Below are 144179 nucleotides of genomic sequence, written 5' to 3' on the forward strand. Positions count from 1 at the left end.
CATCCCCTTCCCTTCATTCTCCTTTGTCTATTCCAATGAACTTCTATTCTCCCCCCAGAATTGTGTGTTAGCATCCACATATCAGAGAGAACATTTGACCTTTGGATTTTTGGGTTTGGCTTATTTCACTTAGCATGATAGTTTCCAGATCCATCCATTTACTAGCAAAAATCATAAAGTCATTCTTCTATACGGCTAAGTAATAACTTATTTTATATATATGCCACATTTTCTTTATCCCTTCATCTGTTGAAGGGCATCTTGGTTGTTTCCATAGCTTAGCTATTATGAATTGACCTGCTGTAAAAATTGTTGTGGTGGTGTCACTGCAGTATGCTGGTTTTAACTCTTTTGGATATGTACTGAGGAGTGGGGTAACTGGGTCAAATGGCAGTTCCATTCCAAGTTTTCTGAGGAATCTCCTTACTGCTTTCCAGAGGGTTGCACCAATTTGTGTTTTCACCAGCAATGTATGAGTGTGCCTTTTTCTCCACATCCTCGCCAATGTTTATTGTTACTTGTATTCTTCATAATTGCCATTCTGATTGAAGTGAGATGAAATCTCAGTGTAGTTTTAATATGGATTTCTCTAATTGTAGAGAAGTTGAACATTTTTTCATATATTTGTTGACCCATCGTATTTCATCTTTTGTGAAATGCTTTTTCAATTCTTTTGCCCATTTTTTGACTGGGTTTTTTAGTTTTTTGGTGTTAAGTTTTTAAAAATTATTTTGTTTGATTCCATTTATCTCTTATGTTATTAACTAGAACTCTTAGTGTTGTTATTTTCATGGTTTTTTTTTTGGTATGCATACTTAACTTACCATTACATACTTTTGAATGGTATTACACCACTTCACATACAGTATTCTTTCATTTCTCTACTTGGCCTTCATGATATCGCTGTCAGACATTTTGCTTAATCGTTATATAATGAAACCGCAGTATCTTGTTACATTTTGTTTAAATCACAAATAATGTTCCAAAGATATTTAAATACTGTAAGGAACATATTTAACCATTTGGTTACCTTTTATGATGCTCTTCATTCTTTTGTATAGTTATATTTCCTTCTGCCTCCAGAACTTTCTTAGCATTTCTATAGTGTGGGTTTGCTGGTCATAAAGTCATTTATCTTTATTTGTCTGAAAATGTCCTTATTGTACCATAATTTTTGAAAGATATTTTTCAATGAGCATAGAATTCTAGCTTGTTTTATTTTATTTTAAAGATGCTGATCTATAGAATACTGTGATGCGACCACATCAATGTTTATAGCACCTCAATTCACAATAGCTAAGCTGTGGAACCAACCTAGGTACCCTTCAACAGATGAATAGATAAAGAAAATGTGGTATATATACATAATGGAATATTATTCATCCATATAGAAGAATGGAATTATGGCATTTGCCAGTAAATGGATGGAACTAGAGACTATCATGTTAAGTGAAATAAACCAATCCCCCCAAACCAGAGGTCAAATGTTCTCTCTACTATGTGGATGCTGACTCACAATAGGCAGGAGTGGGGTGATATTGGGGTGAGGAGGGAGGAGTGGAGGTTCACCAGATTGGAGGGGCCAGAGAGGGGGGAAGAGAGGGAAGATGGGAATAGGAAAGACAGTAAATACAGTAGAATGAATCAAACATAACTTTCCTATGTTCATATATGATACACACCAGTGTAACCCCATATCATGTACAACCACAAAAATGGGAAGTTATACAACATGTATCTATGATAAGTCAAAATACATTCCACTGTCATGTATAACTAAAAACAAAAACAACAACAGAAAAAATAGTTACTCTTGGAAAGGAATCCTTCCCTCCATATTGGAGGATTGGGAAAAAAATTGGGACAGACACAGGAAATGCTGTGTTAGACTAGAGAGTTATTGTAAAGCCTCCTACAGAATGAATAACCTTGATTTTAACAAGGCAAGGTAGGGGATTAAAAATAAAGATGCTGATCTATTGTCTTCTCGTTTGCATTGTTTTTAATAAGAAATTTTATTTTATTTATTTTTTGTTCATTTGTATATAATATGTTTTTTTTCCCTATGGCTGCTCTATCTATCTATCTATCTATTTATATCTATTATTGATTTTGAGTGGTTTGATTATGTCGGGTTTTGGTCTTCCTTGTTTCTTGTCCTTGGGAATTTGTTGACCCTTTTGAATATGTGAATTTATGGGTTTATGATTTTCAATGAACTTGGAAAATATTTGGCATTTTTTTTTTGGCATGGCAATATTTTGGGTACTATTTTTCTCATTCCTTTGGGGACTCCAGTTGTCTACATATTAAAGGTAATTACCCACTTAAAGTTGTCCCATAACTAGTTTACTCACCACTATGCACTGATTTGTACTCTGTAAAATAGAGTTCTAATCAAGGAGACCCTCTACATATATCTAGTTCTTTTTCCTTACATCATTTTTTTCTCCCTCTCTTCTCCGTCTTTTCAGATCTTCATTTCCATTTCTTTGTCATAGGGAATCTGTTGGGCTGCATTTGAGTCCCCCTTCCTGTGCCATGCCTGCAAACTGTTTAATGGCAGCAAGGGGGCTATTATGGGGCTCTTCTCATTCTTTTCTGTCTTGTGTCTTGTGGGTTCTGTTCTGATAAATTGTTTACTCTATGTTTATTTCTTTTGTGTCATCAAACATGTTTTTTAATATTTTATTCAGTTTTTCTAGCTTTCTTTCATAGAAGACTTGGTAGTAATTACTTAGGTTGTAATTTTAGTTATGTTTGTTTTTCCAGAAGAGTGAGCATTTATTTCAGGTGTAATGGGGTCTTCAGATAGAGTTTGAGTGGGATTTAGAACTGGACATTTGGAAAGTCCTGCTGATGAGGACTGAGAAGATACATGTGTGCAAAGGTGCTTATCCTAGGGGAGAAGAAACATTACATGATAAGCAGGAACAACACAACACAAAACAAAACAAAACAAAACAAAAAAAACGGAACTATAATTATCAGAGCTGAGGAACAGCAGTGAGAAAGATGCCTGTCACTTTTATTTATTTCGTATTCCGCTTCCATTAGACTTGTGAAGTGCTGCACTGGGAGGGAGTTCACTGTTAAAGCTGAAAGTACACTTTTATTAAAAATTCTGCAAAACAGGGAGCCAGAGGCCTTCCATCAGCAGGTAGGAATAAGAGGCAATGAAATTTGAGTTATTACTGTTAATGCGACCATGTAAGCACACCCATTCTGGTGGGGCCCAGGGATAATCAGGTTACACAAGTTAGCCTGGATTTAACTCAACCTTTACAGGCCTTCATTAATAGAAGAGGTCCTTGGCACAAACTCATTGCCAATCAGAAACTGGCCTGAGGCCAAAACTCATTTTACCTTGATCTCAGAATGTCCACGGCCTAACGATGTCCTTGCCTGAGAGTGATATTTTTCTGGGCTGCAACACAGAAGAATTGACTTAAAGTCCCTTAAAAATTTTAATGAGTCATCCATAGAGCCAGGTTTGCTGACACTGGAGGTATTTGAATTACTTGGGGATAATTTGTCAGTAACCTGTAGGCATTTGAAAAGATATGAAAGGGTTTAAAATAATGCATAAAACAAAGGACAAGTAGTGAAAGTAAGGGGTGGGGGAAAACTATTTCTAGTGAACATAGCTCTAGTTCAGAAGATGAAATCTATATTTCACTCAGCAGAAGGTACCAATCTGTATCACACAACTCAGCATTTCTAACCCAAACAAAGACAGGATGGCAAATATTTAAACAGTGATTAAAACGTTGCCCAGGCAATAGGAAATGTCTGTTCTTGCAACTGTTTGCTTGGATGAAACGAAATAAATGAAAGGCACACAAACCATGTCTTCTTGATTATTCTCAGGGACCCTTCTCTGGCATAAGGGCAGCTCCTTCAATCATGAACTTGAATTCTGTGGGTCCCATTGGAAATACCTTAATGAGAAAGAACTCTGAGGACTATTAACAGCTACAAGAATACAGAATATGTATTTTTATTTTAACATCTTTTTTACATTATATAAATGGCAGGGTGCAATCGTAGCTGATTTCCCTACCAGCAGGTTGAGTGCTTAATTCAAAACAAACTCCTGTTTGGTTTGGTAGCAGACCTCTCCCTGCCACCCCCCTCATTTGGCTCTTTGCCAGCTGGCAATTACAAGGGTGACAACCTGCAATGCTGCAGCCCTCTAGGGTGACCTGAAGGAAATATTGTCATTACTAATTACAAAGAGGCTATGATTAAAACCATCATTGTCCTTTGAAAGCCCTAGGATGATTTGATGGCACAGAAGTATCTGAATAGGCCTCATTAACCTTAATTCTATTTGCTATCATGCTAAAATTTGATGGTGCCATTATATCTCAAGAGGCACTGAAAAATTCTGGTTCCAGTTTTCAGTCAGAATGGCCACAAGTTTGACAGAATCCCAAGTCATCTTGAAAGCAAAACTGTTCCATGTGTAGCACAAGGGCAGTAACGGTGCTATTGTGCTCTTTTATAGACAGACATCTGGCTAGATGACTTCATTCACGTGAATAAACAGCATTTCCTGTCACAATCATAGCACTGACCTAAATATGCAGATGAGCATCTCAGAGAAGACACGTTGAAGTACTAACCCCCAGTTTCTCAGAATGTAACTTCCTTTGGAAATAGGGGCATTGCAGATATAATTGTTTTGGGTGAAATCATACTGGAGTAGGGAAGACCCCAAGCCAATATGACTGTGTCTTTATGAAAAGGGGGAAATTGGGATACAAATACATAGAGAAAGTGAGAACATCATGTGAATACAACATTGGAGTGATGCATATATCATCTGAGAAACAACAAAAGACTGCCAGCAAACTACCACAAAGCCAAGAGAGAGGCCTGGAACAGATTCTTTCTCAAAGCAAGGTAGTACATATCTCAGTCTGCTCAAGCAAAACACCCTACATTGGGTGGCTTGTTAAGAGCAGAAATTTATTTCTCACGCTTTTGGAGACTGGTAAGTCCAAGATCAAGGCACCAGCAAATCCAGTGTCTGGTGAGGGCTCATTTCCTGGTTCCCCTGTGGTACCTTCCCACTGTGTCTTGATGTGGTGGAAGGGTTCTTTGGGGTCTCTTTTACAAGGATTCTAATCTCTTGAAACCTTTTCCCTTATGACCTAATAACTACCCCCAAACCCCACTTCCTAATGCCATCAACACTCAAATTGTGGGGTGATGCAAACATTGAGATCAGAACAACCTCTAATCCATCATGACTGTTTTGTTTTAAGAAGGTGGCCATGTGAAGGCAGAGACACAGAGGGAGAATGCCATATGGCAATGAAGGCAGAGATTGGCATTCATTCAGTTATAAGCCAAAGACTGCCAGCAAACCCCTGGTAGTTGAGAGACACAGGAAGACTTCCCATCTACAGGGTTAGAGGGAGCTCAGCCTTGCTGACACCTTGATTTTGCATTTCTGGCTTCTAGAACTGGAAAATAATAAATTTCTATTTTAAAACCACTGAATCGTGGTACCTTGTATGGCAGCCTTAGGAAACTTAAGATGGTCAGAAATGCGTCTTGTTCTTAAGAAACATGTACCTAGCAATGATGATGTCAGGTATGTTATGTCATCCTCACCATATGTGGTGAGGATGAAAATGTGGGGTTAAGGGGACAACCAGAGGAGACAAAGTTATTGGAGAAGGTAGACTTTAAGCTGATTTTAGTGTCGTGATGAGAGTCGTGAAAGACATTTGAACTACCTCCCCCAACCCCTGACCCCTAGTGGAGTCTGGACCCAAGGAGGGCAATCTGTAATCTGGCTTGGATGGCCAAATCTTTCTCCTCCACACAGAGTACACTCATTCAAATAACACAAACTAGCCCCAGCTTAATAGACACCCTTTTTTATTACTGGTGGGTCCACAAAAGTATAGGCTAGGCTAGTTACATAAATGAAAAGGAATTTGAAATGTGGAATGTTGAAGCCAAATGTCCAATGGCTATTTATTTCCCCATCCAATATAACTATCCTAACCCAAGTAGCTATTCTAAAACCCAAATGACTAGAACCATGACAAAACTTTCATTTAAAGTGTTAGGGCAGAGATTCAGACTCTCTGCACTTGCTTATTATGTGCAAATTTGAATCCAGGGCCTAGTTGCTAGCCCAGCAGAATGCTTGGTTTCATCCCCAGGAAGCTCTGTGAAGCTCTTCTACCCAAGAAGCTTCCAGCCATCCTAGGGCCATCACAAGTCTCTAGGGCTGGGCATGTAGCTTAGTGGTAGTGTGTTTACCTAGCATGTGTGAAGCTGTGGGTTCTATCCCAAGAATTAAAAAAAAAAATCCTTAATAGGTGTCTAAAATGAGTATCACATCATGCCACTGCTCTGTATAACTTTTTGGTGGCTTTGTCTGCATAATCAAGTTTAAGCAGAACAAGTCTCCATGGTCCATTCCCTCTCTGGGTTTCTCTCCTGTTTCCCATGGCCTTCCATTATATATTTAGCTACACAAAATTATTTGTTTCCACAATTACATTATTATATGCCCCGTCCCTGTGACTTTATTATCACTCAACTTTCCTTCTTTTCCACCTGCAAAATTTAATCACCAAAGATTTCTAAGGGACTCTTTCTGATGAAAGCCTCCAGCAAGACTTAGTCATTGTTTTTGTATTTTTTACATACATCCTTTCTGTGCATCTCACACTATATTTAATAGTTTGTATATCAGTCATCTGCTAATGAAACTGAGCTCCTTGGAGGCAAGAACTATGTTTTATTTTATCAGATGCCAAGTAGTATCCACAGTGCCTATACCAGGTAATTACTCCTCAAATTAATTTTTTCAACAAATATTTCTTGAGGCTTTTTATGTGGTAGGCATTGCAATTGGCTTTGTAAATATGGCAGTAAAGCAGACAGTAAACCAAGGGCCTTGACTACAAGGACCTCATATTTTGGTGGGGAAGATGGAAAAACAAACAAAAATAGACATATATCTTTCAGGTAATGACATGCTATGAAGAATGTTAGATATGAGGTCTCCCCCAAAAGCTCATGAGACAATGCAAGAAAGTTTAGTGGTGAAATGATTGGGTTATGAGAACCTTAACCTAAACAGTGCATTAATCACCTGATAGGGATTAACTGGGTGGTAACTGTAGGCAGGTAGGGCGTCGCTGGAGAAGCTGGGTCATTGCAGTGTGCCTTTGGGATATATATTTGTACTTGGTGAGAGGATAAGATTCTTTCTGCTTCCTGGTACCATGCCCTGAGCTGCTTTCCTCCACCATACTCTTCTGCTATGTTGTCCTGCTTTACCTTGGGCCCTGAGGAAAGGAATTGGCTCTTTGTGGACTGAGGCCTCTGAAACCATCAGAGCCACATCAACTTTTCCTTCTCTAAAATTGTCCTTGTCTGATCATTTGGTCATAGTGATGAAAAAACTGACCAAAAGAACAAAGAAACAACATAAGGTTGTTGGTTGATGGCGATTCTCTTAGATTCACAAGGTGTTCAAATGAAACCTCACCAAAAAAATGCAGAGACTTCTCTGTAAAAAAAAAAAAAAAAATCCATCAAACCCTGGACTACTGGTAGTCTTTCTATTTGAGTCAAATTAATGTGTTGTTCAAATTAGGAGAGAAGGGAGCATGAAAGAGACTTCTAAGTGTCTCTGACACACTGGGCTGAGAGTTTTTCACATATCACTTCTGTTATGGTTTAGATATTAGGTGTTCCCCCAAAAGTTCCTGTTAAGCAATGCAGAAATTCAGAGGTGAAATTATTAGATTATGAGATCTATAACCTAAACAAGGAATTAATCATCTGAGTGGATTACTGGATGGTAACTGAAAGCAGGTGGGGCTGGTGGGAGGAAGTGTGTCACTAGGGGCATGTGCTTGGGGAATATATTTTGTCCCTGGCTTCCTCTCTCTCCCCCCCCCCCCCCCGCCGCCTGTCCTGGTTGCCATGAGTTGAGCAGTTTTCCTCCACCACACACTTTGACCATGATATTCTGCCTCACCTTTGGCCCAGAGCAATAGAGCCAGTCAGTCATGGACTAAACCTGTGAAACCATGAGCCCAAATACATTTTTGCTCATCTAACTTGTTCTTGTTAGGTATTTGGTCACAGCAATGAAAAGCTGACTAACACAATCTTATTGGATTCTTATAATATCCTTTGAAGGAGATGCTATTACAGATGCATAATAACCCGAATTTCAGGAAAACAAATAATGTTCATAGTGTAATGTTTGGATGTGGGAGCTAAGATTCAAACCTAGGCATTGCTGGGCCACTTGGACAACACCAGTTCTGTAGCAGAGTTCAATAAATGTTCCTTTCCCTTTCAGCAAATAAGAAATTTTGATAAAGATGTGGAGAAAGTGAAATGATTGTGTTCTGTTGGTGGAACTGGAAAATGGTGCAGCCATTGTGGAATGGAGTACAGCAGCTACTCAAAAAATTAAAAATACAATTACCATATGATTGAACAATTCCACTCGGGTTTAAAAACCCTAGATAATTGAAAGTGGAATCTTGGAGAGATTTTTGTACACCCATATTTATAGCTACATTAGCCAAAAGATAGAAACAATGCAAGTATCCATTGACAGACAGATGAGTGGATAAATAGAATGTGGCCTATTGTAGTCCTTCTTATCCATGGTTTTACTTCCTTCAGTTTCAGTTATCCATGGTCAACCATGGTCCAAAAATATTAAATGGAAAATTCCAGAAAAATATCTTATAAGTATAAATCATGTACTATTCTGAGTATCATGATGAAATGTCATGCCATCTGGCTCTGTCCTGACTAGGATCAGAATTGTTTCTCTGTCTAGCACATCTGCATTGAGGATACTATATACCCACTGGGCCTACGTAGCTGTCTCAGTTATCAGGTCAGCTGTTATGGAATTGCAGGGCTTGTGTTCAGGTAACCCTTGTTTCCCTTAACAATGGCTCCAAAGTGCTAGAGTAGTTATGCTTGCTAACAATTCAGATACCAAAGAGATGCCATAGAATTCTTCCTTTAAATGAAAAGGTGAAAGTTCTCAACTTAAGGGGAAAATAAGTATGCCAAAATTTCTAAGATTTGAATAAGAAATATCTTTTTTCTGGGAATTGTTGAAGAAGGAAAAATAAATTCATGTTAGACTTGCTGTTGCACTTCAGACTGCAAATGTTCCAGCCAGAATGTGTGATAAGAGCTTTGGTAAGATGGAAAAGGTATTGAATTTGTGGGCAAAAGACAGAACAGAAAATGCATTCTGATTGATGATGTGTTATACAAAAAGGGCTAAACCTATATGAAGACTTCAGCAAAGGACCTTCTGAAACAAGTGACACTAAGTCATTTACTGCAAGTAAGAGATGGTTACCCAGATTTTAATTCATAAATTAACTTAATCATAGAAAGATATGTATAGAAAAAATATCACATAGGATTTGGTACCATCCATGATTTCAGGCATTCATTACAGTCTTGAAACGTATCCTTGAAAGATAAGGGTGTCCACTGTATATTCATTTACCAATGTGGAATTTATTCAGTCTTGAAAAAGAAGGAAATTGTGATACTTGCTAAGACATGGATGGATCTTGAAGATATTATGTGAAGTGAAGTAAACTAGTTCCAAAGAAACAAGACTATAGGATTCCACTTATATGGGGTATTTAGAGTAGCAAAATTCATAGAGACGGAAAGTAAAATGGTGATTGCCAGATGCTGGAAAAGTATAGAGGAATGGGGAGCTGTTGTTTAATGGGTGTAGAGGTTCAGTTTTGCAAGATAAAAAGAGTTCTGGAAATCCATGGTGAATGTTCTTTAATGCCACGGAACTGGACATTTTAAAATGGTTACAATTTTAAGTTTTATGTTATATGTGTTTTACCACTGTCAAAAAACCAAAGTCCAACAAGTTGAGTTTGATGATCTAATTATTTTTTAAAAATATTTTGTTTTAGTTGTAGATGGACAGCATGCCTTTATTTAATTAATTTATTTATATATGCTGCTGAGGATTGAACCCAGTGCTTCACCTGTGATGGACAAGCACTCCACCACTGAGCTACAACCCCAGTTGGATCTAATTAGTTTTTATCAGCAATTTGTGAACTGGGCAGCATGCCATTCATGTAATAGAACAGTGGTCTAATGAACAGGGCAGAGGAAGTTGGCTTTATAGGAAGAGAAAGTCCAAAGAAGTAGAAGCAAAGAATAAAAACTTGATTGGCTATTTCAAGGTTACTTTTTTGTTCTGGTTAAAGCAGAAGGGACTACCTTATCATGCCACTTCAGGTTGACTTGGCCCTTTTGGATTGGTTGTTATAAATCTCCTATTGTTAGGGAAAACTGGTTTTTAAATTTAATTTATTTTATTTATTCTAATTTGTTATATATGGCAGCAGAATGCATTACAATTCATATTGCACAAATTGAGCAAAATTTTTCATGTCTCTGGTTGTATAAAAGGTAGAGTCATACCATCTGTGTTTTCATACATGTACTTAGAGCAATGATGTGCATCTCATTCCACGGTCTTTCCTACCCCCATTCCCCCTCCCTTCACCTCCCTCCCCTTTGCTCTATCTAAAGTTTGTCTGTTCCTCCCATGCTTGCCTCTCCATCCCTATTAGGAATCAGCCTCCTTATATCAAAGAAGACATTCGGCGTTTGGGTTTTTGGGATTAACTTACTTCACGCAGCATTATATTCTCTAACTCTATCCATTTACCTTCAAATGCCATGATTTTATTCTCTTTTAATGCTGAATAATATTCATATATATATATATATATATATATATATATATATATATATCACATTTTCTTTATCCATTCATCTACTGAAAGGCATCTAGTTGGATCCATAGTTTAGCTATTGTGAATTGTGCTGTTATAAACATTGATGTGGCTGTGTCACTGTAGTATGCTGATTTAAGTCCTTTGGGTATAGACCGAGGAGAGGGATAGCTGGGTCAAATGGTGGTTCCATTCCCCGTTTTCCAAGAAGTTCTGCTTGATTATGTGGCACCTAGCACCAGTGACTCCATTCTAATTTGGTCTGGTCTGGTCTGGTCTGTTGGAACCTAGTGCTGGAGCTCAGTCTGAACCAATGGCTTTCCATAAACTTTATTTAACTTCACAATTAAAAAATATTCCTGCCCACTGGGCATAGTGGCACATGCCTGTAATCCCAGCAGCTGGGAAGACCCTGAGGCAGGAGGATTACGAGTTCAAAGCCAGCCTCAGCAACTTAGTGAGGCTCTAAGCAACTCAGTGAGACCCTGTCTCTAAATAAAATATAAAAAAGGGCTAGTAATGTGGCTTTGTGGTTAAGTGCCCCTGGGTTTGATCCCCAGTAACACATACACACACACACACACACACACACAAACATTATTGCCCAGAGAGCTAATAGTTCTAGTTCGTGGAGGAAGACAATGAGCAATAAACAGATTAAATATATAAATTATGAACTGTTAGAAGAAGATGAATGATATAGGGGGAAAAAACCAGTGCAGGTTAAAGAAGATTGTGAATGCAAGGAACAGGAGGAAGAGGTTATTTCTATGGTCTCCTTCAGTTAACGTTAAAATAAATCATCAGTTAAGCAGTTGGCCGTGAAACTGTGATACCTTACGTGGCATACATGTTTTGCCCAGAACTCCCTGGATTTTTGGAGCCTTGAGTGGGAATTTAAAGTCTTTCAGAAATTACTTCCATTTATCCAGAGCTCTAGAGGCGGGGAGAAGGAGTGCTACCTGGCAGCATCTAGAGGGGCTTATTTTCCAGGTGCGAGGGAGAGCGCCAGAAGGAGCCTGCCCATTAGGGAATATGAGCGGAAGACAGAGAGATTGAAACAGGAGAAACAGCTGGGGCTGAGTGGGGAGCTCGGAGGTAAGGCAGAAGGCTCTAACACCTAGGCTAGATGGTGAAAAATGCTGTAGTGGGATCTTGAGTGTCCCCTAAAAGCCTGTGGGTTAAAGGCTTCATCCCCAGGGTAGTGCTATGGGGAGGAAGTGGGAACTCTAAGACTGGTGAGGGGTCTTTAGGTCATTGGGACTTGAAGGGGATGGTTGGACCACAGCTCCCTCTTCTTTTTCCTCTCTTTCGCTCCATGGCTGTGAGGTTGAGTGGTTTCGTTCTGCCATGTTCTCCCATCATGATTTTACTTCCTCACCAGAGGCCCCCAGACAATAGGGCCAATTGATCATGGATTAGAGACATCCAAACGGTGAGCCAAATAAGCCTTTCCTCTTTATAAGTGGATTATCTCAGGTATTTTGTCATTGTGACAGGAAGCTAACGCACCACGTAAGCACAGGGTTTTAATTTTTATTGTTAATTATTTATTTAACTTTGTATTGACTCCTTTAGTCGGTGTTGGGAGGCCAGCTTTGCAGATGCCTGTGGATTAGTTCTGTGGGTTGGGGTAGAGGAGTGGTTTCCCTTAGGGAATAAACGTTATCTAGATGAAAAGTCAAAATATACGCACTGTGTGACTATTTAAATAACAAGGTGTTGTAGTTTATTTATATCCAGATGAGTGATTGCTACAGTTTAGATCTTGTTGAAGGCTTAGTCCCCAGGCTGTGGTGCTGTTTGGAGGTGTGGCATGTGGAATATCAAGTTTACTTATTGTGACTGTCATTCTTGTCTGTAGCATCTATTGTCTCCATCACTGAGTTAGCTTTCTGTCACTGTGACAAAATACCTGAGATAAACAAATTAAAAAGAAGAATTTTTACATTAAATAATTAACAATAAAAATCAAAACCCTATGCTTAGTAGCGCGTTAGCTTCCTGTCACTATGACAAAATACCTGAGATAATCAACTTGTAAAGAGGAAAGGCTTATTTTGACTCATAGTTTTGGTGTCTCTAATACATAGAGGGAAGGTAGGTCACTGGGGGCATGCCCTTAAAGGGCATATTGGGTCCTTAGCTCCTTCCTGTTTCTCTTTCTTTCCTTCCTGGCCACCGTTATGTGAATAGTGCTTCTCCACCACCCACTCTCACTACGATGTACTGCCTCATCATGGACCCTGAGCAATAGAGCCAATTGACTATGGACTGAAACCTCTGAAGCTGTGAGCCAAAATAAACATTTCTTCTTTTAAATTTGTTTATCTCAGGTATTCTGTCACAGCGACAGAATGCTAACTCAATGATGGAGACAATAGATGCTACAGACAAGGATGAGTCACAGTAAGTAACACTTGATATTGCACAGGCATCAGACTAGATTACCATCAATCCTGGTGCCATCAGAACACACTTACGGAGTGAACAGGAATATCAGTCTAAGTTTTTTTTTTTTTGTATTTATTTTTTAGTTTTAGGTGGACACAATATCTTTATTCTTTATTTTTATGGGGTGTTGAGGATCGAACCCAGCACCCCGCGCATGCCAGGGGAGTGCGCTACCACTAGAGCCACATCCCCAGCCTCTCAGTCTAAGTTTTGAGAAGCAAAATTCCCTGAGGACTGGGGCCATTCTGAGATAGTTCAGGGAGGAGACAGGACTCAAACTGAGAATGAAAAGATGTGGGGAGGGAGAGAGGAACAGGAGTAATTAAATCTGTTTCGTGATGTAAGTGAGATTCCTGGAAGATTACTCTGACAGCTGTGTGTGGGATGGAGTAGAGTGGGAGAAAGGAAGGAAGAAAATTAGTGAGGAAACTACCTGTTCTAGGAACTGAGGTGTGAGGTGAGGAGAGCGGTGGACTACGCACTGGACAGAAAGACTGACCCACGAGAGAGGGAGCTGAGGGTTGAGGAGTAACCACAGCCTACCACCAAGTTCCAAGGCATTTCTTACAGTGGATTGTTCAGATGTGACTGTGAAGGGTAATAAAAGCATAATAAGGTGTGAACTTAAGCTTCTGACACCCCTCCCTCTCCCTACCCTGAAATTCCTCTTTTATGATCCAACGAGAGAGTTGGAAAATAATGTTGTGAAGATGACTTGCAGAATAGGGCTGGATCCCCAACAGGAGCAGCCTTGGGAGTGGGACTTGCTCCAGGGTCTACCGTATTCCAGATCACAGAGGTGGGCAGATCAACCTCAGCTTCTGCCTTGGGTTTGGGAGAATGTTATAAATTTTTTGAAGCCCTCAAACTCTAGAAATTCTATTCCTGGCAAGTTCCACCTGAGGGGGTTAGGTCATAGGAAGTTTCCTAACTGCTATTTCAGCAAAGCCCAAGCTTCCCTTTTTGCTAAAACTGAACTTGAACACTTGTTCTTTGGCTCGCCACCCAGTTGAGCTCCATGTAACACTCAGGAGGCTCTCAGAGTTGTAGGGCTTCCCTTCTGCAGTTTTGAGGGCTAAGGCTCTCTGGGCAGATGACAATGTTTATATAGATCTCTTCCAAAAGAGGAAGATATGTGACTGAATGCATTTCAACTTCCACAAGAAGTACGTGAAGAGAATGAGAATGAAGGGTAAAGGGGATAATCGGTGGTGGAGTGGCAGCCAGTTGGTGTAGTTTATTCCACAAATAACAGTGAGATAATTGAGTATCCCTTTTTCTTTTTTTTTTTTTTTTTCCAATGTTGGGAATCAAACCCAGGGCCCTGTACATGCTAGGCAAGTGCTCTACCACTGAGGTATACCCTGGCCCTTGAGTATTCATTTGTAAACACATACAAATACCACACCTTTACAACCTAACTTGCTGCATCAAATGCATCAGAGATTTAAACATGATACAGTTGAAACTATGTCAGTACTAATTTACCATAGGAAGGTATTTATAAATCTGGCACAAAGCTCTGAATCTGTTAAAGAGAAGATTAGTGAAATGAACAAAATAAAAACATGGTTTTGACATTAACAATGTCATAACCAAAGTCAAAAGACAAACAAACTGAAAGAAAAATTCGCAACATATGACTCAAACCACTGCTGTTTTGATGTTTTCTTGCATCATATTTTGAGACATCTGTGTGTTTGAAGATTGAGCTTTTAATTTTGAGACAATTAGAGTTTCACATGCAGTTGTAGAAAACAATATAGAGGTCTCCTGTAAGCCTTACCCAGTTCCCCATGAGAGTAACATCTTGTAAGACTATAGTATGATGTCATAACCATGACATTGACATTGACAAAAATCACTGATCTTGTTTAGATTTTCCAGTTTTATTTGTGCATGTATTTACTTCTGTATAATATGACTACATGTGCGGGTTCATGTATGCACCTCCTAGTGAAGATACACAGCAGTTTGTTTACCGCAAGGGTCTTCCATAAACATATCCAACTGCCTCCATTCCATCTCCCCACCTGTAATTCCTGACAATCAATCACTAAAACTGCTCTACATTTCTATAATTTTGTCATTTCCAGAATGTTAAATGTGTGGAATCATATAGGATGAGACCTTTTGAGATTGCCTTTTCTGAAGATTCATTTCACCTGTGTATATCAATTTTTTTTATGTTCCAGTGATTTATTTATGAGGTTATATATGAAGCACGATTTTAATAGCAAAAAATTGGGAATGAACTAAATGTTCTTTGGTAGGGGACTTGTAAGTAATTATGGCACATCACTCAAGAAAATACTTGAAAATTATGTGGCCATTACACATATTTAGGTGGATCTTTCTGAAATGAATGGAATAGTTTCCAAGATATTTGATTATGTAAAATATGTAAGGCAAGAGTAATGTAGATAGCATGATGTAGTTTTAAATAAATGCTCCATTTATTTAAATACTGGTACATACATATGTATATATTTGTTAAAGAAGGTTATAAATGTTAGAAAGTCACCTCCCATGGTGACTTAATCATTTGTGTGTCACTGATAAGGGGAGGAAGAACATTACGGGCATAATTGTCCTCCCTAGGCAACATGGGGGATGTTTGGTTGCTTTTTTTGTTGTTGTAACTGGTAAGGAGGGTACTACTGGCATCTAGTGTGTACGTCCAGGGATGCTTCTATTTAACATCCTACAGGTCACAGGATAGACCCCACAACAAAGAATTTCCAGCCCTAAAAGTCAATAGGGCTGAAGTTGAGAAATTCTGGATTAGAAGGTCTTGATTAAAAGGTTTCAACTGGGCTTCTCAGAAGAAGTGAAATGTTGGAGTGTATTTTGCTTCATTGTGTCAACTTTATTCTCTTTGGTAGCTTGTGAGCTACAATCTTCACAGATGCCAGTTGTCGGGAAAAGACTGATCAAACAGGAAATTATCATCTGTTTCCTTTGACCAAATCTGTCATTTTGCTGGTTAGAAAATATTGGCTGTCTTTTAGAAAAAGCCTCATCTGTATTGGAATATATGTTTTGATTATAACAAATTATGTTCTTCAACAAATGGAAAACGTATCCTAAATGACAACAGATGTGGTTCTGAGCTTGCTTTAGATGGTGGCATGGACTCCTATAGGACCAGCAGCCCTGCATACTTTCCATTCAGAGCCATCAGACAAAATGCTTGCAAATGAGAAAGTAATGACCATTGCTGTACTTGTTAGGATAAACCAGAAAAACAGGCTTTGGCTTATTGGATCTATTATTGAACCCTAATTAGCAGTGGTGTTTGGGCATTCTAAGGCCTATGGTAAGATAAATAATATTTATGGTTTCTTCAATGTATCAAATCATTGTTTATGAAATGCAGTGTCGTCTGAAATGCTCTCCTCTCTCACAGTGTAGACCACAGAGTGACCGGGCGCTTATTCTGGGGTTGTGATCGAAGCACTGGAGCCCGGCAGGGGTAATCTTCACGTAGTTGCGCTCACCACAGATGTCAGAGCGCTTAGCAACGTCTGGACCCAAGCAGACTCCTTGCCGGGTTCTAACCAATGCCCTTAATATATGGCCATGTGAGCTTGGTGTGGAATTGAGGAAGGATAGCATTAAATACACTGAGTAATCTGAAAATGAAGGGTGGGGGAATGAAAAGCAGGTTCACTTGAGTTCAAGGAAAATTTCTGAGGATGTCAGCATTTTCCATTTTTTGGGGGGAAAAACGAAATCTTAAAACTTTTCCCTAAGAGAACTTGCTAAAATTTTGTCAGTAAGGAAGCGAACTGAAATGGTGCAGAGGGAAACAATTTAAACCATCACCAAAATAGTAAAGTCCCAAAGATAAAAACTAAATTATCAGAGATATGCCAACAAAGACAAATTGAAACGGACTCCGTTTCTTTATCTGTACAATAGGGAGAAATCACCCCTTATGCTAAACTCTTGGGAGCCAGTTGAGTTTTGGAATTCAGAAGGCTTAATATTTTAGAATGATGAGAAAATGAATATTTAATTGATTATGTAGAACTCTAAGAAGGGTTTGAAGGCAATATTCCCCAGTGAGACACATTAATAATTCTATACTGAGACGTGCACCAAATGGATAAAAGATAATAAGTAGCCTCCTGTTAGATTGTTAGGTTTTTCTGTCAATGAATTTTTTTCCAGACTTAAGAAGAAAACTTTCATTTTTAAGAGCTTTGGATTTCTAAATTGCAAATGAGGAGTTATTTATTCATATCTATCTCAAAAATGCACACTTAGAATAAAATGCTGTATCAGAGACATTGTGCACAGTATTGGCATGTAGTTCCTATGCAATAAAATAGGTACTAAATTAGATTTCTTTTAAGGTAAAAATAACCAGATATCTAATATTATCATCAGTATGGGAATTCCTTGGGCTGGTGTATTTTTTAGCCCCTTTCCCTTTTTCCTTCTTTTTCTCTTTCTGTCACTCAGGGCTTTGACTTAAAATCTGTGCACATAAAAAGTGATGGGAGTGGTCATCTTTAACCTGGTTTGGTGGCTGAGTGAGCTCTTTAAGCTTTATTTACTTGGGTATGGACAGAAGGCCTTTTCTCAAAAAAAGATTAAAACCCCAAACAGAAACAAAAATAGTAAAATGAACAGCCAGCATCTTACTTGTCTTAGATTTCTATGCCTTTCTTTCCCAGGAAGTCCTGAGGGTTCTAACCACGATGATTCTGATGACCAGGAATTCCAAGCTGCAGTCTGGGTTGAGTCAGAGGGATTTCAGTTGGATCAGCACAGAGTATAGGCCAAAGTCATGGTGAATTGGCATGAAAACAAACAAAACAAAACATAGACACACAGAATACCAAGAGGCCAGCGACCAACCTCCTCAGAATTGTACCCCAGGGGACTTGCTGCTCATCTCCACTTCTTGGGCCCCTTTGCTCTGATTCTTTTCTGACTGTAGATGGCTGGGCCTCTCCCTTTGAGTGTTCTAGCTCTGTACTTTCTCCATTTCCTGGTCTTGGTCTCTCTCTCTCTCTCTCTAAGCTTCAAGTGCCCTCCGTCCCCTAATCATGTTTTGAACCATTCACAGGGTAGAAGTTAATAAGCTCTTGAACAACATTTGATTTTTACAAGTTTATTTTCAAGTCTTATTATTTGATTAAGAAGCTCTTTATCCACAAGAGGACCTTGATAATTGGAAGCTGCTTTTATTTTATTAATAGAGTTAATTACTCCTGATTCTGATAAAAAGAATGAATCTGGGTTTGTCAGATATTTTCATGGTGATGTCTCTGATGAAGTTGAAAGGTCTTAATTAACCAAATGATTTATACTAAGAATCCAGATATAGAAAAATGAAAGAAATGTCATTGTTAATTTTTCTTTCCTTCTGTGTTGACAGTTTGCTCTGTAGCAGCAATCCTTAAACTGGGTCCTGTGGTTCACTGGTAGTAATAGGTGTTTTGGAAAAAGGATCCTGTGCTCAAAGAACTTTGTGAAAATTTGCTTTGAAGAAAATCAAGTAGGTTTCATTAATGTAGAGCCCTCGGAGCTTTTTTGGGGGGGGCATTGGGGTTTGAACTTAGGAACACTTAACCACTGAGCCACATCCCCAGCCCTATTCTGTATTTTATTTAGAGACAGGGTCTCACTGATTTGCTTAGCACCTTGCCTTTGCTGGGGCTGGCTTTGAACTTGCGATCCTCCTGCCTCATTCTCCTGAGCCGCTGGGATTACAGGTGTGAGCCATGACACACAGCCCTGCATAGCTTTTAAGGAAAACTATTCAGTTATCATGCTCACAGGCAGCCATAATTTTACTTTCCTCTCCCCATGGCTGTTGAGAGCAGAAAGTGGTCACCTGATCCCAGGATGGCCAAGGTCCTGGATGGGGCAGCCAATTAATAGACATAACCAAGACCCCGTGAGGCCACTGGATCTCTGAGAATCTGAATAAATCAGTCAAGTGTAGGCGAATCTCACTTCACAGAGGAGGGAAGATAAGCAGAGTGGAGAACAAGGTGCGTGATAGGTTGCTTCAAGAGTGTTAGAAACGGAGACAGGGAATAGGAGTCAGCAGAGGGGCAGCGAGGTAACCTCTCCTTAGATTGAACTCTATAGGGGACCCTCCAATTGGCTTTCTGCAGGCCCAGCTGAGCAACTTCCTGGGTGCTCCAAGACATTCCTGTTCTTGTTCCCTTGACTTTTTATTGTGACGCCTTATTATCCGGTGCATACATACAATAAATTCCATCATAATTTGAGGTAACCAGACAGCTCTGCCTATTGCAGTTAAAAAAAGCCTAACGAACACCTCTGGCTTGTTCTCAAGATTTTTTTTTCTTTAAAAAACAACTTTTTTTCTTTCTGCAAAATTAACAACATAACTGGATACAAAGCTGACCATAAAAAATACTTATAATTACTCTCATTCAGATAATCACTTAAATTTTGGCATCTGTATGGGTTGTATGTTCTCTCTCTTTCTAATTATAAATGTGAGCACATTTTACATGCTGTTTTATATTGTTTTCCATTTAATTATGGTAAATATATTTTTCTTTTTATTATAACGTATTTAGTGATTTCACCATAATCTTGTGTGTCAAAAGTAATCGGTTCCCAATAACGGACACTTTGGTTGTTTGTTTATTTATTTTGCTGCTCTCTATAATCAATTCTGTGACAACAACCTTGCAGGTAAGTGTTTGTATACATCTATGATTATTTCTTAGGATAAAGCCCTAGAACTGGAATTATTGGGTCAAAGTGTGATGCACAGTTTTAAGGACTTGGATATTTATAGAAATTTCCCTTTGGAATTTCTGGTTTGTTTTACACGCAATCCAGTAGTCTCTGCTAATTAAACTTGCTTTGTTTGGCTTCTTTCCAGGAGTTCTCTACTCCCAACACCTGGTAGAACCTTCTGGATTTTAACAGTAGGTTATCATACCCTTTTGATTTTGGAGCACTAGCCTTTTCTCCAAGTTTCTTAGGCTTCCACAGTGAAATCAGTAGTCCTGTACTCTTCAGTGCTGGCTCTGTCTCCATTGAACTGAGCAATAGAAGAGAAAAGTGAACCCAGTTTTATTTGCACCTATCCAGCTTTGAGATGCCGCAAGAACAGCAAAGTATGTGGAAGCCTCAGATGATTTGCTTCCACTGGGAAATGAAAGATCTCCATTAGTGGCAAATAAATTAAGAACATAAAACCAAAGAATGTCACAGCATGCAGCTTGGTATTACATGGTTGCTTAGGATTCAGATAATTTGTCATTGCTGAAATGTGTTAAAGATGATGACAACTCAGATTATATTCCTGATATACTAGCTAGAGCCAACCACCTGTGGCCCTCGTCAAAGATGTCACAGATGTTGTGTGAGGCAGTAATAGCTTAGGATGGGATGAAAAATTTCAGTACAACTTTAATTGTGTACCATTCATCTAACATGTTTAGAAGAACAGGGTATGAAAATCCTATTTGTGGACTATCTGACTCTTTATTTTGCCCTTGGATGGTCCAAAGGGCATTTGGGCATCTTATGTTAATTGGTAGTTCCAGTGCAGGCCAAAGAGGTGAAACTTAGGCCAGTTATTTATTTATGTATTTGGAACTACGAATTGAACCCAAGGGTGCTCAACCACTGAGCCACATTTCTGGCCACTTTTATTTTTTGTTTTGAGACAGGGTCTTGCTAAGTTGCTTAGTGCCTTGCTAAGTTGCTGAGTTGGCCTTTAACTTTTGATTCTTCTGCTTCAGCCTCCTGAGTTGCTGGGATTATGGGCGTGCACCACCAGGCCTGTAAGCCAGTTATTTTTACTGCCAGTTTGGCCCTCTAGTTATAACTTCTGGAAGAAATTCGAGGCTAGCTACTAAAATGTATAGACTGGGCTTTTGTGAATTATCTAATTTAGTTATTCATGTCCTTCTTAATAAGTTCTTGTTATTGGGAATAAACTGAAGTTTTCATATATTTAGTCATTTACTTTCCCTTGTTCAAAAACATCAATTTAATATCTATTGTGCACCAAGCTCTGCATAGTTAAAAAATATTTCTGTATTTTATTTAAGAATTTAAGGTTCACTAAAAGCAGAAATTTAGACTTTTATATATTATTATGCCTGGTTTTATTACAACCTAATAATCTATTCCCCTGGAAGTCTCCAAATCCTCTAGTTTTATAGGGGGTGGAGTGGGAAGGTTGAAGGATTGCTCTTTAATTAAATAAAAAGGCATGAGTCGTACTCCCATGTTTGTCCAAAGAGCCAGAGCCTCGCCCAGGACTTCCACCAGGTTTCTTCGTGGGGATGCAGGGCTGGGGACTTGTTCTGGCTCTGCCTTCCGTGCTGGATTTCTCTTCTTTTCCTTTATTTCCCCAAAGTGCTGCTAATGTAGATGGTGGTGTGAAGCTGACTTTTCTGAGGGTTTGGAAAGTAGTGTGAAGTAATTAAAGAGGAGTTCACCAAACTTCAAGGGCTGAGGGAGCAGCCCCACAGGTTGCTCTCATTTCTGACACCACACCACGCTCTGGCTTAATAAGTTGCTAGAAGGAGCCACAGAATTGACTGAAAGCACCACTCATGGTTTATTACAGGGATGGGATCCAGATTGACAACAGCCAAAGGAAGAGATGCTTAGGGCACAGTGCAGGAGGGGTCCAGTCGAGTAGCTCCAGGTTAGCTACGGCTTGGGTTCTCTCCTCCTGACCACATTGTCAGAGAAGGTTGGTGAGACTTTGGTGTCTAGAATTTTACTGGAGCTTGATCATGGCTGACTTATAGTCTCCAGGACCTTCCTGAGGTTGGGGCTAACTCCCTGTATCTGCAGTTTCTCTGCAGGTGGGAACAGAGGTATCGCCTCCATCCATCCTAACTAGTTAGATTCTAACATCCTAACTAGTTAGTCTCTCTGGTGGCCAAATCCCCCATGTAAGCAAAGACACTCCCTTCAGGCAAGACACACCAGGAGCTGAGACATTACCTTCTAATAGCAGAGGGCAAAGGCAGAATCTCTCTTTTGGGTAAGGTTAATTTTTTCTTATACAATTACATCGGTGAGAATTTCCTAGAAACTTATGAGCCATTCTTAATTTCACTGATTAGGGTCCTAATCCATTGTCTATCATGTTTTTTTTTTGAAGTTCTCTCTTTATGTAGAACTTCTTCATGTCATCGTCTTACCTCATTCACACATGCATATTCATTCTTTTTCAGGCTGCCCTTAGAAATACAAATTCCCTTCAGCTCAATGTGAGGGGGATTCGTCTCCCCTGGATTTGTCTTAGTACAACCAAATTGACCCCAGGAGGCCTCCCATTTCTTGTCCTTCAATAGCCAGGAAGGCGTTTTCCTCAGTAAATGAACCATCAATTCCTGATTTAAATTACTCCTTTAGAAGACACTGAACAAAAGGAACTATCAGCCAGAGGTTTCTATACCCAGGGAAACTATCTTCATCAATGAAAGCAAATAAAGACAATTTGAAACACACAAAAGCTGAGAGCCTTTGCTTCCCAAAGTGTTTCAGGAAAGGAACTTCCTGAGAATACACTTTAGGAGAAAGGAGAAGGGTCCCAGAAGGAACATTTGAGAGACAGGAGAAAAACTGAGCAAAGTGAACAACAAAGAGAACGTAAAAATACGGGCAAATATCTTTTGCAAATGTAGTGTAGTTGGTTTTTGTTTAAAACAGGTTTTCCCCCTAAAGCACACGTTATTTGTACATTGTAATTTCAGGGAAATTACAATTTAAATTGTGATTGCTGAAATTTTCTTATTGTTGACTCAGAAAACACATGGAATTTTCCTTTAGAAACATTTTCCAAGAACCCAACCCTTTTACTTTAGTCATAAAATCAGGTATTTTCTTGGGTAAGCAGAATATCAGTTCATTTATTGATTATTAGGTTAATAAACGTTGAAGAGCACTGATTAAAAAATAGTGCCAATGAGAGATTATTTGTGTTGAACAGAAATGATTGACAAGATCTCTATCTAGCTGGTTATCTTGTTAAAAAATTCTAGTCAATGGATTACTCCTGCTCCTACTTAATTAACCTTTAAGTTCAAGAGAGCTGGTATGGAAAGTAAAATAAACTGCATAAGCACAGTTTAGTGAAGGAACAAGAATTCGGATTCTGTGTAATGTTTGGGAGCTGGAGACGTCCCTGGAACTCTTCCATCCCAGGTAGAGAAATGGATGGAAGAAAGGAAAGCACCACAGAGCACTTGGGGTTGAGTGGACTGCTGACCAGACCCTCTGGCTGGAGAGGGCTGAGGAACCTTTTGAATAGTAGAGCTGACTTGGGCTTCTCCAACCTGTGCTTCTCAACTCCTGTGAGGCCCTCCTTTTTATTGTGTACCTCTCTTGCTGCTAGTGATAGTCATATAGCTGTTGATATTCCAGCTAGATCATTTTCTTTCTTCAGATAGCATTGCAATCAGGTCTTCAGAATGTCTGGATGAAAGCATTTGGAGAAACTTGAAGCCAGGGTGCATTTATTCAAAGTTTTTTTTTTTTTTTAAACAAGTGGATTGCAAGGTTGTGGATTGATCCCCAGAATGTTGCTCTGTGATGCTCTATCTTAACAGGTTAGCAATGGGAAAGGAGAGGGATGAAGTTTGGGAGGAAATGGTAGGTATTAGTGGAGAAAGATGTCCAGGTGTAGGAGAGAAGGGAATAACTTCCATGCTTTTATATTTGGAAGCAATTCCAGAATTTCTATGTGGAGATTTTCTTTTGCTATGCAGAAAAGCCTCGAAAAACATTGATTTTCTTAGACCTGCAAATTCCACTTCTTCTAAAAGAATGCCTATTTGGTTACGGTGCAGCCCCTAGGCATGTAGAAGTGCATGTCTTTCTTTTCTTCTAAGGGCTAGCACTTAGAACGATCCAATCTCTGTCTTTCCAAAATTTTCACCTGGCTATGTGTCCTTTGCTGTAAATAGCTGATGTCACTCCTTAGCAGTGGAGTATCTACATGTGTGCAAGTTCTCAGACGCTCACCTGTCTGTCAGCATCTGCCTTGTGGGCTTTTCCAGGGTACTTGCCCCATCTCCCCCTCCTGGGTGACAACATTGTGAATTATGTATAGGTTCAACAGAGAGTTTTACTGGCTCAGGGATTTTAATTTGGTCTTTATTTGAAAAGGGGAAATCATGTAGGTGTTTTTCATTGTTTGGTTTTATAACCATATGTAGAAGAACAGAGGAAAACAGTCCTCAGAATGCAAACAGGGGGGCTGGGGATGTGGCTCAAGCGGTAGCGCGCTCCCCTGGCATGCGTGCGGCCTGGGTTTGATCTCAGCACCACATACAAACAAAAGATGTTTTGTCTGCCGAAAAACTAATAAATAAATAAAATTCTCTAATAAATAAATAAAATTCTCTTAAAAAGAAAAAGATCCGTGCCTCCATCTCTTAAGCCAAGTCTGACCTAGTGAGACATGACCAAAACACTGGGAAATTCAACTGGAGAAATGAGTAAATGAATAAATAAATGGACGAACAATAAAACCTGAACCTAAGAACAGTCAAAGACTTCTGGAATTGAAAAATATTTTCCAAATAGTTTTGTTTCACTCCCTATCTTGCAGATGAGAACAAAATGAAGGTGTCCTGCACAAATGGCTTGCTGCATAGGTGCAGGCCCATGGCCACTTGGTCGGGGAGACTGGACTTGACTCGGGGGCCCCTCATTCTAGGAGAGCTGGGGTTAGCACAGGTTAATGCAAATAGTACACTATTTTATATAAGGGACTGAGTATCTACATACAAGCTTCTGAAGATTTTGCCTGATTGGTTCCTGAAACCAATCCCCCACAGACATTGACTTTCAGTTCTTTTTTTAAAATTTTTGTATTTTACTTGCTTAATAACACATCATAGTTATTTTCTTTTATTATGCCTTAGGTTTAATTTTTTTGTATATTCTTTAATCTTCTAAAGTTCTTCCTTTCATACAGGAGATAAAGAAAAGTTAAACAATAGCACAAGGACACATTCAGACAAATCCAGGAAAGAGCCACCATTTTGGGGGAAAAATAAAAAGATAGGGGTATGAATGTTCTAAATTAAAAGAGACCACAGGTAATTAACCACAAGTAATTTTGAACCACGATTAGAGGCTGGTTCTAAAACAGAACAAATCACAACTAGCAAAGATATTCTTAAGACAGTTGTGAAAATTTACATACTGTTGGAATATGTCTTCTTATGTGTGATAATGACATAAAAGTTTTGTAGGAGAGTATCCTTAGGCCATACAAGAGGGTGATGGATAAAGTAAATATGGCAAAATATCAACCGTTATTGAGTCTATAGAAAAGAGATATAGGCATTGGCTTTAATATTCTTCAATTTTTCTGTAGGTATACACAATTTCATTACAAAGATTTTCCTTTATCTGTTTTTAACCTTTTTCTTCATATTTTTATTGGTGTATTATAGTTTTACATAATGGTGGGATCTGTTGTTACATATTTGTACATGCACATGATATATGATGAGATTTTGCCAATATTATGCCCTAGTCTTTCCTCTTTCCCTCCCTCCTCCCTCCCCCTGGTTGTTTTTAACCTTTTGTTGATTACTTGAGTTCTTTTATTTATATTAGTATCTCTTTTCTATATTTTTAATGTAACATGTTTCATTGTTATGATCTTATTTTACATTTTTCTCAGGGCCTTTTTATGAAGCCAAGTCATGGCTTTGGTCTGGAGGGTGGTGGGTGGGAAGAAACAGTGCATTTATCAACCTTGACTTTCAGGTGCAGGTGCTCTCTCTGGTCATCTGACCAGCGTCCTTCTCACTTAACCCACCCCTTCAATTTTGGCTCTCCAAAAAACTCATATGTAACTAGGAAAACTGCAGGTTAACATCTTTCTCAGAAATTACTAAATCATGGGCTGGGGATGTGGCTCAAGCGATAGCGCGCTCGCCTGGCATGCGTGCGGCCCGGGTTCGATCCTCAGCACCACATACAAACAAAGATGTTGTGTCCGCCAATAACTAAAAAAGAAATAAATGTTAAAAAATTCTCTCTCTCTCCTCTCTCTTAAAAAAAAATAAATAAATACATTAAAAAAGAAATTACTAAATCACCTAAAATGAAAAGATTCACTTTCCTCTCATCTATTCATTGAAATAATTGTGAAAATAAATAACCTGGAAATAATCATGAAAACAACAGTTACAGAAATACAAAGAGCAATGCAAATGTCTGGAAAATTGCAGGAATTTCCGAATCAATACAGGTATGCCATGAGACAGCATGTAAAATGCAAACTCTGGAAGAATAGTAGCCTAATGGCCATCTGTGATGGACTTCATGAATTGTGTCCCCTCAAATTCATATGTTGACACCTGTACCCCAGTACTTCAGAATGGGACTCTATTTGAAGATAAAGACTTTAAAGAGATAATTAAGGTAAATTAGGTCTGGGGTATTTATAGAGGGAGGAGATTAGGACACAGATACACATAGAGGAAGGACCATGCAAGGACACAGGGAAGGGAGGGCCATCAGCAAGGCAAGCAGAGAGGCCCTGCCAACATCTTGATCTTGGAATCCCAGCCTCCATAATTGTGAGAAAATACATTTCTGTTGTTTAAAACACCCAATCTGTGATACCTGGTTATGGTAGCCCCAGCAAACTAACAGACCACTGGAGTGCTACTCAAGATTATGCAATCCCATTAATTTGTTTCACTGATTTGCAGCATGGTTCTCTACATTTTCACTCACCAACATTATTTTGACTTTCGACTTCCTTATCAGAATGTGAAAGGATAGGCTGAGACAGCAGATATTGGAAACTCAAATGTCTTAAGGATCAGGCCTGTGGATGTATGAATCAGTGGTGTATGATCAAGGGCTGAGGCGGTTACTGTGTGTTCTCCTCTTAGAGGCATTCATAGTCAAACACTGTAAAACCCTGTTCCAACCAACCAACGGAACATGTCCTTCCCTGGATTGTCTGGCAGTTGCAATCTTGCTCCAGGACACCACAAATTGGGCTTCATCCTTTATTCCCTTGATTTATTACAAGAGGTCCACAAATCCATGTCCCAAGAAACCTTGTCTGCTGGCTCCATGATCCCACTTGTATTTTCACTTCCTAGTAAATTGCACACTCATCTGGTAAATTCCAAACTCATTTGAGAATTATTTATCATATGGCGTGTCTTCATCATGACGATGTATGAGGTTTATACATATTAAAAAAAAAACATTCACTTTTTACATAATAAAAGTAGGACAGCAATATGTTTATTGTATGTTTATTTATATGTATGTATTTCCCTCCTGTGGATCCTCCACTTGGAATTCCAGTTCTAGTTCTACTCCTCGTGTGACCCCCTTGAACATGCACCCGTGCTTGGTCCCTTTTCTGGGTCCCTCAAAGCAGCTCTATTACCTCCAGCTAAAAGGACCGACAGGAAGGAGGGGACCCCGTCACAGAGTATTTGAAGTGGTTACTCACCAGGCCTGTATATACATATTAAAATTCTCTGAGTTGTTATAGCAGCTGTTGCAACTGAAAATTCAGCAAACAGGATCATTTTCTGTGTAGTTTATGGGCTCGGGAATAGTCCAGAAGCATTGGAATTTGAGTTACCGTTAACCCGCTGCCCAGCCAATCTCCACATGTCACAGGCTGGTAATTTGATCTACAGCTCCCTTGAAGTGAGTTTGCACTGAACACAGAAAGCCCTTCTTTTTTTTTCCCCCTTCTCCTTTTGCCAAACATTAAATGGACTTTTATGTGTGTCTTTTTTCCCCTTACAAAACCACGATTTGATTCAACAAAAATATTACACACCTTCTTGAGGGTTTCGGATCCCTTTCTTGGATTCACGGCCATACATCTTAGGCAGCAAGCTCTCTGGACCCCTGGGCAGCTGCCTGCCCTCAGTTTTCTGGAGAGCCTCAGATAGGGAGAGACGAGCCTTGGATTTGCTGGGCCTAAGAAAACACAGGCGGGCCAGTGAGAAAAATATCTTCCAATGACCTTTCCTTTCCAACCTCAGGAAATCTGCTTCTTCTCAGTGCTCTTATCATTGCTGCAAAGCTTTGATTTTTTCCAATTTCCGGTGGTGGTTTACAAAGCAGAGGAAGCAGCCCTTGAAAGAGCCTCCTGTATGTAGAGAGCATGAGAGCCCCACCTACTCTCTCTGTGACACCTCCCAGTGGTCAGGGCCAGGGAGGTGTGTCTACTGATGGAGACAGTTGGAGGCACTGTGGCAGAGGGAGCTGGAGCCACCCTGTGTAGCCCATCTGCTGATGTTTAGCTTGTGGGGGTGGGGTGGGGTGCTGCTGAGCTCCCTACTGGGCAGCAGGTAGCTTGCTTTTCAGCTGCTCTGCGTATCTGCAGACCTCCTGGCTTCCAAGCTTATGGCTCACAAGCCTGAGCAGCACCACTCAGTCGCTTCCTCTCTATTAATGAGACCCAGCCCCGAGGTGGGGGTACCTGAGATAACAGTAGCCACAGTGATGGGCTATTTTGGTTCCTGAAATCTGAAATTTGGTTTTCGCTGTAAGCAGTTTGTCCAACAGTTTAGTAATCTTGATACTGGTTGTACCAAGACTTCTGTCTCTCCTACAGGCCTGTGGTGCTATGAAGGGAAGATTAAATATCTGTCTTCAGAGTCACTGAAGTTCTTGTAACATTTTACATTAAAATCCAATGGTTTTTCCCCAGAAATACCTTAGATCAACTAAGTCTCGGGGTGCTGAAAGTCATAGTGGTTTAGATTATGTGTTTCAACTGATAAAATTTGTCACAAGTATATAGTTTTGGGGTCTTGCTGTTCATATGGGAGACCATTTGCACAAAATCTTAACCACTGCAACTTACTTCTTCTAACTTTTCAGAACACAGATTGGTTATGAAGGAGGCAACTAACAAACAAAAATAATGAAATATTTGATTATAGCATTGATTTCATGGTTATTTCTATAGCAATGTGTGAGGGACATTAATTGGGTACTGATTCTTGGGAGAGAAAGACTTTGGCCTTGGATCCAGAACTGCAGGATGACCAAGAGCCATGCTTATGCCTTGATGCCAGTACCTGAGAAGCAGGTCGCCCAAAGCTGCCTATAGGCAAGTCTTGAAGGGTGGCTCAGTGACCTTGAGCTTGAGCATGTGAGGATAGAATGGAATTTGGGGATGAAATATTTCAAATGTTAAAAAGACTTTAAACTGGGCATCTCTGGTCTCCCTGTGGAAGATGGCCAAAGACTATTAAAACATTTCCCTTTTTTGATAAATCAATCATTCCATAAATGTTTTTAGAATGCCTTCCATGGTCAAAATATGGATCCAAAACTGCTTACAAGAGCAATTTCATCTGCAGAAAGAGATCACACTGAGTGGTAAGGTCAGAACAAGGTGCAGGGCCACCAACATAGCCCTGTTTATTTATTTATTGGTATTAGGGATTGAACCCAGGGGTATCTAACCACTGAGTCATTTCACTAGCTCATTATATATGTGTGTGTGTGTGTGTGTGTGTGTTTATATAATTTTGAGACAGGGTCTCACTAAGTTGCTTATGTGCCCTCATTAAGTTGCTTGATGCTGGCATTGAACTTGTGATCCCCCTATCTCAGCCTCCCAAGTCATTATAGCCCTAATTTAAAAACATGCCCCTTTGTAGTTCACTGGGAGATTAAGTGTCCTCTAGATTAGGCATTCAGTGACAATAATAATTTTTGCTACAATTTAAGGGATATCTATAGCTTTAAAACAGGAAATGGAAAATAATAGGTAAGAAACTATAAATTAAACTGAGCATTTAGCTTTCTTTTACATTTTATACATGGTGGTACATAGGGCTTATTTTAGGAAATGACAAGGTTTATTTAGATGGCCAGCAACTTTTGAAGTCTCTCTCTCTCTCTCTCTCTCTCTCTCTCTCTCTCTCTCTCTAATTAAAATGGAAATGGGAGCAATGGTGGTTACACTGAGGGCTTAATTTTTCTTTCTAAATTGTGAATTGGGGAGCTTTAATATATACTTAAAAAGGTTTTTGAGAAATTTTAATATTTACATGCAATTTTATAGCAAGGTGAATCTTTGCTGTGAATTTGAATCTGGATATTAATATTGGGTGCATTTTATTTAGTGATTATGGCAAGTCAGGCCCTTTGGTAAATTACCTATTTATTTAACATTGTGATATAGGTACTATTATTCCCATCATATGGATGAGGAAATGGAGGATCAGAGAAGTTATACAGTTTGCCTATGATGTTGCTACTAATAAGTGTGAAACAAAGCCTGTCTTCAGAGCCAGAGGTCTCACCTATTCTGCCATCTTCTTTCTTTTTTTTTTTTTGTAACTATTTTATTTTATTTTTTTTTTAATTGTTGGTTGTTCAAAACATTACATAGTTCTTGATATATCATCTTTCACACTTTGCTTCAAGTGGGTTATGAACTCCCATTTTTAGCCCATATACAGATTGCAGAATCACATCAATTACACATCCATTGATTTACATATTGCCATACTAGTGACTGTCGTTTTCTGCTACCTTTCCTATCCTCTACTATCCCCCCTCCCCTCCCCTCCCCTCCCCTCTTCTCTCTCTACCCCCTCTACTGACCTTCATTTCTCCCCCTTGTATTATTTTTCCCTTTCCCCTCATTTCCTCTTGTATGTTCTTTTGTATAACCCTGAGGGTCTCCTTCCAATTCCATGCAATTTCCCTTTTCTCTCCCTTTCCCTCCCACGTCTCATCTCTGTTTAATGTTAATCTTCTTCTCATGCTCTTCGTCCCTACTCTGTTCTTAGTTACTCTCCTTATATCAAAGAAGACATTTGGCATTTGTTTTTTAGGGATTGGCTAGATTCACTTAGCATAATCTGCTCTAGTGCCATCCATTTCCCTGCAAATTCTATGATTTTGTCATTTTTTAATGCAGAGTAATACTCCTTTGTGTATAAATGCCACATTTTTTTAATCCATTCGTCTATTGAAGGGCATCTGGGTTGGTTCCACAGTCTTGCTATTGTGAATTGAGCTGCTATGAACATCGAAGTAGCAGTGTCCCTGTAGCATGCTCTTTTTAGGTCTTTAGGGAATAGACCAAGAAGGGGAATAGCTGGGTCAAATGGTGGCTCCATTCCCAGCTTTCCAAGAAATCTCCATACTGCTTTCCAAATTGGCTGCACCAATTTGCAGTCCCACCAGCAATGTACAAGTGTACCCTTTTCCCCACATCCTCGCCAGCACTTGTTGTTGTTTTACTTCATAATGGCTGCCAATCTTACTGGAGTGAGATGGTATCTTAGGGTGGTTTTGATTTGCATTTCTCTGACTGCTAGAGATGGTGAGCATTTTTTCATGTACTTGTTGATTGATTGTATGTCCTCCTCTGAGAAGTGTCTGTTCAGGTCCTTGGCCCATTTGTTGATTGGGTTATTTGTTATCTTATTGTCTAATTTTTGGAGTTCTTTGTATACTCTGGATATTAGGGCTCTATCTGAAGTGTGAGGAGTAAAGATTTGTTCCCAGGATGTAGGCTCTCTATTTACCTCTCTTATTGTTTCTTTAGCTGAGAAAAAACTTTTTAGTTTGAGTAAGTCCCATTTGTTGATTCTAGTTATTAACTTTTGTGCTATGGGTGTCCTATTGAGGAATTTGGAGCCCGACCCCACAGTATGTAGATCGTAGCCAACTTTTTCTTCTATCAGACGGCGCGTCTCTGATTTGATATCAAGCTCCTTGATCCATTTTGAATTAACTTTTGTGCATGGCGAGAGAAAGGGATTCAGTTTCATTTTGTTGCATATGGATTTCCAGTTTTCCCAGCACCATTTGTTGAAGATGCTATCCTTCCTCCATTGCATGCTTTTAGCCCCTTTATCAAATATAAGATAGTTGTAGTTTTGTGGATTGGTTTCTGTGTCCTCTATTCTGTACCATTGGTCCACCCGCCTGTTTTGGTACCAGTACCATGCTGTTTTTGTTACTATTGCTCTGTAGTATAGTTTGAAGTCTGGTATCGCTATACCGCCTGATTCACACTTCCTGCTTAGCATTGTTTTTGCTATTCTAGGTCTTTTATTTTTCCATATGAATTTCATGATTGCTTTCTCTATATCTACAAGAAATGCCTTTGGGATTTTGATTGGCATTGCATTAAACCTATAGAGAACTTTTGGTAATATCGCCATTTTGATGATGTTAGTTCTGCCTATCCATGAACAGGGTATATTTTTCCATCTTCTAAGATCTTCTTCTATTTCTCTCTTTAGGGTTCTGTAGTTTTCATTGTATAAGTCTTTCACCTCTTTTGTTAGGTTGATTCCCAAGTATTTTATTTTTTTTGAAGATATTGTGAATGAAGTGGTTGTCCTCATTTCCATTTCAGAGGATTTGTCGCTGATATACAGGAATGCCTTTGATTTATGCGTGTTGATTTTATATCCTGCCACTTTGCTGAATTCATTTATTAGCTCTAATAGTTTCTTTGTAGAGCCTTTTGGGTCTGCTAGGTATAGAATCATATCATCTGCAAATAGTGATAATTTAAGTTCTTATTTTCCTATTTTTATGCCTTTAATTTCTTTCGTCTGTCTAATTGCTGTGGCCAGTGTTTCGAGAACTATGTTGAACAGAAGTGGAGAGAGAGGGCATCCCTGTCTTGTTCCAGATTTTAGAGGGAATGCCTTCAATTTTTCTCCATTCAGAATGATGCTAGCCTGAGGCTTAGCATAGATTGCTTTTACAATATTGAGGTATGTTCCTGTTATCCCTAGTTTTTCTAGAGTTTTGAACATAAAGGGATGCTGTACTTTGTCGAATGCTTTTTCCGCATCTATCGAGATGATCATATGGTTCTTATTTTTAAGTCTATTGATGTGGTGAATAACATTTATTGATTTCCGTATATTGAACCAGCCTTGCATCCCAGGGATGAATCCTACTTGATCATGGTGCACAATTTTTTTGATATGTTTTTGTATCCGATTCGCCAGAATTTTATTGAGGATTTTTGCATCTAGGTGCATTAGAGATATTGGTCTGTAGTTTTCTTTCTTTGAAGTGTCTTTGTCTGGTTTAGGTATCAGGGTGATGTTGGCCTCGTAGAATGAATTTGGAAGTTCTCCCTCTTTTTCTATTTCCTGAAGTAGCTTGAAAAGTATTGGTATTAGTTCCTCTTTAAAGGTTTTGTAAAATTCTGCTGTATACCCATCCGGTCCTGGGCTTTTCTTAGTTGGTAGTCTTTTGATGGTTTCTTCTATTTCCTCGATTGATATTGGTCTGTTTAGGTTGTCTATATCCTCCTGACTCAATCTGGGCAGATCATATGACTTCAGAAATTTATCGATGCCTTCACTATCTTCTAATTTATTGGAGTATAGATTTCAAAATAATTTTTGATTATCTTCTGTATTTCTGAAGTGTCTGTTGTGATATTGCCTTTTTCATCTCGTATGCTAGTAATTTGAGTTCTCTCTCTTCTTCTCTTCGCTAGCATGGCTAAGGGTCTGTCGATTTTGTTTATTTTTTCAAAGAACCAACTTTTAGTTTTGTCAATTTTTTCAATTGTTTCTTTTGTTTCAATTTCATTAATTTCAGCTCTGATTTTAATTATTTCTTGCCTTCTACTTCTTTTGCTGTTGTTTTGCTCTTCTTTTTCTAGGATTTTGAGATGAAGCATGAGATCATTTATTTGTTGGTTTTTTCTTTTTTTAAGGAATGAACTCCAAGCAATGAATTTTCCTCTTAGAACTGCTTTCAATGTGTCCCACAGATTCCGATATGTTGTGTCTGTGTTTTCATTAATCTCTAAGAATTTTTTAATTTCCTCCTTGATGTCTTCTATAACCCATTGATCATTCAGTAACCTATTGTTCATTCTCCAAGTGATGTATGCTTTTTCCTTCCTTCTTTTATCGTTGATTTTCAGTTTCATTCCATTATGATCAGATAGGATGCATGGTATTATCTCTACTCCTTTATATTGTCTAAGAGTTGCCCTGTGACATAATATATGATCTATTTTTGAGAAGGATCCATGTGCTGCTGAGAAAAAAGTGTAACTGCTTGATGTTGGGTGGTATATTCTATATATGTCAATTAAGTCTAGGTTATTAATTGTGTTATTGAGTTCTATAGTTTCCTTATTCAACTTTTGTTTGGAAGATCTGTCCAGTGGCGAGAGAGGTGTGTTGAAGTCTCCCATGATTATTGTATGGTGGTCTATTAGACTCTTGAACTTGAGAAGAGTTTGTTTGATGAACATAGCTGCACCATTGTTTGGGGCATATATATTTATAATTGTTATGTCTTGTTGGTGTATGGTTCCCTTAAGCAGTATGTAGTGTCCCTCTTTATCCCTTTTGATTAACTTTGGCTTGAAATCTATTTTATTTGATATGAGTATGGACACTCCTGCTTGTTTCCGAAGTCCATATGAGTGATATGATTTTTCCCAACCTTTCACCTTCAGCCTATGTATGTCTTTTCCTATCAAATGCGTCTCCTGTAGGCAGCATATTGTTGGGTCTTGTTTTGAGATCCATTCTACTAGCCTGTGTCTCTTAATTGGTGAGTTTAAGCCATTAACATTTAGGGTTATTATTGAGATATGGGTTGTTGTTCCAGCCATATTTGTTTATTTATGTTACTAAACATGGTTTGTTTTCCTCTTTGATTATTCCCCCCCCCTTTACTGTCCTACCTCCCACTGTTGGTTTTCATTGTTATTTTCCATTTCCTCTTCCTGTAATGTTTTGCCGAGGATGTTTTGAAGAGATGGTTTTCTAGCTGCATATTCTTTTAACTTTTGTTTGTCGTGGAAGGTTTTAATTTCATCTTCCATCCTGAAGCTTAATTTCGCTGGATACACAATTCTTGGTTGGAACCCATTATCTTTCAGTGTTTGAAATATGTTATTCCAGGATCTTCTAGCTTTCAGAGTCTGTGTTGAAAGATCAGCTGTTATCCTGATTGCCTTGCCCCTAAATGTAATCTGCTTCCTTTCTCTTGTAGCTTTTAAAATTCTCTCCTTATTCTGTATGTTGGGCATCTTCATTATAATGTGTCTAGGTGTGGATCTCTTATGATTTTGCACATTCGGCGTCCTGTAGGCTTCTAGAATTTGGGATTCTGTCTCATTCTTCAAGTCTGGGAAGTTTTCTCGTATTATTTCATTGAATAAATTGCTCATTCCTTTGGTATGGAGTTCTATACCTTCCTGTATCCCAATGACTCTTAAGTTTGGTCTCTTAATGTTATCCCATATTTCTTGGATGTTCTGCTCATGGTTTCTTAACAGTCTTGCTGAGCTGTCTATGTTCTTTTCAAGTTGAAATACTTTGTCTTCATTGTCTGATGTTCTATCTTCTAAGTGTTCTACTCTGCTGGTAGTACTCTCAATTGAGTTTTTAAGTTGGTTTATTGCTTCCTGCATTTCTAGGATTTCTGTTTGTTTGTTTTTTATAACCTCTATCTCCCTGTATAGTTGATCCTTTGCTTCCTGGATTTGTTTGTGTAATTCCTTGTCGAAGTGATCTTTCATTGTCTGATTTTGCTGTCTAATTTCTTCCTTGATACTCCAGATCATCTGAAGCATATATATCCTGAATTCTTTATCTGACATTCCATCTGCTGCAGCTGTTACCTCTTCTAAAGTTGAGCTGACCTGCATTGCTTGTAGTCCTTTATTTCCTTGTCTTTTCATACTGCTTGCGTTTCTTTCTTCTTGGTGAAACTGTTGTGTTTTTGAAAATTTTTCCCCCCCTATATATTTATATTGCTCTTGCATAGTTGAAAAGTCTCCCTTGCAGGTGCGGGCGGGGACTCTGCTCTGCCCCTCCTCCAATTGGAGTGAGGTGTCTACCACGCCCGCGGACCCCTGGGCCTGATCCGCCGTTCTGTCGCAGGTCTGCCTACCTTGCAGGTGGGGGCGAAGGCTCTGCCCTGCCCCTCCTACCACGCCCGGGGACCGCTAGGCCTGATCTGCAGGTTGGTCGCCTGTCTGCCCACCTTGCGGGCACGGGTGTCAGTTCCGCTCCGCCCCCACTCCAGTTGGGGTCACTTGACCACCACACAGGCGGGCCGCTGGGCCTGATCTGGGCGCGGGTGAAGGCTCTGCTCTGCCCCTACTCCAGTTGGGGTGAAGTGTGTACCACGCTGGCAGGCCGCTGGGCCTGATCCACCGGTCTGTTGCAGGTCTGCTTACCTTGCTGGCGCGGGCGGTGGCTCTGCCCTGCCCCTCCTACCACGCCTGCAGACCGCTGGGCCTGATCTGCAGGTTGGTCGCAGGTCTGCCTACCTTGCGGGCGCGGGCGGCGGCCCCGCTCCTCCCCTCTGGCTCGACGACAAAGCGAGAGAGACTCGGGTATCTGTGACTCACCCTCCCTACCAGGGGACCAAGTGTTTCCGTCGCCGCTGGCACTGATGAAGTTTTCTCCTCGGCCGCTCTCCGATGACATCAGATCTCTGTCATGCTGGCATCCCCTGTTCTATGGCTGAATCCCATTTTCTTCTCTTCCAATAGGCGGAGCTGTGCCCTCTGAGCCGAGCTTCTGCCCTCTATGTGCTGACAGAAATCCCTGTACGGTGGCTCCTGGGAGTCTCTCAATCCTGTTAGTCCAGAGCCCTTTCACTTATCCGGCCCCTCCCCCTGTTCCTCCTCCCAGCCAGCCAGCCAGGTCCTGTTCACCAGAGGCGGTTCCCCAAGGATCTGATTACACTTGCAGCCCCACCGCGTGTCCTATATCCCGAACGATGAACACCCTCTCTGTCATTCAATTAAGCCCCAGAGCTGTGGTGGGGTGATCTGGGAACCAACAGTTTAATTTTTCCGGACCCCTTTGGTGGGCACGCCCCCAGAAACTGGTGGCTAAGATCTTGGGTGTCGCCGCTGGTGTTAAGGGGAGGTGGGGATCTGGAATCCCCTCTGCTTCCCTACAGACACGCCCCCGGTGGTTTCCTGGCTGCTTGTATCTGGAGGGGGTGGGAGTCACACACCTGCTAATGTGGATTCCGCTGGGAAGGAATTCTGTTGGCGGAACTCTGGTGATGTCACCACTCTGCTATGGCGGGCCCCAGGCTCCTTGCCGGCGTGTCCGAAGGGAGGGGTGGGACTGGTCTGTCTCTGGTTGGTTTCAGCTCCCGGTTTGCTATTTCATGAAGGCTTGGCGAGAGACCTCTTCCTAGAGTCCCTGCACCGCTCCTGCTGCGCTGCGCCTCGGAGGCTATCCGCCCTGACGCGGGGGCCGCGTGCAGACAGCCGGCAGTCGCCGAGTCGCGCGGGCAGCGGCTGGCGGGTCTGGACCTCTGCGCTGCGTGGCGGAGATTCACTCGTCTAGCGCAGACTGTCACCTCCAAAAATCCTTCCAATTCCCGGCCGGTCTCTCTTTAGTGGAATTTTGCTAGGAGTTTCTCAGCAGGTCTAATCTAAGCGTATCCATGCGTCTCTCTGATCCCGTTGTTGAGGAGGTACTGAAAGCGCTGCCTCCCCTCTCGCTGCCATGTTGGATCCTCTTGCCATCTTCTTTCTGAATCAGGAGACTAGAAAAGCTTCATACAAAGTGAATCTTGGGAGCTCCTGGAGAGTCATGTGGTGATATTAAAGGAATATTTAAGTGAGCTATACACACTATAACTTGTAGTTTCTTTGAAATAGCTTCTTTTAAGTAAATGTAAGAGGGGTCCCAGAACAATAAACTCAGATCTCTGAACTGGTTTAGTTTGTCAGGTTCAATTTCCCTAGCATTTGGATTTTTACAGAGAGTAAAGTTGGGAAGGGCTCTCACTCCCTCCTTGGGCTTCAAGGACTTTAAAAATGTCCTGGCTGCACCAGAAGCTGGAGAGCTCTGCATTTTTGCATTTATCATTTTGCATTTAGGGCAGGTCAGGGAATAGTGGGAAGGTCATGGTATTTATAACCTAAAGAAGATCATGGGATCCCAGTGACCCCTTTCCATCTTAGACCCTCAGTTTTGACATGTCTATAATGTAAAGAATATCAATACATACTCAATCAGAGTGCTGTTAGCATTAAATTAGACAACACATGGGAAAGAAATTTGCAAGTTATTATTTTTGGAGGTATTTGAGTTCTCCTCCCGTGCTTGACTGTGGCTGGTGCTTTACCATCCGCTGTTTCTAAAGACCTGTTAAAGTTATTTTTCTGAGTGCTCAATTCATCAGGATCCTGGCAGGAAACAGATGGTGCACTCATGCTGGAAAGAGTTTAATAAAGGGACTGTTTACAAAGGTGTGTGCAGGATTTAGGAAAAGCGACTAGGGATGTTGCAGTACCCCAGTAGGGAGCCATTTCCAACTCTAAGCCAGAAGGGGGAAGAGGAAGAGTGTTTGCCAGAACCTAGAGAGTTTTTGCAGAGGCACTGTGACCTTTGATGGAGAGATTTGTTCAACCCACAAAAACCTACCAGGGAAAGATCTTGGGGGAGGAGGAAGGATCCTGATCTCAATTTCTTGCCTCCTTTTCATCTCCTGCAGGTATCCCTACTGGTTGAACCCTAAGGGAAGCCTGAGGCACAAGGAGCTCTTGATGTGGTGCATACAGATCAGCTGCCAGGCCAAGGTGGAGAAAGTGGAGAGCAGACCTGGGGGCAAACAGAAGGTACTGAGCATGGCCACATAGCTCTCCTCTTCGTTAACCATGACCTTCTTTACTTTGGTCAGATTTGGTCCAGAGTCAACCTCATGCAAAATTCAGTTGTCTTCGGTGGCTCAGCTTCCCTTCTGTATCTTCTCCACTTTCAGAACATTAACCCTCTTCTTCTAAGCTCTCTTGTGTTCTCTTGCTCCTCTAAATCTTGTTGTGAAAAACATTAATACAAGAAATTAATTCACGCACCTAAATGTTTTATGCCTAATTGTTATTTCAAAACACACATACCTATTTTTGTTCCTGGGATCGCTAAGTTGCTACCAGTCTGGCCACAGATGAAGAATGCAAAGAGCAGCTACCTGAAGGTCTCAGGAAGCGAATCAAGGCAAGCAAGTTATGGAAGGTAGTTGGCACATGGATGAAAGGACAAGCCACTAAAGGTTGCTAAAAGAAATTAAAGATCTAAAAAAAAAAATGGAGAGACTTGCTGAATTCTTGGACTGGAAGAATTTACATGGTTAAGACATCAATTCTTCCTAAATCAATGTATAGTTTTAAGGCATTCCCAACCAAAATCCCAGTAGGTTTTTGTTTTTAGATATTGAGAAGCTGATGTTAAACTTTATATAGAAGTGAACGAACCATTTAACATAGTCAAAACAACTTAAAAAGAACAAAGTTGGAGGAATCATACCTAATTTTAAGACTTATCATAAAAATAGCAGCAATCAAGATAGTGTGGTAATGGTGTCAAGATAGATAAGTATATACATATAATGGAAAAATAAATCCACACCTGTACCATCAGTTGATATTTGATAAAACTTTGAAAGCAAGTCAGTGGAAAAAAGATGGTCTTTTTAGCAATTAGTGCTGAAACAGCTGGACATCAAGATGCAAAAACAAAACAAAACAAAACTCTTTGAGTAAAATCTGGCAACATATACAAATCCAAAATGGACCATACATCTGCAGGTAAAATTAAAAAATATAAAATTTCTAGAAGGAAACCTAAGAGAAAATGATGACAAAAGTTAAAAATTAGGCAAAAGTTTCATAAAATTCATACAAAAAGCATAATTCATGCAAGAAAAAATATAAATTAAATTTCACCCCAAATTAGTAGCTTTTACTTTTTTACAAAACAGTGTTAACAGAATGAAGTTTGGCTATATTTTGGAAAGAAATATTTTAAAATCACCTATCTAATAAGATTGTGTAAGAAATGAGGAACTACTGTAACTCAGTAATAAGAAAGCAACCAAATTAAAAAATGATCCAAAAAATTGAAACAGACACTTTCAAAAAAGAAATATAGATGGCAAGTAAGTACATTAAAATTTTCAATATAATAATTCTTTAGGGATGATTTTTAAACCACAGTGAGATACCATTGCACATCTGTTAGGATAAAGAATGACCAAGGCAAGTCAAAGATGTGGAGAAACCAGAACATTTACGCTGCTAATGGATGTGAAAAGGGCTCCAATCACTTCAGAAAACAGTGCGGCCATTTCTTAAAGAGCTAAAGTTATAGTCACCACATAACCCAGACATTTTACTCTTAGGCTTTTTTGAAGAGGAATCAAAATATATGTGTATTCAAAGATTTGAATACGATTATCCAGAGAAGCTTTATTGTAATAGTAAAAACAAACACACAAACAAACAAAAACCAAAAAAACTAGAAACAACCCAAATGTCCATCAGTAGATGAATGGTTAAGCAAATTGTGGTCTATCCATACAATGGAAAAACTTGGCAATGAAAAGGAATGAATTATTGATACACGCAACGCGTAAGTTAAATTCAATATTCATGATCCTGGTTGTGGTGACAGTTTCATAGATATGTGTGCATGTCTGTGTATGAGAGAGAACTTATCAGATTGGCAAATTTAAGAAACTCCAGGTTATTATAAGCCAATTATATATCAATATGGCACTAAATAGCAATAACAAAAGGAAATGTTTATTGAGAGTTGAGTGATCACAGTGTAGAGAGATTGAGCTCTGAAGCCAGAACATTTTGGGTACCAAGTTTTCTTGTCTTACATTTGCTATTTGTATGACTTTGCACTGAATAACCCCTCAAGATTTCTTTTTCTTTAGAAAAAAAATTTTAACTGGTGCATTGTGATTATATGTAATAGTGGCATTCATTATGAAATGTCCATACATGCACAAGAAAACAGTTCTTACTGAGTGTTGTTTATTTATTAACATAAAGCCCTGAAGGTACCCCTGGCACATAGGAAGTATTAACAAATGTTAAAAAGTTTTTACATGCTGGACACTGTTGAGAGTTTTATAAGAATTATCTCATTACAGCCCTGTGAAATGAGAAATAGGAGGCAAGTTGCAGAACCCAGATTTGAATGAAGTCAGTCAACTCTAGAACCCACATTTTTAATCCTATGAATACATGCTAATGGGTGGGGCACTGATTCAAGTGCTAATAAGAATGCTGTCTAGACAGTGCCCATGTTTTCTGCGTAGTTTCTTCTCGAAGATGTAGGAAGCCACTGACGAGCAACATGCCCAGGCAGCTGTCTGAGTTCCTCTTGTAATTATTTCTGGCAGTCTCAGAGCTCACCCAACCTATTGCTTCTTCCTGGGCACTTAGTCAAACTATTTCCTAGCCCACTGGTAGCTAGTGAGGTCATGTGACCAGTTCTTGCCAGTAGGGGATGTGAATAAAAGCAGAATGTTATTTCTGGGCCAAAGCAGGTAAGAGCAGGTAGGCTTTCTCCATTCTCTACTCCCTAGACTCGCCCGCTGGTTTCTGTTTAAGATGGAGGAGTCACAACATAGGAGGAGCCTGGTTCCTGAAGGACCTGGAGCAGAGCCCCTATCGCTGACCTACATCAAAACACATTTGATGTGTTGAAGTCACTGAAATTTAGAGCTTGAGATTATTGGAGCAATTTGCATACCATGACTAACACTTCACTCTTGTGGAATATTACTTTTGCTGACTGTGGTGAACTATGCCATTAATATAGATCAAACACATTTGTGTCTTTCTGTGACATATTTGTGTCTTTCCATAGTCAGAATTTATTGAATAACAATAAATTCACAAGTGATACTATTTTTAACAGTTGCAATTCACTGAACACGTTTTGGGCCACCTGGTAGTCATAAGCTGGACCATCACAAGTTCTTTTATTTTAATCTTAACTACGAATATCTGTAGATAACACTCAAGTCAAACATCACACTTTATACAACTAAATATATATATATATATATATATATATATATATATATATATATATACACATATATGTGTATATATACACATATAATATATACACACATACATATATAACATACATATACATATTCAGCTATGTATATGTGTGTATATGTTTGTGTGTGTGTGTGTGTGTGTGTGTGTGTGACACACACACACTAAGAAAGTATTAAGGTGCCAGAGGGTTCAGGAGGCTGAACAGAATGTAAAGGCAGAGAGCAGACAGGAATGTAGAGACACTGTAGGTGGTCAGATAAGATTAAGAACCAGTCTAGGAATTTATTCATGGCTCAGAGCTGTCAAAGCATGGAAATTATTCTAGGCCGAGGTCCAGATGTATTATAGTTTCAAAGTATCAGCTTGGAGTGAGCTTTGTGGGGTTGTCAGGGGCGGGAGCCCAGGGACAGAAATGAATGTTTGTCGCTGTAGTGATTTTCCCGGGCAATGCTCATGACGAATGACCAGGTGATGGGTCAGGGAATTACTGTGTCCAGTCTTGGGATGCTCCTCCTGGAGCACCGTGTTTGCCATCTATATTTCTTCTTTGGTAGGTCTCAGGTGAGGGGGTTGTTTCATTTGGTGGTCTGTTTTTTTCTTATATGGGGTGGATACGCCCATGCATCCATGGGCTTTATGAGTAAGTTGGTAAGTTCACAGGTGGTCATTTTGATTAGCATGCTTTATTTTTCATTTTTTGCCTATGGCTATGCTGGGCAGATGGTGGCTATTCACTGGTACAAACAAGATATAGAGTCATTCTACCTTGGCATTTATACTCAAAATGGAGTAACTCATAGCAAACTACTCCTTCATAGAGTAACTTAGGAAGAAGCACCGTCTGAAAACTGTTCTATACATCATGGAGCAACTCAGAGCAGGGCAGAGCCTGCTGTCTACACTAACGCATCTCTGAAAATTTCTGGAATATAGATCAAATATGTAGATCAAGGTGGCTCACAGAGTTATTGAAATAAAAGTTTAGTTAATAGAAATAATATTTAATTAATAAGAGATAATATGGATGACACATGAATAAGCATTCTGATATTTAAATCACCCCCAAATTCCAATATTTAACTGTCCTTTATAATTCACAGTGGCTGAGTGGTGGCATGTGTTCTTGTTTCAAACTCCCTATTGGCCTTTGCTGCATGTGTTTCCTGTTTCCTGGAGCCTCTGCTATAGGCATCAGTTCCAGGCTTTCCAAGACCCACAAGTAACTGAATCATCTCTGGCCCTCTGAGCCATATAATTGTCTCCCTGGTTGTTTCGAAACCTACCACTCATGTCTTAAAGTGAATTCGATGGGACAGGTTGCTGCCATCTGTTTTTCAACTGCTACTTTTTTTCTTCCTTACTCCTTGGAAGGCTTGCTTTCTAATCATTTTACCAACTTCCGCATCTGGGTTGTGTCTTCTTTCATACTGTGCCCTGTCTCTACTATGACACTTCATGGCCTGCAGACAGCCCTGTGGTTCCTGCTCCACAGCTGGGTTGTGACTCCATCGATCTCCTGGCACAGAGGCTTTTCTCTTGGTTTCCTGGGGGTTCAAATGGAAGAGAGAAAAGGAACACTCACCACCCTGGCTTGCGGACCATCTATGACAGCCTGAACACAGCATTATTTTTATGGTTAGTTTCTCCCTTTCCTAGTTCTGCACTGAAAAAGAAAGAAAGGAAAAAGAAAAAAAGAAGAAGATGAAGATAAAGAAGAAGAAGAAGATGAGGAAGAAGGAGAGAAGAAGGAAAGAGAGAAGAAGAAATAAAAGAAAAAAGAAAAGAAAGGAAAGAAGGAAGGAAGGAAGAAAAAAGCCTAGAGACAGGAGATTTGGGGAAAAAATAGCTACTAGACAGTGGGGATCATGTGTTATTATCAGAAGGGCTTGGTTCTGGGCATTTGGTTCTGAGCACCTGCTGGTTTTGGCAAAAGGTAAGCTCTCATCAAGGCATCCCAGAGGCCATCTCTGAAGGAATAGAGGAGATCTAATCCTCTAATTCCATCTCCTTGAATGTAGTCATCAGATGGATGCCCCTCTGAGAGCCTCTTACTACTGTTTTGTGACATTAGATGCATTGAAAACAACAGTAAATGCCTACAAACTTTTATAACCATTTGACAGAGCAATTGAACAGAATTTAACAGATTGAGGTTAGTAATAAAAAACATCTACATTTATATTTTGTATGCCTTTAAGAATTCTTTTGTGCATACTTTATTTTATTTTTCATAATAAACTTTATTTTTGGGACAGTTTTTAGATTTACAGAAACATGGAGGAGTGGAGTCGAAATAGCTTGGGAGAGCCTTAGACTGAAGGAACGTGGAGGAGGTAGTACAGAGATTTCCCACATGCCTGACACTACACTTCTCCTATAATCAATATATTTCATAGGATGGTACATTTGTTACAATTAGTGAACCAATATCGATACAGTATTAGTAACTAAGTTCATCCTTTATTCACATATCCTTAGTTTTTAACTTAATGTCCTTTTTCTCTAGCAGAATCCTGTTTAGTTGTCTTGTCCCTTTAGTTGTCTTGTCCCTTGGCTCCTCTTGGTTGTGACAATTTCTCAGACTTTTCTTGGTTTTGGCCACTTTGATAGATTCGAGAATTTTTGGTCAGGTGTTTTGTAGGGTATTTTTCAATTGAAATCTATCATTCCCATGATTAAACTGGGCTTCTGGGTTTGGGGGAGGAAGACCAGAAATGTCATTTTTTTATCTCATCATATCAAAGCCACATGCTATTGACGTGACTTATCACTGTTGACATTGCCCTTGGTCATCTGGCTGAGGCAGTGTTCGTCAGTGTGCTCTGCTGTAAATTTATCTTCCCCTTCCAGACTATAATCTTTGAAGGAAGTTACTATGTGCAGCCCCCACTTAGGGAGTGGGAGTTGTAATTTATTTTATTGTACTTTATAAAAACACTGGTTCATAATATATTGAAGATTGAAAGAAGAAAAAAGGTCCCGTAACATTGATCATTTGAAAAGCACTGCTCTAAAAAAAAAAAAAAAAAAACCTGTAGAAGCGGCCCTGGGACCATGCCCAAGGCATCTTGGCTTCAATCCCAGCTCTGCTCATCCCCCAGAGCTTAACTTGAGCATCCATCTCACCGTGGAGCCAATTTTCCTGTCTCTCCACCACCACAGACTACCCCATGGCTTTCCTGGATCTTGAGGAATGCATCCAGTCTTGGTGGACATTTCTGGAATATCAGTCTCTGTGTGTTAGCTTGGAATGTTAGCTTGTCTCAGTTCCTGTTATAGGACAGGTTCAACGGCAAACAGATTCTCAGATGGAGATTTGCAACCAGGAGATTTTTGCAAGGAGTACTGAGAAGGGGATTGAGTAGAAGGAAAAGCTGTACTGTGGTGTGGTCCAAACAAAGGTCTCAACCCATGCTGCCCGGAATTCTGGACCTGAGATGGCCATTCAGAGTTGCTCTGAATTTAGGCAGAGATCAGGCTTTGAACTCCCCACGTCGACTGGGTAGATATTGGCTGTGATTGGCTGTGATACTGTCTGTCTTTGGAAAGGAGGGGAATCTTGTGAAAGGTGGCTCTCTTGGTCCACAGACATAACCTAGAAAAGGACTCAGCTGAGCCATTGGCAGTCAGCACTGCTGGCCGCTGAGGCAATGAGCACATGAGCTCTGGTGGGGGTCGGGATGGCATGCCACCTCATTTGCCCTCATCTATTACTGTTTGTAACTCTTTTGCTCGTGTGTTGTGCCTAGCATCTAGGAATCAGGAGGCTGTCTTCTGTCTTCTCCCTTGCATTGTTGGCTTTCTCTAGTGCCTGAATGCGCTGATTGTGCCTGGGTGTGGATGAGGTCATCAGGGAAAGGGATGCTGGGAAGAGAGGCTATATGAGAAGGTTAGTGTGGGCGTGAGACACAATGCAGAGGATTTGTATTTGTGTCATCTGCCTGCTGCTATGATTCATCTGGGTCTGGGCACCCTCATAATCAACAGGCTCCAGTGAATTAAGTGTTGCTTTCTAAAAAAAAAAATGAGAGCTGGAACTTCTACAGGAGAGAAGGCATGTGCTCAGAGGGGAAGGGTACAAAGGAACACAGCTTCAAGGAAGACAGAATGAAGCTGTGGGGCGATTGTTTTATATATATATATATATATATTTTTTTTTTCTTCCAATGGTAAAGGGTGGAAGTGTCAGCATTATTAGAATTTGTCTCTCCTATCACTTGTCTTTCGTGAGATCTCAAGTTTTCTTTGTCCCACCCAGTTTGATTGGGAATGGGAATGTGGAATTTTAATTAAAGTGAGAAATGTGGGATTTGAGTGCAGAGCAAATTTTGAAAAAAGTATTTTCTTACACAAAAAAACTTGCTTCCTGTACTTGGCACTTCATTTCCCTAATGCTGCCTGATGTTCATCTTTTTGTGTTCATTGCAACTTGAATTCAGACGTATGTCTTTCCTTTCAGCTTCACCTCGTGTAAGAGGACACTTGGCATGAATGAACTCATTCTGGTTAATAGGAAAATCTTATATTTAGGGGAACTCAAAAGAAATGCAGCCTTTCCACCTCCATGAGCCTCTTCTATCTGCTACCCTGAGACCTGGTCCCCCCCCCCCCCCCCCCCCCGTTTGGATTATGTGTAGCTGTAGGGCAGGAAGGGGTTAAGGGATTTAGAACGTGTTGAAACACATTCTCTCTTTTCTATCTGATGGCGATAACAGAAGTTGGAATGTGAACCACCACTTTTGCATAATAACTACAACCATATAATAATTGCTAATGTTACTGAGCTCTTTCTAAGTGCTGCTACTGTGCTATGCACTTTATAGGCATTATCTCATTTTAGTTCACAATGACTCAATGACGTGGATATTATATTACAAACCCCTCAAGACAAATGATGAAGCTAAGACTTGAGGAGGTTAGATAAGTTGCCTAAGGGTGGAGATGGGATTCAAATCTAGGTGCCAACACCTTTGTACCATTCTCTATCTGCTTTAGTATCTGTGGGGTTGATTGGGAAGGGGGAGTGGTTTGAAGAGGAAAACAGGAAATATCCTCAAAGTAGTTTCCAAGAAGGAAAAGCCTTCTGAGGTACATCCTATTGTTGACTTCTTGTAGCTCAGGCCATTTTCTTCTAGTTCTCAAATGAGAGAACAATGGGACTCTTGAAATAAGAAACTTCAGCCTGAATTTGGAAAAAAACTCTGGCTTTGATTTTGGGAGTCTGTGGTGGTGGAGGCCGTAGAGTGAATACAATTTTTTTTTTTTTTTTGAGAAGAAAAAGTACCAAAAAAGGATAAGGGAAACCAACAGTAGGAATGTCCAAGAGGAAAAGCCATGCTAGAGGGTTTTCCTGGCTCTCCATTGTTCTGGAGCCTGCTAGAATCTTCCTGCTTTATTTATGTGACTGTTAGTAGAAGATTCTGTGCTTTGAGAGATATGAGGTCATAGTCAATGCAATACAATTTTAGCACCTTGAACCCCCCATGTCATGGACAAAGAGATTGAGAAATGACTTGTCCAAAGTCACTTCCTGTGGTCCCGGGAAAGGGTGGTATGTGGTCCTTCAGGATGGAAGGATACAGAGATGTTAGTGAGGTGGCATTTCATCCTCTGAGAAAGGAGAGATGAAGGGGAGGGTGTGAGGAAAAGCAGATCCATTAGGAAGAGGAGAGGAGGCAAGGAAAGGAAGACCAGGCCAGGGCCTGGGTTTTCTTAAGGAAGTAGAATGTTGGTTGCTTTTTTTCCTTCTCAAAGTATTGCATTGACAGCCCTCCTCAGGGGTTACTAAATCAGGGGCACATCCTCCCAGGAGTAACCCAGCTGCAGACCCTGCCACAATCTGGTAGCTCAACACAGAGAGGTATGTCTGAGCCTCTGATGCACACCAGTGACAGGGGTCCCAGCAGCACCAGAGCAGCCCTCAGCTCTCATGTGACCCTCTTGACTGGCTTCTCATCCCTTGATGGTGTTCTCCATACTTTGTTGGAACACCAGCTGGGTCGTTTTACATTTTGTGTATTCCCTTGGATACAGCCCATTTCTAACCAAGTTTGGGATCAAATATTTTCTGGAGGCTTCCTGCCTATGGAGCATCCAGGGACACATGGCCTGAGGACACTCTGCTAGGATGTTTTTACTGGGGGGTTTGGGCTGAGGCTAACTCTCCTGAGTGCCAATGTGATTGAGAGTTGGCAAATTCAGGGTAAAGGCTGTCTGATATCAGACTCCTGTGAGACATTCTCTACCCATGTTTCTGGGGGAGTTGGCCATGCTAGAGGGTTTTTCTGGCTCTCCACTGCCCTGGGACCTGCTAGAATCTTCCTGCTTCATTTATGTGACTGTTCGTAGAAGATTCTGTGCTTTGAGAGATATGAGGTCATAGTCAGTGCAATACAATTTTAGCACCTTGAACCCCCCATGTCATGAACAAAGAGATTGAGAAATGACTTGTCCAAAGTCACTTGGTTGGGATTTGAACCTGGGTCTTCTGGTTTCTGGTCCATTGTCTTTTTCTGTACAACATTTTTTACCATGCAATGAATGATAACTTATCACAGAAATGGAAGGGGAAAGAATAGCGGCCACTTTCCTTTCCCTTAATTCTCAACAGGTTTGTATCTCTTGCACCCAATTATTCAGGATATAATCGACTTTGTCTCTCCATGGAAAGATACACATAGCTCACCCTAATGGCTAAAACCAACCTAATCTTTGAATCTTTCCTACTTATAATCTGTTTCCTGTTTAAAATTACTAAACAACCTCTTCTTTCTACAGCTAGAAATATACCCATATGACCATAATCCTGGAGAAATTTGACTTAAATTTGAACCAAATTTTAAAATGTTGATATGTTTTCCTGGGAGCAGGTTTTGACAGAGGTGGAAGAGATTATCCTAGTATCTCAGTGACAGGTGTTTTGCATACTAGATTCTAAGTTTACAACAACACTGGGCATTGTTCCATTTTACTGCACAGGAAACTGGGTCACAAAGAAGCTAAGTAATTAAGCCAGGTCCCTTAGGGTTGATTATGTTAATTAAGTGTCTGTGCTGGAATTCACATCTTGGTTTATCTGGCACCAGTGCCTGCACTCTTTGTACTGCCCAGTGGTTCTAACCTGACACAAAATTTTCCTGAAAATGTTGTTAAAAAGTAGATTCTATTCAGTCCAGGAGTTCTGATTCAGCAGGATAGAGGTAGGGTATGGAATCTGTATTTTTAAAAAGTTCCTTCAGTGGTTCTGGTGTATGACACATTAGGAACTTTTGTAAGGGAAACCCAGACAGAGATGGGGGAAAATGGGTTCAGAGGGCAGATGCCCCTCTCTGGCAGTCTAGGGTAAGGCCAGTCTCCAGCTCACAGCTTCTTTAGACCTTCTTTGGACCCTCATAGTGAGATTCATAGCTTTATAAGAAAAGAAGTGATTCCTTTTACTCTCCTTGGGTGTCCACTGACTCCAAAGCCGGGATTCCCCACAAGCTCTGTGAGGGGAACGTGGACTAAGGGCATGCTCCCCAGCATGGAAATTCAATATTCAGAGGTTTTGAAGTTAGAAATGTGGTTTTCCCTGTTGTTTTCCTCCAAGGGAAGAATCATCTCCAATCATAAGCCCACGGCTGGGCTCTTCCTTACCTCTGTATTCCTGGTGGCTGCTCAGGATGGGTGTTCAGTGTTCACTGGGTGGATGTTGAGGCCTGGTGGATTAAGTTTGAGGATTTACCTTTTGAAATACTTCTTGTTTAGAGGTTGTACTCTGTTTTTTGGAAGCTATCTATCTGGTTTATTGCTCTGAGGAGTGCATAGGTAAGGGTCTAGAAGAAGCTAGTTTTCTAAGATGCACAGTGATAAGTATGTACAGCAGTTTTTTTCCCCCTATAGATTGAATTTTGTTTACTTGTGGGGAAATACTGAAGAGATTAAGTTTCTAAATCAGTCAGCTGAATAAATCTTTAGCCGATCACTGATATTTCAGGCGACTCCCTCCCAGTCCAGTCAGCGGTGAACCTGGTTAACTCGCCTTCTAGTATTTCCCCTGGATCATTAATATGAGATGAACAATCAGGAGATTCCAAGAGCCTGAGGCCCAGTCAAAGAATCTGGCCTTCTGGTTCAGAGATTATGTCATGGGCTTCAGGTGTCTAATTTTCCATGCCTACAAATCTTGAAGACTCAAGGGAAGCCGTCACTATTTTCAACAATATGATTTGTCCTTTTTGCTCTCATTCATCATCCATGTTTTTTAGGCTTCTCTGCCAATCCCCACCTCCAGCCGAACACTGTATTTAAAGGAAACCACATGGAGACATAAGATAACAACCTGATTTCAGGTCTTCCTCTTGGCTCGTGTTGTCCAGAAAACTGAAAATGATCTGGGCACAAATTAGAGACATGGATGCAAGACAGTAGGAAGTTGTGGTGGCTATAGTGACCTGGCAGGAACTTACTTTCCCTAAAGGAGGCAGTTTATATTCAGACATAACCAGTTTGTGCCAGGTGACAACTAGGTGGAAGGATGACAAATAATTACATATTCTCATTCTTCAGAAGATGCTGAGAATCTGAATGAAGACTCCAGATTTGAAAATGGTGTTACAGACCAACAGTTATATGAAGGCCCTAACCCCATGTGATGGTATTTGGAGATGGTCCTTTGGGAGGTCATTGGGGTTGGATTAGGTCATGAGGCTGGGGCCCTCATAGTGGGATTCGTAGCTTTATAAGAAAAGAAGTGATTCCTTTTGCTCTCCTTGCATGCATGCACTGAGGAAAGGCCACTTAGTGAGAAATTGACCACTTGCACCCAAGGGGTAAATCCTCTCCAAGAACTGAACAGCTAGCACAGTACCTTGGTCCTGGACTTCTCAGCCTCCAGAATTGTGGGGAAAGAAATTTCTGTTATCCAGTATGAGGTATTTCATTATAAGAGATAAGAGAGTTGGCAACAATGGAAGAACACAAATCATATCTGTAGATCAGATGATGGCTGACAGCTTGCCTCCTTTGTTATAAAAGGAGCATTGGAAAGATGAAATTAGGGATGATGAATGAGAGCAAAAAGGACAAAGAACTTACTTTTGAGGCATCAGGTGGTAGTTAGGGTTGGTTGACTATTTTCTAGACAGCGTCATTGATAGCAATATCTTAGTAATATGCAGGTTCTAAGGAAGCTCAATTTATTTCTTTGCTTCTGTCATTCCATATTTCCTACATTCCCCAAATATTCAAGCACTTCCAACCCTGCCCCTCCGCCCTAGGTCCCTGAGAATATCAGTCAGTAGAGACTTGGACTTTGCCTTTTAGGAACTTTAGGCTGACCAGAGCTCATATTGTGAAAGTGGTGATGAGAATGGGGTGCAGGATTTTGGGGGCTATCAGTTCTGCATCTGTTCACTCCTGGGAGTTTACACAGTCCTGGTGGTCTGCTTGGATGCAGAATCAAGAGAGGGAGGTGTGTGTCCTTGCCCCCTTCCATTCCTTGTATCCATGCTCTTTCCTAATTCAGATTAGAATAGATTCTTTGATTTATGGAAGCATGGCAGAGAAAAGGGAAGCCAGAGGGGTTTCATTTCTCATTTCAGAGGCAACTTTCTTTGGACAGGTTGTACTCTGATTGCCATGCAGTCAAAAACAGACAACCCTGAATGATCACAGATTTGAGGATGTATAGCCACTGCTTTTATAACTTGGTCAAAGAGAAAAGAGATCCTTGTGATGGAGAAATAAAGTTCTTATAATGAAAGGAAACTTGCAACAGATAGAAATTATCTCTAGACATGTAAAATATTTAGCAAACCATGTGCTAGTTTGGCCCACTCAATGACCATTCATTTTTATTTTTATTTTTTTTTAAACACAGTTACCTGCCATCACTTTGGTGGGCACTGGGTCAGTTACTGAGGATGTTGATGATTTAGGTACAGACTGTGCTCAGTCTGACCATTAGAAAATGGACTATAGATCTGAATGTCTTGGCACCATGAAGACAAGGACTGTGGCTGTATAGGTCTGGTAGGTAGAGTGGAGGGCTTCTGGCATTTAATGTATGGTAAAAATATTTTCCAAAACCAGTTCGCCAGCCTCTCAGAGCTATGTAATATTTAGCAAAGCTAAATAAGAGAGAAAAAAATCAGAGAAGAAACTATTAAAATCTAAAGTATTTTAGCTAAAAAAAACTGGGAACTGAAAAACAAAATTTCATCTTGGGACCACTCTGTCTCATGGGGAAAAAGAAATACACCTTAAAAATGACAAGAGTTCCAAAGATGGTGGCATGTGCCTATAGTCTCAGCTACTGAGGAGACTGAGGCTGAAGGATCACTTGAGCCCAGAAGTTACAGGCCAGCCTGGGTAACATAGTGAGACCATGTCTCAAAAAAAAAAAAGGGGAGCTTCAAGACAAGTGTCTTCATCAGTGGCCAAGTGGGCGGTCCCACATTTATATGCAGGGATCAGGGAAGCTTAAACGTACAATGTTTCAGTGAAATTTCTAAAGTTCATCTAAACTTTAGACATGATTTTGGGATAGAAATTAGTCTATTGCTCCTCAACTCTGGGTACTCCAAAGCAGGGCATAGCTTTTGCTTCCATAGTCCAATGCAAATGTGTTTCCATTGGGCTGAGACCAAGTGTGGACAATTTCAGCCTGAAATGATTACCTTCTGGAAATTTTCAGTGAGTGGAAACAGTCATGTAGAGCTGTGGATCTTGCTACCTGGATCAATAACTTTTGCTAGTTAAGATTCCTGCCAAGGAAAAGTAAGGAAGATCAAATTTCATAGACCTAAAGAACCACTGGAAACTGCTTGCACCCATGTGTGCAAGGATCACTTTTTATGATTTATAGAAACCAAAACACTACTCATTGGAATAAGAATAATAGCTAACATTTACTTATCATTTATTTTGTTGGCCACTGTTCCAGGTAATCTACAGCGATGTGTTTAATCCCTACAACAACCTGTGGACGTGGAAAGGGACTATTATTTTTCCTTCTTTATAGATAAGAACAAAAAGGCTAAATTACAGATTAGGATTGATGTGTTATTCCCTTAGAAAATGAGTCAAGTTTCGTATCTATGAATGAATGGGAAAGTTCCCACTTTCTTATTGTTGTTTGATTTTCCTTCACTAGTTTGGTCTGTGTTCTCAGGTTATTGTTAACTTCTTAATTCTTTGAAGCAAAAAAAAAAAAAGTCAAATTTCGAATTCAGAAGAGAGTTTGAAACCCACGACATAAATTCAAGAAGCTAAGAGGAAATCTAATTTCACAAGCAGGATACGAATAGCTTGGAAAAATGCATTGCTTTTGCAGCATTGCAAAAACAAACAAACAAAGAAACAAAACCATTGTGTTGCTTTTTGTTGTTGAGAGAACCTTGTCTTTCTCTCCAAGCATCTCTGACACTTCCTTCTCAGACAAAGGGCAAGAAGATTTAACCAACTGACTCATTTTCTGAGTGGCGCATTTATCTATATGTCTGAAACTTTAGCAATTCCCTGATGCTTAGGCCACATGAAATGTTATTTTCTCTTCCCCAAATGTTTGAATTCTGTAACATGGATCCCCAAAAGTCATTCCTGACCATGCTATCATAATACCTCTCTCCCGGGTTGAGAATGGTTTCTGGGTTGTTCTTTGAACACGGTGTTGAATTCATCTTTGAGAGGCGCCTTTGACTCCTATCTTAAGGGCCACTTTTCTGCACAACTCCAGAACTGGGCTGTCAATCATTACACACTACTGCTGCATTCACCCCTGGGCACTGGTGCTCCAGTCAGATCATCCTCAGAGCCTGGCCTGCAGAAAGAAAGCCTGTGAAGCTTCTAGCCCTGGCACTGAGCCACAGAGTTTTGGTGAATCATGCAACTTCTTTGAGCCTCAGAAAAAGGAGTTCATAAATTGTAAAGCATTAACCGAATGACGGAAAAGTGTCAAGCATTCTGTTGTGTACTTATGAGAAGCTGTCTTCGGTAGCTGTGATGGCCAACTCCCACATGGCCTTCACCTCCAGAAATGCACCTGAGATACATGCCACTCATGTGCTTGGGCCTCAGAATGTGTCAGAAGCTAGCATTAAACAACATCTGCTGGATAAACACATTTCAGTGGCTAATGCAGCTGGAAACGACCATTATGTTACATTTCGCTTTAAACTCCTCACCTGTATATGAAGCAAAGTTGGAGCAGAGCATCGAATGGATTCGCCCTTGGCCACAGCATCAAGTGGCTCAGTAAACGGAAGGAGAATATGGTGTGTGTTAGAGGCTGTCAGTATTTGCCAGACCACGGTCTTTTAAAATATATATATACATTGCACAAAGAGTTTGGCATTATAAAAAGGATTTCTTAAGTACTCCAGTCTTTTATCCAGAACATTATTAAGGACTTTTTGTTAAAAATTAAGATGCTTAAGAAACCATATAAAGTTTTAAAAGGCTCTACCTTTCCCTTTCGCCTTTTTGGGGCACCTCAGGAGAGATGGTAGAATTCTCAAATAGTTGGAGAGAGCTCTGCGTGGAACGATCTACTTTGCCAATTTGTCCCATATTGGCCAAGGAAAGCCATTCACCACCTTGTTTTTGGTTATTTCAGCTGCTGCTAGGCGTTCTCCTATAAACACACCTGCACTGCTTTATGGACCCTGCCCCAGCAGGCAGAACACAATGTGTTTGTGGCTGCACCACCCCTTCCCCACACGTGCATGTGCACCCCTGTTTCTGTTTTCATGAAACTACCCATATGTTTTCTGTTTTCCATTGGAATTCTCCTCTGTGAACTTCAGCACCAGATCAGATCCACTCATCAGTACAGTTTGTAGCTTGTTCAACAGAAATGAGCACAACAGGGGGTCACTTTGTTTTGTGGGCTTCTATCTACCTCCCTTCCAGTCCCCTTCTTTGCTTTTCTTCTTCTTTTTTTTTGTTTACTAATATAAGAAGAGTCTCAAAATTTCCCCTGAATACACCTCTTTTCATATTCAAGAGGCCTTTTGTAGGATGCTGAAATTTGGCTGATCCATCCTATCCTGCCTGCCCCTGCCTGGTTTCCTCACCTTGCTCCTATCTTCCTCTTGTCTTTCAGAGTTCAAAATGGAGTCTCTTCGTTTTGATTTCTTAAATTCCCTTCTGGGTGCTTTCCTTGGTCTCCTTTCTAGGTCTCTTCTTCTGATAACTGGCCGTTGGGCCCCAGTTGTAAAAGCAAACATCCTTCTCCTTCATTTCCTCACAGTTCAGTTGGACTTCCTTACTATCATCTCCTGTTGGTTGAAAGACACCAAAACTCTGAGTTGGCTGTTTCCTGAGCTTCTCTTTTATATTCATGGAGGACCAGCTGAAGCTCTTTGTCAGTCTAAGCATAGTTAAGAGTTCTCTGGCTTTTTGTGATGGTTCTTCCATTCATTAAACATTCGTTGAGCCCCTTTCTTATGAAACACACTATCCTAGGTGCTGGGGATGTGATAAGAGTATAACTTGGGACTTGCAGGCTGTTGTGGAAAACAGACACAATGACACACATGGTAGTCTATTGGACACTAGCATAATGGGGGGAGGTGGTTGGTGCAGGGATATCTGGGATGCTGGAGAACAGACCACCTCATTCAGGGCATGGACTCATGTTGGGAAAGCACCATCAAAAAGTCTTAGTTGAACTGAGCTTTGGAAGCGTGATGTGGCATTGACCAGGCAAAGTCAGTGCACTTGGAAAGAACAACCCAGGCATTAGGGGTCAGAAATCTTTGGGAGGTTGACCATGTCCACTCTGTTTCTGAATCCTGTCAGGGTCCAGGAATCTTGTTCTCATGTCTTGCCAGCCCTTCAAATAGAACATGGGTTTGAGTAGGTTCTCTGGAAAGGTCTAAGCCTGTATGGATGGGGGTTGGGGCTGGGGCAAGGAAGGAAGGAGGGAAGGGAAGGGTGAGTCACTTGAAAGTTTCATGTACTAAGACATGGCTCTTAAAGGAGTCCTGTGGTTTTTGCAAAGGAGAAAGTGCTTAAAGGCAGGTTACACAGCCAACAGTGAGCCAGTAAATGGTTTCACTGGGGCCAATATTGAGATACTTTGGCAGCCCTCTTTATTGGGCTTGGGACTCGTTGCCTATCAGGTACCCCTTTTTTTACTCTCCTTGCAAACACCCTTGAAGGATTAGGGTGAAAATGTAGAACTTTTAAGCATTTTAATGTGATTTCAATTGCATTTTAATTTTTAATGAAACTTTTAATAAAGTTCTGTTTAAAGAGCCACAGAGATCAAAAGATTTCATTTAATAAGGTCTCCAATATTTTAGTACTCAGAGATAGATGGATTTAACGAGACACGGGCACATCTCTTTCAAGTAAGTTCAATAAATGGCTGTGTTGGAATGGGAAAAAAGGGAAGGTACACACACATGCAAATTTATCTTTTCATTTTTCTCTGTAGCCAGTGATTCCACCCTTTGGAAGTAATCGCTGAGCTTTTGGCATCTTTGACTAATAATACTCTTCTCATATGATAGTTACGCTGCTCCAAAGACCATACAGACATCTGAGCCAAACATATTTCTGTTTCATTTGCAAGAAATTGAACTGACAGATATACCTGTCTATTTTGTTTCCAAGAAAACGTCTTGTTAGAAATGTGTGAAAATATATTATATGACAGTCGTTGAAAATGTTTCAGATGCAGCAATAAATTGATTGTGGTTTTTGGACCAGATGTGCACCATGTTTAGAATTTATTGTGCTTTTCTGTATTCTACCCCAGTGCTTAAGTAAGCAGAGAGCAGTGCTTTGCTTTGCAATGAAGCCCCTTATGTGAATGGATGGCATTTTCTTCCATTTAGTGATAGGAATCCTGTAAATTGGAAATCCTCACCTCACACACTTTGTATAACTGAAAAAGTCCTGTTGTTTTGTTCTGGCCTTTGAGGTGAAGAGGAAGGCTGAGTCAGTGAACCCCACCACTTAAGAGTGCAGCATTTTCTCTACTCACACAGAAACTGAAGAAATACACTTCAGATCTCATTGTTATTTCAAATCCCTGCCTTTTGATCTGATGTATTATAGAACCTAATAAGACCTCTGTTAGTTAAAAAGTCTGAAGGAGCCATCATTTTATTGCATATCCCTGCAAGACTCAAGGCAGCCCTTATGAAAGGTGTTAGACACTTTTTTAAAAATTCTATGTGTGCTCAATAAAATAGGCTTCTAACTATTCTAACTACACAGAAATGATCTGTGTGCAAGGATCTGTCTGCTTTTTTTTATACTATCTCATTTTCCACTTCAACTCTAGCGGCACATTCATTGGTCTTAAGTGGTTAAAGATCTGTCTCATACCCTTGCCGACTGGGATTGTGTTTCCAGCTTTTTGTTAATTCTGGGCATATCAAGAATTGCTGCTGATCACGTCCTGCAGAACTGTGCTAGGCATTCTGTGGATCCAGGAGCTGGTGTTGGATATAGTCCTGCCCTCAGGGAAGCAGTCAGACAGCTAGCTCATGAAGGGCATGAAGGCATGGGCTTCACATGGGGCACCTTGCACAGGACTCACAGCAACCCTAAACTTTGTAAGGGCTGGTTAATTCCTTCATTTTAACAGAAATGAGACTGAGCCTCATGTAGTTCAGAAATTAGGATCCAGAACCAACAGCTGCTTGACTTCAGATTTCATGCCCTCCCTTTCTTCAGCTCCCTGCCTGGCTGGTTGGAGAGTCAAGACATAACAATGAACATAAGGCTAGGAACATTTTGAATGCCCACACAGGTATTAATACATAAAATACCTTGTGCATCAGGAAGGATCACCATGTGCCCTGTAGTCAGCAAGGGCTTCCTGGAGGAGATCCTGAGCTGTGTTTGGAAGTCTGAGATGAGGGCAGAAATCCCAGGGGCAGAGGAGAGCTGGGCTTAGTGGAAAGAAGGCAAAGGAGTAGAGTCTTGGGAGAACCCTCATGAGTTTGCAAGCGTCTGAGGGTTTAGATGTGAAGAGACAGTGTGCTATGATTTGGATGTGAGATGTCCCCCAAAAGCTCATGCATGAGACACTGCAAGAAGCTTTAGAGGAGAAATAATTGGATCATGAGAGTCTTAATACAATCAGTGAATTAGTTCCCTGTTGGGATTAACTGAGTGGTAACTGGAGGCAGTTAGGGTGTGGCTGGAGAAGGTAGGGCATTGGAGTGTGCCTTTGGGGTATATATTTTGTATCTGGAGAGTAGAGTCTGTTTCTCTCTCTCTCTCTCTCCCTCTCCTTCCTGATCATCATGTGAGCCACTTCCCTTCGCCACACTCTCCCACCATGATGTTCAGCCTCACCTCAAGCCCTGAAGAATGGAGCTGGCTATCTGAGAGGAGACAGAGGACTGAGACCTCTGAAATTGTGAGCCCCAGAATTTTCCTTCTCTAAATTTGTTCTTGTCAGGTCTTTTAGTCACAGCAGTGAAAAAGCTGACTAAAACACAGTGCCACTTAACTGAACATTTCAACATTTGGGAACCATGATGCAGGTTTTTCCGTTTGTGGCCAGAATGAGTTGCATTTTAATAATAAGAAGAATGTCATTTTTTTCCCCCAATCATCAAGCAGAATAAGCCAACCTCTTTGCTGAGTTGAAAGTGTCTGAAAATTATTTGGCAAAGTGAACAAATTGATTTGTCTCAGCGAGAAGGCAATGGGGGAGGGAGAATGGCATAAGTGGAGGAGGAGAGAGCCATTTCTCTGATTTTCTGGAGGTGCCTGGAAATGAGGGGACAGAATAAAACACAAAAGAAAGAAAATGTAGAGGAAAAGCCCAGGCAGCAGGTGGGTAGGCTTCTTCCATCTGGGGTTAGAGCTGGGATTTAGACAGGCTATTTTTTTTTTTTTTCTCAAAAGAGTATAACTTTTTAAACACTCCCAGCAAATACTTGTTGGTTCAGGCACTGAAATATATATTTTGTGACGACATAAAGTATGACTTCCTCTCTTTTCCGTTTCATTTACAACTTCATACAACTTAAAACTTTTCAATTTAAAATACTTACTATGGAAATTAATTAATACAATTTAAAATACTCACTTTGTCATTTTATAATTAGCCAGAAGGAAAAAAAAATAAGATGCAGTGTATGACCTAGGAATCACTATGTAATAACTGCAGAAGCCTATTTATTGATAAGACTTCCCCTTTCAAACATGGAATTTAAATTTAGAAGAAAGATACAGATGAAATTGATACCTGAATTTCTTCAAAATGCAGGTGTCAAATAGTGGCTTTTTTTTTAATGTGTGGAACACTGGCATGAAATTTTCAGTGTGTACACTATCGTTTATGTGTCAGACAATGCAGTGGATGCGGGGAGAAAAAAGAGGAAGCCCAGGGAGCTAATAATCTATTGATGGAGGCAAAGACATGTGTCATACAAAGTGATCCATGCTACAATATGCAGAGTAACAGGAATATAGAAAAGGAATGATTCACCCAGACTGGAAAGATTAGGGAAGACAGTGTGGACAAGGTGACATTTTAGTGAGTTTTTCAGTATTGATAAGAATTCACATAGAGAACAGAGAGGTAGAATAAAGGAATAGGGTGAGAGCATTTGGAAGTGGAAAGCTACAAGTAAAAACTCAAGCAAGTGATCCATCTACTAAGGAAGGAACCATAGGCCCCCTTTTTGCATAATACCTTATCGGATTTCCTGAAAGTAGCATTCCCAAACCTAGACTGGGAAATACTACTGAGAACCCGGAGGAACCACTGAGGTTTTCAGCACGAGGTGGATGTATTCTGGAGTGAATTGGAGGAAAGGAACTGGGGCTATTGTGGAGGCTGAAAGGATGATGAGCCTAGCCCTGCAACATAATATGGATATTAAGTTAAACTAAATTTTGTCTGAGGAGGCCTCCATACTGAGTTGGTATGTAAAAAAAAAGTTCAACCTAACTTAAGCAAACTAACAGGAAAACCTTACTTAGGATTATACTCTTATAAAAATAGTTAAGTCTCAGCCAATCACTGTAGCCAAGCTTCAGTCAGTTTCAAGCCACCAAAAGTATTAACGATGTTCAAATAGGGCAAACATCCAGCTACAAGCAGTGGGGCTGTTTCTGTGCCTCATTTCCATTTTTTGTAGCTCATTTCTGTTTTTGTTCATAGATGCTTTCTTACCACAAATTAGACATAGTTTCTCTAAACAACCTGTTCTGAGGGCTGATTTGATTTTTTTTTTTTTTGCTAAATAAATTCTGCTAAACTTAATTTGTCCAAAATTATTTTCGTTGTCAGTGGATGTTTATTTATTTATATGTGGTGCTGAGAATCAAACCCTGTGCTTCACACATGCTAGGAAAGGACTCTACCATTGAGCTATGACCCCAGCCCCCCAGATTTTTCTTTTAATAAAGAAAATGATACCTAATCCTAGATGTTCATCATGATAAAACTTTGCTTCATATTGTAATATCTGTTTTCTCCACTGGCCTAAAAGGCAGGTTCCTCACCTTAGTTGTATTTGCATCTTGGTGCCAATACAGTGGATTCTTTTCTCTCTCTCTCTCTCTTCCTTCCTTCCTTCTTTATTTCTTTCTTTTCCTCCTTCTTCCCTCCCTCCCTCCTTCACCCTCCCCTTCTTTCTTTCTTTTTTTGGTACTGGGATCCAACCCAGGAGTACTCTACCCCTGAGCCACATCCCCAGCCTTTTTTTATTTTTTATTTTGGGACAGGGTCTCACTAAGTTGTTTAGGGCCTTGCTGAGTTGCTGAGGCTGGCCTTAAACTTGCAATCCTCCTGCCTCAGCCTCCTGAGTCACTGGGATTATAAGCATGCACCACCAGGCAGCTATTGATTCTATTGTTAGTGATAATAAACTGTATAGAACACATTGTACAGTATTGAAATGTTAATGATCCATTATATGAAAAGCATTTATTTATCTGCATTTGAGGTACTTGTGTTTGGCTAAGGTTCTTGGTTAAGTTAAATCAGAATCACAATGTTAAATCAGTACTAATACTAGTCATAATTAGCAACAGTGATGATGATGATGGTGAACCTTGATGCAATTTTGTCTCAGGCTTACTGTGGTATGTGTATGCACCTATTTATTATATCTCACTTTTATTTTATTTAAAAAAATCTTTGTTCTAATGACCTTTTCTTCATATCTTGACCCTACTGTGACATCTAGTAAGATGTGATTTTTTTTTTCCAGACTACATGTTTCACAAACAAAATATATGTTTATATCTGACTGTACCCAAGCTGCTAGTTATGGGCATCCCTTTCTATAGCTCACTCTTAATCACTCATGTCTTTTGGATTATATAGAAAACAATTTATGTTACAAAATAAAATCCTCCCTTAAAAATGTTTGCCCTGGAAGTGAGGAAGGAGGAAATCACAAACTGTTATTATTTTCCCTTAGATGGATCTAAATATTAGCATTCCCTTAGCTTTAAAGATTATTTTTATGCTGCTCCCTTATAAACAATTGAAGTATAGTAACTCTTCTGTTGTCTCGGGTTCTGTCTACAGCATACCCAAACAACTTAGCTTGAAAAAGGAGCAAATCAACCCAACAGGTTATTTGGCATCGTATGAAGAAAATAAAAATATTTAAACAACTTAAAACATTTTAGAAAAGCATAGCATATGGTAAATTAATGTGAAAGTCTAAACACAGTGAGGAGAGCAGGCTGTACCCTGCTCTGAAATACTCCACGATGTATAGAACAGTAGTTTTCAGGCCAAAGCCTAACCCTGAGTTATTCCATTTTGTAAAACAGAAATTTGCCAAGAATTATTCCTTTTGATTTTAAGTGCCAAGGCAGAACAACTCTACCTTGTTTGTACAAGTTGACAACCATCATCTTCCTGGCACAACCGTAAGGCAAAAATTGATAAATAACTTATTCATACCAACTTATCAAACTAAATCAGGGAACCTGGACTTGTGGGCATCCCAGATCATATCAGAAATACCGGACACAGGAGCTCATCATCCTCCAAAATGCAATCCCCTCACCTAACACCCATAAAAGGAAGAGCCCCCTAAGACTGGACACAGTAACACCCGGATCCCATCATCTGGCCAATCACCATGAGCCTTGCCCCAGAAAATTGCAGAGATGAGCCTCCTATACTCTGTCCCTGGGGGGCTTCAGCTCAGTGTATTATCTTCTGCCAGTGACAACAGGGCAAGGCCACTGCAACCTGACACCTCAAGCTGACACTGCAACCTGACACTCTGAAACTGCTGTCAGTCTCAGACCTTCCCCTCTCTTGGCAACTGTACAGAACTGATTTGTTAGAGCCCTTATCTGACCACCTGCAATGACTCTTTGCATTCCTATCTTCTCTCTGCCTTTGCTTTTGGCACAGCATCCTATAACCCTGTGGCAGTCTTAACTCTTTCTTAGTTTGTGTGAAGTAAATTATGTGACTTGAACCTTATAGATATTAGAAATTAAGTTTGGGGTGGAATAAAAGAACTTGTGATTTTTCAGCCTATGACTAGCAGGTGATCTACAAGTACTAGGTGAATTGCAACCAAGGGAAATGGTGTAACTGGTGAATTTATTAATTCTCAGTAAATTCTGACTTTGAAGACAAAGACAAATGGATTTGGTCTTTGTGAATGGCATAGCTTCCTCATAACACACAGCCCAAGGGTCCCTCCCATGGAAGAAGAAGTTGCTGTTTCATTTAACTGTATTAATTACCTGTGTTAGTCAGTTTTTCATGGCTGTGACTAAAACATCCAACAAGACAAAGTTAGAAAAAGAAAGTTTATTTTGAGTTCGCAGTTTCACTCTGGGCACATGGTGAGGCAGAATATCATGGCTGAAGGGCCTGGTGGTGAAGACACCTGCCCAGTTTCTGATGGCTGGGAATCATAGAGAGGGGAAGGGGCCTCAGGGAAGAGAACCTTCCCTGAATCCGCCCCCCCCCCCCACACACACATCTCCTCCAGCCATGCCCCACCCACCTACATTTACCACCAGTTAGTCCATGCAAATTATTAATCCATCAAATGGATCAATCTACTGATTAGTTTATAGCTCTCATAATCTGATCATTTCACCTCTGAACATTCCAGGAGTTTAACACAGGAGTTTGGGGGGGATACTTCATAGCCAAACCATAACGCTCTCCAACTTCTGGAATAGTAATGGTAGCAGCAGCAGAGGTAGTAACGGCAGTAGTTATGGGAGGAGGGGGAAGAGAAGGGAGAATAAACTAGTGTGAAATTAACAACAGTCGTGTGTTGTAATAACAGTAGTTAACACTACGTGCAGACATCATTACAGAAACTCATGTAATCTTTACCGCAACCTTAAGAGTTATTGCTAATATTTCCTCATTTTATGAAAGAGGAATCTGAGATTCTGGGAGGTGAAGTAACTAGTGGAGGAACCAAAGTTTTGAGAACAATAGTAATGACTGACACTGATCAAAAGTTCTGTTATAGCTGGGTGCGGTGGTGCTCACCTGTAATCCCAGCAACTCAGAAGGCTGAGGCAGGAGGATCGAAAGTTCAAAGCCAGCCTCAGCAACTTGGCAAGGCCCAAAGCAGCTTAGCGAGACCTGTCTCAAAATGATAAATAAAAAAAGAGCTGGGGGTGTGGCTCAGTTGTTAAGCACTCCTGGGTTCAGTCTCTGGTACAAAAATAAAGTTAAACACTTCTCATTGATTGACCCTATTACCCTATTGAATCCTCACAGCAAATCCAGGAGGTCGGTGTCTTTATTATCTCTAGTTAACACAAAGCTTGGAGGCCGGGCTAACACAAGGCAGACAAGAGGCTGGAACCAGGACTCCAAGGCCAGAACTCCAGTCCTGCCTTTCAGCTTGGGCCGGAGTGGGCTCTGGACTGATGGGTTAAGGGAGGGGAAGTTCTGTGAGCAGAAGATTTTGCCCAGAGGGAAACTGGGAGCTGATTCTCCCTGTCAGTGGCTGCCCTTGAGCAGAATCCTCCAGGGATGAGTCTATGATTCTTTCAAGAATAGTGTTTTTGAAAATGTGTATATAATTTAGATGTTTGTTTATAAATGCAAATACAGACAGATGAAATTTGGTTTTATAATTAAAGGTCTGATATAACAATTATTACCTTGCCTGAAATATCTGAGAAACTGTGATTGTAATAAAGAATTCATCATCAAAAAAAAAAAAAAAAAAAAAAAAAGAATCCTCTGGGGAAGCAGGCTCTCTTCTTCTGAAACACTGTAGAGTACGGGGTGAGGTAAATGAACCATTTGCCACAGGCACAAAGTTTCAGGGGTTGTCCAAAATGCAATAAACAAGACAAATATTTTTAATGCATCACTTATAAATAGACAAATATTAAATATTTGAAATAAAATTTTAAAAAATTAATGCAAAAAAAATCTGTACCTGAACAAAATATTGACATTTGAAATAAAGACAGGATCAATATGGTGCTGGGTCACTTGGTACCAGACGGCTAGAAGGAGACCAGGCAGGAGGGAGAACCCAATGCGTTCCCCACGCCCACAGAGCCTTCTTTGGCCCTTGGTAACATGTTAGCGTCCCTGTCTGGCTCTAGATGCCACTGCATGCTTGGGTGGCTCTCACAGAGTCACCCTACAGGAGGGCAACTTGGGTGGTGCTTCTGTAAACTTCATATCACCAGAACAATATTTCTGCATCCCCTGCTATTTTTACAAAACTCAAAGTGGATCAAAGACCTAGGCATTAGATCATGAACTCTCACATACTAGAAGAAAATATAAGCCCAACACTCAAACATATCAGCTTAGGAACTGACTTTCTTAATAAGACTCCTAAAAGGCAAGAAGTAAAATAAAAAATAAATAAATGGGATGGCATCAAACAAGGAACTCAAAAAACTTAGTGTCAAAACAAAACAAAACAAAACAAAAAACCCCAAATGACCCAATCAATAGATGGGCAAGGAGTGGGCGTGGGGATAAAAAAGATAGTAGAATGAGATGGTATCATTACCCTAAGTACATGTATGAAGACACGAATGGTGTGAATGTACTTTATATACAACCAGAGTATGAAAAATTGTGCTCTATATGTGTAATATACTATCATATATAACAAATCAGAATAAAAATAAATAACAAAACAAAAAAATAGATGAGCAAAGGAACAGAACAGACACTTCTCAAAAGAAGAAATATGAACAGTCCACAAATATAAGAAAAAGTATTCAATATCTCTAGCAATTAGAAAAATCCATATTAAAACTACACTGAGATTTCGTCTCATTCCAGACAGAATGGCAATTATCAAGAATACAAGTAACAATAAACATTGGTGAGGATGTGGGGAAAATGCCCACGTGCATTGTTGGTGGTACTGCAAATTGGTGCAATCACTCTGGAAAGTAGTATGAAGATGCCTCAAAAAAACTAGGAATGAAACCACCGTTTGACCCAGCTATCCCACTCTTCAGTATATAATCAAAGGAGTTAAAATCAGCATACAACAGTGATGCACCATCTCAATGCTTATAGCAGCACAATTCACAACAGCTAAGCCCTGGAACCGGCCAAGGTGCCCTTCAACAGATGAATGGATGAAGAAAATGTGGTATATATATACACAATGGAGTATTACTCAGCTGTTAAGAATGACTTTATGACATTTGCTAGTAAATAGATGGATCTAGAGAGTGTCATGCTAAGTAAAATAAGCCTATCCCCCCAAACTAAAGGTCGAATGTTTTCTCTGATATATGGAAGCTAACCAACAAGTGGTAGGGGCAGGGGGATGGGGAGAGAATAGAAGTCAGTGGATTAGACAAAGGGGAATGAAGAGAAGGGAGGGGGGAATAGAAATAGGAAAGACAGTGGAATGAATCTAACATAATTTTCCTACGTACACATACAAATACATAGTGAATCTCACCATTCTTGTGTACATCCACAAGACTGGGACCCTAATTGGAATAAGATATATTCCATGCTTGTTTAATGATATCAAATGGACTTTACTGTCATGTACAACTAAAAAGAGTCAATTAAATAGAGTGAGGATGGCATTTACCAATGATATACTTTTAAAAAGTTATGCCTCTTTTCCCTCTAAAGCCTAAGGAATTGTTTTAAAAAAAGACTATCAATGCCTTTCTAATTTTAGATCTGAGTACCACTCTGGGGCAACTCCTTGGGTATCAACTTAAGAAAGGCCTGGCTGTCATTTGGTCATGACAGTGGAGACACATGTCCTGCTATCTTTTCCAAAGGCACTGCAGAATTGTACCATCCTGTGGACTTGGGCTTTGAGCACTCAGCAGTCTTATTGCTGAATGTGAACATAGCTGCTTCCCACCCCAAAAGACATATCATTTATTATTTCAAAAATATTTTCTTTGGGCACTTTTAATCCTTGGGGACATTTACTTGATGAATAGCAAATAAGTTCCCTAACCAGACTGTTGTTATAAATATCCATGGCATTAATTCAAACCATTTTTCGGAAATTTTTTTTTTCCTTGACGAAAAGGGGTGGCTGACTTAACCTCAACATTTGGGATATGATTTTCCCTAAAATAACTACAACATCCATCATTTTTTTTCCTGCTGGTGTGTCAATTTTTTAATGAGAGGCTGGGTCCTTTCAGTACCTTTGGTTCCATAGTAACAATTTCATGTGTTTATTCTGGCTTACTGAAATAAAACACTAAAGAAAAGGTCAGTGACTCACTTTTGATTGGGGTTACTCTTGCTTATAGGATGAATATTTAAAATTTGATCACTCACATGAAGATACTGTGTGCTTCAAAATAAGATCCATGGCAAGCCTTTTAAATGTCAAATTATCAAACATTTAAACAGTCCAATGTTTTCAAACTATGGCCCTTTCTTCACAGGTGCAGATGTTTTCAAGATTATTATTGTTTTCATCCATGTATAACTGAGCTCGACTTCCCACCGCTCCTCCCCAGTACCAGGAGCTGAGTAATGCATTGAGTCATGGATTAAAGGCTCTGCGGTGACTAATGCAGGTACCGGAGTCTGTTTAGACCTATAGCACGTGCATCAAAATGAGCTGAATGGATACCATGGAGTCTTTCTCAGGTGCCACTTTGTGGCCCGGAGAGGCAGACACTTTACTAGGACTCCAATCCTTCTATCTTACCTGTTGCTGCTTGTTACATTGGATATGTGGGACAGCAGCAAGGGGCCTGGGTTGCTTTGATTGTTACCTTGGGTTTTTATTGTTTGATTTAATAGGTATTGAGCTTTCATCTTCTGTAAAATGGTAGCAACAGCAGGATCTGCATTGTAGGGTGTTTGAGGGGATGGATTGTGATAACCATGCATACGCCATGCCTAGCAGAGCACAGGCTCTTGGTACATACCACCTAAGTGTTGGATGTTATAATTACTCTTCTAACTTTCATTATCTGATCAGCATTTTGGCCTGCAGAATGAGTTCCTTTGCTCTGAAGGGAATTGTTCAAAAGCAATTGTTCAAAAGACTGAGTGATAAGCGCAATTTCCACTTTAGATGAGCAATCCCTTGTGGGAGGAGTGGGTACACCATTCTGCCCTCCCTCAGGGCTCCACCAAGCTCTGCTTTCTCATGTTTGAAAGACCAAAGCTGCTTTGTCCTCTTGAGCCCAGGCTCATGTGGACTGGCCAGGACTGAGGGCACAGCTCAGGGAAGAGCCTAGTCGAATCTCAGTCAACAAGATTTATTTAAAATGTAAAGACAAGCAGAGTTGTCTGGCAAAATTGGAAGTCAGCTGTAAACCTGTGACCCCCCACATTGTGACCTTTGAATGGTTCCGGGAGACACAGTGAAACAAAGCTGACCTTGGGAATGCAAGTAGGATGGGCTTGTGGGGAAGGGACAGAGAAAAACTGATATGGTCTAGATGTCGTTCTGGGGATTTGCATGACATGTTTTTCCAGTTCTCTTGAAAATCCATCTCTTTGATGACTCTTAGTAAACTTTAGACCTTAAAAGTCAGGCCTTAATCAGGGACTTCACCCATTTACTTAGTTACAAATATTTATGTTTTATGTCAATCTGGCTGCTAGGTCAACTGGAAACGTGAATGACATGGTTCTCTTCTCTTGGAGCGTACATTCTAGGTTGGAGACATAGACAGTAAATGAGTGAAGCAAAGAAAGAAAATCATTGTTAAATGTTGAGTGCTTGAAGGAAGGGATTGTGTGCTGGAGAACTTTTGTCAGAGAGTCTTGACCCCTCTGTCCTGCTCTTGGGGAACATTGTGCCTTTTGCAGCTAAGAAGGACAGAGATCAAGTTCCATACTTCCTCTGTGTGCAAGACTACAGAGCAATTTCTTCGTGTTATGTGTTGACACCCGCTCAGTCTTTCCTCTTGGGTTGTGCAATTGAACTGAGCAAAGGGATCTCTATTGCTGTTCCTATTTTAGTTGTGAATAATAATGTTGCCAGGGTCTGAGTCTCCACTGCTATAATTACTGTTTTTATCCTCATTGTCAGAAAACATGGCTTTGCACATTGATTTGCTCACAGATTGCTTTCTCCCCCCACAAAGCAGCTCATGGATCTGGTGGTTTCCAGAACATATTTTAGACAACAGTGTTTTAGAAAATGCAGCATTCAGCCCTCCTTGGGTGGTGCTGTGTTCTGAATTTTTGAAGAGTAGTAAGTATGTCTTTGAAGAGAAATATTCCAGATAAGATATTTACATGTGTTGGTGACCCTAGGTTTATGAATGCCTGGCTGAAGTCACCTACTTAGAGCTCATTCTGTAGATCTCAGGAACCTGTCTATGATTTCTTGAGTCTACAACCCCACCTCTACCCCCAATAGTAGATAGCTGTGGCACAGAAAATTTAAAATAGTCTCCTTGACACAAAGCAAAACAAAACAGAAACAGTAGTGTTTGATGGCAAAGGTATAAATAAATTCCATAATAAAGGATAGTACAAAGTAAATAGATATAAATTAACCTTGTTTTAAAATTTTACTGAAAAATAATATGATATAGGAATTCCTTGGTGGAAATTTCATACACATCAAAAAAATGTGCTATTTCTTCTTTTCACCCTTATTATAGTCTTAAAATATTTTTTTAAAAAAATTAAAACAAGAATGCAATTCTTTGCTTAAATATTTTAAAATATAGATATAAGGGAATTGACTTGCACATCTGTTTGACCTATGCATCTATCAGCAGAGAATGCAGCAGCCTGAGTCCAGTTCACTGCTCTGGAGATCTGATCTGTGTCCAGCTTCCCCTGACCATCTCTAGCTATGATCCGCAGATACCTTGATTCTTTCAGCTGATGCCAAGTTTGGTCATAGATTCTTAGTAATAGGTCTGAAGAAAAATGATGGGTACTCTAAAAATTGGTTTCAGTGATTTCAGTTTTTTTTTTTTTTGACTTTTTTTTTTGTGGTCTAAAATATTGACAATTATGTCTAAAGACCATGTCTTCACAGATGCTGAAGGATAGCCAAATACTTTTATTACAGGAAATTCCTCCTACCTCCTCCTTCCCTGATGGTCAGAATAACACTGAACCTTGCAACAAACTTAAAAGTAAGAGATGCCCAGCCGCCGTGTGGAGTTCAGAAGCTGGCATGGCTGTGAAGCCAATTAACCTTCACGAAAGAAGCTGCTTCCTGACCACTCATTCCCCAAGCAGTAAGGTAAAGGAGGTTACTATGATGGGGACCAGTCCCTGCCCTCTGGCCCTATAGATCCCCATTGCTTTGCTCATCCCTCATCTAGCTTTTCACATCAAATCCCCTTGCCCACATTTGTTGGCTGTCCTTTGGACCCTTCCTTCAAAAGTGGAAATAGTTCTCAGATATTAGTGTGTATCAGAATTACACTAATCAGTTGCAGAATGTACTAGAAATGCAAATGTTACTGTCTCTAGGGTAATTGATAAAAAATATAGCAAAAAGAATATATAACTTAACAAGCAGTGCTGCTATTTGTCACCTATAATGTTAGTACTCATATTGGGAAAGTACTTGATAATGTCCACGGTGCTTTTATTCAGTTTGGATATTTCCCTGTTCTAGCATCCACAGGCCATTAAATAGGATCCAATCAGCTTAATAAACCTAATATCAAAATTTTCTTCATCATCTTCCCTCTTTTAGTTATGGGAAAGAGCATTTAAGAAACACATTCTAGGGGCTGGGGTGTCACTCAGTGGTAGAGTGCCTGCCTCACATGTGTGAGGCCCTGGGTTCAATCCTCAGTACCACACAAAAATAAATAAAGATATTCTGTCCATCCATAACTAAATATATTAAAAAAACACACACATTCTAGTTATCCCTTCCCTACCGTCTGGTACTGACTGCTGTGATCCAAGGTAAATGGATATCCATCTAGGAGACTTGGAATTGAAGCCACCTCCACCACTTTCTCTGTTGAAAAGGCAAACTACTTGAGTCCTCTGAGCCTCTTCCCTTTCTTTAGAATAAGGTCAGTATTATTCTATTATGTCCTGGGATAATAAGAAGACTAAAATGAGATGATAGTTTATAAAAACACTTTGCAAACTATCAAGGAGGAGACTATGATCTGGTTTGGTCTGTGCACTGAGCTGTTACTGGGGAGAATGCTGTTTTGGTTTGGGCTGGGCAATTGATTCCCCAAATTTGAGAACAGGGGATGAAGGATCTCTGAAGTGAAGTAGGAGAAGGAAAGGGGAAATGGACCTCAGTGAGTGTTAGTATGGGAAGGGAGGTGGACCTATGGCAGGGAGGTGGAGACAGGACAGAGCATATACTCACTGGGTGTAGGTTTTTCAAGTACATATTGAAGTAGGGTGACTTTAGGTGAGCAATGTTAGGCTAAGTGCATGAAGTAGAATTCCATTACCCTGAAAAACATACTGTTTTTTTAAAGTGTGCTTCAGTTTCCAGTAATAGAGGCAAACCAGATAACCTGAAACCCTCCTGCTAAAAGCACTTGGAAATGCTGGATGGACCATAACAAACATTCTTTCAAGTGAATATTTGAGCTCTCAAGAAAGTAAGGGAACAACTCAAGGATGCAAAGCAAAGAGGAATATGGAAATTAGGGTAGTGACAGGTAGTTGTTGGTTTAGCTGCCTTTTATTTTTAAAACTTGTTTCAGTTATCTGGGAATTTGGGTTTTATAGCCTTGCTGGATCTTAGACATGGCCTGAGGCCAGCAGAGGTGAGTGGTTGGAACTGAGCCCCCTCTCTGAACATGTCTACAGCACACTCTCCAGTTCCTCTTCCCAACTGCCTGGGTTTTGGGCTCTCTTGTCGTTTCATCCATTCTGTAATTTAATTCAACAAATATTTATTCAGCTTCTCCTTTGTGGCCAGTACCAATGTCGGTCCTGAGTGCTCTTCCCTCACCCGGTATACTTCCATGTATTCATGGCTAAGGAGGTATTTTGAAGACTATAAAGTTCTATTTAAACATGCTAAGTTCCTGTAAGGGTCTCCTGGATGAAGTGCTGATCTCAGCTCAGCTACTTCCTGGTGAGGTCTTGGGGCACTTCCCTAATTTCTTGTATTCTTCTATTTTTATTATTTATTTATTTGTACCAGGGATTGAACCCAGGGGTGCTTCACCACTGATCCACATCCTCAGCCCTTTTTATTTTTTTAATTTTTGAGTCAGCGTCTTGCTGAGTTGCCTACAGCCTTGCTAAGTTGCTGAAGCTGGTTTTGAACTTACAATCCTCCTGCCTCAGTTTCCCTCAACTTTGGGGTTATCGGTGCGTGCCACGGCACTTGGCTATTCTTTTTATTTTTAATAATGCTTATGAAATGTGTTTGATATTGGCAGACTGTTCTGGGTTGAGATTATCAAAAACAATTCTTGACACCAAAAGAACAATCCATAAAAGGAAAATTTGATGTTAGATTTTATCAAACTTAAAGCTTCTTACTGTAAGAAAGACACCAAAGGAATGAAAACAAGTAATAAATTGGAAGAAAATATTTTAAATCACATACCTGACAGAAGACTTGTGTTCAGAGTATGTGAAGAACTACCAAAACTCAACAATGAGAAAACAAACAAGCCATGAAAATATGCTAACTAACATCATTAGTTATTGGGGAAATGTGAAATAAAACCACAATGATATAACACTACAAACATATTGGAATAATTAAAGTAAAAATTAAAGACAAACTAACAATATCAAGAATGGTAAGGATGAAAGGCAATGGAAACTTTTATTCATGGCTGATGGGAACACAAAATAATACAGACACTTTAAAAAACAATTTGTCAGTTTCTTATAAAATTAAACAATACACTCACTATAGATCCAGCAGCACCATTCCCCAATATTTACCCAAGAGAAAGGAAACATTATGTTCACATAAAATCCACAGGTAGATATTTATAGTGGTTTATACACGATCTCTAAAAATTAGAAATAACCCCAATATCTTTCAACTGATGGTATATCCATTCAATGGAATACTACCAGCAATAAAAAAGGCAGGACTGTTGATATAAGCAATAATGTAAATGGATCTCAAATGCATTATGCTGAATAAAAGAAATGGACTCCAAAGACTACATACTATAGAATTCCATTTATATGACATTCTGGAAAAAGCAAAACTATAGAGACAGAAACCAGAGGAGTAGTTGCCCCAGGTGACCTCTCTGTTCTTTCAGGATGTAAGACAAGCCTCCTCACCCCTAAGAAATAGTTGTTTGACATCCCCCTGGATCTCAGCCTGCACCCACACATCCTGGAGCCCAGCATTTCTACCAGGGGATGAGCAAAGCCTTGGAGGGTGGGCTTTCAGGGTGACCAGCCATCCTATATCTTCATTCTCTCAGGATTTTCCTCTCCACCTGCTCTGGGGTGGATATCATGAAGAATCGTGAGAGATGTGATGCCATTTTTCAGACCCATAAATGGTACCTTGGGTTAAATTGGTGGTAGAGGGAAGCCAAGAGACAACCAAAAGCAGATGGTGGACTTCCCTTGTGAAGTTCAAGGCTGGGTGCAGTGAGAATTGAGCTAGACTGTTTGTGCAGCTCTCTGCATGCAAGTTTAGCAATCCCCAGGTTAAGACTTTTAAGAGAAGGGCTCAATGTGGTGTGTCCCCATCCCCGAAAGCCTAGGGATGTCAGATGCTGTTTAGGCTTACAGTTTTGAGTGCTTCGGGTCTCTTAGCTGGGATCCCAAGCGTCTACTTTGAGACAAAGTGAAACACGAACTTTGGGGAGCTACTCCCTGAACCTCCCACGGGGGATGGAGATTCTCCCACAACAGTCTTGCTGACAGGTTCTGAGACCTGAAAACAGAAATTTAGTTTGTGAGTAATTTAAGTGGTACCTGTTACGCTCCCTGAGAGTTGCACTAAAGGTCAGCTTTTTCTTCCGGTTTAATTATTCAAGAGCAACCATTTATTGGCAACAGAAGAACAAAGGCAGATGTGCCTCTTATTCCAGGCCAAGGGAGGAGTTCTCAGCTGAGGTGTGGCCGAAGTATATCCATCCATCTATAGCCTGTCTTTAAAGCTGGGGAAAACCGAACTGGTTGATAGGCTGTGTTGGAATTTGAGTCACTGGGGAGCTGTTGTTGACAACTGTTTACCATCCAGTCAAGAATATGTTTTTCAGGTCTCCTTTGGGACATGAGCCATTTAAAAAGTTTAGAAAAATCCATTTTCCTTTTAAAAACTGGCATCCTTTATGTTTTAGAAGGTACCTAGATTTGGGGGCCAGACAGATGTGGAGCTAGGCATTTGGGCATTGACACCAGTGACACAAACTCAGGCACATCCTTTTAACACTCAGAGACTCAATTTCCTTACTTCGGTGACAATGTATGGCTTGTTTCAACAGAAATTGGATGTGCTGGGATTTGGGTGATTTCTTTTTTTGTATTGTGTATTTTTCAGGACATTTTAATAAGAAGCACAAGGTCAGGTTGACTCTTAGTTCCTTGCTCAGCTCTTGCATGCAGAGAGGCAAAGTTCAAGGTTACGAGTGTCTAATAGGTAGGCAAAGACCCTCAAGCCTGAACCATGGGGCTGGGGAAGTTCCCATATATAGAAGTTGACTGCCAGAAAGCCATACTCAGGGCTTGTCTTAGAGGCATTTTCCACAGACAATGCCCATGACAACTCGAACCTGGCAAAGTCATCAGAAGGAAAAGACAAATTTAGTTTGATAGTGTAAATGTTGTACTTGTTGTCATGGATTCTACAAATCACTAGCTCAAGTAATGCTCAGTACAAGTGCAGCCTGAATGAATACTGGCCAGGCAGGGCCAGAGAGTCATTCACTTGCCCATTCATTCATTTATTGATTATTGCTTGAGCCTCTGCCCAGTGCCAGGCATGGCTGTCAGTGCTGGGAGCAAGCAAGTGAAGATGACCAAGTGATGCCATCTCAGGGCATAATTCCAACCAGCAAGATATTAAGAAATAAAAATGTGATGGAATGGATAGTGATAAAGCATTAGAAAAAAAATCAAAGCAGGGACTGGTGATAGAACACCATTCTTCAACAGAGATGGAGTCTTTCAGCAGATGTTTGACAGGAGACCTGGATCAAGCAAAGGAATGATCCATCGGAGTGTGGGGTAGGGTGTACCCTCCATAGCCGTAAACCAAGTTTGTAAAAGGAAAACTAAGAATCATCATTACTCTCTAGGCCACCGTTGGTGACTTTGGATATTGTAACTGTGAAGAGAAACCTTTAGCACATGATCTGATTTGTGGTTTAAGAAGATCACTCTGGAAGGTAAACTAATGGAAGGCAAGAGGTAAACAGGGAGGGCAGTGAAGAGGCCATTGCACAAGCCCAGGCTGTAGATGACGGCTGACTTTTAAGAGGGTTGGCTTGGCTGGGCGCGGTGGCACATGCCTGAAATCCCAGCAGCTTGGGAGGCTGAGGCAGGAGGATTGGGAGTTCAAAGCCAGTCTCAGCAACAAGCGAGACACTAAGCAACTCAATGAGACCCTGTCTCCAAATAGAATACAAAATAGGACTGGGAATGTGGCTCAGTGGTCAAGTGCCCTGAGTTCAATCCCCGGTACCTGCCCCCTGCCCCCCAATAAAAAAGTGCGTTGTCTTGCATCATTTTTGTTTAACTCCACACTGAACTATCCTCAATGCTCAGCTTTCTTGTTCATTCTTGAAGCAGTATCACTTGCTTTCATTTGAAAGGAATTCACAGCTCCCAAGAATGGTGCTGGCGCTGGGCTGGTGTGTGATGCAGAAGCTCCTTGTGAAGTCTCACTTTCCTCCCTTCTCTTCCCCCCACAAGGCAAGTGGAGGCATCCATCCCACTTCCTACTCTTCATTGTCACTGTAGTCTTTTGGTCCCAGAACGGAATGTCCTCTCCTTCTTTCCTCTTTCCATCTGTGAATCAAATATTTCCATGCATGCAACAATTGCATCCCTAAACATCCCCATCAGGGACACTTTGTGTTTTGTTGGAGTTGATCCAAAGGTCATGATAGATGAATTGGAAATTCTTCAGTAGTCCTTGGAAAAGTTTTATTAGGTACATGGTGGACCTGGGAAAACTTGCTGAGACTTGTAGGCTATGCAACTCTTTTAGCTTCGTTGCTAGAATGCTTGGGACTCTTACCCATGACTTCATTGCTCCTGAATGTGGATTTCATGCATCTGGTTGCTTGACTGTTTTCAGAAAGTAGGGGTAATAGTTCCATTAATGTATCATCTTTTCCACGATTAGAAAAGAAACTTGAGAATGCTTGCCTAGCAAATATGTAGACACACTTTTCTCCAACACCTGTTCTTTCAAGTCATGAGATGTTTGAAAATAACCATGTAAGTTCCTACGTCTGTTCCAGTCTTTTAAATATGCATTAGAACAACATAAAAATTTTGCTAGCATGAACTAAGGTCAGCATGCACCCTCCTTCTGATTTTGCTGTGAATTCATGTACAGTAAATGTCAATTGTCTAAGAAGGACCAGGAGATGGGTACTTTCGTTTTATGGTATTAATGAACAGATGAGAAAATAAATTTTTAACAGTCAAATATCTAATGTTACATTGCTATTAAGTTTGGAGCAGGAATTCTTATTCCATATCCCAACACTCATCCATACTGTTATGCTTTGGAAAGTTTAAAAGCTATGCAAAAATGCACTCTCATGGAAAAACTGAAAGAATGGAGTTAAAAAAAAAAGAACGTCAAAAAATTTCCACCACTCAGATATGACTACTGTTATTATTTTGTGCACAGTTTTCCAGATTTTTTTCTACAAAAGTGCAGTTGCAATACATTTTTCAAGAATGGATTCAGCTTCACAACTTTCTTTTTCTCTTTAATAAAATTTTGTGTTTTGGGAGTGTCTTTCTAGGTCATGAATATAGATTCCCAGTATCATTTTGAAAATTTGCATTGTTTTCCATTCCAGGATGCTAGTGCCATTTGTTAAATACTTTATCATGTTTTTCTGTCTTAGTGAGCTAGGCTCCCCCTTGATTAATTAATCCTTCAGTCAGGACATTTTCTGAGTGCTAGTTGATATTCTAAGCTTGTGTTATACAATTTACATACATTGTTTCATTCATTAATTTGCTTACAATTTCTTGATATTACTCACATTCTTTTTAAAAAATATATATTTATGTCTGATTGCACGGTGGTTATTTAAAGGCTCTTCATAAACACTGCAAAAGTATCCTCCAGTAAGGTTCTGATAATTTACACTTACAAACACTTGAAAGTATTTAATTCTTTTCATCTACACAACCAGTGGATATTACCAATTTTTAAAATATTCTCTAATCCTCCAAGGAAAAATCTTATCATTATTTTTTTGGATTTCTTTGATGATTGGAGAAGTCATTTTATTATTATTGGTGCTTTCATCTTTTTTTCCTTAAAATATTTAAAATTTTATATATATATATCTTTTTAAATGATATATATTTATATATCTACTATCCTCATGTAATCTCCATATAAAATACAAATATGTATACATTCACACATTATGTATACCCACAAAGCTGTATATGTGATTTATTTTTAATGAAAGTAGGTTCATATGTTACATGTTTTATGGATTTAGGTTTTTTTTTTCATTCAAAAATGTCTCATTTAAACATTCTCCAAGTCATCTAGTAGACTATAATTCACTATTTTTAATGACTGGAATTTTTATAAAGCCATTTTCCTATTGATGGGCATTGCTTTTGTTTTTCTTCTTTTATCCCCATTTACAATGCTGCAATTAATATCTTTTTATTTACATATTTACAAATAAATATTCTTATTTTTATAGAATAGCCATGAATGTTTTTGCTGGGTGGGTCCTAGTGTGAATATATGTTTTTAAAAATTCTAATTTGTATATATGACAGCAGAATGCATTATACTTCATATTACACATATGGAGCACCATTTTTCATATCTCTGGTTGCATACAAAGTATATTCATACCTTTCATGTCTTCATACATGTACTTAGGGTAATGATGTCCATTTCATTCCACTGTCTTTCCTATCCCCATGCCCCCTTCCTTCCCCTCCCATCCCTTTGTCCTATCTAGAGTTAGTCTAATCCTCCCTTGCTCCCCCTCTCAACCCCACTATGAATCAGCCTCCTTATATCAGAGAAAACATTCAGCATTTGTTTTTTTGGGATTGGCTAACTTCACTTAGCATTATCTTCTCTAACTCCATCCACTTACCTGCAAATGCCATGATTTTATTTTCTTTGATTGCTGAGTAAATATTCCAATTTGTATATGTATATATGTATGTGTGTGTATGTGTGTGTGTGTGTGTGTGTGTGTATCTCACAGTTTCTTTTATAGGAGATGATGCTAGATTGCCTCTCCAAAGGTTAAATCACTTCCTGTCTCCACCAGCAGTATCTCAGAGTATTCCTTTTTTTTTTTTTTAAGTATTCTTTTTGTTCTGCCTTAACCTGTATAAGTGATTGTGGTTCTATAATTTTTGTCAACCTGATGGATATAAGGTAATGACCATGTTGTTACTGCAATTTGCATACCTATACTTATTGCTTTGTGAATTTGTACATCTTTTTATTTGTTTGTTGATTTACTCATCTGCAAATTCTTTGCCCATTATTTTACTGGGTTTTTGTCTCTCTTCTATTTAGAAGAGATTTTTGCATATTATAAAATAAGCTTTTATTTATTACCTGTTATAAATGTTTTCCAACTTTTTGTACATTATCTTTGTTTATGAGGTCCATTGCTCTTCAATAACTTTAAATTTTTTTATGTAGTTGAATGCAGCCAGATTTAGCTTTTAGATTTCTAGTCATAGTTAAGAAGTAGTCACAATTTTGAGATACTCTTGGGTAATGAGAGTGATGAGATTTTTTAAAAGATATTCTTAATTTTGTTAAAACTTTAATCCTTTTGAAACTTATTTTTGTATTCATTAAAGGACATAGTTCATTTTTATTTTCTTGTAGATGACTACCTAGGATTTACTAGTGATTATATTAAATAATCCATCATTTTAACTTATTGAATATATATCACCTTTATAATATATTAAACACTTATTTATACCGGGATGTATTTTTGGAGTATCTGTTCTGTTTTATTGCTCCATTTATTTGTTCCTATTTGAGCTTATGGCTTCATAATAAATCCTGAAATTTGGTAAGAAAAATCTTTCCATACCATTTTTTCATACTTTTTGGTTATATTTTCTTTCACATACAATTTTGAATACTCAATTTAAAAAAGTGTTGGGCTACTTATTGAAATTGCATTTAATTTGTACATTAATTTTTTGAGAATTAAAAAATTTACATTTATCCTTCCCTTTCAAGATCATGGAATGCTTTTTCATTTTTTTCAGAATCTGCATTATATATTTTGAGAAGATTCTATACATTCTATACCTTTCTTATTAAATTGCTTTAAAACTGTTTTATAGTTTTTGCCTCTACTTGTGTTTTTCACAGAAAGCCTACTAGGAGCTCCACTAGATTATACTGGTTTTCTAGTTCAATTTGGGAAGAATTGATATTTAACAAAATTAAGTCTTCTAAACTGTGGTCCTGGTATTCATCTAAATAGATAGGTATTCTTTTAAAGTTTTTTTTTCAGCAGTTTTTATAGTTCTATGTTTCTAGATCTTGTAATCTTTTGAAGATTTATACCTATTTCATATTTTTGCCATTATAAATATTTTAAATTTTCAATTTTCAAGTGTTCATTGCTTGAAATACAAGGTGTTTTGGGGGGATATTGATTTTATAGCCTATAACCTTGCTAAATTTACTTATTAGTTTTACTTTAAAAAATTATTTTTGCAGATTCCATTGAATTTTCCACATAAATGAGTATATCATCTGTGAATAACAGAAGATTTACTGGTTTACCTGTTCTTTTCCTATCTGGATGACTTTTCTGAAAGAGTTAGTGTAAATAGATTTTATTCTTCTTGAATGTTGGTAGAACTCACCAGTAAAAGCATTTGGACCAGGAGTTTTCTTTGTGGGAAGTTTTTAATCTATAAATTCAAAATTTGATATAGGTATAGAATTAATTATGTTATCTATTTTTTTTTCACAAAAGAGCGTTGATAATTTGTATGTTTTGAGTGACTGGTCAATTCTACCTATGCCAAATTTATTGGTGTTAAATTGCTTATAATATTCTTTTGTTGTAATTTTAATATGTGTCAAATCTGTAGTGATGTCATTTTTCTTGTTCCTTATAATGTTAATTTGTTAAGGTATGATTTCCTATAAGTAATATGATGTTGGGTTATCTAATTTGAGAATCCTTACCTTTTAATTAGGGAATTAGATCATTTACTTTTAATATGATTATTGAAATGATGTGATATATATATATATATCTTTTATGTTTATGTTTGTTTTCTGTTTTCCCATCTGTTTTTTTCCCCCTTTTCTTCATTTTGATCACTGACCTATTTCTATCCTTTGAAAGTCCTGTCCATGAAAAATGGAACTTCAATTTTATGTTGAATCCAAAGCTTCTCCCTCACCTTGCCCAGGTCTCATCCATGGCTCAAGGATAGTTTCCTTTTCTTCCTAGCTCGTTTCTCTTCTTTCCAATATTTCTGGCTTCTCCAAGGTTGGGGTTGGGAGAAGAGATATTAAGAGTAAAAAAGGCCTTGAGTATTTTTATTCAACACTAGCAACAGCAAACTTTTTTCTTATTTATAGAAGGCTCAAGTTCTGAGCTCACTGAAGGCTTTAGACATTGAAAGGCAGACCCTGCTGTCTGCCTACTTACAGATGCTGCAAGCACGTTGGATTTGAATACTAGAGACAATGAATGTTAGAGTTTGCTGTACAGTTGCTACCTTAACTGGATCAGTCATTAGAAATTTACTTTAAATCTATGAACTATGTTTGTTAAGATAATGAGAGCTGCTGTAACAACAACAACGACTTACCAAAGGTTTATTTTATTATCTATGTCATGTCCCAAGTTGTTTCTCTTTAAATGTACAATTCTAAGTAGTGGTTCATGGCTCCTTCCTGGGGTCCTTTCATCTGTAGCTCTGCTGCGTCTAACCCAGGATTTTTAAGGTTGTTATGCCCATTGGTGTCAAGCTAGCATTGCCTGGAAAGCTTTTCCGTAGGTGAGGCCTGGGGGTGGCATGCTCCATTTCCCCTCACCTTCCATGGGCTGGTGTACCTGACTGCAAGAAAGGCTGGGGGGATGTAGTATAGATGTATGCCCAAGGGGAACAGAAGTGGTTTGGTGAGGAGCTGTCTAGGTCTGTGGAGGAGGATTTCCTTGTTACAGCAGACCTTATATTTAAATTTGAAGTTAAAACTCAGCAAACATGGATTCTCATCTTCATCTCCTGTGGCACATCCTATGGCCAAGTCACTTACAACTCAGTTCTCAAGAAAGACACTTCTTCAGGGGTGAGAGGTGTAGAAGGTAGGAGAAAGTTGGTCATCATACCAACACCAAAGCTCTCAGAAATTGTTAAGCTTGAACTTTTACACTTAAAGGAACTGGACCCTTCTAGGGAACATTTTAAACAGAAAAGAAAAGATTTAATAGAATACTTACTCAAGTCAAGCACTGATATCTTCTTACTTCATGCTTAGAATTTTTTCCTTTTACAATTAACTCTTAAAAGTCTTTGAAAAGATATTTTTCATTTAAAAGTAGGAACTTTGAGTCCTATTTTTTTGAGTTTTGATTTCAGACAAAAGGCATTTGTATAAAGAATCTTCTAGAGTGTTTATACATGTTCCCTGCATCTAGCATTCTTTCTTACAAATCTCAATCCTCTGGAGTCATGGGACACTCTGGACCTAGTGATTCAAGCTTACCATCAGTTTAATGATTTTGACCCCTGCTCTGAAGTGGATTTGTACAGAGAAGTCATGCCTTGCATGTTCTGGAGTCATTAGTTTGGCTTGAAATGATCCGGCTGCTTGTGTTGCTTTAGAATTGTTTCTATAAAATAACCATGTTCATGTGAAGAGTTGGAAAAATTTAAGAGCAAACTACTAATGGGATGGCAGCATTTAAGGACCAGTGACTGTATGTGTCAAGCAGGATCTAATTCTCTCTACTCATTTAGTTATATAGAGCACTGACTCAAGGATTTGAGGGGCATCTCTTTTCAAGAATGGTTAAGTATCTCCCAACATGACCATGGACATCATTCTAGAGACAATGAATGTCAGAGCTTGCTGTACAGTGAACAATGTATTGGGAACTTAGTATACACTTTTTATTATTGAATATTTTTGCTCATTATTTTGGTATGTCTCTTCTTTTTAATGTATAGTCCTTAGTAGCGATATATCTTTTAACTTTATGCTAGAATCTAAGACTACTAGCTTCATTAATTTGATGATTATTTACTAAATGCATATTGCTAGGTATCTGGAATCAAAGCTATCTGGTAAATGCCTTTTTAATGATGAAGTGGCCATATTCTGGCCAAATGGAAGACCTGAATCAAATAAGTAAATTTTGTTATATTTTAGAAGGTGGTAAGCTCCATGGAGAAAAAGAAGTTGAAGGGCAGTGGATTTTGCCATTTCAAGTATGGGGTCAGGGAAGGGATCATTCATTATGTGACACTGATCAAAAACTGAAAGGAGCTGAAGGAAGAGTACCCCAGGTAGAGATAAGAACAATGATAGAGCTTGTTAAGGAGATAAACCCGAGGAACAACAACAAGACCAATTTGTGTAGCTAGTTAGGGAGAAGGAAGCATGATAGGCGATGACGTCAGAGAAGCCAAGACTAGGAGTGGGAGAAGGAATGAGTGGGGTGGAGGAAAGTAGGTGACCAGGAGCAAAACCTGAATTTTTGTGACATCCTGGAAGTCAAGTGAAGAAATTGTTCCAGGAGTGAGTGATGGATTATGTAAAAAATGCTGATGGGTCATGCAAGGTACATTCTGACACATTATATTTAAAAATTTACTTTGAGTAGTCGAGGTGGGATCCAGAGTGAATGAGAGGAGAGGAAGTATCGACATCTTTTTAGAGAGGTTTTGTTGCCATGGGGTGGTTTTATTTTTAGAAAGGGAGAACTATAGCATGTTTGTGTAGTGATGAGACTAATCCAGGAGGCGGGGGAAATTGATGAGCTAGGAGTGAGAAGAGAGAATTGACGGAGGTGAGAGGAAAGGAATGTAGTGAACAAGAAGAGAAATTGGCTTTGAGCAGAAGCATGGCCAGTGTGTCCAGTGGGAGGGCAAAGAAAATGGCACAGATGCTTGTAGGTGGTAAATATGGAGGTGGGAGCAAGGAACTTTCTTCTAATTGATATTGCTTTCTTAGCACATTGGGAGCAAAGCTATCAGCTAGGAGTGAGAATGGGAGGATTTTGAGGAAGGAGAAAAAGGTTTAAAGTACTGTGATTCCTGTGCAGCATTTAGATGGTCAAGTCTACAAAACACTGAAAGAGAGGTAGGAATTCGGTCTGAGAGATGTCTCAGTGTCAGAGCTAGTTGAACTTTGCAGTCTGTTGTAATGACGTTGGATTTTATTCCAAGTGACATGGGTTGTCATTGGAAGGTTTGAGCTGTGGAGATAACCTAACTTTGGTTTTTGAAAGATTACTTTGACCACCCTGGGCAGAATATTCTGTAGAAACAGAAGCAGGATGAAGCCCAATTCAATAGTCTAAGTGAATGATGCTGGTGGTTTGACCTATGGTGGAGGTGGTAAAGGTAGACAGGCTGGATTTGAGATGAATTTTGAAGGTGGATTTGACAGGATTTGCCAATTACAAGTTCAGTATGAGAAAGAGGCATAAGAATCAATTTAATATTTAATTCTGAGTTATGCACGAACACTGATGCTAATTAGATATTAGGTTGCTCAACCCCAGATGCATATAAGATCAATGTCAACTAAGCTGACATCATCAGCCATGTAGCAGAATGACCTCTTATAGACTGAGGCAGTAGTTTTATAAGGTTAATGTCTCTAAAAGCCTAAAGTTAGTCAGCTTTTTGTTTCTGTAACCAAAATACATGAGAAAAACAACTTAGAAGAGGATAAATTTATTTTGGCTCATGGTTTCAGAGGTTCAGTCCCTGGTTGGCCAACTTCATTGCTCTGGGCAGGTTGTGAGGCAGAACATCATGGCAGAAGGGCGTGGTGGAGGAGTTCAGCTCAGCTCCTGACAACCAGGAAGCAGACAGACAGAGAGCCAGAAGCCAGAGATAAAATATAATCACCAAGAGGATGCTTCCAGTGACCTACTTCCTCTAGTCATGCCCCACAGTCACCACCCAGTAATCTATTCAAATGGTTAATCCATCAAAAGAATTAATCCCTTATTTAGGTTACAGCTCTCATAATCTAATAATTTCACCTCTGAATATTTCTCCATTGCCTAACAAGAGTGGTTTTGAGGGACACTTCATATCCAAACCATAACAAGCCTTATCACAGAAAGCAAGACGATTTTGATCTGGACATACCCTAAAGGAAGAGTATAATGTGCCATTTTTTTTTCTATGCATTTAGCATATTTTTAAAATTTTATAATTCTAAGATAAATTAAGTAGCTATCAATCTAACTTGCCTTCTGGAAATGCATTGGACATTTCTTCTTTCAAAAACTGATGGAATGTAGTTAATAGTCTGGAGCTCATTAGGGTTTTCAGAACAATAAAATAAAGTGCCTTCATTTTAATACTCTGTCCATTTAGTATTTAATGGTTTCACATTTTCCTTCCTTAAAACTTAGGAAAACTATAAAAATCTAAAGAATGAACATGCCATCAACTTTAAAAAGAAAGATGGCACTTTGCTCCCAGTTATTTAAAGAGCAGCTTGTCTCCATTTTCCCAGTCTCTGTGTTCTTGACATTTTATTAGCTTTCTGACTGGGCCAATCTGGCCACATATCTCCTCCTCCTCCTCTTCTTCCTCCTCCGCCCCTCCTTGTTCTTCTTTTTTATCATCAAACTTCTAGGACCGCTAAGAAACTATTGGTGTCTTCTGTTGTGTCCTCTTAAACTTTGGGACTTCAACATTTTCTGAAATATCTCACTCACCAGAGAGAACCAAACCAAAGGATGCCAAAATATTTCCTCGAAACTGCAGTTAGTCATTTTCTTTATTGTGTTTGCAAATGATGCCCCTGAGACTGAGGTAGGAAATGAATGTATTGCGGAGGAATCTTTTTTGTGGTTTGGGAGATCAAGAAGAAGAATGCTACCTGGATCTTTTATTAATGTCTTCAATTTTGTTTCTTCTGGTCTTCTTTCCTCTCAGCAGGGTGAGTGGTTCATTTCAGGGGAGAGGAAGCACATTCTATATTGCCTTTCCCCATTACCAGCTTCTCAGTATGAACTTGATGGCTGTACTTGTCGTTGCTCTAAATTGTAATCAGCTATCAGGTTTGTGGATTGAGGTGGGGTCAGGAAAAGCCCCATTGGTTATTCCAGAGGTAAAGGCAATATGGAACAAAAGTCGAGTGCTTGGGTTCTGAAGCCTGACATGGGTACAGACGCCAGTGTCACCACTTTCTAGCTGGCCAGTCTCTTAACCTCTCTGGGGCTCAGCTTACTCATCTGGAAAATAGGGATAATCTCACCTTACAGATTTGTTGTGAAGATTAAAATAAGCAATGTATCATAAGCGGTTACCACAGTGACCTGCTCCCAATAAACACTCATTGGTAGCTATTAATATTTTTCATTTTATGAATTTATAATTTAAGGGATAACATGGTTGTTATATATGTCACTGTACATTTTTGTTATGACATATTATATATATCTACATGTAGGAATAAAATAGGATTCAGATGAAGGGAAACCTTACTTTACTTTCTCCAAGTATCCCTGAAGGGCTAGACCAGCAATTCCCAAAATGTCATCTCCAAACCAGTGTAATCAGCATCAACTAGAAGTTTGCTGGAAATTCAGGTTTTTGAGCCTCACTTTAGACCTCTGGAATTAGGAATTTGGGGGTGGGGCTCGGCAATCTGAGTTTCATTGAGTCTTCCTAGTGATCCTGATGTGCTATAAACTTTAAGATCCACTGGCACCATGTTCCCATTCCAGGATAATGACTTCCAATCTAAAACATCATGGTTTAGTTTTTGTCCTGTTTCATGCGGTAATGCCTAAGCAACTCATAAATGCTGAACTAAAAATCAAATAGTAATATACAAAATGCAAACTCTTTGTTTAATGACTGTCTTGTTGAGTGCTTACAATGTAATCGTGTTAATCTCCTGGCTGCACACCAAGGATCTTTAGTACACTGGGATATGGATAGCACACAACACACCTCTTGCTGTTTGAATGATGGCATGTCAACAGGTTTGGGTGACAGGTTTGGAACCAGCACAGTCTGTTTTTCTAATATTTAAGGAATGGAACAAAAAACCAGTGATAGTATCCATCCTCTTGGGCATTTACTTCTTGGCCAGGAAGGGACTCAATGTAGGAGAAGGGCATCAGTGCCTGTCAGATTTCCAATCTCCTGGTGGCATCTCATGTGACCTCACTAGTTGGCAAAAGTAACCCTCCATATTAGGAGACTCTATTCAGTGAAACATTATAAAACTTAATGACCTCCAGGGAAAACTGAGTTTTCTGTAGCATTGTTCTAAGTGTGACTATAATTCTGATGTTCTCCTCGTAGCATCAGATTATACAATGACTGCAGACATCTAGAGGAATATTTAGAATAAAATAAAAAGCACAGAGAGTAATATAAGAAACTCCTGTAGAGCCGCTATTTAGATCTAACAAATGCCAATGTTTTGCCATTGTATTAGCCTGGGTTGCTATAGCAGAATACCATAGATTGTGTAGCTTAAACAACAGAAATTTATTTTCCTATAGTTCTGGAAGCCGGGATGTTCAAGAGCAGGGTGCTTATGGTCCCTGGTGAGGACTCTCTTCCTGGCTTGCTGTGACCTTGCATGGCCTTTCGTGGTACATGTACACAGAGCAGGAGGAAGGATGCCTCTTCCCATCAGGAGGCTGTCGCCACTCTAACTACCTTGCTTACCTTTGATTACCTCCTTAGAGTCCCATCACTGGATACAGGCACAGTGGAGGTTATAGCCTCAATGTGTGAACCAAGGAGGCCACAATTCAGAACATAGCAGTTGTGTGTCTAATTTTACCTTCCCTGACCCATTCATTCCCTTTCCTTCTTCCCGGGTACATTTTTTTTTGAAGTTAATGTGTGTTTTTTACTTTTCTTATGCTTTTAGTACATATACACATTTACATATTTATTTCTATTGACTTTATTATATCATTTAGTATGCTTGACATTTGATATGAGTGGTGCTTGCTTTTTCTCCTCTTACCTTTTTGATATTTATCCATGTTTGTGGACCTAGTTAATTCGTTTTAGCTGCTGATCCATGCTCTGATAGATACATATACCATGGTTTATTTCTCCATTCCATTAGTCACAGACACTACACAGTTGATTCTATCTTTCTTAACATCATCAGTGATGCTTCAGTGATCATCCTTGTGCATGATTCTGAAGGAATACGTGCTAGAGCTTTCTTATGATCTATACTGAGGCTTGGCATTCCTGAATAGTTGGGTTATTCATCGGTTTTATTAATTGATGCCAATTATCTGTCTTTAAAAGCTTACATAAGGTTTAACTTCCACCTGTAGAATTTTCAGTTTTATACATCCTTCATAATTTTCATTACTTATTAATTTTCACTTATCTCATGAGCATGAAATGCTATTTTATTATTGTTTTAATTTACGTTTCCCTGATGATTGATGAAGTTAGACATCATTTATCTGTATTTTGGTGAGTCAAACGGCTCCTTTATGAATTGATTATTCATATCGTTTGTCCACTTTCTATTGGTTAGACTTTTTGGTATGTAAAAGTTATTTATATATTTTTATTATTAAGATTTTTTCATAGTGACTGTAAATAATTCTCCTAATCTGTAGCTTGATTTTTAACTTCTAAATTATGTGGAGGATTTATTTTAATGTTGTTGAATTTATTTATAGGTTTGTTTTTTTTTTTTTTTGCCTTTAGGTTTGGGCTTAATATATTTTGTTTGTGAAATTGTTTCCTATCCAAGATCATAAAGACAGTTCCTCTGGGACAGTTTCAATTTCTAAGGTCTCTATTTTTTCCCCATTGAGCTGTCATTTTTTATGTTATTTTAATTATTATTTAATTACTACAGCTTTGCCATAGCTTTGCTATCAACTGGAGAAGTATTTTTTTTTCTGTACTCTCCTTTGCCATTTTTGACTCTTTATTTTTCCAATAAAATTCAGAAAAAATATTTCAATCTCCATGACAAGCAGCCATATTTATTGGGACTTCCTTGAATTTGTAGATTAATCTAAAGGAGGTTGACATCTTTATGATATTGAGATGATCTAGTAAATAAATATATAGTGTATCTTTTCATTTACTTTATATCCTTTATTAAAATCATATAATTTAAATCTTTAAGGTAATATGCTACTTTTGATAGATTATCTCCAAGGGTTCTAAATATTAAAAGCATCCATTTATCATGGAATGGTAATTTTATTTATTTATTTAAGAAAGAGAGAGAGAGAGAGAGAGAGAAAAATTTTTTTAATATTTATTTTTTAGTTTTTGGTGGACACAACATCTTTATTTTATTTTTATGTGATGCTGAGGATCGAACCCAGCGCCCCGTGCATGCCAGGCAAGCGCACTACCGCTTGAGCCACATCCCCAGCCCCAATGGTAATTTTAATTTGTCATTTATTTTCTAACTTATAGTTGATTATGTATGGAAATGGCATTAATTATTATTATTATTGTTATTTGATTTTAAAATTTTGCAATCCTGCTGAACCCTCTTGTTAGTTCCAATAGTTTGTGAATTTTTTTGGATTTTCTATGGACAAAAATATGATCTTCAATTAATGGTGATTTTGAACTTTTTTCCCTTTTCCTTTCATTCTATTTCTTGTCTTACTGAATTGGTAAAATCCTCCAGCAACAAGTTAAACAGTTATGTTATATTAATAGCTTTTTAGTAGGTGCTTCTACCATTGATCACTAGATAAGGTTATATATTTTTTGCATATACTGTTTTCTAGGTTAAAAAAGTGTTCTTATTTTTATGCTTTTAATTTCTTTTGTCCGTCTAATTGCTCTGGCTAGTATTTCAAGAACTAAATTGAATAGAAGTGGTGAGAGAGGGCATCCCTGTCTTGTTCCAGAATTTAGAGGGAATGCCTTCAGTTTTTCTCCATTTAGAATGATGCTAGCCTGAGGCTTAGCATATAGCTAGACTGTGGAACAAACCTAGATGCCCCTCAATAGATGAATGGATAAAAAAACCGTGGCATTTATACACAATGGAGTATTACGCAGCACTAAAAATGACAAAATCATGGAATTTGCAGGGAAATGGATGGCATTAGAGCAGATTATGCTAAGTGAAGCTAGCCAATCCCTAAAAAACAAATGCCAAATGTCTTCTTTGATATAAGGAGAGCAACTAAGAACAGAGCAGGGAGGAAGAGCATGAGGAAAAGATTAACATTAAACAGAGACGAGTGGTGGGAGGGAAAGGGAGAGAGAAGGGAAATTGCATGGAAATGGAAGGAGACCCTCATTGTTACACAAAATTACATATAAGAGGTTGTGAGGGGAAAGGGGAAAAAAAAACAAGGGAGAGAATTGAATAACAGCAGATGGGGTAGAGAGAGAAGATGGGAGGGGAGGGGGGATAGTAGGGGATAGGAAAGGTAGCAGAATACAACAGTCACTAATATGGCATTATGTAAAAACATGGATGTGTAACCGATGTGATTCTGCAATTTGTATTTGGGGTAAAAATGGGAGTTAATAACCCACTTGAATCAAATGTATGAAAGATGATATGTCATGAGCTTTGTAATGTTTTGAACAACCAATAAAAAAATAAATAAATAAATTAAACCTCACTTATTATCCAAAAAAAAAGTTTTCTTTCCTTCTTTCTAGTTTCATAAACCTATTATGAAAGTATGTTGACTTTCTTTCTTAATCAGCTATGGTCTGCGTCTTATATTAATAGATTTTACCTTTGTTAAATCATCTTTACATTTCTCATTTTTTGCTAATGTTATGGGTAGGATTTATGCTCATAAAAGTGAGCCTTAAATTTCTCTTCCTCATACTGTTTTTTTGTTCAGTTTTGATATTAAGGTTTTGCTAGTCTCATAAAAAGATTGGAGAGATTTTCTCTCTTTTGGTTTCTGTAGAAGTTTGAATAAGAAAGCAGTTATATAATTCTTAAAGGTCTGGTAAAATATGCCCTAAACTTGTCTGGTCCTGATACTTTGGTGCTTCTTTGTAAAATAACACACCCCCACTCCCCACCTTTAAATTGTTGATTCACTTTCTTTAGTGGATATATGTTTCTTTAGTTTTTTTTTTTTGTGTGTGTGTGTGTTTATGTGTTTGCTGCTTCTTGAATCAATTTTGGGTAGATGCAGTATTTTTCCAGAAAATTTCCATGATATTTAAATTTTTTTTAAAAAAATTTTATGGTATTCTCATTTTATTTCACAAAACTTTACTCCTTAGCCTGAGTGTGCTTCCCCTCAAATTCATATTCTGACACCTAAGACACAATGAAATAGTGTTTAAAGGTGGAAAGTTTAGGAGATGATTATAAAAGAAAACCAAGGAGCTTGTCCAACACTCCTGCCAAAGATACAGCAGATGTAGTTGCCGGTGATGCAGACAGTAGCCCTCACAGACATGGAATCTGCTGGTACCTTGAGCTTGGACTTCTCGACCTTGTAACTGTGAGCCATAAATTTCTGTTGTTTATAAATAACCCAGTTTAAGGTACTGTGTTATAACAGTCAAAACAGACTAAGACATTTTTTATATCTATATTTTGCTCCCTTTTCATTTCTAATATTTCTTATTCTGCACACCCTCTTTCTTGTCTCTTGCCAAAGATTTTGCTATTCAAAGCAAGAATGTTTGGTTTTGTTAATACTGTTTTCTTTACCCTCTTCTGTTTAATTTGTTTCTTCTCTTACCATATTATCTTTCCCCTCTACCCTGGCTTACTTTGTAGTTTAAAAATAATGTTTTGAGTTGAGTGTATTAATTATTAATTTACATTGATTTTTTTCCCAATCTGAATTTAATTCTATACATTTTTCCTATACCACTTAGCTGCATCCTGAAAAACACTTCCATTTTTTAAAAAAATAATTTCCACAACAGTCCTTCTTGGACCATGGAATTATTTAGAAGCATATTTCTGGTTTTAAAACATAAATTAAAATTTTTATTGATTCCTGGTTATGCTGTGTTATGGCTCAAGAACAGAGTTATATGATATTATTTCTTTGGTATTTGTTGAGTCTGCCTTAATTTTGCTTCAAAGATGTTTTTGGAATTGTTTCACGAATTCTCAAAAGCATAGCATCCTCTGTGTGATGCATGTTTATTAGATCAAGGTCGTTTATTTTGTTGTTTATTTTTTTTTCTGATCTGCTTTAGGGATATTAAAATTGTTCCCTGGAGTTGTGATTTGTCAGGGTCTCTTTCTAACTGATCCACTTAGAATTTATCTATTTTGAAGTAATCTTGTGAAGTGAATGTAGCCCAGTGCCTCTAGGGGTGGGTATAGAAGTAGATCAGAAATAATTGGGAGATGCCAACCAGAGACAAAAAGCAGAGAAGTGGAGAAGACAGACTTTTTCTCACAATGAAAGCCAAGGGTTAACACAAAAGAAGTGCCAGGTATGTTTGCCAAGTCCAAGGAGACAGATTCACACCGGGGCTGTGTGCTGGGTGAGGAATGAATGCATAAAATGGGGATTCGAAGGGCAGTCAGCTGGATGTAACTCACTGCCGACAGCTTTTCAATGCTGCCACACCTGCGTATTTCTAAGCGGCTAGACTTGACGTTGCTACCTGACACTGAGTCTTGGCAGGAAGGAATTCTTTCTGTGGACTAAAACATATCAGAGCAACTTCTAGAAATTTAGTTAATACTCACCCACATTTTTTATTTTGGATGAATACTCCTGACTTTTGTACACTTATTTTTGCAGTCTTCATATCATATTTCATATTGCCTTTCATGCTTTGTGATTTAGGAAGCTGAATTATTCCAGTTGTCTTACTTAACTGGCTGTTATTGTCTGGAGAGAACATCAGCGAGTTCAGTTTACTTGGTAGCCTTTTCCTTGGAGATTTTGTTTCTAAGTAGACTTCACCACAGAGCAGAAATACTCCTATTACAGCACTCAGTTATCTGGAGATGAAAACCTTAAATAGAACACTCAGCTAGTGGAGTCGGTTTGGCCCTGCTTCTCAATTGGGGCTCCTCAATCTGTTTGCCAAGTCTGAGGTCCTGGAATCACACATCTTGGAAGAACACTAGGGGCAAAGGTGCTTTTCTCTGAATGTGAAAAATAGCATTTTGCTAAAGACTATTTTGCTCATTTACTCCACAGTAATTTCCCTTAGGGAAGAGTGACCAAGTCTGAGACATTCAAGACTAAAATGAAACTAGTTTTTTTTCTTAAACATGTATTTATAAGCAATCAACAATTTTTTTTTTTTTTTTTAGGAAAGTTATCCTTCAACCCTAACAGTGACACACCCTGGGGTAAAAGACTCAGCTCTCTCACAAACATAAGAATCACATAACCCCTCCTCTGATACTTTTATTACTTCTAACTCTTGATTGTGGATGAAGAAAGCAAGCAGTCTGTGGTAAGGTTTATTTTAGTAAATTACACAATTACCCAGATGGTTCAAGATTTTGCCCTTCCCCAACTCCATGCAAATATTGATCTTTTTTTATTTAGTTTATGCAAACGAAGTGCCTCCTGGGGTGTGTGCCAAATACTCTATATAGTTGCACAGCTTTTCATTTCAGTTTCTGAATAGGGATATGGTACCTATGGTATAATATTATCAGTTTCCAAAAACTTTACAACAAGTTTTAAAAATTGGGCATAACTCTGAGTGTTTTTCCCTATGGTCACTTCACATCATTAAATTATACCCCACATTTTCAATGGTAGATCTGACACCAGATCCCTTCTGTGAGTATCCTGCTCATTTTTCAAATTCAAAATTATGAAAGTAAAATAACTAAATTAAGTAAAAGGTAATTTGAGAGTTTATTTTCCGAGAGAGGAAATGTCAAGAGTTCAGTTAGATAGTATTATTTTAAAAACATGTCATTGAGATCTGATTGGCATATAAAAAGCTGTATATAGTTAATGTACACAACTTCATGAGTTTGTTAGTTCCAATAGTTGTGTCCAAGAGTTTGGGGCTAATATTCAGCAGTGAAACAGTCACCACCATCAAGGCCATAGACCTATCCATCATCTCTCAAAGTTTCTTCCTCTTCCTTTTACTATTATTATTTCTTACAAGAACACTTGACATAAGATATATACTCTTAGAAAATTTTAAGTATACAATACAGTATAGCATACTACAGATATAGGCAACGTGCTGCATAGCAGATTTCCAGAACTTATTTATCTTGCATAATTGAAATGCATCCTTCGAATATACTTTTTCATTTCCTTTGCTCCCCAGCCCTTGGTAACCACCATTCTATTCTGTGCTTCTATAAGTTTAACTATTTTCAATTCCAGTTAAAGGGAGATTATGTAATTATTGTCTTTCTGTTTTTGGCTTATGTTACTTAACAAAATGTTCTCCAGGTCCATCCATGTTGTCCTGAATAGTAGTTTACATGTTTTTGAATAACATTCCATTGTACATATATGTATTTTCTTTATCTATCCATCTGTCCGTAGACTTTAGGTTGTTTCTGTTTTTTTTTGGCTGCTGTGAATAATGCTGCCGTGAACAGGAGGTGCAGAGTGCTTCAAGATTCTGATTTCATCCTCCACCCTCCCCCCTCCCCACCAGCGGAGCACAACAGACACTAGTATGGCAACATGTAAATCAATGGATGTGTAACTGATGTGATTCTGCAATCTGTGTATGGGGTGAAGGTGGGAGTTCATAACCCACTTGAATCAAAGTGTGGAATATGATATGTCAAGAAATTTGTAATGTTTTGAACAACCAACAATAAAAAATTAAAAAAAAAAAGATTCTGATTTCAGTTCCTTTGGATAAATATACAGAAGTGGATGTGTTGAATCATATGGTAGTTCTATTTTTAATATTTTTTTAGAGAATTGTCATAATAGCTATACTAATTTACATTCTCATCAACAGTGTACCAAACTTCCCTTTCTCTGTCCTGACAACATTTTTGTATACACATATGTATATGTTATACACACACACACACACACACACATACATATTAACTAACTAAAAGCCATCCTAACAGGTATAAGGTGGTAGAGTGGTTCTAATTTGCATTTACCTGATGATGTTCAGCACCTTTCATATATCTGTTGGCCATTTGCACTTTGGACATTTGTGTGGGTTTTTTGGGGGGAAATGTTCAATCATGTCCTTTGCTCATTTTTTTTTTCTTTTGGTACCATGGGTTGAACCCAGGGCGCTCAACCACTGAGCCACATCCCCAGGCATTTTTATATTTTTATTTGGAGACAAGGTCCCACTAAGTTGCTTAGGGCCTGACTTTGAATTCTCAGTCCTCCTGCCTCAGCCTCTTGAGCTGCTGGGATTATAGGTGTGCACCACTGTGCCCTGCAAATCCTTCCCCATTTTAAAAATTGGGGCCCTTTTGCCTGAGTTACACAGTTGCACACATATATTTTAGGTACTAACCCCTTATTAGATATCTGGTTTGCAAATATTTTCTCCCACCCATAAGCCACCTTTTCATTCTGTTGATGGTTTTCTTTGCTGTGCAGGACTTTTTAGTTTGAAGGCTTTTATTATGTTGAGATACATTCTTTCTATACTTAATTTACAGGTAACATTTGCTTTTGTTACCTGTGCTTTTGGTGTTATATTTGAAAAATCATTGTTAAGACCAGTGTCAAGAAAATTTACTTAGCCGGGGCCTCCTGTAATCACAGTGGCTCCGGAGGATGAGGCAGGAGGATTGCGAGTTCCAAGCCAGCCTCAGCAAGAGCAAGGCATTAAGCAACTCAGTGAGACTCTGTTTCTAAATAAAATACAAAAAAGGGCTGGGGATGTGGCTCAGTGGTTGAGTGCCCCTGAGCTTAATCCCTAGTACCTCCCTCCCCTCCCACAAGAAAAGAAGTTTTCCTTCTATGATTTCTTCTAGTGGTTTTAATTCCAGGTCTGATACTTAAGTCTTTAGCCCATTTTGAGTAGACTTTTGTGTGTGGAATGAGATACAGGCCCAATTTCATTGTTTTGCATGTCAATATCCTGTTTTCCTAACTCCATCTATTGAAAAGACTACCCTTTCCTCATTGCATCCTCTCAGTGAACCTGTCAAAATCTAGTTGACTGTATATATGAGGGTCTGTTTCTGGGTGGCCTCTTCTATTCTATTCATCTGTGTGTCTCTTTTTTTATGCTGCTGCCCCACTGTTTTTATGATTATACCTTTGGAACCTAATCTGAGATCAGGAAATGCCATGCCTTTGGTCTTGGTCTTGCTCTGGATTGCTTTGACTCTTTGGAGGTTATTGTGGTTTCCTGTGAATTTTAGAATTGTTTCTCTATTTTTGTGAAAAATACCATTGAAATTTTGATGAGGATTATATTGAATTTATATATCAATTTGAATAATATGGACTTTTTAAACAATATTAATCCTTCTAATTTGTGAATTCTAGGTATCTTTTCATTTAGTTGTGTCTTCTTCAATTTCCTTCATCAGTGTTTTAAAGTTTTTTGTGTACAGATATTTCACATCTTTGGCTAAATTTACTTCTAAGTATGTTATCCTTTTTTAGTGATTGTTGAATTATGTTTTTTCCCCTAATTTTTAAAATTTGTTGTCCATGTATAGAAACAGCACTTGTTTTTGTATATTGATTTTGTATCCTGAAGCTTTATTGAATTCATTTATTAGTTCTAACAATTTTTTTTTTTGGTTATGTCTATAGGGTTTTCTACATATAAGATCATGGCATCTGAAAGCAGAGACTATTTTACTTCTTCCTTTTCAATTTGGATGCTTCTGATTTTTTTTTTAACCTAATTGTTCTCTCTAGGATTTCTAGTACTATGGTGAGTAGAGGTGCCAAAGGTGGGCACCTTTGTCTTGTCCTGATCTTAGAGAAACAATCTTTAGTTTTTCATCATTGAGTCTGCTATTATGATATGATATACAGCCTCTGCTATATTGTGGTACATTCTTTCTGTACTTATCTTAAGTAGATAAGAGGAACACTTTTACAAATAAGAAATGCCTATTTGTGAAAAGACTGGGAAAGTGCAAAAAAATGTAATACTTACAAATTTTAAGTTAATCTTCAAGGTCCAAACCATTTTTATTATAACTATTCAGTCTTATTAACTGTACAAATTAATGGGCTCTCCTGTGACATTTCCATACACACACATCTTGTGCTTCGATCCTATCTACCCTCTCTCTTTTGTCCTCCCCCCAGGTCCCTTCCCCTGCCTTGATAGTCTGCTTTCTATTTTCAGTTCATCTTGTTTTAATTTTTATTAATTTCCACACATAAGGAAAAACATGGTATGTTTCTGTGTCTGGCTAATTTTGCTTAATAAGATAATCTTCAGTTCTATCATTTTCCTGAAAATGACATGATTGTATTCTTCATGGTGGAATAAAATTCCATCATATATATATATATATATATATATATATATATATATATATATATATCCTTTTCTTTATCTATTCGTCTGTTGACAGACACCTAGGCTGATTCCAAATCTTGGGTATTGTGAAAGTGCTGCAGTAAACATGGGTATGCAGGTATCTCTTTTGTATGCCCACTTAATTTCCTTAGGGTATATACCCAGGAGTGGTTTATCAGCTGGAACTATTTTCAGTTTTTGAGGAACCTTCATACTGTTATCCACAGTGGCTATATTAATTTATATTCCCATCAAGAGTGTATTAGGATTCCTTTTTTTCTACAGCCTCTCTAGCTTTTTGTTTATTTATTTATTTTGCTATTCTGGACTAGGGTGAGATAGAATCTCAATGAATTTTTGTTACGTATTTCCATGATGGTTAAAGATGTTGATCCTGTTTATATATATATATTTTTTATGAGCCATCTGTCCTTCTTTTGAGACATATCTGTTCAGATCATTTGCCCATTTATTGATTGAATTATTTGTTCTCTTGTTATTTTTTTAGTTCTTTATATATTCTGGATATTAATTTTCTGTCAGATGAATAGCTGGCAAAGACTTTCTCTCATTTTCTGTAGATCATCCCTTTATTCTGTTGATTGCTTTCTTCACTGGACAGAGCCTTTTGATTTAATATAATCCCATTTGTCAATTTTTGCTTTTGTTTCCTGATCTGTTGGAGTTCTATTCAGGAAATCATTGCCTGTGCCAGTATCTTAAAGTGTTTCTCCTCTGTTTTCCTCTAGTAGTTTTAAAGTTTCAGGTCTCAAATTCAGGGTTTTGATCCATTCTGAGTTGATTTTTATTCAGGGTGGGAGATAGCAATCTCATTTCATGCTTCTGTTTGTGGTTATCCAGTTTTTTTGGCACCAGTTTTAGAAGAGGCTGTCTCATCTGCAAGGTATGTTTTGGCACCTTTACTGACAATCAGATGACTGTACTTGCATGGGTTTAATTCTAGGTCCTCTATTCTCTTCTATTGGTCTATGGGGGTATGTTTACGCCAATACCAAGCCGTTTTGTTACTGGCTCTGTAGTGTATTTGAAGTCAGATATTGTGATGCCTCCAGCGCTAACACTTTATTAAAGTTTAAGAATGTTCACATTATTGAAAACATAAAATCAGGATGAGATCCTTGGGTCAGGCTTCCTGAATTCCGATCCTACACCATCTATTTAACTATGAATTGTTTAGAAGCATATTATAAGTGCTCAAGAAATATTAGGTATTATTTTCATTAGTGGAGAGTTTAAATGAAAACAAGTTAAATACAAAGTGAATGTTAATTGCTTTGGAACATGCATTTGAATCTTGGGATTGTAACTGTTGTCTCATATTTTTTCCTTTTTTTAAAAAAAAAATTTATTCTTTTCAGATATACATGGAAGTAGGGTATGTTTTGACATATTACACAAACATGGAGTGTAACTTCCCATTCTTTGGTTGTACATGATGTGGAGTTTCATTGCTCATGTCTTCACATAGGAACATAGGAGAGCTCATTCTTCTGTCTTTCCTATTCCCTTTCCCCTCTCTTCCCTTCATTTCTCTTTGTCTAATCCAACAAACTTCTATTTGTCTCCTATATTTGATCAGTAAATTAAGTCCCAAAGAATTTATTTCTCTGTACTTTCAGTTCTAATGGTTCTTGGCTGACTGTACATTGAATCACCTTGGCGTGCTTTTTAAGCCTTACCTTTGCTAAGGCCCCACCCAGACCAATTCTGCCACAGCCCCTAGGGTGGGTCTGGTACATTAGAATGTCTCATAGATTCTTGGACAATTTCATTAGGCAGTCAGGATCAGAGTAAGAAGTGAGGGTGTGCAGCCTCTCAGGGTCTTGTGAAGTCTCAGCTGCCCTCAGGCCCAGGGCGGCCTGACCTCAGGCATAGGTGATATGAACTGAGAAAGGTTAGAACTTCCTTTCTTCTGCTATTCTGTCAAAATAAACCATAACTCATTACTGAAATTGGTAAATGTTGAATAAAAGAGAAGATTATCCCAAGAATGAATTTTTAAAAATTCTTCACATTTGTTCTTAACTAATATTAACTTATGTCAAACCCTAATTTCTTCATTAAAATTAATTTAATCCCTATGAAAACAATTCCCGTTACTCATTGCTGTTTCTTTGAGTTTAAATACAAAAGCCCTCCCCATAGCATTCATAAAATCCTGACAACAGTAGCCCCTTACATTGATGATCATGTGCTAAACACTTCCTGTGGGCTGGACACAGTGTTGGCCTCTTTGTGTGTGTGATCTCCTTGGCCTTTTTTTTTTTTTTAAATACTTTTATTTATTTATTTTTATGTGTTGCTGAGGATCGAACCCAGGGCCTCACACATGCTAGGTGAGCGCTCTACCACTGAGCCACAGCCCTAGTCCTCTCCTTTCCTTATAGCCTACCACAGGAGGTGGGCATAATTACCATCCCAGTTTGCTGATGGAAGTGATTTTTCTTGGTCGTACGCCTGCTAGGAGGAGGAGGAATAAATAGTTAAAGGACATGTGTCCTACAGAGGAACCAAAACAGAATAGTGGCTGAAGGCACCAAAGTTGAAGTTGGGCAAGTTGTCAACCTGCCTGTGCTTTGGTTTCCTCACCTGTAAGACCAATTGAAGCATCTACCTTATATAATCCTTATAATAACTTCAAAAGTGGAGAATGATGGGTGACAGTTGTGAATGAATCCATGAGTCAGATAGGTTGTTAATGAAAGGATTCTATTTTTTTAAAAACTCTATAGGCTTTCAATAAATTAAAGTTTATTGTTTCTATTTCATGAAAAATGCATGTTGATTGTAAAATTTTTAAGAAATTAAACAAGCAAAAAGAAAAAAAAAACCCTTTGGTCCTACAACTGAGAGAGAACTTGCTGAATTTTTTCCTATCTTTCCATATTCTTTCCATGCACACACACACATACATTATTTAAAATATGATACTGTATATTATTTTTCTTTAAATGCCTTTTTATTCAGTAATGTTTGTGTTTTCGTTTTTGCTATAGCATTGCTATTATGCTTGCCTTGGGATGCTTATACCCACAATATTTAATCCCATTAAAAATGAATCAGGCCCTTGCCACAGGGTCATGTATGATTCAATAACTTGCTGTTTAAATAATTGCTTGTTTTTCAGTGAGCGTGATTAACCTTGTCTTACACAGAGAGGCATTGGATACTGAGGTGGGGAGAACCGTGTTTGGATGGAGTCAGAGACTGTCTCCTGGAGTGGCCTGAAGCTCAGCAGCCAAGCTCACCAAGGAAGCCAGGTGGGGAGTGCTGCAAGGGGGCAGGGTGGAGTCACATGGAGTCCAAGGCTGGGACAGAACAGAACACTAGGCTAGGCTACAATTGGACAATAGCTAGGCCATATATAAAAATAAAATTCTGATCCCTAACCTGCCCAGGAAACCAATCCCCTTCTCTATAAGAAGCAACCCAGGTCACCAGCCTGCTATAAGCAGATTTTCAGGAAGCCAGATTGTTATCTTTATTAATAATCCAGGAAGCTAAATAACAATTCTATAATAATTAGCCCCACCTGACCAAGACTTCAAGAATAACTGACAACTTCTCTAGTTTTTTACCCACTTCCAACTTTGGACCAACCAGAGAACAGCCCAATATGTCCCCTAACCAGCCCCAGAGGATGGCCAACTTCTGGTTAACCTGACTACAGCTTCCATGCCCACAGCCTCCATCGGGGCATACCCGGGCCTTCCCTTCTTTCCACTCTACAGCTTCCCCACTCCGCTGCTGCCTTTGAGTTCTTGCCCAGACTTAAGCGATGGTGGCTGACTCCCTGTTACAGGGAGCTCTGAATAAATAGGCTTTGCTTTTCTCATGGAGTTGGTCTTTATTTGTTTTCATTCTTGCTTCAAGTCCTTGTCAGACAGTTTAGGTGGACCCTGTGTCAGATAGGGCCCTTTGTCTTTCATGGAATTGTATTTGACCTCTTTTTGTGGGCTGCAAGCTACTTTTCTGGAAGGCAGGGACCATAACTTACCCAACCTGGTATTGTTAGTGCCCCACACTAGCTTAGCTCATAATAAAAATTGTTGAAAAGAAAGGGAAAGAGGGCTCATTCACAAGGGTTAGACCATTTATCTTCTAACACTGTAACTGTTTTGTTAGGATAGCATGAAATGTTACCCCAAATTTCAGCCTACTATAATCCAAACTGGAATCAACCTGGAGGTGAGGGTACTGGGCACTCTGATGGATTTCACACTGTGGAGAACTGCCCTTAAATCTTTTTGGCAAAATTCCCCCAGCTTTTTGTTTGTTTGTATTACACTTCCTTCTGATCTAAACCATGTGAATTAATAGGGAATTTTAATTAAAAATATAATTTTTCCCCTAGCTAGCTGAAAGCAGGTATTCGCCAAACTGAAAGAAAACCATGGCTAAGTTAGTTTTGCTTGCTTGTAATCTTTGTTTTCCAGGAAGGTGAGTGAAGTGACTTGTGACCTGTTAATTGTCATTGTGATGGAGGTTTTGTGAGGGCTCTCATTGATATATCTATCAGTCCCAGGCTCCCTCCTTGAGAAGAGAAATGTCTGCCAGTCATTAGACAGGGGCTGTGCATGCTATGCTTGGTCTGTAGATTGCCTGACCTTGTGTGTTCTCCAAGAACACTCTCCAAATTTAAAGCCTGCAGTTATTTTATTTTGTAGCTGAGATTTTTGTTTTCCCCTTCAGACCAGGAATTGAACTCAGGGGTGCTTTAATCACTGAGCCACATCCCAGCCCTTTGTTGTATTTTATTTAGAGAAAGGGTCTCATTGAGTTGCATAGGGCCTCACTAAATTGCTGAGGCTGTCTTTGAACTTGTGATCCTCCTTCCTCAACCTCCTAAACTACTGGGATTACTGGTGTGCACCACCGAAACTGGCTAGCTGAGACTTTTTAATGTGTGGAAACAGAATCCAGAGGTGTGAGGGATTCATTCTCAGAAATTCTGCACATGTCTCAGGGCTGTAAAGAAATTGTTTTTTATGTCAAGCATCTTTTTAGAACTTGTCACTAGACTGTAAGCTCTACAAAGGCAGAAGCTGTGTCTGTCTCATTTATTTTATGTCTCCTGTACCTGGTACAGAATAGCACTTATTAGAAATTTGCTCAACAAATAGTGAGAACTTGGGATTCAGAGTCACTTGAAAGAAGGTAATCCCCCACATTATCCGGGTGAGACTGGAAGCAAAGAGCCTGTAATAAAATACCTACAAATATCAACAACACTGTGGCTACTCTCCTTGTAGAGACAAGGCTATTTTGGCTAGGTGTTTATTAATAAATAGATGACCTTCTACCTATCTCTTCCCCAGTTACCCACTGGTGAGCCAAGAAGTTCTGCTCTGCTGAGACCTGTGCAAACATTAATAATGATGTTGAGTAGGGGTGACTGGAGATGAAGAAAAACACATATACAAAGAAAACACAGAGACATTTCCAAGTAAAGCTGGGGCCATCAATGTACTCTGATGGAGGAACAGTGACTCAGAAATAACTGTAAGTTTATTATATAGGGTCTCATGATCAGGAAGTTAAACCATAGGGGCACTGCAAGAGGCTTCTTTGTGTTCTAAAAAGTTACAGAGCTAGAAACATTTTTGCAGCTATCTTACTGTTGCAGTGCTAGGAACATTCTGCTAATATCCTGCTGCACCCAGGAAGCCCATTGTCCTGGAACATCTGATAACTGCGAGCATCAGAGCTGAGTGTCTAGGCTATTAACATCCTTACCTTTTGGAAAGGTATGTTTCCCAGGTGTGGCTTTTGCCAACACTGCAGGATCAGCCGATGACTGGGGGGCTCATCAGCTGTCTACCCTGCCCCATAGGACTCAGTCACTCACAGGTTAAGTAATCTGACTGCCTCATTCAGAAGAGAAGTTACCCTACACTGCCTTGTGGGTAGGGCATGTAGACAGGGACATAATGAGCTCAGACAAAGGAGGACAGTGCTCATTCTTAAATGTTGCTGCCCAGTGGGGGATTACTACCTAGGCAATGCTTTCTTCACTTGATTATACTCCCTCCTTCTCCAGAGCAGCCTAAAAAACCAGCTCTACTCACTCCTCACCTTCTGTTAGTACAGTCAAATCCTTACTACAGCAATGAACTGGTTTTCCCATATTCTTCCCAGCAATCTGGGGGTGGGAGGAGAAGAGATTGTAAGGAAGATAGTCTTTTGGCATTGATTTCTGGGGTTGTCACTCAGCATCCATTTCAACTTCTACTTCCTGGGCCTTCCAGACTACAAGTGCCCCAAAGCTAAACACCTACATTTCCCAGACTTCCTTGCAGCCAGTGATGGATGTGACTTAGATGCATATTTACTCAGAATACAGAGGGAGGCAGAGGTATTGCTTCTACTCCCTAGAAGAACCTAGTTTGTTTTCTTGGGTCCCCTCCGCCCCGCTATCAGAGGAACTCTGACCATTACAGCTTGCCAGTGAGAGGCTGAATCAAACTTTCTGAGTTAGGTATTACCGAGGGTTGCCCTCCCTGGTTACTATTGCCTTGGTTTTAGACAATTATTTACAAAAGCACTGATGTGTTACTTTTGATTCCTGAATTCCAAGCTATTGTTTGTCTACTGTATCCTGGTAAATGGTAAGCAATTAGAAATCCATGGTTATGGGTTTTGTTATGTTTAATAAAATGTTGAATCTGTTACCTAGTAAATTCTGTTCAGAAAAATGTTAAGACTAATTATCTAGCCAGAGCCTGGGCTTAGGATTGCCCTGTCATGAATAAGCCTTTGCTTCTGGGTGTCTTAGAAACCTCCAGATGATATATGATACAAAATCTGTACCAATAACCATCATAATAAAATATTATACTTATTTATGTTTTGGTGCTGGGATTGGAATCCAGGGATACTTTATCACTGAGCTACATCCCTGGTCCCCGCCCACCCCTCCTTTTTTGGCGACAGGGTCTCACTGAGCTGCTGAGGCTGGCCTTGAACTTGCAATCTTTCTTCCTCAGCCTCCCAGGTTGCTAGGATGATTGGTATGTGCCATCATACCCAGCATGAAGTATTATATATACACATGTATTCTATGATTTTTGAAAGCATGATCTTTTATGTTGTAGGGAAAGGAAGATGTACAAAGAAAAAAAATGCAAACCCAGAGAAGTATGAAAATTTGTTGAATGTTACCAGGTTAGTTAATAAATAGCAGCATCAGGTCTACATCAGGTCCCAAAAGCTTATCTTTTGATAACAAGTAAAGCAACTGCCTGACGATACATGTTTCTCCACTAACCAGCCAAGAATAGACTGCGATAGCTACTGGACCTAGTGCCCCCCTCCCCACTCCCACTTTTTAAAATTCAACTGGAAAAGATTCACTTTATAGTTCAAAAAAAGCAGGAGTGACTTTAGATGTACCCACTTCATTGCAAAGGCCCTTGGCATTCATGGGCTAGGAGTCCTGAGGCCAAGGGAGAGACGGGATTCAAGCCCTAAGAGAGTCCTTGCAACATCTGGTAGTGCTGAGGTGAGCTGGGGTTACAGCTTTATTCCATAAAACAAGGATGTGAAAGCAGCAGTAGGAAAAGACATTAGGTTGTGCTGAGGCTGCGGAGGAGGATGCACTGGTGGCTTATGGGGAAGCAGAGCAGACTACCTGCTGGGCTTAGTACCCCACTTAACACTTCTTTTTTTTTTCTTTGTTCTCGCTATTAATTTCTATTGTGAAAAAGAGTCCTTCCAAAGAATGGCTGTGGGTTTGAAACAGAGCAGCCATGAATCACTCTTTTCCACCAGATATCTCTTCGGCACTTATGGCTAAGACTTTCCTGGACTTCGTTTGAGTTTTTCTGGTACACGAGGAGGTTTCCTTTTGCTGTGGAAGGATTTACATGGAGCCAACTGTTTCATGGCCCTATCTGTGATGTGCTTTAAAGCCTTTTCTGAAAGTGAAATTTATTTAAAGGAAAAGCTGTTTCCTACTAGTTGGAACAGCCTCTAGCCTCTGACTCATGCAGTTGCTCCCAGGAGCCTTCACAGTAGGATTGGCCGCAGAGCAAGCCTAGAGACAGTAACCTTCAGAATGCTGGGAGGAGTTCTGGGTGACCCTGTGCCTCAGGACCTATTTATTTACAGAGCAGGAGGAAATGAAGCCTGTTGAGGTGTTGCCGATTTTCCTGTTAGGAGACAAATTGGTGGCCGGGAGAGGCGGTGGAGGTTCAGGTTCTTTGCTCCAGGCACTGGCCTCAGAAATCTCTGCCTCAGCTGTGTATGGAATCAGGTCTTAAAAGGAGCCATGGCCACCTCCTTTACATCATGGAAATTGGAAGGGCTTTGCATGCAGACAGATCTGAGTTTGAGTCACTTCACTGGCTATTCAGTACTGGGCAATTTATCAACCCGGGTTTCCTTGTTAGTAAAATAAAAATGATACCATTGAAGAGCTGTTGTTACTAGGAGGAAAATGGTTTTAAGGTACGAATCAGAGTGCCTGTCTCACGGCAGGTATTCAACAAAGGGCAGATGTCCACTTCAATATGCTCATGGTTGTTTGCTGGTTATTTCCCTTAACCAGTGCTGTCTGAGTTCCTCTTTAGGAGCTCTGTGTTAGCTTTTTGATACTATAATAAATTCCTGAGATAATCAACATATAAATAAAAAAGGTTTACTTTGGTTCATAGTTTAGAGGTTTCAGTCTGTGATCGGTTGGCCCTGTTGCTTTGGGCCTGTGGTAGGGAGCACCAGATAGAGCAAAACTACTCAACTCATGGCCCAGAAACAAAAGAGAAAACAAGGAAGGGAAGGTAGGATGGGGGTTCCACTACCGGCTTCAAAGGCATACTCCCAATGACCTGAAGACCTCCCACTAGGCCTGTCTCTTAAAGGCTCCATCACCTCCTAAGATCACCACACTGGGGTTCAAGCCTTTGCCACATGGAGCTTTGGGGGTCACTTTAGATTCAAAATATAGTGGGCCCTTTCTTACTCAAATCTCTTCTTCCCTATTTCTCTATAGTTATATAAGCCTGAGGTTTATTACTTGAAGTGTTTCTGTTTCTGTATTTCAAAACCCCGTATTTTAAAAAAATATCCTGATATCAGCCTTGCAAAATAGGCAGCCAGTAGCATTAGTGTCCGTATTGCACAAGTGGAAATAATGAGGTTGAGGGAAAAAAAAAAGGTGGAGAAAGACTAGTACAGGAATAGTATACTAAAGTATAGGCTTTAAATCCCTGGGGGCGGGGAAATGCCCCCCCCCCCCCCAATTGGTGCATTTTGATTGTGAGGTCTATAACATCCATCATATTCTTACAGGGATCGGGGATCCTCCCAAAAGGATAAGAAACACTTGGTTGAAGACCTCCTAGACTAGAGAACTATTTGGAGGTGGTTCATGGTTTCTACCTCACACAAGCAGCATAACGGGGCAGGAAGTTGGTGTACCATTTTGGTCAAAGTCTGCTTTAGAAGTGTAGATCCCCCGTCCCCAGCTAAGACCTACACAATCCCAGTGTCAACAACTGGAGCTGGAGAATCTGGCATGAGAACAAGTTTTCCAGGTGATTTTTATAGCTGCTCAAGTTCCACAATCCACTGGTGTGGTAGTAAAACCTGCTTTTGGAGTCAGATCACTAGGCATGGACCCACCACTTACAGCTGTGGGAATCTGGGACCAGGACTTCAGTTTCTCACCTGCATAGTGGGGGTGCATAATCATGTCTCTCCCATGAAACATTTATGAACATTAAATATGGTGGCATCTGTACAGTGTTTAAGGACTTAATATGATAAAAACTCAAATGTGAGCCATACTGATGATCAATATTATGAGCCTTATTATTATCAGTACTGCTATTAGGAGATAGAAGCAGGTCAAAGGCTCTAACTCTGCAGGAAATTGTGGGATAATTAAATCAATTGAGTTAAAATCCTTTAACTGTTTTAGAAAGTCATTTGGTTCACCTGCAATATTGTCAGTGTCAAACCTAAATTGCACAGGCTGATGACATCAACAGATCAGTCACATTAGAGTTGATGGGAAATTTCATTCTTTTTTCTCTTTAGTTTCCAGTTTTCCTACCATGAGCACATATGGACTTTAAAAAATCTTTATTTTTTAATGTATGATTTATTGAAAAAATATTCAGTTTATAATCTGTGGATTGTAGTGAATTAATTGATTAAGATTTTTACCAATTATTTTATTTTAAAAAATTAGATAACATTAAGTCTCCTTCTGAAAGAGTTTTCAAAGCAACTGAGAAAGTCTTACAAATTGTGTAAGATATATGTGAGAACACACCTTCAGAGGGTAGACTGTACTTTTCAGCCATGTTAGGCTTGTTCTTTAAAAAATGAAGTTAAAGTTCTGGGGCTGTAGCTCAGTGGTAGAGCTCTTGCATCACATGTGTGAGGTACTGGGTTCAATCCTCAGTACCACATAAAAATAAATATCTAAAAAGATATTGTGTCCATTCACAACTAAAATGTTTTTTTAAGTAAAGTTAAAAAAGAATGTTTAAATAATTTCACATGTGCATCCATAGATACATGGCATAAGTACAAATATGTCAACTGTAAGAATGATGAACTATGGATTGAAAAAAAATTACATAGTTTGAATCAAGACAAAGAGCGGGGTCAAATGAAAAACAAAGTATGAATAATGCAATAATGCAGAGTTGAACCTTGGGATTAGTACTGGCTATACATTTTTTAATGAGTTGCCAATGGGAAGGAGTAGTGGCAAGTCCTCTGGTGATAATAATAAATTACTGGGGCTGGGGTTGTAGCTCAGCTGTAGAGTGCTTGCCTAGACGTTGGAGGACCTGGGTTCAATTCTCATCACCACATAAAAATAAATAAAAGTATTGTGTCCAAATGCAACTAAAATTAAATATTAAAAAATAATAATAAACTACTTTGGAAAGAAAGACATTCAGTAAAGGATAGCAAAACTCAAGAACGTAAACCAAGGAGGAACAGCATGAAAATCAGGTGCACAATAAATTCACAAGTCCCAGGAGGAATAAGGAAACACAACTCTGAGTTTGAATTAAAAGTTTGTGAGAGCCCTAGCCAGGTGGTGCATGCCTGTAATCCCAGTGGCTCAGGAGGCTGAGGCAGGAGGATTGTGAGTTCAAAGTCAGCCTCAGCAAGAGGTGCTAAGCAACTCAGTGAGACCCTGTCTCTAAATAAAATACAAAATAGGGCTGGAGATGTGGCTCAGTGGTTGAGTGTCTTTAAGTTCAATCCTGGGTACCCTCCACCTCCCAAAAAAGTTTGTGATAATCAATGAGGAAAATAAAGGTATTGAATTGGTTACAGGGAAGAACCCACTGTTAAAGGCTTTCTCTTTTATCTTCTCTGGAAAGGTCCCCCCCACCCCCACCGCCCGGGCCCTTGTCAGATATGACTCTTGGCTTTATGCTCTTGACCAGATACTGCTGCTGTTGGAACTTGCACCGTGAGGTACCTGTGGTCTCCAGACACTGAGATGGCCCTGTTCCATTCCTGGGACGACTCAGCAATGTGATTGTGAAGAAACCCTGGAGAACAAAAGGGAAGAGTTTAGGTGGCTTGGGTCCAGGAGGTGGTGGGTCATTATGGTCTAGCTGCAAAAATGGATGGAACTACTGTCTCCTTCAATCACTTCCCAGGCAGTACCAGGAATTAAAACCATCATAGGGTTTTTAAATGAGCAGAAAAATACTTGTGCTGGACCTGTGATCAGACCTGTGATCTATGCCTCAGAGTCAGCTAAGAAGAAATGGCCTAAGTGGAAGCCTTGGTTATCTGAGTTCTTCAGATCAAACATCAGGCACTGGAATGTCCTCTATACCTTGGTTTGGGGGAATTTTTTTCTGCTCCAAAGTCCTCTAAGACTCCTTCCAATCTCTAATTTGTTGGTCAGCTACAGCCAACTGTAACACGGTGGTCCATTCTCTGCTCCTGACTTCCAGTCCTGTTCTCAGCTCAGGCCTTGCTCTTTGGGAGTAGGACTGGACCAAGGTTTCACTGCTGTATTCAGATAATACCCAAGAAGGAAATTTGGATTTGCAAGTCATCCTCACTCTCTCGTGAGACATCCTAGTGACATCCTAGCTTCTATTGACGGGTTCTTGTGACATCCTAGTCTCTGTTGCTGTCTCTGACTCTCTGTTCCATACATACATATTTATGAGTTTTGTGTTGAACATTTTGCCTGTCTTTGCTCTCTTGTAACTTTTACAGTCTTCTTCCCGGGACTTACATGTAATTTCAAATTGTCACTTTCTCTCATAGTGATAATAACTTCCATGATGGGTCCCATTACCATGTTCATCTTCTTTCCTTGCTCAATCTTTTCTCAACTTTGCTGAAATTTGCCAATAAAAGTCCTTCCACCCTAGGAATAATAGTTTCTCCTTTCTCAATATATGAAGAATACAATGAAATACAAAGGGAGAGCCCCTTCCCTTCTGAATCAGGTGCCTCTGGGCTGATTACCTTTCCCTTTTCTCAGGTCTCTTGCCATGAAGTGTCATGTCCCTGTCTTGTGCACACGGGCCTAAGATTGGACTTAGCGCTGCTTGGTGCAATTTGTGGCTACCCTGCTAGCTCTTAAACTGACTTACAAACTTTATTGAAAAACAATTTTGAAGTCTTGTAAGGAATATTTCCAGGCACGAATTTAATTTCCTGCCAGAGCATTCTTTCTCGTCAAAGTCAACTTGAGAGTCTCCTCATGACAGGATGAGCTGAGCTGGCACCATAGGAAGGCATGGCCCTGAGCCCCCTGTCTCGCACCCCTCTGGTCCTCGGGCTGGCTTTCCAGGCACAGCTACAGGCGTGTGAGTTTTCCACTGAGTCCAAATAAATCAAGTGAGGAAATATGTGGAGGTGTTGGTTTCCAGCACTTACTTTTTCTGTGGCTTTCCTAATAGGCAAAGCAAAGGACTATTTCAAACTTGAGTTTCTACAGCACAGCAGGGTTGCAGGAGTAAAAGTAACAGTTAAAAACTGGCAACTGAATTCGAGGGCAATCAATCTAACATCTCAAGGGATTGGTTTGGTGAGGTGGATCCAAAAGTAGGAATGAGGTTCATAGGTTAAGGTTTTGGTTCTCTTCCAGGTTTGCTATTAATGTGCTCTGTGACTGGGTCTATGCCTCAGTCCTATTTTCCTGGCTTTGTAGAAGATACCACGACATCAACCGAGCTGCTGTAAGAATTTACTAACAGGTGTGAGGTGATTTATAACCTTCAGATTAATAAGTAGCAGCACGTGGTCATGTAACTGTTGTACACCAGCCCTCCCTGACATAATGCAACTTGTCTATCAGCTCTTAATTGTTATTAACAAAAGGCGATTCTATTTGTTCCATGTGTATAACTCTTGCTGACAATATCTGTATTGCCTACTACTATTTTAGCCCTACTGCTATTTTCTTTGAAGTGCCTTTTCAATTTAATTATTGACATGAGTTATTTCCAATTTGATCTTGTCTATGATTTTTTCCTTTACTCTTTTCCAAGAGTACTTGTCTTTCTTAAGTGTTTTTTTTTCTCTCTTTATCATCCTAGAATTTTATTTTAGTTTTGGGATTTATTGAACCTCTTCTCCAATGTTTCATTAGGATTTCACCCATGGTTTCTCAGAATTCCTAATTCCTTCACATGGTTCAGCCATTTTTATACTTCCTTAAACTTTTAAATCTTTGACTAAATAAATTTGTGCTCCAAAACACATAAAAATTCTTTGACTTGGATAAAAAAGAGCTTTTCAAACAAATGAATACAATTCTTATAAACATGTTTATATACCATATTAAGTTCAAAATAGATGGTATGTTTAACATTACACACTTGTAGAAATTCTGAGTTTAACTTTTGAAAGCTTGAGTAAATACACACTCAGAAATGCCTGCAATCCTTATAAACAGTTCTTATCTACCTGTCAACTGTCAGTGTCAACATTTACAAGTTAACAGATGACATGCTTTAACACAATTACTAAATCCTTGTCTGTTTATTTCTGAACCAGTCATGTGAAAGTCATGTCCAATTGAACCTTGGAAAAACATACACATTTTACATAGAGAGTAGAGGTTTCCAACAATGGATCTGTCTAGAAATTTTAGGGACTTTATCCATGTAAAACTAGGCCAGTTTCCTATGCTTTAGACATGGTGGTATTAGATAAAGCATTTGGTTGCCAAAGTATTTTTACAACTACTGCCTATAAATCACCAAGGGAAAAAAATAATCCAATATTAAAAAAACATGGCATGGTGTGGGCATTTACCAATTGACAGCTTCCGTTGCACCCTGTCCCCTGTTAGGATGGATCAATGGTAGCATTATTTAACATCGTCTCAGGAGGCCACAGATTCCTCCCATACACCAACCAAGTGCCTTCTGTTGTTGTTTCTTGTTTCTCTGCCACATATTTCTGCTGATGGTATATCTGATTCTGGTTAATCAATCATATCAATGGCCCCAGCTAATGGTCGCCTTATATTCTCACTTTTGCAATATGATGTTGTTGCTCCTCTAATCTAGACTCTGTTTTCCCAGTTCTTGGGAAATAGATTAAATCATATTATACATGCTTCTCGACATTCTTCCTTTCCAATCATGTGTCAAGAATATTTCTTCATGTTAACAAAAATTAATATGTTTCATCAATTTCAGTGACTCTATATATTCCATTATACAGACACATTAAAATTTGTCATTTCTTTATTGATACAGGCTATTTTTTTTAACTTTAAAAAATTATAAATAATGCTTCTGTGAACATTTTTTTTTTTGACTGTACCTTTCTAATTATTTCCTTGGGATACAATTTTTTTTTCTTCCTGAAATTGGCAGAGTAGGCTGGAAGTTAAATATATTTAAACTTTTTCTGGTGCTAACCTGCATGCCATGGTGACCCTGAACTCCATAGTTTGGTGGGCGGGGAAGAGAAGACACTGCACTTCAGGGGAGTGAGGCAGGGAGGGCACTTGGTTCTAGGGATTGGTAAGGAAAAAGCTGAAAAAGAAGACTCCTTAAGCAGCAGAAAGTCCCTTGTGAACAGTTGGCTCTGGTTCAGGCAGGAAGCCAGAAAAGACTGCCTGACCTTGGGGGACTGCCTGCAGAAATGTGGCTGATAAAATTGATCTTCAAGAGACTCTTAAGGAGCATCCAAAAGACCAGGACAGTTTCAGCAAAGCAGTGTGAGGTTGATCCACAGAAGCACCAGACCTTGTAGTCAGACAAGAAATATGTACCATGCACGGTTATTGGCTCTCCTGTTCTTGCTGTTCCTTCTATGTTCTGTGAAAGAAAGAACTTTATCCTATCATTCTGTGTGTGTCTCCCCACCAAATTGCAACTTACTTGAAGGAGTAGATTATGTCTTCAATTTTTCAGCCTCTTGTGCCTGGTACTCAAAAGGTACTTCCTCAATTTTTATATATTATAAATGAAAGGAAGGTGCCTTTCAGTTACAAACTGTGACATCAATACAGGATGTGGGAGACTGAAATGACAGCATTCTATCAGGAAAAGGCCTTGGGGACAGAGGGGCAGATATGCGGATGTGAAGATATGGTGGGAGGGTGTAGATGGGCAGTAAAAAATGACAAGCAAAATGTTTGCAAATTGAATTATGACGTATTTTAAAAATATATCCTAAATGTGACTTCTCCTCAAAAATGTTGGGATGAGTTGCATCAAAAATCTTATCAGGGGGCTGGGGATGTGGCTCAAGCGGTAACGTGCTCGCCTGGCATGCGCAGGGCACTGGGTTCGATCCTCAGCACCATATACAAATAAAATAAAGATGTTGTGTCCACCGAAAACTGAAAAAAAATAAATATTAAAATTTTTTCTCTCTCTCTCTTCTCTCTCTCTATCTTAAACAAACAAACAAACAAACAAACGAACAACAAAAAAAAACTTATCAGGCTGGGCACCGTGGCACATGCCTGTAATCCCTAGCGGGTTGGGAGGCTGAGGCAGGAGGATCTCAAGTTAAGCCAGTCTCAGCAACTTAGTGAGGCCCTAAGCAACTCAGCAAGACCCTGTCTCTAAATAAAAATACTGAAAAGGTCTAGGGATGTGGGTTCAATCCCTGGGACCACCCCCCACCAAAAAAAAAAAAAAGAAACCCATACCAAAACAAACAAAAACTCTTCAATGCTATCAATGTAATTCAAAATATTAACAAAGAAGAAAATAATATATCTCATTGGATATAGGAATAGGAATAGAAAAAATGAGAAAAGAGATATAACTCCACGTACTAATGATTTTAAAAAAATGTCATAGAAAGTATATTGATTATTTATGTCTACTATAACAAGCTACCACACATTTAGTGGGCTAAAACAACATGAATCATTCTCTTACAGGTAAGGAGAATAGAAATCCAAAAGTAGCTTTAAGGGTTCAAAATCAGGGTGTGGGCACACTGGTTCTTCCAGAGATGGCAGAGGGAATTCACATCCTTGTCTGCACTTCTTAGCTGTGGCCTCTTCCTCATGTGACATCATCTTTTCTCTCCTAGCTTCCATAATCAGGTTGATTTTCTCTTCTTCTCCTGTAGTCACACCTCTCTCTGCCTCTCTCCACTTTGATCACTTTTGTAAAGTCGCTTTTGCCTTATAAGGTGATATTCACAAGTTCTAGGATTAGGCTCTGGATATCTTTGGGGATCCACTATTCAGCTATTTGTAGAAAGCATATAAATTGAAGAGCTACCTTGTAGTGCAACACTGAAAGGGTGAGCTGGATTTTCATTTCTGGCACATAGGTAAAGGAGGAAGAGCAAAGATGTCCATTGCAGCATTGTTTATGCTAAGAAAAAAGCCCCCATAGTGTTATTATTATAAAGGGAGAGTGGTGTGCAGGGTACTAGTGAGAGTATAGTCTTTGGAGCTACAGAGATTTGATTTGATTCCTGATGCTTTTGCTTCCTGGCTAATGATTTCAGGCAGTTTAATTCATCTCTTTGATTCATTTTCCTCATCTGGAAATGAGGAAGTTAACAACAGCCACATCACTGGCTGTTGCAAGAATGAAATAAGTAAATCCATGTAAAATGCTTAGCAGTGTTTACTATATGCTCCAAAACATGTAGGATAATTGTGATGATGACGATGATGATACAGTTGAAGAACTGACCTAGCTTGTAGTGCAGCATACAACTAAATGCTTAGGGAATGGAAGTCTTTTAATACTATGTTGCTCTGTAGGTTGATCCAGGACCTGGGTGCAAATGAGAGACGGACAGTTGGAGCTCTCCAGTGATAGAGCAGGCAGCCATGCCAAAATAAGAAAAACCCCTGTCCCTGGAAGTTTTCAGATATCCTGGAAGGCCATCTGGTAGAGGTGTTGCCAAGCAGATTCCTGTTCTAGTAGGAGTTGGAAGAAATAAATTCTGATGTGTCTTCCAAATTTAATAACATAATTATGTTTCATTTGTTTAAAATATTTAATTGGCTCTTTCTTTTAAACTATTGGTTTTGTAACAAGTCAAACCACAAGGCAACCAGTGAGGGGAGAGGCCTACCTACCCCATTCTTCCTGATCACATCCGTCTGAAGTAACCACTGTTGACAGCTTGGTTTGTGCACTTCTGGGCTTTTCTTTACACTCATGCAACTTAGGCAAACCACATGCATACCACTGGCCTCCCCTCTCTCAGTGTTTTCTATTTTTATATGGTCAAAAGTTCCACATAATGTATGCTATTTAGCAATTTGACAATTCTCACTTAATATATCATGGAAAAAAATCATCTTAAGCCTTTGTATAGAACGATAAGCATGTTTGAAATTCAAAGACAATTTTCAAAATTGCCTTATCAGATATGAAAACTTATAAAACTACTTAATCAAAATAGTGGGTGTCAGCACAAAAATTACATCCTAATAGAGAGTTTAGGAATAATTCTAAGTTCATATAGGAATTTGGCATTTTAAATTGGTAAGAAAATAATTCCCTTCCTTCCATCTAGGTAGATATTTGCTGTGTACTGTATATGAAGACTATTAAAGAAAAATAAAAGTACATTTAAGAATTAAATATAAGATAATAAAAATTCTAAAAGGTAAACTATGATGCCCTCTGTATAACCTTCAGTGAACTTCTAAATAAAAAACCCAGAAGCCAAAAAGACCTATGAATTTGACTGTAAAGAAAAAAGAAAAGAAAAGAAAAACAACTTTGTCTTGGAAAACGATGCAGTAAACAAAGTTGAAAACAATTTCCAATAGGGAGATAATATTAGTAATGAATAAAGCAAACACTTTAAGAGGTTAATGTTCTGATATTCTTAAAAGAAAACCCTGCACACTGATAAGGAAAACCGTACACACTGGTTAGAAAAAAATTAATTGACTTAGTTTTAAATGGGGACTAAGAGTATCAACAGGTAATAAAAGAGGAAATCAGATGGGCAGTGCCCATGTGAAAAGATGTTGTGAGGAGAATGCAAATTAAAGCTACAACAAACCGTCACTTTTATGCATTTTATTGACAAAAAAAATGTGAAGGATTTATCACATCCAGAAGTAGAAAGAATGTGGGGGAAACAGTGCTCATAAATTGCTCTTGGGAATGTGAAATGTTCCTTGTTGGGAAAGTCATCTGGAAGGTTAAAATAAAAATTAATCGTGTTCTCTGATCCATTAGTACTATCTTTCAGGATCTCTCTAGAAATGAACTCATCACATGTAAGAGTATGTGTTCAAAGATGCTTATTATGAACTTGTTTGAAGTGGCAAAAAGCAGGAAAAGACATTAATGTTTTAATTTGGGAATACATTCAATAAATAATAACACTCATACTGTAGAATATTATGGGGCTACTTTTAAAAAAGATATTGATTAGGTGATACAATCAAAATTTAATTGGTTAAAAAGAGACATTTTTATTTTTTAATGTTTTTTAAAGAGAAGAGAAGAGAAGAGAGAGAGAGAGAGAGAGAGAGAGAGAGAGAGAGAATTTTTTAACATTTATTTTTTAGTTTTCGGTGGACACAACATCTTTATTTTATTTTTATGGGGTGCTGAGGATCGAACGCAGCGCCCCGCGCATGTTAGGCGAGCGCATTACTGCTTGAGCCACATCCCCAGCCCTAATTTTAGTTTTTTAAATATTTATTTTAGTTGTAGTTGGACACAATTCCTTTATTTTATTTACTTATTTTTATACATTGCTGAGGATTGAACCCAGGGCCTCGCACCTTCGAGGCAAGCACTCTACCACTGAGCCACAGCCACTCCCACCCCACCAAAGAGACATTTTTAAATTATAAAAGTAGCACATAGTCAATGTAGAAAATTCAGAAAAATAAGTATTTTTAAAAGCCCTTTGAAATTTTGTTTTTCAGAGTTAGTCCATATTATATATTTGGTCTGTGTGTTTATATAACATATAAATGTTATAAAAATGTTTATATGGTTATATTTATTTATGTATACTTATAATTGAATTTTTAAACTTAGCATTAAGTGATATGCTTTTTTCCAATGAAGATGTATTAACATACTAACTTAAATAGCTGAATTAGTATTCTACCCTGAGACTGTAGCATAATTTGTTTTTGACACTAGAAAATGGGATTATTTACCATTTTTAGTGTTTAAAATAATATAAAGGATCACTCATATATCGCTAACAGGAATGTAAAATGGTACAGCTGCTCTGGAAAACAGTTTGGCAGCTTCTTAAAAAATGAAATATGAACTACCATCCAACCCAGCAATTGAACTTTGGGCATTTTTCCCATAGACATAAAAGCTTATGTTCATAGCAGCTTTATTCATAATAACCCTACACTTGAAACAACCTAGATGTCCTTCACAGGGCGAAGGTTACACAAGTCATGGTAAGTGGATGCCATGGAGAGCCACTCACCCCTAAGAAAGAAGCAGCTCTGGATTCAACCAACACTTGGATGAATCTCCAGGCATTGGTTCAGAATAAAAAGCTGACCTCAATGGTTGTATACTATGTAATTCCATTTATAAAACATTCTTGAAATAACAACATTATAGACACAGAGAACAGGTCAGTGATTGCCAAGGATTAGGGCAGTGGTGGTGGGAGGGATAAGGGGCAGGAGAGAAGCAGGAAGGAAGTAGTTGTGGCTATAAAAGGCACCACTGGGGATTCTTGTGATGATGGAAAGACTTAGCATCTTGACCATATCAATGTTAATATGCTGGTTGTGATACTGGACAACAGTTTTGTAAGATATTTCCATCAGGGGATGCTGGGAGCCATTAGCCAAGTAGGTATGACAATTTCCTTGCCAGCGTACCCCATGTTGCTGACATTTTGCAGTGACATTGAATGTAGGTGACCTTGCTCAAGGACCAGGGCGGATTAGGGTGTTCCCGGTTTAAGATAATCGGGTTTAGGGCGTTCCCAGTTTAGGTTCCAGGTTTAAGGTTTAAGATTATTCCTGCTGGGAATAGGGCGTATCCTGCTGCCTGAGTTCCCCCTGAGTTCTCACGGGATTCAGACAGTATTTTTTGGGAGATAGAAGCCCAGTGGAGGTGGATTTGGGCAGAGAACGTGGATTTCCCCAGAACATGATTGTAGACGGCTGGTGTGAGTTCGGGAATAAAGAGTTGCTGTTTGAATCTACAAGCTGTGTGGTGGCTCGTGATTGTGTGCCCAGCCAGACTGCGGCATTTGTGCCCAGCCAGACTGCGGCAAGGGGAAATGTGGGAAAGGGTCTACAGGATTGCTCTGCATTTATTTAATGTAACTGCATGTGCATCAGCAATAATCTAAAAAAAAAGTTTAACATAAAAACCATTAATGCAATGTGCATTCCTGTATTTGAATATGTTTCCCTAAGCTTCATTCCTAGAAGTGAGATATCTTCTGCAATACCAACACTTTTAAGATTTTTGAGACCTGTTACCATACTGCTTTATAGAATATGTGCAGTTCGTGAGAGCCTGTATGTTCAGATAATGTAGGTAGTAGCTCAGCTTTTCTGTAATAAAAGCCAACCTTTTTCAGTTCTTGCCTTTTGTGTAAGTATTTCATCTTTCACTTATACTTCCCAGAAGGTACATGGAGTGGGCTTGTTGCTGCTTTCACTATTCCTATGAGGAAATTGACATGCACAGAGCTTGAGTAATCTCCTTATTGTTCCAGGCTGGTAAGTCATACTATGTTTGTTTAATGCCAAAGCCAGTGTGCCAATCACTGTGATATCTTATGCTCTTATTTATAAGACTTGTCTCTTAGTTGCTAGGCATGCAATCTAGCGATTAAGGGGATATTCTCTTGAGACAGGGAAAAGAACCATTGTCTGAATAACACTGAGATCTTAGAAGACTGAGGGTCTTGGTTTCACACTTCTGAGGAAGGATTATTAATTCAGAGCAGGCTTTTCCTTGATCCTCTGGCCCTTTAGAGTTCTGCAGAACTAAATGATAAGCCCGTCTTCATACTGCTCTCCTCCCAGGCCCTCACCAAGAGTTTTTCTGCTTACTTTTAAAGCATAGAGGTATGAGTGGATGAATGGGTAAAGAAAATGTGGTGTGTATATACAATGGAGTTTTATTCAGCCACAAAGAAAAATGAAATTATGGCATCTGTGGGAAAATGAATAGAATGAGAGATCATCATGTTAAACAAAATAAGTCAAACTCAGAAGGTCAAGGGTATGTTTTCTCTCACATGCAAGAGCTAGAGAGGAAAAAAACAAAGATGGGGGTGGATCTCCTAAAAATCAAAGGGAGATCAGTATAGGAAAGGGACCAAGAGATGGGAGACAGGGAGGGAAGGGGAAATGCTGGAGAGTGATACTGGCCAGATTATATTGTTATACTGAGTGCAAATATGTAACAACAAATCTCATCATTACATGCAGATATAATGCACCGATAAAGATGTTGGGGGAAATTCCTCGTGCTGGAAGACCTAGTCCTAATTTTTAAATATTGTTATCTATAACGCATGTAGTTACATTCTTAACTCATTTATAGGCCGAGTTGAATGTCCAAATAGGGAAAACACATTATACATAGTGCTGTGTGTATGCTCCATTTATGTGAGGTCGCTCATCATTGTCTCATAAATGTGCCAAAGTTCTTGTCCTTCAGTTCTTCCAAGTAGGAGTTAATCATCTTTATTAAGTGTTTCCCAGTGAGTCTTATTTTAACAAAGCTTTTTTTTTGGTTGTATGATTTTCAGATTTCACTTTATGTACTGTGTTGAGTCCTCCAGGAAAATGACATTTTCATGTGGTCTTTCATTTATATAGGACCATATTTCACTCAAACTACTTTATTTGATCTATTTGCATAATTTCTTAAAGTATGACTGATACCGTTTAAGTAAGAAGTTGATAGTTTTTCTAGTACAGAAAAATGTAGAAGGCAACTTGTTCTGCTTGTCTTTAGGAACTGGAATTTTATATGATTTTTTTTCATTGTCTTTAATTCAGTTTAAATGAATCCTCTAGTGATCTGTCAGTTAATAAAAATTGGCTTAAACATTCTGAATTGTATGGAAGGAGGGAGAAAAGGAGAGTTCTGGGGAGGAATATTGGCCAAATTATATTTTTACATTGTCTGCATGTATGAATATGTAAAAAGAAATTCATCATGTAACTATAATGTACCAATAAAACATGGGGAGAAAAAAATCTGAATCATTGTTATAATTGTGGCTAGAGATTTTAAGGGCATTGATTAATTTGCATAGAATGCCAATCATTCATTTGTTCTCTTGTTTTAATTTTGTTACACCTATGCACATTATTTCATGTTTCTCCAATTATTCCAAAGTAATGTTTTCCTTTTCCTAAAATGTACTGAGCTTTCCAATTCCTCAGTCTGTGAAAATTCGCACCCTGCCTTATTGCCTTTTTGTTGATCTTTTGTGGAACATATTTTCCTCTTGGGAGGGTGATTCTGAATGATAAAGATTAAGACAGGAATGATTTATGAAACAGAATGATAATATATCCCATATTTTTCCAAGTAACTTCCATCACTGCCTGCCGCCCTCCCCATCCCCAACCCTTTCTGGACGACCATTGAGTACTGAGCATACTCTTCATTGAGTTGTCCGGAAAGACGCCTAGCTTTTTTTTTTTTCTTTTGCAGGTCTGGAAGCACTCCATGTCTTCTTCAGGGCCAATGTTAAGAAGGATTGTAAATTGCCAAGAAAGCAAAAATAAAATTTTAGATGTAATGAACATCTTATGACAGGGATGATTGAATTCTTGGATATGAAAAGTAATTGGATCTAACTGTGAAGCCCAATGGTTTATAGCAGGAACATGTGTAGAAGTTATAAGTTTGGATGTTCTGCTCCACACTGAATGTAAGTAGCGTTAGCGCTGCATGACCTTGTGCATAGTGTGTTCTTTCAAGTCATGCTTCTGATGGATCAAAGCAGATGACAGTGATACTATTCCAGTGGTGGAAGAGTCTTCCACTCCAAGGGGTTCTGCAGTGAGAGTGGCCACATGATGGTTCTTAATATCCTTTTTGATGACTTCATGTCATTTGTGTGATGTGCATGTGTGGCTCTCTGTCCTTGGGTCCATTTCACTTCAGTGATGACTGGCAGTGGCAGGAGCAAGGGATGGGTGTGGTACAGCATGATGGGAACCTTAGGAAATTGCTGGGGAATGATCTCTTTAAGTGCTTCCTAGGAGATTATGGGTCCACCTTTTCTTGGTACCACCTGTCCAACAGCAATTGAGAACTCACATGAGATTAACAAGGGATATAAAGAGACACTACATTATACTCCAGGCCAATAAAATGGAAATTGCCAAATAAATGGGTCTCAAGCTTGGACAATTGTGAATTATCATGAATGACTCTAAAAGAAAGAAACATTAAATGGACAAATACACTAATGAAAAGTTTTTAATGTCAAAGATTTATATCCAAAAGAGACTTTAGAACAATATAGTTATATGGTAAATTCTCTTGAATTTTCAAGGAACAAATAATTCCTATGTATATCTTATGGTATACATTAGATATTCCTAGATAATCTTGTATAATCCCAATTTTTTAAACAGATGTACATGCTATCATGTACAGATATAAAAACGTTGGAAACAAATATCTTAAAATAGTAAAGGCATTTTTATCTGTATTTGGGGATTTGTATTTTTCTTCATAATTTACTTTCCAAATTTTCTATATTAAATATGGAATGCTCTTATACATTTATTTTCACAATTTTATAATACAAAACGATGCATTGCCTTTTCTTGAAGGAAAGAAAGTAGTCATGAATAGAATGAGTGACAGATCACTGCAGCACAGTGTGCCAATTTTGTGACAAATGTCTGACTTGCATTGGAGAGGTCTCCAAGGAATACCTGTTGTCACTGTTGTTAATAGGACTTGAGGCTTCCCCAGAGGCCCATGGCCCTCCACCCTGGCTGCACATTAGAATCATCTGGGAGACTTTAATAATGATCTCCTGAGCACTGATATGTACTTTTAAAACTCCCCAGGTTATTCTGTCATGCAGCCAGGTTCAGAGCCATTGTCAGAGGCTTACTAAGGATGTGTGAGAAAGTTCTGACATCTTGGCTCATTTTAGCAGCTAAGGAAGTGTAGGCAGGGGGTCCCTTAGACAGGATAAGCAGAGGCAAGTGAAAGCCCATCCCACCTTCAGTCTGTTTTTTGGTCCTTTGAGTGTGGGGCAGAGCCTGCAAGTCACCGTTATGTCAGCCAGGTGTCCAGTCTGAATATCCGTCCTTTGTGGAGGTGCAATTTGGGATAATAGCTCTCCAGTGAGAATCACTCAGTATGAAGCTGTTGTTTACATGAGCTCTTCTGTTCAAACCTCAGGGAACAAGAAGTTTAGTTTGGTTTCTAGTGATGTACAATCCCAAGAATTTCCATTACACCTGGCCTGGATGTCAATTCTATTTCTTATCACTCAATAAAACAATTTATTAGGAAAATAAGTTTTAAAAGTGCCAGACCGACATATGATACAGCCCTTACAAATCATAAATGTCCTAAATTTTATTGGACAGCAGAAGTAATTCAGCTCTGTCTTTCCTTGGGGCTCCTGATTGGGAGCTCTGTCCTGAGGCCTTTGCTGAGCTGGAGAATGAGATTGTGCAGATGGTCGGAAGCCAGGTGGGAAGGGTTTGGATGGAGACTTCTGGCTCTGGTCTGAAGCCTAGTTATGGGCATAGGGCTTGTCAGCACTGGGTCAACCCAGAGATTATCACAGATAGGAAGCCTAATTTTTTGGCAGTGGCCAAAGATAAAGGAGCCAGGTGGATTTAAGAAAGGGGACTCAAAACACTGCTCTATTATACAGTTCTTGATTGTTCCATTGAATTTTAAAGAGGGGGGGATAATAAGGATAAATGATCAGAGAAAGTCCAGGGTCAGAAACTTTTCTGCTTTCCCCAAACATCCCCTAAGTCCCCTCCTGTCCTGTCCATTTCACATGATTTACCTTGAAACATCTACGGCCCTCTGAAGCAGAAGGAAAACATTTACTGTACCTACCTAATTTCAGGGACATGGAAAACATTCATAAAACTCATTCGCTCTTCTTCTTGCCCCATCCTCCACTGAACCACAAAGAGTTCGCAGATACACGTATTTTCCATCAAGCTTATGAATAACACCACTTGGCAGAAGACCTTGAACAAAGACCCAGACTGCAATGTTTTGTAGTGACTTTACATACAATGTGCCTTAATTACTGGCAAGCCTGTCAAGAGCTTATTCCCACATGTGTCAACACTTTCTTAATACACTGTAATTCATCATGTTTGCCTGGCAGAAACACGGTACTCTGCATCCTTACGTCCATCCTTCTCCAAGTGCTGGTCTTGAACTGTGTATCCCACTCGAGCCTCTTCATCTGGTGAACAAAGAACAGACTATAGCATGGAAAGGGCGAGGTCCCTGGAGCCCGTCAAAGTCGTCCATCACAGAGCACTTTAGCCTGTGCTCCAGAGGACTCTCCATCCGAGAGGCACCGCTTCATGGTCAAGAGGACCTTTGCTTAATAACAGCAGTAAATCCTGAAAAGCCGTCTCATTTTAGACAGAAAGCTTGGCTAAGAGGGAATTCTATCATTTACCCCTTGTGAGAATTTTTATCCATCGAATTCATTTTCCTGCTAGTTGTGTGATTAAATTAAGACAATAATTTATTTCTTTTTAATAAAAATCAAAGAATGCCTTGGGGTTGGAGAAAGGAGGGTGGGAAGGGAAAGGGGGGAATCCAAGTAATAAACATTGCATTTCAATTGGGAGTGCAGTCATTTGAAATGCCACATGATGCTTTCTGGATCATCTCTTAACCCTTTGGCTCTTCTGAGTGAGTTTAGGAATGGGCTCTGAGCCTGATTTTAGATGGTTTGGGAAAGAAGTGGTAAATCTGAGCCTGGTCTCAGAGGAACACTGGCATTGGATCCCCAAAGCAACTTTGCTTTTAATAGTTATTCCGATTGCTCATTTCACTTTTGCATTTCAATTTTATAGCTGAGGAAAGAGAAGATAAGTTTATCTACCCAAAGTGTCAGATTGCATGAGATATGCTTGAAATGATCTCTTGGGTAGTGTGAGCATTTTAGAAAGTTCAAAAGGAAGAGGAGCCCTAGGATCTGGAGTGGGAAGGAAAGAAAACTGTCTTCTTGATATGACTGAGGCTTTGAGGAAAGTTCTCTTTCTATTTGTTTTGCCATCTGTAAAACCTCTTCTACCCACAATTCTTGGCCCTCAATTGTCGAAACATGTGGAGTTAATGGTGGCCTCTTGGTCAACAAGGGAAAGACCACCTATTATGCATCAATTTGTTCCATTATTTCACATGGAATATTTCAATAATTGGAGCAAATTATATATGGTAGGGCTATATTAATATCTGTCAAATATTGAGTATATGTTTTAACAGTCATAACAATGCATAGTGCAAACATATGAATGGTTAGCAAATCCCTTCCCACCATAGCCAGTTTCTCTCTCTGTGTACACATATTCATCACACAATTAGGGTGAGATTAAAGCACATAAGGAAGCATACATTTTTCTCTTCTAGAGACTTGGAATCTAATTGATGTGTATATAGTTAAGTCCCAGTAGGAAGGGTACTGTCAGCAAGAACCATGGCAGGGAGGGATATGGGGGTGACTCTATGAGGTAGTTGCCACTGGAGCTAGGCTTCTTCTGGTAAGAGAGTTTATTAGAGAAAAAAGAAAGAAAGAGAATTCCAGCTGGGTGTGTAATCCCAGCAGTTCGGGAGACTGAGGCAGGAGGATCGGGAGTTCCAAGCCAGCCTCAGCAAAAGTGAGGCACTAAGCAACTCAGTGAGGCCCTGTCTCTAAACAAAATACAAAATAGGGCTGGGGTTGTGGCTTAGTGCTCGCATATTCCTGAGTTTAATCACTAGTACCGAGAGAGAGAGAGAGAGAGAGAGAGAGAGAGAGAGAGAGAATGAATTCCAGAGAGAAAAGTAACATATGATATTTATGAGAACTCATGTAGGAATCTCTGAAAGAAACTATCTTGCTTTGTAGTAAGACACAATGTTAAAATATAGAGCCAGCGACTCTACAGGAAGATAAAGCTGAACACAGTCTGCCCCCTCCCCATCTTGTGTTCTTTATGTATTCATGAAACCAACATCCTGTCAGTCTTCTAGGTTCTTTTCTTTCTTTTTTTTTTAGCTGTCAATGGGCCTTTATTTTAGTCATTTATATGTGGTGCTGAGAACCAAACCCAGTGCCTCACACATGCTAGGCCAGAGCTCTACCATTGAGCCACAACCCCAGACCAGCCTTCCAGGTTCTAAAACTCAAAATGGTCTTTGCTTCTTCCTTTCAATCTCTTGTGACCAAAATCTTGTTGAGTTTTAATTCTTCAATATCTCTGCAAACCCCCTCTTCTCCTCCCTCCTCACTCATCCCTGAGTTCAGATGGATAATAATTTCCCCAATCGATTCAGCCTCCATTCTCCATCTGGTTCGTTTGATACTTAGCTGTAGATCAGGGGTTTTTTGAAGCACAACTCTTACACTTTCCTGCCCCCAAACTTTCAGTGGCCCTTGCTACTTATAGAAAAAGGTCCAATTTGCCTTTCCTGTCTGCAAGGACCTCTCCATTTGGCTTTCTGGGACTTTTAACACTATAATTCAGTTAAGCCAAACTTTCTCCATTTTTCCTTCCTTCCTTGACTGTTTTTTCTGTTTGAACCATGATCTTTGAGTAAATATATTAGAAATTTGAACATGAAATGTTAGTTTATTGGAGGGTTTTATGAGTTGGTTAATAAAATAATAAAATAATACAGGCATTAGATATTTGTTATCTATAGAAGAATTACTATTCATACCTAAGATCAACATTAAAAATACTCTTCCATTTCCATTAAATCAATTGTCCTATTATTAATTACTGATAAAATTAGAAGTCCTTTAAGTCACTTCCTTCCTAATAAAATTATATTATTAAGCTAAAAGTCTAAGATATAAGTTTATAACTCACAGAGAAACAGGAAGATCAACACATTAGAGTAATATTATGTTACCATTGTTATATTAATATTGTAAATGTCTACATGCTGTGGTTTAATAATAAAGGTTCATTTCTTGCTTTATACAATCCAGTGCAGGTCAGAAAACTTTCTAGAGCAGCAAATCTCCAGACAAGGCTCTGGGGTCCAGTTTCCCTCCATTGCATGATATCACCATCTGCTATAGTTTAGATGTGATGTCCCTCAAAACTCACCTGCGAGACAATGCAAGAAGATTCAGAGAAGAAATGATTGTGTTATGAAAGACTTAACCCAATCAGAAAACTATTCCTCTGCTAGGGATTAACTGAGCACTAACAAAGTGGTAGGGTGTGGCTGGAGGGGGTGGAATTGGGGCATGGCTTTGGCTTACATATTTGGATCTGGTAAGTGGAGATCTCCCTTCCTGCTCTCTGATCATTATGTGAACCGCTTCCCTCTGCCACTCTTCCGCTGTGATGTCCTGCCTCACCTTGAATCCTGAGGACTGGAGCCTGATGTTTGTGGATTGAGACTTCTGAAACTGTGAGCCCTCAAATAAACTCTTCCTCCTCTATGGTTGTTCTGGTCAGGTTTTTTAGTCACAGCAGCAAAAAAAGCTGACTAAAGTACCATCTCAATACATAAATGCTCAGCTGTTTATTTTGGTAACATTTTTTTTTAACGGTATTTATTTTCATACCTCTCTTTTACTCCTATTCTATTGGTTAAAGCTGGTCACATGGCCCTGCCCACCTGCAAGGCACTTGGGAATAAGAGAGGAGCATATGGAGCATTTGGTACTATTATCTCTGTTTGGAAAAATAGTGAGGAGAGTGATGGTAGATTCCCAGGCATTAGTACCAAAGGCAGTGGTCCCTCTCACTAGCTGTGTGACTTTGGGCAGGTTTTTCTTTTTTTTAACATTTCCATGATTCCATTTTTATATGTATGAAATGTATATTATTATAAAAATGGTACCTATTGCATACATAGAGTTTAATCCCTGTAAGGCAATGAAAAGTACCTGCAATATCATCAGCTTGAGCTAATGCTAGTTGTTGTTGTTGTTATTATTATTATTATTATATAAACTGGGGATAAGAGACAAAGGGAATGATGACTTGAAATAAAGTACTTAAAAATAAGTCATAATATGAAAACTAACTGTCCCTTTTCACCTTGATAGGCTTCTGCAAAACAATACCAATGGCCAAGAAGTCCATGAGGTCATTTTCTTGAGAAGGTGGGCTGAAGAAGAAACATAGTCATTTTGTTATTATTATTCTCTTAAGGGGGTCTTTCTGAAAATTATGCTTAGCATACCAAATTGAAAAAAATTTATTAGTGCATTATGGTTACACATAATAATGGAGTTCATTTTGACATATTCATAAATGAGTATAACATAGTTTGCTCCATTTCAGTCCCCAGTACTTCCCCTTTTCCTTCTCTGCTGGATCCCCCTGATCCCCTTCCTCTATTCTTGTCAGAAGACCAGATTTTAAACTTACGGCATGAATAAAGAGTATTCAGTGGACAAGAACAGTCTTTTAGTTATCAGACAGTAAAATGGACTAGGGGATGACCTTCAAGCCTCCTTGCAACACAAGATAGAAAAGGAATTAATTTATGAGGAACACTACACCTTGGGTGACCAGGTGACTCATACAGATAAAGGAGCCTGTTGGGGCCACACAGAGGACTGGCTGCAGCCCATTTTCTGGAACTAGACTGTAGGACTCCAGGTCTTGAGTCTGCCTCTTTACCAGCTGTGCTGCCTTAAATCCTCTGTGCCTCAACCTCACTATCTGTAAAATGGGCTTTACAATTAAACTCACCCACCCAATGGAGTTGTGGTGAGGATTAAAGACATTCACGTGTTTACAACGCTTTGTAAATGCTTATGATGTTAGCTATCTTCATTTATTGGAAGACAATGAAAATGTAAAGATGAAAATAGTGTAGGGCAAAAAATATGTCCAAAACAGAAATGGTGAAAAATGTCAACAATGATTCATCAATACTGACGGTGAGGCATATGAAGTTGAATTGTGGAACAGGATGAGATCTCTGTTTGAAGCAGGAAAGCTCAGGCAAAATCCCAGGGAGTGCACCTTAAGAAGTCCCTCATACTTCTAAAGAGGGAGCAAGATGACCCAGGAAGGGTTTTTTCACCCTGAATTTCTTCTCCGATGGCTGGGTTAGGAAGCTGGAGAAACCAAAGGTTGTTCTTTTCAGGGAGGGAACCAGCCAGGCAAGTGTGTGCTGATTTAGCCAGAATGTGGTCTAAGCTCAACATGTATCAGTCCTTCCAAAGGCGGGAGATCTTCAGGTTGAAAGTGAGGCACAGAATAGTAACGACCACCTGGCTAATTTGGGCCAAAATGCCACAGCAAAATGAGGGGAAGGAAGTTTTTGAATTTAAATTATCTAGAAAATTACTGTAATTCCCAACATCATTTTGCAGGTTAAAAACATTCCTAACTTCGAGATATTTTGGAAAGAAAATTTGTGGATTAAGGATTTTTTCAACATGCCTTAATAAAGAAGGTTTGTAGTATTTTGCTGTTTCTTGGTTTTGCCTTCAGTGCATCCAACTAAACACATGTGCCAGAGATACATTCAGATAAGTGGCCTCTACTTTCAATTTTTTGTTGTTCTTAGGAGGAGGAAACCTAGATTCACTGAGAGGGGTAATGGAGGGGAAGTTTAGCATGCTCCTCAGAGTTATAACAGTATATGGGGGCTGGAGCATAGAGTGCTTTTTAAAAAGCCTTTTTAATATTTATTGTTATGGTTTGGGTACACATAAGCACATGATGCTTGTGTTAATGCGGGAATATTCAGAGGTGAAATGAGTAGATTATGAGAGCTGCAACCTAATCAGCTCATCTTAGTTTGGACTGAGGGGTAACTGTAGGCAGTTGGGGTGTGGCTGGAGGAAGTGGGTCTCTGGGGAGCACGCCCTAGAATAATTCATCTTCCCTGCAGCCTCTCCCCACTGCCCCCCTCACTCTTTGCTTCTGGTCCACTCCACTGGCCATGATGCTTCACCCCTTACCTCAGGTCCAAAGTGATGGAACTGGCTGATCCTGTGAATCAAGGTATACTTTGCCTCCTCTCAATTGTTCTTGTCAGGTATTTTTGTCACAGCAATGAAAACCTAACATATTTATATTTGAAAATAAATAGCAGTGTTCATGTTCTTAACATAAGCTACTTAAAGATTGTCGAGATTTAGACTGGCATAGAGAAGATGCGGTGGTTCTTAATGGTGTTTGGGAAGGGAATATTGTTAATATAATAAAGGGAGGCAGGTGTGTGTGTGTGTGTGTGTGTGTATTTACTTGTAGTCTAATGAACTAGAATCAGTATCTTCACAATTCAGAAACCACACTTTTTGCCTGGGACAAGTTCAGTTCATGCACATATAAGGAAAATCAGGACAGTGTAGTGAAAAATCTCCAGGGGCAGCAATTCAAAGAACTGAGTTCCTGCTGAGCTGGGGTCCAGTTCCAAAAACTTGAGCAAGTAAGTCATTAAATATCCCTGCGCTGTCTTCTCCTCTGTAAAATGAGAATAATAATAACATCCTTTTACTAATCGGAAGAATTGGAATCTACATAGAATAAATGTCAAGACGCTCTTCCAGGGGCTGAGACTGGGGCTGGGGCTGGGGCTCAGTGGGAGAGCACTTGCCTAGCATGTGGGAGGCACTGGGTTCAATCCTCAGCACCACATACAAAAATAAATAAAATAAAGGCATGCTGTCCATCCAGAACTACAAATAATAATAATAATAATACTTTTAAAAAGCTCTTCCAATTGTAAATTGCTGACAAAAATAGATTCTATTATGATTATACTATGATTTCCATACCTGAACTTAAGTAGACAACAAAAACCTGCACATTTTCAATACACAATACATCCAACACCCCCCCACACACATATACTTGCTCCAAATACCATAATTTTCACTTTTTTGCCCAGCCACTTTACCCAGACACTGCTTGCCTGATATTGAATGATCTATGCATGAATAAGCTTTTGAGATCATAGAGAATTATTTTAACTTTACTTTAGCCTCTTCTCTCAGAGAATGGGAGCATTTAATGTTCAGGTCTGATATGATCATTTCTCTGAAAATAACATTCTTCTGCTTATTCCAACTTCCTCCCATGGCTTCTTGTGTCTGTTTGGCACAGAGCAAACATCTGGAAACTCCAGACTTTCTGGGATTTTGTCTCTTCTCCCTTGGGAATTCACGATTGGACTCTTGACATTTGACCTTTCCTATACTGCTCTCATGGAGAGCTCTCCTATGACAGTCTTGGTGCAGAAAGGAAGAGATATTTATAGAACATCCAGTTATTGTACAGGATTGTGTCTCTATGGTTAAATACTGGGTTTCTGCCTCCAAATTAGTAGTTTACTTTGTTTTCTTAAGTGCTGGAAATTTATGGAGTGATCATAGTTGAATTCTTGTTCCTAAAACAAAAACAAAAGAAAATACCACTTGCTGATTTCTTTCTATTTTTATGTCTTTGGATAGCTTAAAATGCTTTGCAATACCAAGAAAGAGTGTTGCAGAATTGTTTTCCCCAGAATCCAATTGCTTTTGGAGGGTTCTTCACATATATCTTTTATTAATGATGCTGCCCTTAACCTCAGGAATAACCAATAGAGAGAACAATGTTTTATATAATGTTAAAATTTAGTTATTTATTTAGTCTTATAATATTTTGTCTGATAGTTGAAGTAAATGATAAAATACAAAATCTTGATATGTTGCTGATAATTACTTAGGAAAATTAGAAAATGTTTCAAGTCATGTAAAAGCAGGAAGAAGATTGATGGAGGTGTCAGGATTCCTAAAGATAATTCACAGAATCATAAAAACTTGAGTTAAAAGGCACTTTGGCCCAAGGAGAACAATTCCAAATAATTTATGAAGATACTCCCTACTCAAGCAAAGAAGCATAGCTCCCATTCCTTAGGTGTGGGCTGCATATAGTGACTTCCTTCCAGATTGCACAGTGTGGAAATAGAAAGGGTAAGGAAGAACAATTGTACATTGGAGAAACCTGACAAATAATGCCTCAGCCAGGTGATCAAGGCCAAGGTCAATGGTTATAAATCATATGACAATATGTATTTTTGATATAATGGAATGAAAATGCCAGTCTACTTCTAGGATTTTCCTCCCCATAACCCGTTACTGGTGTCTGACCTTGAGGAAAAAAAAAAAAGCACACAATTTTCAATAGTGCTGTATCCTACAAAATACTTGACCAGTACTCCTCAAAACTATCAAAAGTCATCAAAAACAAGGAAAGCCCGAGAAATTACCACAGCAAAGAGAAGACTAAAGAGGCAAGACAACTAGATGCAATGTGGTATTCTGTTCAGGATCCCAGAGCAGATGAAGGGCATTAGGCAAAAAATAAAATAATCTAAATAAACTGTGGACTTAGTTAATAATAATGTCTTAATATTATCACAAATACATCACACAGATGTAAGATATTAACAATGGGGAAGCTGAGTGCTAGGCTCTGAATATGTTTCCCAAAAAGCATGTGTTAGAAGCCGAGTCCTTAACGCAACAGTGTTGGGAAGTGAGGCCTAATGAGAACTGTTTAGGCCATGGTGTCTCTGACCTCATGAATGAATCAGTGCCTTGATGGAAGGAATGGAAGGAATGGTTTTTCCTCCCTTTCTTTCTCTTTCTATGTCTGTCTGTCTTTCTCTTACTTTTTGCCTCTTGCCTCTTTCTATGTGAGAATGAAAGAAGAAGGCCCTTCCCAGATGTGGCCCATGGATCTTGGACTTACCAGCTCCCACAGTTGTGTGCCAATCAATTTTTATTCTTCATAAATTACTCAGTTTCAGGTGTTCTGTTATAGCTGCACAAATCCAATAAAGATATTGAGTGTAGGGTAGATGAAAACTCTATGTACTTTCAATTATTATGTAAATCTAAAACTACTCTAAAAATAATGTCTGTTTTATCTTCTTTTTAAGAAAGGTATTTTGATCACAGTCTAGCTAAGAGCTTTTTAGTGATCAAAATGCAGTCAAGGTTCAGTGTCTGTTTGAATTTCTTGAATATCAGGCAACTTACCACTTCCCAAGGTAGTACTTTGAATAATATAGAACTCTTAATGTTTTGTCTTTTTTTAAAAATTTATTTTCTTAATTTTTGGTAGGTAGCAGTAGCTACCAAAGAAATTAGAGGTGTCTAGGATTAACTACTTCCCTACAAACTTTCTACAGGTCTGTAACAAAAATACATCTCAGAAGAGATTCTGCCCCTCTACATTTATTATACTGCCATTTGTTAGCCAGTAAGAAAAAAAAATAGTTCAGATAACCTGTCCTGTAAATTAGATGAAGTCTATGTTCTCATTCTTTTTTGACACTTGCCACATCTTTTATGAAAGATACACTCTAAACAGGCATGATATTCCAGAGTTAGGATTTTGCAGTAAGCAGAGGAAATCAGAAATCCTCTGAAACTAAGTGCTGTAATTAAGCATCCTTCCTAATCATTTAGAGCATAGGATCCATTGGATTTTCAGACTTGGTTCCTACAAGAGGGTTTCTGAACTGCATGGGCTGATTTCCATATCTTAGTACTTCTGATTTTGCCAATGAGCCCATTTCTAACAGTTATCATGATATTCAATAGTTTAACCAATAAAACCCATTTTGATATTTAGGATACTCAGCAAGCAGAATAGCTTGTTGATTCAGATACTGGGAACCTCAGGACTCTAACAGACATGGTAGAACATGGCCTTCATGTAGATGGCCACCCATGAACTATGCGTTCTGGATATCATGGCAGATAACCATCCTTAGAATTAAAGCCTGAAGTGGTCAAACATTATATTACATTGATTATATGAAATGTTTTAAAGTAAATTACACACATCAGTACAAACAAAATTCCATTTTTTAAACACAACTCAACTTAGAAATCATCTGTGTCTCTTCTATCCATGTTTTCTTTGAGGCAAAGCGAAGTATGCTTAAGTTTGCTTCTGAGGTGAACACTGTGCTCAGAGATGGGAAGTCTAAGAACAAACTGCTAGTGTTGACAACTCTTGGGGCAGCATGGCAGGGAAGGATGTGAAAGGAAGAAAGTGGGGTGAGCACAGTGACCATGCTTTAGATATCACTGTTAGTGAACCACGGTGTGCTAGGGAAATATTATTTCCCTTTACTCTAGAGTTTTTTTTATTTTTGTTTTGACAATAGAACATATTTGGAACACAACAACTTAACTTTTTACAGAAATAATGTTCTGTGTAACGTAAAGTCTACTTCCTTCTAAAACACTGCATTAGAAGTGTTTATCAAGCTACTTGATAAGTGGAAGGGGCTAGAATATGTATTCCCTTGATAAAAACAATACCAATGATAAATGTCCTCATAGCAATAGAAACTGACATTCATGTGATGTTTACTTTGTACCAGGTATAACTTCTATGAACTGTTCTAAGTATATTGTATACAGCAATTCATTTAATATAATAACAAATCTAGGCCATCTATTTATGGAACACTATTACCAATGGCTAAATATTGGTATGGGATTGGGATTGAGATTGCACATAAACTGAAAGAAATTGCTATTTTGTGGGAAAGAAAAGTGAGATGTCAGAGTTAGAGAAAACCCAAAACAATAATAAAGAATGGAAATATAGAACTAAAGAATTTAGTGTCATCAGTATTCATTGAGCCTTCACAGCATCCATATATTAATACCTAGAGTGTTAAAAATTACATTTAGAAGATTAACTCATAGCCCTTACCAGTACTGGTATAAAGTATGTTTTATCTAAAAATTTGCCAATTTCTTAGCTTTTATTATTCCTTGATGTCCTCGAGAGGTATGGATGAGATATGATCTGTAAAGAAGTCTGAGAGCAAAAAGAATTGTGTGACATCACCAAAAGTGTGCAAGGAGAAAAGAAGGGAGTCTAGACTTATGATGGACTTGACTCCACTTATGGTGGAGAAGCCCAGCTCATCAACACCATTCACTGAAAAGCACAAGGGTCGACACCAAGGATATCCACTGGCTCATGGAAGGGGCATTCCAGGACCCCATTGAAGGTGAGCACAAGGAGGCCATGTCAGGTCAGATGACTGATGGCATGACTGTCAGGCTCTTGGAACTGACCAACTGAAACTTGTGTTTTGGACCAAACCTATGTTGAGGATAGAATGCATCTAAAACTCAGATGGTGAAGCAAAGAAAAAGAGAAAGTATAGACAATAGACAGTATGAGGCTATGCTTTTTAAATCCCTCTGGATATAAAAGCTGTTTAAAATAAAAACAGATAGAAAAGTTTGTTGCAGAGTTAGGCCCTCACTACCAACCTGAAAGTGTAAGAGCACACATCTCACATTGCTCATCTAACATGAGCAATGGGGGAAGGATTATGATTAGACCCCATGTAAAGTTATTATAAGAAAAAGGGGCTACGTGCAATGGTACATGCTTGTAATTTCAGTGGCTCAGGAGACTGAGGCAGGAGGACTGCAAGTTCAAAGCCAGTCTCAGGAACTTAGTGAGGCCCTAAGAAACTCAGCAAGACCCTGTCTCTAAATAAAATACAAAAAAATAGAGGGTGAGGGTGGTGCTGGGGATGTAGCTCAGTGGTTAAGTGGGTTCAATCCCTAGCATCAGAAAAGAAGAAGAAGAAAAAAAGAGAGAAATAAAAAGAAAAAATTAATAGAACAGTGTCTTTACAGACAATGAGAGCACCCCAGCAAAAGATTGCAAGACAGATATAAACTGTAACCCAATATTTATAAAATAGGCTGAAAGAAATTAAGAAGCATGTAATATATCTGGAATAATAGATATGGAAGAAAATAACAGATAATTGATATTGATGATAATAGCAGCATAAATAAGAATTAGAAAAACTCAGAAATGAGGTGATTGAAGAAAAGAATCCAAAAGAGGGAAGATAGAAATCAAAGAATTGGAAATTAAACTTTTTACATATCAGGTTCAATGTTGAAATCTGAACTAAAAGAAAACTAAGGGCAACTAAATGCATTGGATAACACTTAAGAGAAACAGAAGAAAAAAACATCAAAATATAAAGAGGACAAAGAAATGTAAAGGATTGAAGAAAAGATGATGTCTATAAAATCAGGCAAGAAAAATCCAACACATATATAGTAAGAGTCCCCAAAGAGAGAACCAAAGCAAGCAGTGGATAGGAAAAAATGGTCAAAATTATGATTCAAGAAAAAAATTCTTGACTTGAAGCAACTTATTGGAAGGTAATAATACTGTAAACCTGGGAAAAATTACTCAAGACTTACTCCATTAAAATTATGGGTTTTAAAGTAAAGGGAGCAATCCTTTGGTCATCTAAACAAAGAGATGAAGTCATTGATAAAGGAAAAGAAATCTGGCTGTCCAGACTTTTCAGATCTGTTTCAGCAGATCATGAAGTAATACATTTAAGAGAGTCAAGAGTTGAAATATGAGCCATAGATATCATACGTTGTCAAACATATTTAATTATAAAGGTCAAGGACAAACTGTGAGGATTATGCAAAACTACTTGTGATGTGGTTCTTCTGAGGCTTCATGAAGACACAACTGAAAAACAAGCATCAGGTAAATAAAACAACTAGTGGGACTGGATTGAGAGCAACGAATATACAGTAATGTGTTGAATTAATATTATATAATGCTATGAGAGAGACTTTATAGTATATCATGGCTGTGTGTTCTGACAATGTAGATAGATCAATTATAAGAGATTTGGGGGATAACCAGGGAAAATTTTAGTATAAATAAAATAAGTTCTTTTATTGCCTTATAGGTGAAAACTAGGAACAAAAAGGATATTTCAAGTTAAATACTTGATAAAAGGAAAGAATGGGAGGAGTGCTTACCAGCTAATTTCAATCATGTGTATAGTTGAATGATAGCTAGAGATAGAGAGAGAGAGAGAGAGAGAGAGAGAGAGAGAACAGATGATGTTAGTAGATAAAGTAACTAGAAAAAATATAAACCTTCCAAAATATCAAATATATGCCAAAGAAATGGGTGAGTACAAGTAAAATAGACCTTGTATTGAACGACTGAATATGTGAGGACACACACATACACACACACAAACACACAAAATAACAGATTGCAGCTAAATATGTGGAATATATTAGTCAATGCAAATGGGTGTAACTTACTTATTAAAATAAAAATGATATTACTTAAAAAAGCAAAATGTAACACTGTGTGAGATAAATACAGATAATACAGGAGATAAACTTTTACATAGATGTTCAAAAGGTGAACAAAGATATAAGAAAAGGGAGGGCTTGCTAGCTAAGATATTTGACAAGGTAGATTTTAGCTCTAAAAGCATTGAAAGAGAAAAAGAAGGTCTTGTGATATAAAAGGTTGCAATCCATAGTTTAAATACAAGTTATGAATGTTTATATTTGCAATAACATAGCAATAGGGAGACAGGTAAAAAATATGCCAGGAAAAAGTGTTTTAAGCACACTTCCCAATCTCAGATCAAGTGGATAAAAATGTTATTATGGTTATAGAAGATCTAAATGACATAATCATTAAGATATCTCATACATAAATATTCAATTTTGAACATAGATAAGAGAGAATAAATTTTGTTTTCAAATGCATGTGGAACATTTATTAAAGTTTACTGTGTCTAGCTGAGTGTCCTGGCACACACCTATAATCTTAGCTAGTTGGGAGGCTAAGCTAGGAGGAGTGTGAGTTTGAGGCCAGTTTGGGCAACTAAATGAGGCCCTGTTTCAAAATAAAATTATAAAAAGGGTTGGGGATGTATTTCAATGTTAAAGTGCCTCTGGGTTCAATTCCCAGTACTGGGGGGGAAAAAAAAAGATTTATGGTGTCTAAACAACAAAGAAGGCATCAATCAAAGAGAAGAAAAACTACAAGTAATATTTTTCAATTATGGTGCAGTAAAATAAAAATTAGCAAAACAGCTATAATTAATGGTATTAATGAACTTTCAGGCTAAAGAAGCTATCAAAATAACTTTCAAATACCTATAATGATAAACAATGAAAAGATAAATAAATAAAAAGCTCACTTAACACAATACTAGTAATAATAACAATAAAAGGGGGAGGATTAATAAATAGAAAATCAGAGCCGGGCACCATGGTGGACACCTGTAATCCCAATGACTTGGGAGGATGAGGCAAGTGGATTAGAAGTTCTAGTTGATATCCTGGGCAACATAGCGGGACTCTTTCTCCACAAAATAAAACAAGCAAACAAAAACCTCAATAAAGATATAAGCAGAAATTAATGAGAAAGAAGCAAGAAAAACGTGGAACAGCTAAATAACAACAACAAAAAACTTGCCATTTAAAGCCAACAAAATAGCAAACCATTAGATGAGATAATCAAGAAAGAAATGCAAAAAAAAAAAAAAAAGCAGAAATACACAAAATTACACATGGCAAAGTGGAAAAAATTATGAAATAGAGAAAACTGGACAGAAGATGACAGTTTGATTAGCAATAAAAATTGGAAAGGAAGCAAAATTATTTTTAGATTTTATTGAATGAATATCTGGAAATAGCAAATGTATCAATTGAAAAACTAATTAATAAAAGAATATCATAGAGTGTTAGGACATAAAATGAGCATATGAAAAGAAGTCTTTATGCATAAAAGTAAAAACTATTTTGCAGATAGAATGGAAAGGAAGATTCCACCTTTAATAGCCAATAAAATAGAATGAAATTGAAGAAATGAATTAAAAGAAAATACGTATATGTATATTTAACAAGGCCTGAAATAAAAATCTGTATGAGGAAAACTATAAACATTCCCCTCAAACTGCAAAAGTAAACTTGAACAGATGGAAAGGCATACTATGTTCTTGGATAGGAAAATTCAACATAATAAAGTTGTCAATCCTTCTTAAATTAGTTTATAAATGTATTGTAATCCCAATAAAAATGTCATCAGGTTTTTTATTTTTTTATAATCAATTAAACAAGTTAACTAAAAAGTTTATTTGGAAAAACAAGAAAGAACAGTCAAATAAAGAAAATAGAGAATGGATTAGCTAGCTCATGTTTATAAAGCTATATAATTGAAAGAAGGTGGTTCCTGTTCATGAATAAATGGACCAGTGGATCAGAAATAGATTTAATTGTATATGAAAATCAGTGGGGAGAAATGATAGACTTTTAAAACATGTTGGAAAACCTGCGTGGCCTTATACAAAGATAATATTGGATTCATTCCTCACACTGCTCATTGAAATAAACTTTAAATGTATTAGAGATTTAAAAGACACCCTACAAGTACCAGAAGAAACCATGGTGGAGAACTTTCCTATGATTCAGAATTCAGAAGCAATACAGGATTGACACTCCCAATAACATAAATGCAAATGTTATATGACAGGAAAAAAAATCTATGTTAGGAAAAACAAAAAGACAAAAGACAAGCATGGAGGACATATTTACAATTTGCTCTAGGACAAAGGGTTATGGAAACAGAGTAACTAAAACAGAGAGGTAAAAAATTATGACCCTATGGAAAAATTGGCTAGAGAGAGACAGTTCTCAAAAATGAGATGTGAATATCCTTGATCAAATGAACCAGTACATAATCTCATGCACAGGAAGAGAAAGGTATGTTAAAATTATACTGTGACAAGGATTAACTATTAGATTGATGAAAAACCAAGTTTACAGGCATATTCTGAGTGTCATTCAGAGCTGGAATTTTGGCACAGGGAAAGGAAATTGAAATATAAGATGAAGGAGGTGAAGTGAAAACACAGTTGTCTACATTAGAATTGATTTTATCTCAATTCCCAACATGCTCAAAAAATACTACCATGTTTTCAGTGCATAGAAATAAAATCAACCATCAATCCAGTAAAAAGGAGTAGCTGTGGGATTTAGATTGTGTTCTTTAAACTCTGTGTCCCAAGAAAAGGAACTAGGACTCTGGAGATTTTAAATGGCTTCGTCTAGCTGCAGGACAGAAAACGTACAAGGTTAATCTGGAACATCTTGTCATAACAGAAAACAAGGAAGCTCGGGGAAGCGATATGACTTCTAGAGTCTGCAGGAGAGGAACTGTTTTGAAGTTGTTCCTACCAGCTATTTATTTATTTTTGTAGTGCTGGGGATTGAACCCAGGGCCTTGTGCATGCGAGGCAAGCACTCTACCAGCTGAGCTATATTCCCAGTTCCCAATAGCTAAATTTTAAGCAATGAACTTGGAAAAAAAATGTCAATGAATTGCAACACATCAATTTATTTGTATCCATGATTTCTAATGGTATAAAACCATCATATTGGTCATCTTTGAATGACTTAGGGAATCAACTTATTATTTGAGGAATGATAAATAAAAAAATTGTCAAGTATTTATACTGATAATTGCTTTTCTTTTTTTTTTTTTTTTGATAATTGCTTTTCTATACTAAAAGTACTTCAGGTGAAAGGGAAATTTCTCTTAAAGATGGAGTTCAGGTAATTCATTGGAAAGACACAAGACAATTTAAGTTTCATAATTTTGCAACCCTTAATGAATGGATGTAGTCAGTGATCATCAATGGTTGCTAATGTTGCCAAAAAAGAAATAATTAGAATATGTCTTTCTCAGTTGAAGTTCTCATTACCACTGTGAAGCATTCTTACCAAGAAATCAATCCCGAATCCCATTAAATCTCAATCTAATTGCTATTTTGCAGGATCACAAGGAACAGAAAAACATGATAAATGGCACGAAGAAAATGCAGTCAGCAAATCTAGGCTTGTAGAAAACCTGATTTATACAGGAAAAGCAATCCAGTATTTGTAGCAACAACAAAATTGGCAGAGGAAAAAAGGAGAGGAAGATCTTATAAGTTAAAAACAAAAAAGCTAGAAAACGTTAACCATTACCAATGTATAGAAGTTATTTAAATCTTAACCAAATCAAAAATAATCCTCTAAATGCTGATAAAATATGTGATACTATTAAATAATTATATTTTAAAAATTATAGGTATAACAACAATATTGTGGTTTTTGTTTTAAACAATAATCTTTATCTCTTGTCTATGAATCCATAGAAATATTTACAGGCAAAATGTTTCTTTGGATATACTTGAAATAGCAGGGAAATGGCATAGGGTACCAAATTGACAGTGAATTGATAGTTATTGAAACTGAATATTGGATACATGAGGGTTTATTATGCTCTTCTAAATTGGGATGCATTTGAACTTTCTGTGATAAGTAGCTTTAGAAACATTAGGGAATGCCTCTTTGACAGCCCTGCTAAGACTTAAGGTGTAGAAGGCGCTAATCAACATGGTAGTGTAAAACATCCCATCCCTCCTACATTTCTCTGGCACATTTTGATTTGGTTATTTAGAGAAACCACAGAACTCTGCAGTTTGAAATGGCTCTGAAAAGGTGTCCTTCTGTAAAGAGTTTATATCACATCTTGCATTCATAAAGGAGACCTCTGCTCTGGGTGAAGTCTTTTGGATCTGATCCCCTACCACTCCTGCTTTCTACCTCAGAAAGACTTTTTCCCGGAAAGAAGAGTTTGGGGGTCTGACATCTAACCAGCCAGAGATGACAGGTGGCTGTTCCTTGTGATGAGCTCTGTACAAGTCAGCTCTTGCTGCTGTGAGCCTTCTTCCCCACTCCCTTACAAAGAGGATGTGTAAGTTCTTGGTTCCCCTGGGGTTTGGGAGTAATTCACTTTCCTCCATGTGATGCTCCCTATATAACAATAAGTAGATATTATTATCTTCTGTTAATTGACTATCAGTTTTTCAGAGGCTCAATCATTGAACCTTTGAGGAGGAAAGCAAAACTTCCTTTAGCCCTTTACACCGAGCATAGGAGAACTTCTTCAAAATGCTTTTTGGCATCACTAACATTCAAAACACACTGTGCCAAACACTTTTCCTCTTGTTGGACAAATCATTTGTATTTTAAAAGTAATTTAATTTAGATGCTATTTAGTGCATTTGAATAATATTGTTTTAGAACTATTTGGTGTCCAAAAACAAAAACAACACCAAACCCCAAACCAAAACCCAAACAAAGGCTGGTCTGTTGTGTTCTATTTAAAATGTGAAACTGTCATTTTACCAAATCAACAACAACTGCCACTTAAAGAATAGTCTCATTTATTGATTACTGCACAGGAAACCACCCGAAAACTTAGTGGCTTGAAATACTCATCATCCTCAACTGGACGGTGCTTCTGTTCTTTCTCTGCATTTCTCCTGGAGTTCTAGAAAGCGGACAAGGCTACAGCTAAACGTCTCAGGACTTGGAGCTCCCTTCTGTTGCTTGTTTTTCCGTTGGTAGCTCAGCTTCCAGAGTCTCGCCCCATGACCCCTCTCTCCATCTGAGTGTCCTAGGATTCTTACATGGTCACTCGAGACTTATGGAAGGAAGCAGACACTGCCAGCCTTCTTAATGCCTGGGCTCTTAAGTCTTGGAACATTCTTCTCCATTCTCTTGGTCAAAGCTCCACAGGGCCAATCAAGATTCATGAAGAAGGGAAATATACCCTATCTCTCTCTTTTTTTGGGGTGGTGGTGATGGTGTGGTACCAGGGATTGAACTCAGGGGCACTTGACCAATGAGCCACATCCCCAGCTCTTTTTTGTATTTTATTTAGAGACAGGGTCTCACTGAATTGTTTAGTGCCTTGCTGTTTGCTGAGGCTGGCTTTGAACTTGCAATCTTCAGGCCTCAGCCTCCCAAGCTGCTGGGACTGCAGGCACGTGATACTCTATTTCTTGATGAGAGGAGTAGCATGAGCATACTGGGAAGGGTAAGATTGTTTGGGGCCATCTTTCGAGACTGGCTATCACAGTCGGTGATTGAAATACTAATAATACTAAATTATTTGTGCAAATAATCAGAAGGATGGCTACTTATCATAGCCATCCTCCTGTCAGCTTGGGATGGGGTTTGGGGAGTGGTTTATAACACACATATAATATATATACATCTTTCTTTATGATATGACATATAATATAGACATAATCTAATTATGTCTATCTATACATCCATGCTGTTGTTTGGAGGTCTGAAACATCTCCCCAAAGACCACAGTAAAAGTTTGGACCTAGTTTTGAGCTATTGGAGGTGGTGGAAATTTTCAGAGGTGGAGCCTAGTGGGAGATTTTAGGTTACTGAGGGTGTGCCCTTGAAGGGACTGTGGGATTCTGGTCTTTTCCTCTCTTTTCCTGTCCTGGCCATGAGATGAGCATATTTTTGTTCCACCTCACACTCCCCACGCTGATGTGTTGCCTTGCCACAGGCCCAAATGCAACAGGGCCAACCCACTGAGGCCTGACACCTCCCAAACCTTCAGCCCAAATAAACCTTTTTTTCTTTTTAAAGGTTGATCTGTTACAGTAACAGAAATCTTACCAACACTACCTACCTACCCACCTTCTGTCTTTCTATCTATCTATTGAATCATCAATTCTAACACAATAAATATGTTTTGATGCCAAATCAGCCAGGTCAACTTATGTGATTGACTTATACTGCTGTTTTTGCTTGAAAGAAAAAAAAAATTTCTTGTATAGAAAACATGTGTAAGGAGCTGACTAGGGGCTAATCTTTACAACTATTCAACCTACTACATAGCTCACAGACATGGAGCAGTTTCTAAATTAACCACTGTCTCATGGCTGACTTTATATATAAATTTTCCTGGGGGAAAATACTTCATCTTTGCTTTCATCATTTCTTCTCTGACTTGCCTTTTCAGTTGTTGGTGGGGGGAGTATGTTTTTAAACTCATTAAATGCAAGGAAACAATGGGCGCCTTTCTCAGCTACTTGCTAAAGGTCATATGAACAATGAGCCTGGGCAGAGTAGCTCCAACTAGACATGCAAGCGCCTGCATAAAAGAACACATTTAGCACATTGTCTGTCAGAGCTAACTCTGGTTTTAAACTGAATTTGCATTTTGTAGAAAATAGGAATCACTGCTCTGTTAGTGTTGGGAACTCTGGAAAGATCCAGAGTATGGAAAGAAGGATGCTCAATAAATAGGTCAGGGATTTTCCTCTCAGGTCTCAGGACAATAAGCAGAGCAGAACTGCAGGAAAACCTTTCAAAGCCTCTAATACTATAAAGATTAAGTTCCTCCAAAGCCAGTTGGAAGGAAAATAATCACACACTATGAATAAACAGAGATAAATACAAATAAATATGCAGTTCGAAATAGTCTTTCCCCATGGGATTAATAATTTTTATTAAAAAATTAAATTAAATATCAAATTCCTTCAATGATTTTTTTTTTATCCCAAAATTTAGTACTCATGCTTTGTTGAGGCCTAGACACTTGCCTTGCTTTTGGGTAACATAGTACTGGCTCAGTGCCATCTTCTCAGGCAGTCCAAATAATCACTTGTCAGGAAAACTGGTGGGATGATCTGCTCACCGATGTAGTTTATTGGCTGATACTTTTATGCTGATCTAAGAGTACTGTTTACTTTGGGTTGTAATATAGATGCTTTTGGGAGAAACTGGTGAGTTAGGTCATCCTCAGATTGATGGAAAATATTTTATTCGAACAGACCTAGTTGTACATGGAAGGATCATAATACCTCATGGATCATCTCAGACAAAAACCTGATCTTCAACGCCACTATTTCCAGCAGAAAACATAAAAATACTTAATCCACTCATTACAATGTAGTTTTCTAAAATTATAAAATCCTGTTTTGTCATTGCCAGATAAAAACAAGAAGGTACGTCATCATAGGCCAGCTATAAGAAACTCTTCTGTAACATAACACCACTAATAGATTTAAACAAACACTTACCACAGCTTTGTGAAAAGTGGGTTTGCTTCACCAGTAAGGGATATAAGAAAATCCAAGTCCTTTGTGAAAAGTGGGTTTGCTTTACCAGTAAGGGATATAAGAAAATCCAAGTCCTCTGACCCGCACGTGAGACACACGCATGAGAAGAAATAATAATAAAACATTTTTAATGATCCAGCATGTCTTTTCTCGCAGGATGGAACAAGAGATTCAATATGCATTGTGTATAAATAATGTCTGAAAGGCTGAGAACTTGCGCAATCTGAATTAAATTCTGTGAAACCAGTGAATGGAACTGATGATTTCATTTTGAACGCAGAAGTCTTTTTTTTCTGCTTATGGTCTTTCTTTCCTCCCTTTTTTCCTTCCCTTCCTCCCTGTCTTTGCACCCCTCCTCCCTACTTCTAAAAGAAGAGAACACTGTTCTCAGAACTCTCTCAGGCTTTCTTAATTGAAAGCAATGATTCTGAGTCACTCCTTTATATTAAGTGAAACACTTTTGCATGAATCTCCAGGGATGAAGTGATTAGCCCAGCAAGAAGCCAGTGGACTCCGGTTATCCCTGCAAGTGGTGGAAAGAATTAAATACAATTTTGCAAAGATAACACTGAAAGAATGGTATTTTCTTTCAAAACATGTCCCTCTCTGAAACATCAGTGCAGACATATGTCAAGATAGAAACTGGATCGTATTTCTAACAGTTGAAGACTCAGATTTCATCAAACAAGGCTGTTTGTTCTCATGCCCAAACTGTATCCTACACTGTCCCGTTGTCTGGACTATAATGGAATATAACATTAACTTAGGACAGTGGAGGTTGAGTTGGTGCCAACCTTGCTAATGAACATGTGGTTTCAATAATAATGTGGCTACTTGCACATTAGGTGGCAAGGTGCCAGGTACTTAATGTCAAAGGGGTAACTGATGTAAAAAGTACCATCTCTTGATATGATTGCCTCTCCAAAAATGCTCTGGGCCCTGATTAAGACTCAGTAAAACAGGGAGTATCATTCAGCATCAGGGAATTGAAGGCACTGACAGTTGAGCCGGGGGCCTGCAGATACCATGTACACGCTCTGCAAACTTGAAGCATCCTGGTCTTGATAATGAAACGGCTAACCTAACGCTGCAGTGAGGAGAAAGGGCCTGGCCCAGGAGGGTGTGGGTAGGGGGAGGATTAGGATCATTCTCTGCTTCAAGTTCCTGGTGTGCTGGACTTGGACTTGAGGGTCTGAAAGCTAGAAGACAGTGAAATGAATTACAGTTTAATGATATTCCCACTACATGGACAAAATGGATTCAATTACATAATGGTAGCATTAAATGTTATTAAGAAGGGATCCAAAGTCTTCAGGCCAGACTTTCACAAAAATCATGATAAGCTGCTTAAAACAGCTGAAATAGCACATTTATAGGCTTTCAAGCTCTTGCTATGTTGAGGAGGGAAAGACTTGGTTATATTTACTCAAACATTTTGCAGTGCTGGCCTGTAATCAGGAGCTTAATACATGAAGAGGGGGTGTCGTGTCTGATTTAATGATTATATCTTAAGGTGCATTTCTTTTTTCCCAGAGAAC

The 144179-nt window shown here is 38.8% G+C and overlaps 1 long non-coding RNA gene across 1 annotated transcript; it reads left to right on the plus strand.

Annotated features, from left to right (window-relative positions):
* Positions 1 to 13055: 13055 nt before the first annotated feature.
* On the plus strand, positions 13056 to 92224 carry LOC114087492 (uncharacterized). The gene is made up of 4 exons (XR_003581834.2): positions 13056 to 13214; positions 38745 to 38868; positions 66946 to 67080; positions 92085 to 92224. It is a non-coding gene; the product is annotated as an uncharacterized lncRNA (long non-coding RNA).
* Positions 92225 to 144179: the final 51955 nt, after the last annotated feature.

Source organism: Marmota flaviventris, chromosome 4 (genome assembly GCF_047511675.1).
Source record: "Marmota flaviventris isolate mMarFla1 chromosome 4, mMarFla1.hap1, whole genome shotgun sequence".
NCBI classification, from domain to species: domain Eukaryota; kingdom Metazoa; phylum Chordata; class Mammalia; order Rodentia; family Sciuridae; genus Marmota; species Marmota flaviventris.